The sequence below is a fragment of the Chiloscyllium punctatum genome, chromosome 6 (assembly GCF_047496795.1).
Source record: "Chiloscyllium punctatum isolate Juve2018m chromosome 6, sChiPun1.3, whole genome shotgun sequence".
Classification (NCBI taxonomy): domain Eukaryota; kingdom Metazoa; phylum Chordata; class Chondrichthyes; order Orectolobiformes; family Hemiscylliidae; genus Chiloscyllium; species Chiloscyllium punctatum.
The window spans coordinates 129,344,372-129,487,661 of NC_092744.1; the positions used below are offsets into that span (position 1 = coordinate 129,344,372).

The window sequence follows — 143,290 nt, forward strand, 5'->3', positions numbered from 1 at the left end:
TCGGTGGGATATAGTGGAATATTCTGGGATCCCTGAGGTAACTGGATCCAGGAGTACTGTTTTCCTCAGCCAGTAAACGCCAGCCTATTCTGGGATTCCAGGTCCACAGGTATGGACCAGAACCCATTCACAAAATCAAGGACTGAGACTATATCCTGTTGCGATTTCAATCCATTAAATACAGTGGTGTGGATCGCTAATGTAGGATACCCTTTCGTGGCGGATTCACTGAGGGACGTATACTCAATAGTGAGGTGGGATGAGCTGTCCAGCTTCTGTGAGTTAGTCTGGGATACTGTTGGTCTGACTATTCACTGCTTTTGTCAATCTGATACTGTCACAATTACTGCCTCCTCAGCTTTAATGGGATCCTGTTTGTGTGGGAAGTGAGAGGGCCCTTGATCTTTACAGGATCTCCAGGTAATAACCCACATTCCTGTTTGAGTTACGCACACTGCTGCTTGGGTCCGAGCTACAACTCCCCAGATTCTCTGACTGTTCCAGTCTCCCTGCAAGGTAACTACACTGGAGATGTCGACTCTCCTTTGCTTCCTGTCCCAGGCCTGTTCAGGTTGTTCCCATATTACAGTTTATGTCTCTACATCAATAGTTGTTCCTAACTGTTCAAAACGGACACCCCACATCTGAATATATTTTGCCATATGCATGATCTGCGTCGGGAGAAGTTTATTTCATCCAGCTTCCTTGATTCCTTCTCCGACTGGTCTCATTGTAGTAATTGAGGTGGTAAGGGGCAAATTCATATCAGTCATTGATAGAGATGCTCCTGTATTAATATTTGTTCTGCTGGTTCGCAAACACAGCGTCAATGAATATTCATGTGCCGACGTGAACACATGCACACACACAATGTGAACATCAATCTCCCTCTCTGTGCCTACGTTCCTTGGTTATGTGCCCTTTCCTTCTTCCCTTGTAACATTGCCAGTCTGGTTACCCTCCCTGTACTGCAGCTATTCCCCTGTGTTTCTGTGTTTGCCTCAGCTCTCATGGTCCAATTCAGAAAGTGGTTAGAATGATCTCCCACTGGGAGTCCCTTGTATATAATTTCGGTTAAATAGGATCCCAGTTTAAAAACAAAAAAAATGACATCATCATCACAGATTGGGGTTTGGTAATCCCCCGTGGTCCTTACACACCTCAGGCTTCCTCTCTGTATGATCCTCGATATTACCCTTGGTTCCCTGAGACACCAAGGTTATTTTAGCCCATTCAGCCTGTCCCCTCCCCAGTGTGTCCCTGTAATATCTGTAAATGCCTGGAGATACTGATCGGCTGTGCATTGGGGGAACCGACTCTCACCCTCACCCTCTCATTGCAGGGACAGATTCTGCTGTACACGTCAGGGCATCTTGGCCTGAGAGATTTTGGCCTGACACCATCATCGGTGATACTGTACATCAACTAATTCATCCATATTCTCCCAATAAGGCCAATTATTACCATTTCTCTATCAGGCTGGGTGTTAACTCACCAACATCTGTCGTTCAGCGGGTTAACTGTTCATGTTTGGTTTCTGACAGTTCCCTTTGTTGCTCCCTACTGTCTATCCACGTTGAGCTTTGATGCCCAGTGGTGCCATGGACATAGCCTTCTGGGCCTTATAGGGTGGTGGGTGATCCCACCCATTGCCGTCCCTCTGTCCATACGTGGGCGCTTCACCATCTAACCCGTTCCAGTCAGTGTCACCATCCTCACTGCCTTCTGAGGAGAGCAGGGCACTAGGTACCTCCCCCACTGTAACTTCCACCTGCCCCTTTGACTTTAAGGCCTCACGTCTGAGAGCCACCACCTTCACTTGTTCCTGTTTCCCATAATAATGTAACACATCCTGTCATTCCTGGAATAAAACAGATCCAAATGTGAATTTATTGTTACTTGAAATAAGAATAATTTGATATTCGTTCGACATATCTATAAAGGTGAGAATTGTACTGTGATTATTTAAGTGAATTTAACGTGATCATACAGTGAAAATAACTGATAATCAACGACAATGAATGAACTGAATAATATGTGATTATTTGTACAAGTTCTTGCAATGAAAATTCAATTTCATTTAATGTTTGTCACCCATTGCACCATGGGCATTGTTATTGAGGAATAAAGTAATGGGAGGATATCAGAGAAAATAAATAGAGTTTAATTTTAGCTTCACTGCAATAATGAACCAAAACAATATTTGAAAATATGGTTAAACGACAGATCAAATTTTCTAGTGTCATTATTGACGTGAAAACGATTTTAGTTTGCAATTTGTTCTGCTCTAAGAATAATTGGAAATGAATTGCAATTATGAATTGACCATTTAAAATATATTTTGAAGAGAATTATCAGATATATTTTGGAGGAAATTAGGAAAGTAAATAAATATGTACACATTGTATTAATAGTTTTAAAATGTTTGGAAGTTGACTGGGATTATTTGATTGAGAGAGGCTGCATGATTATAAAAACTAATTCACCTTTTTCATTGCATTGTTGGTTTCACTGTAATCTGTTGTGGTCTAAGCTCTTGTTGTGTGCAATGGACTGTCACTAATAGCTTAATTAACCGGCGATTCCCTGATCAGGGTTCCTTTGTCTGTAAGTCAGTCTGTAAGTGCGTGACACACCTGCTTTTCTGAGGGGAAACAGAGACTCTTTACAAAGGAAATAAGTGGCAGTTCACACTGACAATGGTTTCTACCACACACCATAAGCAGGGAAGTGTTTTTCTAAAGAATTCCAATCTCTATCTATAAGTCTAATGGTATCTGAACATTGAATGATTTTGACCCTAACAGAGCAGTGGCTTTGTTTTCAGCTAATTATTCACTTTCCATTTCCTGGTTGTGTTAAACGTTACAGAAACAGTCTCTGAGCAATGTTTCCATTCACTTGTGTTGGAGTCACTGACAGCCACGTGGTCAGTCAGTTTCAGGCTGATGGATCAGTTTCTCTGTCCTATTAGATGGTGGTCACTTGCTCAGTTTCCGATGGCTCACCTCAGCGTCAGTCCATCAGCTGCTGAAACCCTCCATCCAGCATTTGTTCCCTCTCACCGTGACTACTCCAATACAGTCCCAGCTTGTCTCCCACATTCACCTCCATATACTCATGATCACCGAAGATTCTACTGTCTGTGTCCTTTCAGCAAGTTGTGTAAGACACCTACTTCAGTTTTAACCTGATCTATATTATGTTTAGAAAGATCTTTTCAAAATGTGGTTCACTGCTTCTTCAGGACATTCCTGAAGCAGGGCTCATGCCCGAAATGTCGATTCTCCTACTCCTTTGATGCTGCCTGACCTGCTGCGCTTTTCCAGCAACACATTTTCAGTTGTAATTGTATTAACCAGTTTATTACAAGTTACTGACAAAATATTTTAAGAGGAGCTGCTATTGGTGGTGGAAATGCTGCTGGATGGTATAATAGAGGGCTGGAGGAGAAAGTGAGTACTGCAGATGCTGGAGATCAGAGCTGAAAATGTGTTGCTGGAAAAGCGCAGCAGGTCAGGCAGCATCCAAGGAACAGGAGAATCGACGTTTCGGGCATATGCCCTTCTTCAGGAATGAGGAAAGTGTGTCCAGCAGGCTAAGATAAAAGTTAGGGAGGAGGGACTTGGGGGAGGAGCGTTGGGAATGCGATAGGTGGAGGGAGTTCAAGGTGAGGGTGATAGGCTGGAATGGAGTGGGGGTGGAGAGGTCTGGAAGAAGATTGCAGGTTAGGAAGGCGGTGCTCAGTTCGAGGGATTTGATTGAGACAAGGTAGGGGGAGGAGAAATGAGGAAACTGGAGAAATCTGAGTTCATCCCTTGTGGTTGGAGGGTTGAGGTGAATACAGAACTCGGTTTTGATGAGAAAGTTGAGCAATGTAAGATTCTTTTATCTTTGTTCATAAGAAGAGGCAGAGATTGCAGCTAGGACATCCACAAGCATCCACCCTCACCACCACTGATGCTCAGTAGCAGCAGTGCCAATCAAGCGGGCTGCTTTATTCCGGATGGTATCAAGTTTCTTGAGTGTTGTTAGGGCTGCACTCATCCAGGCAAGTGGGGAGTATTCCATCACACTCCTGACTTGTGCTTGGTAGCGTTTGGACAGGATTTCAGAGGCCAGGAGTTGAATTACTCTTGTAGCCACTGTGTTTATGTTGTGAGACCAATTCAGTTCCTGATCAATGATTATCCACAGGGTAATGTTGATAGTGGGTGTTCAGTCATGGTAACACCATCGACTGTCAAGGGATGGGGGTTAGGTTATTTCTTACACGTGATGGTCATAGCCTGCATTTGTGTGGCATGTATGTTACTTGCCTCCTGTAAGCCCAAGCCTGGATACTGTCCAGATCTTGTTGTACTTGGACTTGGACTGCTTCAGTACCTGAGGAGTTAATTATTTATTAACATTAAATAGTCATGAGATTATGCAAATTCCTTTTTCTATCAAATATCATGGACTGTATCTTGTGGTCACTCTCATATTCACTTTCATTATCTTTTTATTTTCTTCCTAATTCAGACACAAATGTTTGAACATCGATCAGAATAAAATTTCATAAATTAAGAACACATGATTCTACAAGTAAACTATTTGAATGAAATGCATTACTTCTGTATTGTCTGCATTTTGACAAAAATATAAATTCTTTTCAATAACTATTGAATGGCTCATTTATTGTCCTCAATCCATCAATCTAGGTATTATAATTCAGTCTTCAGTTTACCGATCTTAGTGTATGTCTAATCAACATCAGAGCAAAGTGTTTTAAAAATATTGAGTCAATTTATTTGTTCAGAATACAACATTTATTATGAATTCATTATCCTTCTAATAATTGCAGAATAATTTGTTTGTCTTCCTAACGTGTATCGTAAGATCCATATATTATTTTAATCCATATTTTAATTTAATCCATTGCAACAATGCTATTATTTTCAGGTCAACTGTCCCACATTGGAACCAATCATTTTGCATCCAACACGCTTTGCAAACTGACTTTTGCTCATTTGAATAATCGCAGTAATCTCAGCCTTATGAATTCAGAGAACTGTAACTACTTTTCAAGCAATAATTCCTGTTCATGTCTGCGCATTGCACAGTCATGTGGCAAAATTAAATTTCTCCTTCTTCTAACTGTACTGATAGGTTTTCTAAAACCTTTAAGTGTTGCTAATATCTAATTATTGTTCAGTTCAGTAGGGGGTATAAATGTGTAATAATGGCTCAGTACATGAAGTAATGTGAAGATATTGCAATGTACAAACTCACAATGATTGTGAATATCAATTTTTATTTTAACCATGGAAACACAGTTGAATTGATTTAATTATATTTCACTTCAATGCTCACATGCATTGTATTTCTAATCACAATAGGAGCGAACTATTTCATGTGACAAAATTATTTAAAATTCATGTCACTTTTTTATGGACACAAAATAGAATTAACACCCGTTTGTTCTTTCATTTCCCAATCACAGTGAAGTTTGAGTTGTCGAATGCTCGACTGATACAGCACGGAAACAGGCCATTCAGCCTAACTTGGCATTCCGGCCAGGTTTCCTCAACTAAACTAGTCACCTTTCCCTGTGTTTGTCCCATACCCCTTTGGACGTTTTCTATCCAATAAACTGTCCAAAAGTCTTTTAGATGTTGTAATTGTACCAGCCTCTGCCCTTCCTCTCACAGCTCATCCTAATATGTGAAACACACTGTGTGGAAAAGTTGCCCCTCAGACCCCTTTTAAATCTTTCCCCTTCACCTTAAAAATTATATATACTGTAGAATCTTTAAGACTGCAAAGTTATTGAAAGTTGAGAGGTATTTAGAAGCAGCGTAATAACTTTCATACTTTAATCAGTGATGCGAAGCAAATAAATTCAAGATGTTGTGATCAGTATAATGAACAACATTTACAAGTTGAGACAATGTTGGTTGAAAAGAAGTTCAATCGACACTTAGATATTTTCTAATCAACTCTGAGGTGTTTTGACACATCTCTGTTGAAGGTGGGAATTGAACCCATGCCCCCTGGTCGACTAGTACACACATTACCAGAGCCCTCCATAATATTCCCATGCAGGAAGGGCAGGACTATAATCACATACTTACTGTGTTTATTCACAGGGAAAACTGCTCAGATATTTATTGTTATAATTGGACTAGGATTGTATTAGACAGTTCCAGAGTGTAATGGATCGATAAAAAGAATTAATTATTTCTAATAATGAAGGAACGAAGTAACAATGATATTAAATAAACATAAAAGTAAGTCAATATGTTATTCATCTGCATAAATAAAAATTAACACGCTTTGTAATGCACATGAAATGAAAATGAAGCATTGATCATTCACTGTGACTACTCAGCGAAATACAACTTTCCTCATTTTCAAAAAATTGTGATTGCTAAGAATACAAGATTTCTTGTAAAAGCAGAGAACATTTGTTAATTCTGATTTATTTACACAAGAAACTCGTAAAATTTAAATAATGTTTAACATGAAAAATACTTAGCTCTTAATGTAATAATCAGATTTATAGAAATGTTAGAATTGAAGTGAAATACAATCAATACAAGAATGTAAACAAAACAGTGGATGCTGGAAATCACAAGCAAATCAGTAATTACTGGAAAATAACTCAGCAGGTCTGGCAGCATCTGTGGGGAGAAATCAGTGTAAATACTTTTGGGCCAGTGACCTTTCTTCAGACTGCATTTTTGCTCACAACCAATTCAATCCAGCTAAGTTTAAACACTTAAAATTATTTTTGCTAAGATTAAGAGTTTGCAGAGTGCAATATTGTTTACATCAGTTGATGTATTGAACCGTAGATCCACATCGACAGCTGAAGATATTGGATTTCAACAATGTTTACCGGTTAGATATTGACAATAATTAGTTTTAAAATGGCTGATAACAAATTTAAGAATGATGAGAAAACTCTTTTTGCAATGTAATTGTGCAATATGTTGGTAAAAAATGAAATATTTATGTGAAAAATAGTTAGCCATCTCTTAATTGATAAGATTGTTTAATGATCCTTCCATTAATATGAGAACTCGGATGAAAGAGAATGAGATAGTTAGAGTTTGGATGAGAAAACTTTGATTGATTGCAGGTGTGTTGACCTGAAAAGAATGTTAATATTTCATTATGATACTGGCACTAAGAAATAATGGATTCAACTAAAATATGAATCTCATGATTGTGTGTGAATTGAAATAACAATTAAACAATAATTAACGTTAGAACTCAACACTTAAAATGATTGAATATTAACAAAGCAGTTTGTACTGGATATTCATTAAGATCAGTAAACTGAGAATTAAAACATTGGGTTAATTAAAAACAAAAATCACACCTTAGATTATTCATCAGAATTGTTCTGTCATTGAAAAGACCTCATTTCCTCAAGAATTCTGCATTTCCCTCATTACCTGTCTTTTTTCCACAGGTACCTGTACTGGAACCCTTCTGTTTGTGATACAATTATATAGAAGTGAAATGGATTAAAATCGAATTGTGGGAGTTAATAAGTTCAGTGCAGTTGGGGACAATGTAGAGGGTTGTCATCTAATGCAGCAGGAAAAAGATAAATTACACATATGGGCAGAGTAATTAAAGGGGAAGTTTAATCCATACAAGTGTGAGGTGTTTCACTTTGGAAGCTCAAATGTTAAGGAAAAGTAGATAGTTAATGGCAGGACCCTAACAGCTTTATTATTGAAAGGGATCTTGGTGTTCAAGACCATGGCTCCCTGAAAGTGGTTAGGAAGGCAAATGGTATGCTTGCCTTTCTTGGTCAGAGAACTGGTTACAAGAGTCAGGAAGCCATGTTGTAACTTTATAAGACTTTGGTTAAGGCATACTTGAAGTATTGTATTCACTTTTGTTCGCCACATTACAGGTCAGGTATGGAGGATTTGGAGAGGGTACAGAGGGCTTTTACCAGGATGCTGCTTGGATTCAGAGAGGCGAGAAAAAACTCAGATTGCTTTTTTGTGGAGTGGCGGAGACTGGGGGAAGACTTGATGGAAGTCTCTACAATCATGAGATACGTAGATAGAGTTGACGGTCAGAAAGTTTTTCCCAGAATTGAAGCATCAAAAACTATGTGACATGCATTTAAGGTTAGGGGGAAAGTTCAAGGGGCATGTAACGGGCAATTTGTTTTTACACAGGGAGTGGTAGGTGTCTGGAATGAACTTCCATGGTTGGTGGTGGAAGCAGATACATTAAGGCTCTTTAATGTTCATTTTGATAATTTGGAAGGATATGGACCAAGAGTTGGCAGAAGGGATGAGTTTCTTTTGCATTATGTTCAGCACAACGTTATGGGCCAAATGACCAATTCCTGTGCTGCACGGATCTGTGAGAGAAAACGAACGTCTAACTCATATGACATTTAATCTAATCCATATTTAGCCACTGGTGTCAGAAATAGGAAGGAAATAAGTAGAGAACGAACTTGACTACAATCTAAAAATATAGTCAACTAAATTTACAGAGGTAATTTTTTGATATTTGTTCTGAATTATCAGATTAATAACTTTGATGGAGATGTGTCGAAAATGTTTGCAGTTACTGATGTTCTGACCCAAAATGACCCTTGTTAAACTGAAGATTGGACCAGAAACCTGTTAGAAAACTTGAAAATATTCAGTAAGGTGAGATGCACCTCATAATTTAATCCATTATTTCTTACTGCCAATACTACAATAACAAAATCTTTCAGCTCTGCACCAAAAAGCAGTGAATTCCGTCCAATGCTCTTTATAAGTAACTGAATGCTACTCGTTTCAACAATCAAAGTTAACATAGCCTCATTGATTAAGAGATGTCTAAGACATCTCACTAAGAATTACTGTTTATGTCGACACATTGCTCGTTCAAACAGCAATGTGAGATTTCTCATTAATATTCAGTTCACTGACAGCATATTAATAATTTAGTTATTGCTAATATCTAATAATTGATCATTCCAGTAAGGGGTATAAAAGTGGAATTATGGCTCAGTACATGGAAAGATATTGTGTCCACTCTCGCAATTGTTGTGAATATCGATATTTATTTTGATTTGATTTGATCATATTTTTCTTCAACATGAAGATTTATTGTATTTCTGATCACAGGAATAGTTAAATACTTTAAAGCTAAAAAACTTCAAATTTGTGACTTTTTTGTCAACAAGAAAAAAGAATTTACATGCGGATGTTCATTTCTTTATCAGAGTAAATTTTGAATTGTTGGAAGTTATACATATGTGTAAGGAAGGGGAGCTGCCTGCAGCTGAATAGTCACATTGAATGTTTTTTTGCAATTACATCCTGCTGCTAAGCATTCTAGCTATCTTTTCAGTATAAGAAAAACGGCTTTAAACACATTCCGCAGTCATATTTTTCATGAATTTACAATAAGTGCATGATATGTGCATTTATCTTTCTTTCAATTGTCATGACTTTAATTTTTAAGTAAGTGCATATATGCTTAGTACCATCATTATTGGGAATTACTATTTCATTCTCAGTCCATTACACACAGAAATAGTCTAATTAATTCCCAGCCCAATTATCGGAATGAATCTTGATTAGTTTTCATTTGAGTTATCACATTTGATTATTATCCCACCCTTCCTTGTTAGGAACATAATGAAAGACACTTGTGGAGCTCTAGTAGTGTCACACTGATGAGACTAGGAGGTGTGGGTTCAGTTCCCTTCTCCAACAGAGATATGCCAGAGCAGCTTGGAATGGTGATTAGAATATATCAAAGCAGAGTTTGAATTGATTTTCAATCCAGTTTTGGATCTGCTTCTGTCTGTTGTTCATTCCATTAATATCTTAATCTGCAATTCATTATCTTCAGGTCATTAATAACATTATGTATCATATTACATTATATCCATTTTTTTAGATTTGAGGACACTGCAGTTTTTAAACTTTTAAAGTGCCTAAGTAATGAAATTCATTTTATTTAATCAAAATACATTCGGGTATTATTCATATGGTGGGCAACAGGATTTTACTTCCAGTCAGCTCAACAATGTTCAAATATTGTTTATTCTGTGAACTTAATTCTGCAGAAGAGTTTCAATAAACATTTATCATTATTGTGCATTCCAACTCCTCCCGTACACCAATCCTTATTCTCTTGGCCGAGCAGATGAAGAGATGAAGATCGCCTGATGAAGAGGCAGCACCTTGAAAGTTAGGGATTCCCAATAAACCTGTTGGACTATAACATAGTGTCACGTGATTTTTAACTTTCCTCACCCCAGTCCAACTCTGGCATCTCTAAATCATTGTTTCACAAAGGAATTCTCATAATTTTAAAAAAGAAAATATGACTTTAATTAAGAACTTTACGCGATTATGAATCCCTTCCTGTATAAGCAAAATATCTCAATGTCAATGAAATCAATGGTCACACAATAGGGCACATACAGCCACACAAATGTCTTCCTGGTCATCTAATTACTGCTCAGGAGAAAAACTGGAGTAAGTCTCTTATCGTTCCTGAGAATAAAAGCCGCAATAAACATTTGGTAACCAGTTCTATCCAATAAATGCATTTGATTTCTTACATTTTGGTTCAGTAATTGCACACAAAATAATTAGCTAAAACCAATAACCATGCTTTATTACAAATGACCGAGGATGCTAATATCAACATATGTTGCAGCTTGCCAATCAAGGTTCCAGTTGAAGTATTGCAAAACAAAATAGTTTAACTTTGGCTTACTACAACTGTAGGTGAAAACCTGTTGATTTTGCGCATTAAAAACCTTTACCTGCTTATTCAGAGAAAATACTGAAAGGTGGCTCTGTAAATTTAATTTATTTTGACTTTCTTTCATGAAAACAATCATGTGAATTGCTTCTCATTTTCTTACTAGTTCTGATATACATGTCAAAATATTTACGATATTAACTCTTTATGCATAATGAAAGAGTTTTCTCTGCCAGAACGACATGAAGATGTTCAAGGTCCTCTAATTACTGTTGAGCAGAATACTCTTCATAAGGGTCTTATTGTCATAAACCGATGATTTTTATGACCTTGATTTTATTTCTGACTGGTGTTTTTGTGACTGATGTGTTTTCAAACTATGTGCAACGCATAAGGATTTCTTTCAATTTGTTATAAGAAAAAAAACTGCTTTCCATATTGATTTCTAATTATATTTTACTCCCGAGTTATTTGTCAATGTGCAATAATCACAAAATTATGGAAGCTCCCTGTATCTTATGTTCACTGCAATATGCACTTTCACTATCTACTTATTTACTTCCTACGTCTGACATGAATGTCTAAACATTAGTCATGAACAAAAAGTTGTAAATTAAAGCTACATCTCAATAAGCAAACCAATGGATGGAAACATGTAATTCTTGTAATCCTGCATTTTTGAACCAAAAGCAATTCTGCTGAATAATCACTGAATGGCTCATTTTTCTGAATCATAAAGCTCGCTACCATATTAAATTTCTCAGTTTACCGATCTTAATGAATATCCAATCATCATCACAACAAAGTGCTTTTAAAATATTGATTTTTTTTTAGATTACAACGTAATTTTCCAGTCACTGCCATGACAATAATTTGCACAGTTGTTGGAGTTAGTCTTTCTCATAAATATAGTGCTATTCGTATTTTAATTGCATTAATTGTTTCTTATTACGAACACTACAACATAAAAATCAATTTACTGTTCAGGTGAACGAACCCATAATGGAACCAATGACTTTCCGTTCGATGCCTCATTGTAAATATCTGATGATTCCTCATTTGAATGATTGCGGTAATCTCAGCCTGAAACATTCAGGGAACTGTAATTACTTTTCATTAGAATAATTCCTGGTCGTTTCTTCACATTGCTCGGTGAAATAATTAACTGAGAATTCTCAGTATTCTTAAACGAAATGATATAATTTTGCGAATTCAATTTTTGCTATTATCTAATCATTGCTCAATATCGTTCAGGGTATGACTACGAAATTATGGCTCATAAAGTATATAAAGTGAAGATCTTGCAGTGGTCATTGTGAATATCAATTTTTGTTTTGACCATGGAAACAGTTGAATTGATTTAATTATGTTTAACTTCAATGTTAACATTGACTGTATTTATAAACACAATTCAAGTTAATCACTTTTCATGGAACAAAATCATTTAAAATTCTTGTGACTGTTTGAAGTGCAACAAAAGAAATAACATCTCTTTATTGTTTCATGAAATAGTCACAGTTCATTTTTAACTTTGGGAAGTTGAACATTTCTGGAAAGAAGGGAAATTTTCTTTAGATGAATAGCCGCATTGAGTGATTGATTCATTTATTTTCCTAATCATTTGTGTTGCAAATGCATATTAATTTTCTTTTCATTCTGTGACAAACAGCATTGAACATATGGAACTATTTGATTGATTGAGTTTCGTTCATCAGTGTACACTGATCAAATGATTAGGTTTTTTTCTTATCATGAATAATCACGAGATTCATATTTAATTAAAGTCTTTGTTGCTTTGTTACATCATTACTGTAAATTACTAATTCATTTTGTCAGTTCATTACACACAGGAAATACGCAATTAATTCCCATTCAAATAATTACAAGAAACATCTGATTAATTTTCATTTGAGTTGCCGCCGTAAGCATGTGTCTGGAGACCTGCCCTTCCCGGATGGTAGCATTATGACGGGTCTTTGTGGAGCTCTGACAGTGTCTCGACGACAAGATCAGGAGGAATGATTTCAATTTCCACCTTCAGCGGAGATGTGTCAGAGCAACTCGGAAATTTCTTTAGAAAATATCTGAGTATACATTGAACTACTTTTCAAAACAACATTAGATATTCTTCAATCTGTTCTGCATTTCAATCATCACCATATTTCCTATTTATTTTCTTCAGTTCACTAGTAAAATTATGCATCTAATTCTGCTGGTTCTATATTCCTTGGAAAAATAGTTGATGATGTTGCAACCTTAAAGTTGGAAGAGTCTAAGACATGGTAATCATGATTTATTTTACTGTTTAAAGGAACCTAGTTCAAACGTTTCAAGCACATAAATACTTATTCTCCGGTAGTATAAAGAGGAAAATATTAACAGTCGAAATTCCTCTTTCGCAAAATAACCAAATGGAACTTCATGTTATTCATTGGTCAGCTAATCACTTACATTTATAACTAAATATTGCAATTCATCTAAATACTGGTATGTGCTTAGATCAAATTTATTTTCTATTTATTACTTATTCATGAATTGTCAGGAATTTATTTTTATTTTCCATTCACCTATTCATATTAAGCGTAAGATTGACATGCTGTGAAACTATTGGCGTGTTTTCATTTGAACATTTAATTTGTCTTTCTCTCTCTCACTTATCTCACTTCATTCGTGATGGCTTCAATGTACTTTGCTAAAATTAAAATATTTTGTTGACTTTAAGTATTATGTTTAGCACTCACTTATCAATTTAATCCAAAATCATAGAATCATAGAATCCCTACAGTGTTGAAACAGGCCATTTGGCCCAACAGTCCACACTGACCATCTAAAGAGCAACCAACCCAGACTCTCCCTTGCTGTATTACTCGAGATTTTCCCTGACGAATGCACCTAACCTAGATAAAAACAATGACTACATACACTGGAAACCAGAGTTTAGATTAGAGTGGTGCTGGAAACTAACAGCAGTTTAGGCAGCATCCGAGGATCAGGAAAATCAACGTTTCGGGCAAAATCCCTTCATCAGGAATACCGGCTGTATTCCTAATGAAGGGCATTTGTCCGAAACGTCAATTTTACTGCTTCTCAGAAGCTGCCTGAACTGCTGTGCTTTTCCAGAACCACTCTTACAAAATATAATGCACCTAACCTGAAACATCCATGCATCATGGGCAATTTAGCATGGCCAACTCACCTCAGCTGCACACTTGTATACTATCACAATGTTATTGAAATCAATGCTCACACAAAGCACGATACATTAAGCCACACAATGGTCTTCATGACCATCTAATTACTGATCAGGAAATAATCTGAGTAATTGTCTTATTGTTCCTGAGATTAATCATCACAGTAAGCATCTGGTCATCATTCCCACCAATAAATAAAATGGGTGTCCTCTGAAATTTCTGTTCAGTAATTATCCATGATACTTGTTGCTCAAAGCAGTGTCTATTCTTCATTACGAGAGGCCAATGATTCTAACAGCCATTGATCTTGATCTTATTGTTACTGAGTGCAGTAACCACAGTAAACATCTGGTTATCATTCTTGCCAATAATTACAAGAACTATCCTCTTACTTTTCAGTTCAGTAATTACACATTATACTTGTTGCTGAAAGTGGTATGTTTTCTTTATGACAATTGGCCAAGGTTACTGACAGCAAGACATATTGATAGTCTTGATTTGTTCATGTTTTCAAACACGTTTTCAGGCCATATATTTCAAAAAGAAGTAATTTGACTTCGTTCAAATTTAAATGTAAGCATTTTCAGATATTTTCCATTCAAATTGTTTATTTGCTTATTCAGATCAAATTTGAATCTTGCCTCTGTAAAGTGAATTTATTGTGCTTTCCATTCATGGAAGTACTCATTTGTTGGTCCTCATTTTCATCTTAGATCTGATGGAAATTTGAAATACTGTTTACAGTGAAAATTGTATGACTTATACATGAGTGGTTTGTAAAAGAAAATCACGAAAGGCGAGGTGAATTCTTGAATAGCCTGTCGATTTGAATAAAGAAAACATTCCTTCCAAAAAAAACAAAGTTAAAAATCACACAACACCAGGGTACAGTCCAACATGTTTATTCGGAAGCACTGGCTTTCGGACCGCTGCTCCTTCAACCACCTGTTGAACGAGCAGCGCTTTGAAAGCTAGTTCTTCAAAAAAAAACATGTTGGTTAGTAACCTGCTGGTGTTTGATTTTTAATTTTGCACAGCCCACTCCAACACTGGCGCCCCCAAATCATTCAAAAAATAAAACTCTTAAGTCTGTGGTTGAACAATTCAACAATCCTGCAACTAGATTATAATTCCCAGTTTATCTATCTTCATAAATATCCAGTCAATATCAGTGTAAATTCCCGGAAAACTTCAAATCGTTTTGTTTGTTAAAACACAAACTTTAATTGAAAGGTCATTGTGATCGCAATATATGAATTATAGTTTAACTCTCCAGTGATGTGAAGTGACCCTTGGACAGAAATTGGATGTTCTAAATTCACCTACAGGCAGAGAAATCAGGACAAATACAAAATTAATCAAACTCAATGAAACAGCAGCTATTATCAATCAGCTCCAGGAAGAATCAGATTTTCTTACACCTTGAATTCCAGCCAGTGCCTGAGCATTATACACCTCTCTTGGAAATGTAAATAGTGAAGGGTTTTCACACCAATACAGTAGATTCTTTAAATCCAGCTCATGACCACATGTGGATGTTTGTCACAAAATTATTAATCATATACAAATCATGGAAAATATCTCAAAGCTCTTGAAATAAATTAATCACTGCACATAAAGCCACACGATGGGATTCAAGGCCACCTAATTACTGTTCAGTGCAAAACTTTTTGTCAGTATTGTATTGTTCTCAAGATGAATAACCACAGCAAACATCACACTTTCACACCATCCCAAATATATGCAAGAGATACCTTCTTACAATTTACACACATCTTTCCCACCCAATTCATCAGACTTCATTATTTACGAATAAGGATGCTGATAGTAAAATGTTTTTATTAAATATTGGCGAGTTGTCTGATAGGTTCCCCCCAGTCATAATGATAAAAATGTAATTGCGGCTCAGTACATTGTAACAGATCCCCATTAAACTTTTTCATGTGTTCACTCAGAGACAATGTTTAAAAATTTCCTCCAAAAGTGCTGTTGACTGTTTTTTGCTATCATACCCATGTTCCTTGTTGAATTATTTTCTTTGTAATGCTGACACAAATGTCTGAATCTTGATGACATGAAAAGTTGCATGGATTATATATTGTATTTTTACAGACGAAAAACTGAGACAGCAAGTACAGATTGCAGGAGTTTCTGAGAATTTGAACGATCAATAATGACTGCATATCGAATGTATTTTCCAAAACATCATGCCAGCATTCTAATGCTCAGTTCACTGATACGAATTATTAAGTAATCAAAATCACAGCAAAACCATTTGGAAATATTGAATCACTCAATGTGTCAGTGTTCTAAAATAGATTACCAATTCATTGTTAGTTCAACAATCACACAGTAATTCCGTTTAGGTTTTGTAACAAATATCGTGAGATTCATGTTTCAATTGAAATCATTATTTCGTCTTGCCAATTTTACAAAGAAAAATGAAGCTTTTATTCCAAGTCAACACAACCACAAACCAAGCAATGATTCCTCATCCAACACTGACAGGAAATATCTGATATCTTCTCATTTGAATGTTCACAGAAATCATTGAATTAATATTCGGCCTTGCAAATGAAGATACGTCTGATTATTTTAGACTCCAATAATTAATGTTCAATTCTACATGTTACGAATAATAATATGACATTTCTAATCATTTTAAGTTTACAGTGACCAGTTTTAACACTCATTGTCACTTATATCTAATATATAATCATTGATCGAATGCAATATATTTGGCTTGAAGTGTGGAATTAAGTCTCAGTGACGTAAGCATTTTGCGTGGTACTGTTTCCTAATGGTAGCTAATGCTGATTTTTATTTTAGTGCTGAAATCCTAATTGATTTGCTGCTGGAGGGATGCCCCGAGAAGCCTGTCTTGGAATTAAAACACAAATAGTGGAGGGAGATAAATAAGACTAACAGTCTGTTTCAGTCTGAAGTAAAAAAGAGAACATTGTGTACAATCTTACTCCAAGTCCATAAGTATGCCATTCTAGACAGTGATATTCCAGATAGTGATAAGAGAATGCCAGCATACTGAAAAATGACCAACATTGACTTTCTTAATGAACGAATAATTGTCTCAGTGAATGAATAAACACCAACTGTCGGATAGAGCCCAGCTAACTTCCACAGCTTCTATCAGGGAAACAGACAGGGGTTGATTGTCAGAAATAGTTACTATTTTAAAGTTGCTCAGAACATTTAAAAAGTTTCTAATTACATAATCATGAGAATCGTAAATAAGGCAGAGTGAGAGGCCCTTAGGACTGCAGCAATTAATTTTGTAATCTGAGGAAATAAAATGCACAGAGAGATCCCAAGGCCTGGAGATTATAGCACTTGTATAACAACATGAAACAATCGGAAGCTGGAGCTATCCATAGCGATGTCCATCTGAGATTAGGTGTTCTACAGGTTCAGGTGTCTATATAAGGAGGAAAGAACTGTAACCACATTGCATGTGGACATAGTAATACAGGAAGTGTGTAAAAATACTGCTTTTTACTGTATACATTACAGTGTGTCATGGATCTCCCTTCCGAGATTGGCTCCGGGGGATGATCCCTGCATTAACTGATTGCAGCATGAGTAGCCATCTTCCACTTGCCTGAGTTCTGCCGATCTCCTCAGTCTTCATTCCCTGTCAGGGGAAATCACTCCTCCAGCTATGGTGACATTTAAATTCAATACAAACACTTGTTGTCTGTGAAATGATTACTTGCAGAGCGATATCATTTCCATGTTATTTTTTTTTAACTTTTTTGTGTGCAAGAAAACAATCCATTTCTCATTTAGTTCAGCTAATACTAAATTTTAAATTATTGAAAAGACTACGGGGGTTGGGGGGTGGGGGAAGAACGATTCTTCAGCTCAAATGTCACATTAAGTGACAATTTCCGTTTTTCAAATCATGTGACATCCAAAATGATATTTATTTTAATTTCATTTTGAGATAGCTTTATTTTCTTCCAACATTAGTTGCCAATGAACAATAATCACACAATTATTAGTCATTTGCTACAAAATGACTCCCTGTACCAAATGTCATTAACTCGATGTTTTGTTCATAATAATACTCACTTTCCCGGCCTAATTATTTTCTTCCTAGTTCTTATATTTGTCTAAAAATTTATCATGATTAAAGTTACATGAATAAAATAGACATGAACCGACCAAAAAAAATGTTGAACTGTGTTCAATTGCTACTGAGTATTTTTTAAATTATTAAAGCCACGTTTTATATTTTAATTTTCAGTTATTAAACTTAATGAATATACAATCGCCATCAGCGCAAAGTGCACTCAAAATATTAAGTCAATTTATCTATCAGGATTTTAGAAACAATTATCAGTTACAATAATTATGCAATTCTTCAACTTAGGTTTTATAAAAAGCACAATGTGCCTTTAATATCTTCCATATTTCTCAGTGTGAGTACTACAATATTAGAACCTGTTTCATAAGACCAATACACCCACAAAAGATCAAGAATTGCCATTGCAGCATCATTTGTAAATATCTGACTTTTGCTCATTTGAAAGATCACAGTCTTCTTAGACATTGAAATTCTGAGAACACCAGTTACTTTACACTGCAATATTTCTCTTCGTTTTTGAACATTATTCAGTTGAATAGTAAGAGGAGATACCTCATTATTCATTAACTCATTTATAAAAGTTTTCAAATCGATTTGTTGCCAACACCTAATAATTGTTCAATTCGGTAAGGGGTGTACATGTGGAACTATGGTTTCATATAATAATCAATGCAAGGACATTGCAATGTACAATCTCTCAATCATTCTGAATATTGCTTTTCATTTTAAACTTGGAAACGCTTTTGAATTGGTTTGATTGGAAATCACTTCAATGGAAACATTTATTGTGTTTTTAATCACAATAGCAGTTGAATATTTTTCATGTGCAAAATCATTTAAATCCCCATGAATATTTTGAAGCACACATCTCTCTTATTTCATTAAACAATCACAGGAAATGGTGACTTCTTAGAAATCGTACATTTTCAGAAGGAATGAATGTTGTCTTCAGCCGAATAGGCAAATTGATTGACCAACTGATCATTTTGTTCCAATTTACGTGTAGATCAAAAACATTTTAATTTGCATTTCAGAAAATGAGAAACTTATGACCATATAGAATAATTGTATTCATTTTTATTTATAATGCATAATAATCACACAATTCTGTCAATTTGTCGTTCCACAAGTGATCGTAAAAATTATGTTTAATTAAGACATTTGTTAACTCCCTTCATTATTGTAAATTACTACTGAATTTTCAGTAGATTACACACAGTATCCACCAATTAATTTCAATCCAATTATCACAATAAACGTCTGATGAGTTTTCAGCCCTGCCCAGCTTGGTTGGGAATGTTATGAAAGAATCTTGTGCAACTCTGGTCGTGTCGCTGTTACCAGATCAGCGTTTACAATTTCAATTCCCACCTTGCATCGGGCTGTGCCAGAGCAGCTCTGAATGTTGATTAGAAAATTTCTAAGAGTCGAATGATTGCCTTTCAATTCAACATTAGCTTTGCTTCCATTTGTTATTCATTCCAATAATCAGAGTATCTCCTAATTATTTTCTTCAGTTCGCAAATAACAGAATTCCACTCAATCAATGTTCTTTGCAAACTATTTGATGATGTTGCACTCACAAAGATGAAATATGCAAAGTAAAGATATTCTTTGATTTTCTTTTGTTCTGAAGAGCTGAGGTTCAGACTGCATATAGAACTTGATGCTTCAAAGGTATAAAAAATCAAGAATGAGAAAAAATCAAGTTCTTCTTCAGTAAAATAAACAAATGCCTCTTCCTACTATATATCAATTTTTTGTTATTGATGTGATTATGAATTGTGTGAAATTTGTTTTTAGTTTTCCATTCACCTATTTATATTGAATGTAAGATTGAAATGCTGTGAAATTATCCGAGTGCATTTATTTGAAAATTGAATTTGCATATTTCTCTCTAATCTCATTTACTGCATGATGTCTTAATTATGTTTTGTTCAGCAAATCTTGTGAATACTAAAAATTGTCTAATCTTAAATCAGATCTTTCACACCCAGTTATCACTGTGTTCCGAATTCATGTAAATATCTAAATTTATTGAAATCAATGTTCACACAAAATAGTGCACATAAAGCGACACAAAGATATTCATCATCAGCTGATTACTATTCAGTGGAATAACCTGAGTAAGTATCTTATTGTTCCTAGGACTAATGACAACAGTAAACATTTATTTACTATTGCATGCAATTAATACAATTGATGTGTTATGCTTCAGTTCAGTAGTTAATGTTGATTTATATTGTTTAAACCAATAATTCCACTTTATCACGGATATTGACTGTACTACAATAGCATTGGGAAACTGTTTTTTATCATTCTAATAATCTTTAAGCTCGTTTTTGTTGTGCGTGTACAAGAGACAATTCAAATTTTAACCATTTTTATTACAAATTGAACAAACACTGCATTTTAAATTTGTGAAATTCCTACATTTTTGAAAAAATTAGTCTTCACTAAATATATCACATTAAAAAAACTATTTCAAATCATGCGTGCTACAAAATGATTATTGTTTTCAGTTCATTGTAAGAAAACTGCTTTTACCATGTTGATTTTTTTTGTCATTTCTATTCCAACATTATTCATCATTGTACGATAATGACAAAATTATTAAAATCGCGTTTATACCACATGTCATTAACTACATTGTTTGTTCAGTTTCAAGCTCACTTTCATGACCTACTAATTCTCTTCCTAATTCTGACACAAGTCTTTAAAAATTGATTATAATATTAATCATATAAATCGATGTAACACATCTCTACAAGGAAGCCAGTGGATGGAAATTCACAATTCTTGTATTACATACATTTTTGACTTAAAAAAAGAAGGATTTTGCTCAATGATCACTGAATGGTTCATTTTTCTTCAATCCATAAAGCTAAATACTATGTTTTATTCCTCAGTTTACTGATCTTAAAAAATAACCAATCAACATCACAGCAAAGTGCTTTTGAAATATTGAATCATTTTAATTCTTCAAAAGACAGCATTAATTATCAAGTCATTGCCATTACAGTAACGGCACAATTATTTAAGAAAATCTTTTGAACAAGTATAGTGAGATTCACATTTAGATTTAATCCATTATTTCTGAGTACTAATAGTACAGTCTGAAAATGCATTTATTTTTCAGGTCAACTGCCCTACAAGGGAACCAATGACTTCCCATCCAACGTCATTAAATATCTGATGTTTTCTCATTTGAATGGTCACGGTAATCTCAGCCTTAAAATTCAGGAAAATGTAACTAGTTTTCACTGAATTAATTCCAGTTCATTTCCAGACATTGCTCAATCACTTGCAAAAAGAGATTTTTCATTATTCCTTAATGCATTGACAGACTTTGATAATTAAATTGTTGCTGATTTATAATACTATATAATCATTATTCAATCCAGTGGGTTGTGCAAATGTTGAATTACGACAAAGTACATGAATTATTGTATAGATATTGCAGTGCACAATCTCAATCATTGTAAATATCAATTTTTATTTTACCTGTTGAAACATAGTTGAATTCAATTAATTATATTTGACTTCAATGCTCACATTTATTGCGTTTGTAATCATAATACGATTTATGGATGTTTCATGCAACAAAATCAAATGAAAAAGAATTAGCATCTCATTATTCTTTCATTCAACAATGGCAATACATTTTGATTTTTTAAAGTTTTGAACATTTTTGGAAAGAAGAGATGTTGTCTTCAGTTGAATGCTTGCATTAACTCACTAATTCACAATATCCGCTACTTATTCTCTTTTGGTTCCTATGAAAAGGAATTAACTAGTTCTGCTGTTCGTAAATTCCTGGAAAATATTTGAGAATGTTGTGGTCTAAAAGGTGAAAAGGCTAAGTGATCGTAAGTCATCAGTTATTTTGTTAGAAAGAGCTTAATTCAAACATTTCGAACACAAACACACACACGCGCACACATTGTTATTGTGCTGTGTTCCGAGGGAAACAACAAGTCGCTTTCTTCGGCGTTAATAAATATATGCCACTTCCAATTTATCATTAGACAGCTAATTCACTACATTTGTTTTTAAACATTGCAATTCGTCTAAATATTGTTATGACCTTTGATCAAATTAAATTTCTAATTATTGTTCATTTATGAATTGCCGGGATTTTGTTTTCCATACACCTATTCGTATTGAATGTAAGATTGACATGCTTTGACAATATCGGAGAGTGTTCATTTGAAACTTGTCTTTTCGTATCTTTCACTGATTTTACTTATTGCATAAGATTACACGGTACCTCAGTGGTAATCAATGCTGCCTCACAGCGAAAAAGACATCGGTTTGATTCCCTCCTCGGATGACTGTGTGGACTTTACACGTTCTCCACAAGTCGATGTGACTTTGCTGTGGTGTCCTCGCACAATCCAAAGATGTGCAGGTTAGGTGAGCTGTCCATGCTAAATTGCACGTTGTGAGAAGGGATATATGTATGAGTCAGCAGGAAATGAGAAGAAATATGATCGGGAAAAGTGTTTGGGTGGGTTACTCTTTAGAGGGTGATTTTTTTCAGACAAATGGCCTGTTACCACACAGAATAAGAGGGGTGTTTTCATAGCGTCGCTAGAATTAAGGTGCGCCCCGGGACCTAAGCCATGTTGGGACTTGAAACGAAGGAAACAACAGAGAGGCTACAGAATTACGTCGCATCGATTTGGTTTTCTTTAAATCATCGACGAGAAAGAAAATGTAAACGGGGAGGGCGAGTGGGGAAGTGAGGCAGTTGCAGCTCTGGTGAAAAGCCAAAGGGTCCTCTGAGAGTGTAAAATCTTTCATTGCTGTTGCTGATTGAAAGAGCCACTGACGTGCGAACTGCTCCAAAACATGATTCTGGATCTCTGGTGCCAATTCTCGCACGTTGAATAACGACAGACACCTTCCAAATGAGCTCTTTCAGAGACGACTTTGGGATACATTTGACAGACAGACAAGTTCAGGAATCCGTGGTGCATTGTGACACCAGCGCATTGGATTCTTCCCTGTCTTTGAACCGAGCCGCCTGCGCAAGGAACGCAAATGCTGAACTGCTTTTCGGAGAAGGATCAGAACGCGGAAACTAAACTCTCAAACAGAATGGGATATTATCAGAACCAGGTCAGAGAAAAACTTTACAATGCTTTGCACCGTAATTAAACGCAATTGCATTACATTTCACTACGAGAGCAGATTTGTACAAGCAAATTCGAAGGCAGGTTTGCAGATGGGAAAGCAAGCAAGAAAGCTCCGTCCTTGTCCATTTAAAAGGCTGCAGTTGAAGAACAAAGCAGTTTCTGCCCAGTTGCGGACTGGGGACCTTTCGCGTGTTAGGCGAACGTGATGACCACTACACGACAGAAACAAGCCGAGTCCGCCGTACTGCGGATCAGTGGCATCCAGCACAGAAAGTTGAAGCCATTCTTCGTTTCAACTTTCTGTTTCCAAAAGATCGTTGTTGTCCAGCGTAATTGACATCTTGAAAACGTAAAAAAAGACACGTGAAATTGATGACAAAATATTGACAAGGATGTCGTCAATGTTTGGACCGTAGGGCGAGGTGGAATAAGCTGGGACGACTTTCCCTGCAGCGTAACGGCTGCGACATGATCTTATGGAAGGGTTGGAAACTGAGTATTTACGTGTTTTACCCAAGTTGGGGTGAGTTGAAAACTCGAAACATAGGTTTAAGGTGAGTGGGCTGAAATTGACAAAAAACCTGAGGCACATTTCCCACACAGAAGGTTGTGCGTGTATGGAATGAGCTCCCCGAGGAAGTGGAGGAGGCTCAGAAAATTGCAAAGGTAATCGGCTGAGTTTCTGGATAGGATGGGTTTAGAGGGTTTGACTTGTTTAAATTTGGCTATGTGGTGAGCATGGACGAGATACACCGAAGTATCTGTTTCCACGCGGTGTACCCCAATAACATTGTATTGCTTACACCGGCTTTGAAGGATTACTGTTTAGCGGAGCTTGCCATCGCAGTCTGTGGCAAAATCATTTAGTCTGTTCGACTGCTCACGGGAAAGTTAGTATTGTGAAACACTGCAGAAACTAACGACATCCTTACTTTTGCTCCGACTGACCATACTCCGTGAAATTTTCCCAGATTCTCAGTGAAGGATTTTTGCAGCTGGAAGTTACCTCAGAAACCCTGTTAATTCGTAATGTATTGAGCGAATCGCAAAACAGAAAGCATTTAACACGGAACACAAACAAAACTGGAAAACCAAATGCATTTTCAGACACAGCGAGCATGAATGCTAAATGTGAGACAGTCCGGGGGCATGAGCCATAAAGTAATCACTCAAGTAACAAAAGGGCAATTCCAAACTACTCTTTCAAACATACTGGAGCCTGAGTGCACCACCACTTCCCAGACAATGCTGCAAAGAGAGAAAGAAAGAACATAATAAGAACGGGCCATAAAAAGTGAATTTCACCAATCACAGTCTCGATTAGATTACCTTTCCCTTCCGATGTCTCCAGGACAGAAATGAAGGAAATGGGAGAAATTCAATCACATATCACATCGACATTCGTTGGAACGATTTTCCCATTGGCCAGAAAACCAAATAACGACGAGTCGCGTCACCCCAGGACTTTGTTTCACAACAGCGATGAAATACCAGTATCCATTCGGTTCCAGTAAAAGCTCAACTTGCCTGGAACAGCACAGCTGCTTGCGATTTTCTGCGCTGGAGACGAACACGATCATGACAAAGCGAGACACTTTGAAATACGCTGCACTATCCCACACCACAGTTAATTCCCAGGGAAGCAAACCCATTTTTCCTTTGTTTTTGACGTCAATACAGTGGGGACCGAAACAGCATTTTAACAAGCTGCAGTGTTGGAGTTGATCAGCAGCAACGGCAGTGGTGGGATTTGAACCCACGCCCCTTTCGAGACTGGAACTACGATCCAGCGCCATAGACCGCCCGGCCACACCACCAGCCGGCCGCATGCCCCAATTTCTTGCATTTCCAATTGTGCTCTCCTGCATAACAACAGATGCCAAGTCACATGAAAAGTGTTCCATGATTCCTCTCGGACTCGCACAGCTGATGAGATGTGCCCGTCTCCAATATCAATTTCGCAACAGATAATGATAGCCCATCAATCCAGACAAAAATCAATGGTAAGCTGAGTCTATCTTCTCAGACTCTTTTCAGCTCCAAATGTATCTGTGAGAATATATGATTGGTTATGACTTGGTCTAATAAGCATGAGCTGCTTGACATTACTGCAATTTAGATTCTTGCTTTGCTAAATGATTCACCCATTGCTCGAAACAGGACAACTTTCACCTTTACACGGAACATGAAACACACTGGACTACAGGGAAAATGCACAAAGCTGAGCAGGCCGTGTCCCAAATCATACCGTGCAGCATAGTTTTAGACACTGTGTCTGTTTTGCAGAATAAGGCTCCCAAAGAAAGTTCTACCCTAAAACCGGAGGTCGCATTCCAATCGAGAACGACAGATTGCATCGTGAGGAAGGTCTGACCTCGGGGCCGGTTCGAGATGCCACTTTCCTCGCCTTTTACCTTCACCGTGCAATTTGCTGCAGAGATGTTCACACCTGGACATGACCCTCATGGATACCAACTGAGTTTGAAAACTGTGTGGGAATCGATGAGAAGCCACTCCATAAAGTTTAACAATTTCCATGGTGCTTTTTAGAAATGCAGTTTCTTTGCACCTCAATCTAAAAGGCAGTTTCTGAACATAGTAAAAGAAGTCAAAAGGTAATTACCTCACCCCACCCCCACTCCGGAAGAGGTGCGAACTACCCTTGATTGCTTTTTGTTCACGATGTGAAAACCAAATGGATGCGATGTCATTCTGTAGTCTCTCTGTCGATTCCTCCGTTTCAGTTCCAACGTGGCTTAGATCTCGGAGCGCACCTTAATACTAGCGACGCTATGAAAGCACAGGTCCAGAGATTCCTCTGGGAGTGTAATTTCTTTCATTGCTGTTGCTGATTGAATGAGCCACTAACGTCCGAACTGCTCCAAAACATGATTCAGGATCTCTGGTGCCAATTCTCGCACGTTGAATAACGACAGACACCTTCCAAATGAGGTCTTTCAGAGACGACTTTGGAATACATTTGACAGACAGATTAGCTCAGGAATCCGTGGTGCATTGTGACACCAGCGCATCGGCTTCTTCCCTGTCTTTGAACCGGGCCGCCTGCGCAAGGAATGCAAATGCGGTAATGCTTTTCGTGGAAGGATCAGAAGGGGGTAACTACACTCTCGAACAGAATGGCATATGATCAGAACCAGGTTGGAGAAAAACTTTACAATGCTTTGCACTGTTAGTAAATGGAACTGCATTGCATTTCACGACGAGAGCAGATTTGTTTAAGCAAACTCGAAGGCAGGTTTGCAGATGGAAAAGCAAGCAAGTCAGCTCCGTTCTTGTCCATGCAAAAGTCTGCAGTTAAAGAACAAAGCAGTGACTGCCCAGTTTCGAACTGGGGACCTTTCGCGTGTTAGGCGAACGTGATGACAACTACACTACAGAAACAGGCCTCTGCCGTCCCTGCTGGGGCTCAGTGGCATCCAGCACTGAAACCTGAAGCAATTCTACCTTTCACCTTTCTGTTTCCATGAGCTCGTTGTTGATTGGGGACTTGTTTAAATTTGGCTATGTGCTGAGCATGGACGTGATACACCGAAGTATCTGTTTCCACGCGGTGTACCCCAATAACGTTGTGTTGCTCACACCTGCTTTAAAGAATTACGTTTTTGCGGAGCTTACCGTCGCAGTCTGTGGCAAAATCATTTCGTCTGTTCGACTGCTCACGGGAAAGGTAGTATTGTGAAACACTGCAGAAACGAACGACATCCTTACTTTTGCTCCGACTGACCATACTCCGTGAAAGTTTCCCAGATTCTCAGTTGAGGATTTCTGCAGCAGGAAGTTACCTCGGAAACCCTGTTAATTCGTAATGTATTGAGCGAATCGCAAAACAGAAAGCATTTAACACGGAACACAAACAAAACTGGAAAACCAAATGCATTTTCAGGCACAGCGAGCATGAATGCTAAATGTGAGACAGTCCGGGGGCATGAGCCATAAAGTAATCACTCAACTAACAACAGGGCAATTCCAAACTACGCTTTCAAACATACTGGAGCCTGAGTGCACCACCACTTCCCAGACAATGCTGCAAAGTGACAAAGAAAGAACATAATAAGAATGGGCCATAAAAAGTGAATTTCACCAATCGCAGTCTCGATTAGATTACCTTTCCCTTCCGATGTCTCCAGGACGGAAATGAAGAAAGTGGGAGAAATTCAATAACATGTGACATCGAAATAGATTGGAACGATTTTTTCATTGGCCAGAAAACCGAATGTCGGCGAGTCGAGTCACCGTAGGACTCTGTTTCGCAACAGCGATGAAATAACAGTCTCCATTCGGTTCCAGTAAAAGCTCAACTTGCCTGGAACAGAAAGCAACAGCAGAGATGCTTGCGATTTTCCGCGCGGGAGGCGAACACGAGCACGACAGCACAGGCACTTGGGAAAATTCGCAATTTTCCCGCACCCGCAGTCAATTCCCCAGGAAGCAAATCCATTTTTCTTCTGTTTTAAACAGAAATGCAGCAGGGATCGAAACAGCATTTTAACAAGCTGTGCCGATGGAGCTGTTCAGAGGAAACGGCAGCGGTGGGACTCGAACCCACGACTTTGTCGAGACTGGAGCCTAAATCCAGCGCCTTAGACCGCCCGGCCACACGACCAAAACGCCAGCTCGACATTTTCTTGCACTTCCAATTGTGCTACTGCATAACAACAGATGCAAACTCACGTGAAAAGGGTTCAATGATCCCTCTCCGACTCGCACAGCTGCTCGGATGTGCCCGTCTACAATATCAATTTCTCAGCAGATAATGACAGCCCATCAATCCAGACAAAACTCACTGGTAAGCTGAGTCTATCTTCTCAGACTGGATTCAGCTACAAATGTATCCGTGAGTACGTGAGAATATATGATCGGTTATGATTGGGTCAAATTACCATCAGCTGCTTGACATGACAGCAATTTGGATTCTTGCTTTGCGAAATGATTTCACCCATTGCTCGAAACAGGACAACTTTCACGTTTACACGGAACATGAAACACACCGGACTACAGGGAAAATGCACAAAGCTGAGCAGGCCGTGTCCCTAATCATACCGTGCAGCATAGTTTCAGTCACTGTGTCTGTTTTGCAGAATAAGGTTCCCAAAGAAAGTTCCACCCTAAAACCGGAGGTCGCATTCCAATCCGAGAACGACAGATTGCATCGTGAGGAAGGTCTGACCTCGGGGCCGGTTCGAGATGCCACTTTCCTTGCCTTTTACCTTCACCGTGCAATTTGCTGCAGAGATGTTCACACCTGGACATGAGCCTCATGGATACCAACTGAGTTGGAAACCTCTGTGAGAATCGATGAGAAGCGACTCAATAAAGTTTAACAAATTCCATGGTGCTTTTTAGAAATGCAGTTTCTTTTCACCTCAATCTAAAAGGCAGTTTCTGAACATAGGAACAGAACTCAAAAGGTAATTACCTCACCCCACCCCCACTCCGGAAGAGGTGCTAACTGCCCTTGATTGCTGTTTGTTCACGATGTGAAGAGCTCACACGCCTGAGTCACCTTCACGTCTCTGGTTGCTGAGTGAATCACAAAGAAGGAGTTTCACCAGAGCTGCAACTGCCACACTTCCCCAGTCGCCCTCCCGTTTACATTTTCCTGCTCGTCAGTGAAAACCAAAGAAAACCAAACGGATGCGATGTCATTCTGTAGTCTCTCTGTCGATTCCTCCGTTTCAGTTCCAACGTGGCTTAGATCTCGGGGCGCACCTTAACACTAGCGACGCTATGAAAGCACAGGTCCAGAGGTTCCTCTGAGAGTGTAATTTCTTTCATTGCTGTTGCTGATTGAATGAGCCACTAACGGGCGAACTGCTCCAAAACATGATTCAGGATCTCTGGTGCCAATTCTCGCACGTTGAATAACGACAGACACCTTCCAAATGAGGTCTTTCAGAGACGACTTTGGGATACATTTGACAGACAGATTAGCTCAGGAATCCGTGGTGCATTGTGACACCAGCGATTCGGCTTCTTCCCTGTCTTTGAACCGGGCCGCCTGCGCAAGGAATGCAAATGCGGTAATGCTTTTCGTGGAAGGATCAGAAGGGGGTAACTACACTCTCAAACAAAATGGCATATGATCAGAACCATGTTGGAGAAAAACTTTACAATGCCTTGCACTGTTAGTAAATGGAACTGCATTGCATTTCACTACGAGAGCAGATTTCTTGAAGCAAACTGGAAGGCAGGTTTGCAGATGGGAAAGCAAGCAAGTAAGCTCCGTTCTTGTCCATGCAAAAGTCCGCAGTTAAGGAACAAAGCAGTTTCTGCCCAGTTTCGAACTGGGGACCTTTCGCGAGTTAGGCGAACGTGATGACCACTACACTACAGAAACAATCCACTGCCGCCTTTGCTCGGGCTCAGTGGCATCCAGCACTGAATGTTGAAGCCATTCTTCCTTTCACATTTCGTCTGTTCGACTGCTCACGGGAAAGGTAGTATTGTGAAACACTGCAGAAACGAACGACATCCTTACTTTTGCTCCGACTGACCATACTCCGTGAAAGTTTCCCAGATTCTCAGTTGAGGATTTCTGCAGCTGGAAGTTACCTCGGAAACCCTGTTAATTCGTAATGTATTGAGCGAATCGCAAAACAGAAAGCATTTAACACGGAACACAAACAAAACTGGAAAACCAAATGCATTTTCAGGCACAGCGAGCATGAATGCTAAATGTGAGACAGTCCGGGGGCATGAGCCATAAAGTAATCACTCAACTAACAACAGGGCAATTCCAAACTACGCTTTCAAACATACTGGAGCCTGAGTGCACCACCACTTCCCAGACAATGCTGCAAAGTGACAAAGAAAGAACATAATAAGAATGGGCCATAAAAAGTGAATTTCACCAATCGCAGTCTCGATTAGATTACCTTTCCCTTCCGATGTCTCCAGGACGGAAATGAAGAAAGTGGGAGAAATTCAATAACGTATGACATTGGAATAGATTGGAACGATTTTCTCATTGGCCAGAAAACCGAATGTCGGCGAGTCGAGTCACCGTAGGACTCTGTTTCGCAACAGCGATGAAATAACAGTCTCCATTCGGTTCCAGTAAAAGCTGAACTTGGCTGGAACAGAAAGCAACAGCAGAGATGCTAGCGATTTGCCACGCGCAGACACTTTGGAAAATACGCCACTTTCACACACCGGGAAGCAAATCCATTTTTCATCTGTTTTAAACAGAAATGCAGCAGGGATCGAAACAGCGTTTCAACAAGCACTGCTGATGGAGCTGTTCAGAGGAAATGGCAGCGGTGGGATTCGAACCCACGCCTCTGTCGAGACTGGAGCTTTAACCCAGCGGCTTAGACCGCTCGGCCACACAACCAACACGCCCAACTTGTCATTTTCTTGCAATTCCAATTGTGCTCCTGCATAACAACAGATGCAAACTCACGTGAAAAGGGTTCTATGATCCCTCTCCGACTCGAACAGCTGCTCGGATGTGCCCGTCTGCAATATCAATTTCTCAGCAGATAACGAAAGCCCATCAATCCAGACAAAAATCACTGGTACGTTGAGTCTATCTTCTCAGACTGGATTCAGCTACAAATGTATCTGTGAGTGCGTGAGAATATATGATCGGTTATGATTGGGTCAAATTACCATCAGCTGCTTGACATTCCTGCAATTCGTATTCTTGCTTTGCTAAATGATTTCACGCATTGCTCGAAACAGGACAACTTTCACGTTTACACGGAACATGAAACACACCGGACTACAGGGAAAATGCACAAAGCTGAGCAGGCCGTGTCCCAAATCATACCGTGCAGCATAGTTTCAGTCACTGTGTCTGTTTTGCAGAATAAGGTTCCCAAAGAAAGTTCCACCCTAAAACCGGAGGTCGCATTCCAATCCGAGAACTACAGATTGCATCGTGAGGAAGGTCTGACCTCGGGGCCGCTTCGAGATGCCACTTTCCTTGCCTTTTACCTTCACCGTGCAATTTGCTGCAGAGATGTTCACACCTGGACATGAGCCTCATGGATACCAACTGAGTTGGAAACCTGTGTGAGAATCGATGAGAAGCGACTCAATAAAGTTTAACAAATTCCATGGTGCTTTTTAGAAATGCAGTTTCTTTTCACCTCAATCTAAAAGGCAGTTTCTGAACATAGGAACAGAAGTCAAAAGGTAATTACCTCACCCCACCCCCACTCCGGAAGAGGTGCTAACTGCCCTTGATTGCTTTTTGTTCACGATGTGAAGAGCTCACACGCCTGAGTCACACGCCTGAGTCACCTTCACGTCTCTGGTTGCTGAGTGAATCACAAAGAAGGAGTTTCACCAGAGCTGCAACTGCCACACTTCCCCAGTCGCCCTCCCGTTTACATTTTCCTGCTCGTCAGTGAAAACCAAAGAAAACCAAACGGATGCGATGTCATTCTGTAGTCTCTCTGTCGCTTCCTCCGTTTCAGTTCCAACGTGGCTTAGATCTCGGGGCGCACCTTAATACTAGCGACGCCATGAAAGCACAGGTCCAGAGGTTCCTCTGAGAGTGTAATTTCTTTCATTGCTGTTGCTGATTGAATGAGCCACTAACGTGCGAAGTGCTCCAAAACATGATTCAGGATCTCTGGTGCCAATTCTCGCACGTTGTATAACGACAGACACCTTCCAAATGAGGTCTTTCAGAGACGACTTTGGGATACATTTGACAGACAGATTAGCTCAGGAATCCGTGGTGCATTGTGACACCAGCGATTCGGCTTCTTCCCTGTCTTTGAACCGGGCCGCCTGCGCAACGAATGCAAATGCGGTAATGCTTTTCGTGGAAGGATCAGAAGGGGGTAACTACACTCTCAAACAAAATGGCATATGATCAGAACCAGGTTGGAGAAAAACTTTACAATGCCTTGCACTGTTAGTAAATGGAACTGCATTGCATTTCACTACGAGAGCAGATTTGTTGAAGCAAACTGGAAGGCAGGTTTGCAGATGGGAAAGCAAGCAAGTAAGCTCCGTTCTTGTCCATGCAAAAGTCCGCAGTTAAAGAACAAAGCAGTTTCTGCCCAGTTTCGAACTGGGGACCTTTCGCGTGTTAGGCGAACGTGATGACCACTACACTACAGAAACAGGCCTCTGCCGTCTGCGCTGGGGCTCAGTGGCATCCAGCACTGAATGTTGAAGCCATTCTTCCTTTCACATTTCGTCTGTTCGACTGCTCACGGGAAAGGTAGTATTGTGACACACTGCAGAAACGAACGACATCCTTACTTTTGCTCCGACTGACCATACTCCGTGAAAGTTTCCCAGATTCTCAGTTGAGGATTTCTGCAGCTGGAAGTTACCTCGGAAACCCTGTTAATTCGTAATGTATTGAGCGAATCGCAAAACAGAAAGCATTTAACACGGAACACAAACAAAACTGGAAAACCAAATGCATTTTCAGACACAGCGAGCATGAATGCTAAATGTGAGACAGTCCGGGGGCATGAGCCATAAAGTAATCACTCAACTAACAACAGGGCAATTCCAAACTACGCTTTCAAACATACTGGAGCCTGAGTGCACCACCACTTCCCAGACAATGCTGCAAAGTGACAAAGAAAGAACATAATAAGAATGGGCCATAAAAAGTGAATTTCACCAATCGCAGTCTCGATTAGATTACCTTTCCCTTCCGATGTCTCCAGGACGGAAATGAAGAAAGTGGGAGAAATTCAATAACGTATGACATTGGAATCGATTGGAACGATTTTCCCATTGGCCAGAAAACCGAATGTCGGCGAGTCGAGTCACCGTAGGACTCTGTTTCGCAACAGCGATGAAATAACAGTCTCCATTCGGTTCCAGTAAAAGCTGAACTTGGCTGGAACAGAAAGCAACAGCAGAGATGCTAGCGATTTTCCGCGCGCAGACACTTTGGAAAATTCGCCACTTTCACACACCGGGAAGCAAATCCATTTTAAACAGAAATGCAGCAGGGATCGAAACAGCGTTTCAACAAGCTGTGCTGATGGAGCTGTTCAGAGGAAATGGCAGCGGTGGGATTCGAACCCACGCCTCTGTCGAGACTGGAGCCTTAATCCAGCGCCTTAGACCGCTCGGCCACACTACCAACACGCCCAACTTGTCATTTTCTTGCAATTCCAATTGTGCTCCTGCATAACAACAGATGCAAACTCACGTGAAAAGGGTTCTATGATCCCTCTCCGACTCGAACAGCTGCTCGGATGTGCCCGTCTGCAATATCAATTTCTCAGCAGATAATGAAAGCCCATCAATCCAGACAAAAATCACTGGTAAGCTGAGTCTATCTTCTCAGACTGGATTCAGCTACAAATGTATCTGTGAGTGCGTGAGAATATATGATCGGTTATGATTGGGTCAAATTACCATCAGCTGCTTGACATTCCTGCAATTCGTATTCTTGCTTTGCTAAATGATTTCACGCATTGCTCGAAACAGGACAACTTTCACGTTTACACGGAACATGAAACACACCGGACTACAGGGAAAATGCACAAAGCTGAGCAGGCCATGTCCCAAATCATACCGTGCAGCATAGTTTCAGTCACTGTGTCTGTTTTGCAGAATAAGGTTCCCAAAGAAAGTTCCACCCTAAAACCGGAGGTCGCATTCCAATCCGAGAACGACAGATTGCATCGTGAGGAAGGTCTGACCTCGGGGCCGGTTCGAGATGCCACTTTCCTTGCCTTTTACCTTCACCGTGCAATTTGCTGCAGAGATGTTCACACCTGGACATGAGCCTCATGGATACCAACTGAGTTGGAAACCTGTGTGAGAATCGATGAGAAGCGACTCAATAAAGTTTAACAAATTCCATGGTGCTTTTTAGAAATGCAGTTTCTTTTCACCTCAATCTAAAAGGCAGTTTCTGAACATAGGAACAGAAGTCAAAAGGTAATTACCTCACCCCACCCCCACTCCGGAAGAGGTGCTAACTGCCCTTGATTGCTTTTTGTTCACGATGTGAAGAGCTCACACGCCTGAGTCACACGCCTGAGTCACCTTCACGTCTCTGGTTGCTGAGTGAATCACAAAGAAGGAGTTTCACCAGAGCTGCAACTGCCACACTTCCCCAGTCGCCCTCCCGTTTACATTTTCCTGCTCGTCAGTGAAAACCAAAGAAAACCAAACGGATGCGATGTCATTCTGTAGTCTCTCTGTCGCTTCCTCCGTTTCAGTTCCAACGTGGCTTAGATCTCGGGGCGCACCTTAATACTAGCGACGCCATGAAAGCACAGGTCCAGAGGTTCCTCTGAGAGTGTAATTTCTTTCATTGCTGTTGCTGATTGAATGAGCCACTAACGTGCGAAGTGCTCCAAAACATGATTCAGGATCTCTGGTGCCAATTCTCGCACGTTGTATAACGACAGACACCTTCCAAATGAGGTCTTTCAGAGACGACTTTGGGATACATTTGACAGACAGATTAGCTCAGGAATCCGTGGTGCATTGTGACACCAGCGATTCGGCTTCTTCCCTGTCTTTGAACCGGGCCGCCTGCGCAACGAATGCAAATGCGGTAATGCTTTTCGTGGAAGGATCAGAAGGGGGTAACTACACTCTCAAACAAAATGGCATATGATCAGAACCAGGTTGGAGAAAAACTTTACAATGCCTTGCACTGTTAGTAAATGGAACTGCATTGCATTTCACTACGAGAGCAGATTTGTTGAAGCAAACTGGAAGGCAGGTTTGCAGATGGGAAAGCAAGCAAGTAAGCTCCGTTCTTGTCCATGCAAAAGTCCGCAGTTAAAGAACAAAGCAGTTTCTGCCCAGTTTCGAACTGGGGACCTTTCGCGTGTTAGGCGAACGTGATGACCACTACACTACAGAAACAGGCCGCTGCCGTCTGCGCGGGGGCTCAGTGGCATCCAGCACTGAATGTTGAAGCCATTCTTCCTTTCACATTTCGTCTGTTCGACTGCTCACGGGAAAGGTAGTATTGTGACACACTGCAGAAACGAACGACATCCTTACTTTTGCTCCGACTGACCATACTCCGTGAAAGTTTCCCAGATTCTCAGTTGAGGATTTCTGCAGCTGGAAGTTACCTCGGAAACCCTGTTAATTCGTAATGTATTGAGCGAATCGCAAAACAGAAAGCATTTAACACGGAACACAAACAAAACTGGAAAACCAAATGCATTTTCAGACACAGCGAGCATGAATGCTAAATGTGAGACAGTCCGGGGGCATGAGCCATAAAGTAATCACTCAACTAACAACAGGGCAATTCCAAACTACGCTTTCAAACATACTGGAGCCTGAGTGCACCACCACTTCCCAGACAATGCTGCAAAGTGACAAAGAAAGAACATAATAAGAATGGGCCATAAAAAGTGAATTTCACCAATCGCAGTCTCGATTAGATTACCTTTCCCTTCCGATGTCTCCAGGACGGAAATGAAGAAAGTGGGAGAAATTCAATAACGTATGACATTGGAATCGATTGGAACGATTTTCCCATTGGCCAGAAAACCGAATGTCGGCGAGTCGAGTCACCGTAGGACTCTGTTTCGCAACAGCGATGAAATAACAGTCTCCATTCGGTTCCAGTAAAAGCTGAACTTGGCTGGAACAGAAAGCAACAGCAGAGATGCTAGCGATTTTCCGCGCGCAGACACTTTGGAAAATTCGCCACTCTCACACACCGGGAAGCAAATCCATTTTAAACAGAAATGCAGCAGGGATCGAAACAGCGTTTCAACAAGCTGTGCTGATGGAGCTGTTCAGAGGAAATGGCAGCGGTGGGATTCGAACCCACGCCTCTGTCGAGACTGGAGCCTTAATCCAGCGCCTTAGACCGCTCGGCCACACTACCAACACGCCCAACTTGTCATTTTCTTGCAATTCCAATTGTGCTCCTGCATAACAACAGATGCAAACTCACGTGAAAAGGGTTCTATGATCCCTCTCCGACTCGAACAGCTGCTCGGATGTGCCCGTCTGCAATATCAATTTCTCAGCAGATAATGAAAGCCCATCAATCCAGACAAAAATCACTGGTAAGCTGAGTCTATCTTCTCAGACTGGATTCAGCTACAAATGTATCTGTGAGTGCGTGAGAATATATGATCGGTTATGATTGGGTCAAATTACCATCAGCTGCTTGACATTCCTGCAATTCGTATTCTTGCTTTGCTAAATGATTTCACGCATTGCTCGAAACAGGACAACTTTCACGTTTACACGGAACATGAAACACACCGGACTACAGGGAAAATGCACAAAGCTGAGCAGGCCATGTCCCAAATCATACCGTGCAGCATAGTTTCAGTCACTGTGTCTGTTTTGCAGAATAAGGTTCCCAAAGAAAGTTCCACCCTAAAACCGGAGGTCGCATTCCAATCCGAGAACGACAGATTGCATCGTGAGGAAGGTCTGACCTCGGGGCCGGTTCGAGATGCCACTTTCCTTGCCTTTTACCTTCACCGTGCAATTTGCTGCAGAGATGTTCACACCTGGACATGAGCCTCATGGATACCAACTGAGTTGGAAACCTGTGTGAGAATCGATGAGAAGCGACTCAATAAAGTTTAACAAATTCCATGGTGCTTTTTAGAAATGCAGTTTCTTTTCACCTCAATCTAAAAGGCAGTTTCTGAACATAGGAACAGAAGTCAAAAGGTAATTACCTCACCCCACCCCCACTCCGGAAGAGGTGCTAACTGCCCTTGATTGCTTTTTGTTCACGATGTGAAGAGCTCACACGCCTGAGTCACACGCCTGAGTCACCTTCACGTCTCTGGTTGCTGAGTGAATCACAAAGAAGGAGTTTCACCAGAGCTGCAACTGCCACACTTCCCCAGTCGCCCTCCCGTTTACATTTTCCTGCTCGTCAGTGAAAACCAAAGAAAACCAAACGGATGCGATGTCATTCTGTAGTCTCTCTGTCGCTTCCTCCGTTTCAGTTCCAACGTGGCTTAGATCTCGGGGCGCACCTTAATACTAGCGACGCCATGAAAGCACAGGTCCAGAGGTTCCTCTGAGAGTGTAATTTCTTTCATTGCTGTTGCTGATTGAATGAGCCACTAACGTGCGAAGTGCTCCAAAACATGATTCAGGATCTCTGGTGCCAATTCTCGCACGTTGTATAACGACAGACACCTTCCAAATGAGGTCTTTCAGAGACGACTTTGGGATACATTTGACAGACAGATTAGCTCAGGAATCCGTGGTGCATTGTGACACCAGCGATTCGGCTTCTTCCCTGTCTTTGAACCGGGCCGCCTGCGCAACGAATGCAAATGCGGTAATGCTTTTCGTGGAAGGATCAGAAGGGGGTAACTACACTCTCAAACAAAATGGCATATGATCAGAACCAGGTTGGAGAAAAACTTTACAATGCCTTGCACTGTTAGTAAATGGAACTGCATTGCATTTCACTACGAGAGCAGATTTGTTGAAGCAAACTGGAAGGCAGGTTTGCAGATGGGAAAGCAAGCAAGTAAGCTCCGTTCTTGTCCATGCAAAAGTCCGCAGTTAAAGAACAAAGCAGTTTCTGCCCAGTTTCGAACTGGGGACCTTTCGCGTGTTAGGCGAACGTGATGACCACTACACTACAGAAACAGGCCTCTGCCGTCTGCGCTGGGGCTCAGTGGCATCCAGCACTGAATGTTGAAGCCATTCTTCCTTTCACATTTCGTCTGTTCGACTGCTCACGGGAAAGGTAGTATTGTGACACACTGCAGAAACGAACGACATCCTTACTTTTGCTCCGACTGACCATACTCCGTGAAAGTTTCCCAGATTCTCAGTTGAGGATTTCTGCAGCTGGAAGTTACCTCGGAAACCCTGTTAATTCGTAATGTATTGAGCGAATCGCAAAACAGAAAGCATTTAACACGGAACACAAACAAAACTGGAAAACCAAATGCATTTTCAGACACAGCGAGCATGAATGCTAAATGTGAGACAGTCCGGGGGCATGAGCCATAAAGTAATCACTCAACTAACAACAGGGCAATTCCAAACTACGCTTTCAAACATACTGGAGCCTGAGTGCACCACCACTTCCCAGACAATGCTGCAAAGTGACAAAGAAAGAACATAATAAGAATGGGCCATAAAAAGTGAATTTCACCAATCGCAGTCTCGATTAGATTACCTTTCCCTTCCGATGTCTCCAGGACGGAAATGAAGAAAGTGGGAGAAATTCAATAACGTATGACATTGGAATCGATTGGAACGATTTTCCCATTGGCCAGAAAACCGAATGTCGGCGAGTCGAGTCACCGTAGGACTCTGTTTCGCAACAGCGATGAAATAACAGTCTCCATTCGGTTCCAGTAAAAGCTGAACTTGGCTGGAACAGAAAGCAACAGCAGAGATGCTAGCGATTTTCCGCGCGCAGACACTTTGGAAAATTCGCCACTTTCACACACCGGGAAGCAAATCCATTTTAAACAGAAATGCAGCAGGGATCGAAACAGCGTTTCAACAAGCTGTGCTGATGGAGCTGTTCAGAGGAAATGGCAGCGGTGGGATTCGAACCCACGCCTCTGTCGAGACTGGAGCCTTAATCCAGCGCCTTAGACCGCTCGGCCACACTACCAACACGCCCAACTTGTCATTTTCTTGCAATTCCAATTGTGCTCCTGCATAACAACAGATGCAAACTCACGTGAAAAGGGTTCTATGATCCCTCTCCGACTCGAACAGCTGCTCGGATGTGCCCGTCTGCAATATCAATTTCTCAGCAGATAATGAAAGCCCATCAATCCAGACAAAAATCACTGGTAAGCTGAGTCTATCTTCTCAGACTGGATTCAGCTACAAATGTATCTGTGAGTGCGTGAGAATATATGATCGGTTATGATTGGGTCAAATTACCATCAGCTGCTTGACATTCCTGCAATTCGTATTCTTGCTTTGCTAAATGATTTCACGCATTGCTCGAAACAGGACAACTTTCACGTTTACACGGAACATGAAACACACCGGACTACAGGGAAAATGCACAAAGCTGAGCAGGCCATGTCCCAAATCATACCGTGCAGCATAGTTTCAGTCACTGTGTCTGTTTTGCAGAATAAGGTTCCCAAAGAAAGTTCCACCCTAAAACCGGAGGTCGCATTCCAATCCGAGAACGACAGATTGCATCGTGAGGAAGGTCTGACCTCGGGGCCGGTTCGAGATGCCACTTTCCTTGCCTTTTACCTTCACCGTGCAATTTGCTGCAGAGATGTTCACACCTGGACATGAGCCTCATGGATACCAACTGAGTTGGAAACCTGTGTGAGAATCGATGAGAAGCGACTCAATAAAGTTTAACAAATTCCATGGTGCTTTTTAGAAATGCAGTTTCTTTTCACCTCAATCTAAAAGGCAGTTTCTGAACATAGGAACAGAAGTCAAAAGGTAATTACCTCACCCCACCCCCACTCCGGAAGAGGTGCTAACTGCCCTTGATTGCTTTTTGTTCACGATGTGAAGAGCTCACACGCCTGAGTCACACGCCTGAGTCACCTTCACGTCTCTGGTTGCTGAGTGAATCACAAAGAAGGAGTTTCACCAGAGCTGCAACTGCCACACTTCCCCAGTCGCCCTCCCGTTTACATTTTCCTGCTCGTCAGTGAAAACCAAAGAAAACCAAACGGATGCGATGTCATTCTGTAGTCTCTCTGTCGCTTCCTCCGTTTCAGTTCCAACGTGGCTTAGATCTCGGGGCGCACCTTAATACTAGCGACGCCATGAAAGCACAGGTCCAGAGGTTCCTCTGAGAGTGTAATTTCTTTCATTGCTGTTGCTGATTGAATGAGCCACTAACGTGCGAATAGCTCCAAAACATGATTCAGGATCTCTGGTGCCAATTCTCGCACGTTGTATAACGACAGACACCTTCCAAATGAGGTCTTTCAGAGACGACTTTGGGATACATTTGACAGACAGATTAGCTCAGGAATCCGTGGTGCATTGTGACACCAGCGATTCGGCTTCTTCCCTGTCTTTGAACCGGGCCGCCTGCGCAAGGAATGCAAATGCGGTAATGCTTTTCGTGGAAGGATCAGAAGGGGGTAACTACACTCTCAAACAAAATGGCATATGATCAGAACCATGTTGGAGAAAAACTTTACAATGCCTTGCACTGTTAGTAAATGGAACTGCATTGCATTTCACTACGAGAGCAGATTTCTTGAAGCAAACTGGAAGGCAGGTTTGCAGATGGGAAAGCAAGCAAGTAAGCTCCGTTCTTGTCCATGCAAAAGTCCGCAGTTAAGGAACAAAGCAGTTTCTGCCCAGTTTCGAACTGGGGACCTTTCGCGAGTTAGGCGAACGTGATGACCACTACACTACAGAAACAATCCACTGCCGCCTTTGCTCGGGCTCAGTGGCATCCAGCACTGAATGTTGAAGCCATTCTTCCTTTCACATTTCGTCTGTTCGACTGCTCACGGGAAAGGTAGTATTGTGAAACACTGCAGAAACGAACGACATCCTTACTTTTGCTCCGACTGACCATACTCCGTGAAAGTTTCCCAGATTCTCAGTTGAGGATTTCTGCAGCTGGAAGTTACCTCGGAAACCCTGTTAATTCGTAATGTATTGAGCGAATCGCAAAACAGAAAGCATTTAACACGGAACACAAACAAAACTGGAAAACCAAATGCATTTTCAGGCACAGCGAGCATGAATGCTAAATGTGAGACAGTCCGGGGGCATGAGCCATAAAGTAATCACTCAACTAACAACAGGGCAATTCCAAACTACGCTTTCAAACATACTGGAGCCTGAGTGCACCACCACTTCCCAGACAATGCTGCAAAGTGACAAAGAAAGAACATAATAAGAATGGGCCATAAAAAGTGAATTTCACCAATCGCAGTCTCGATTAGATTACCTTTCCCTTCCGATGTCTCCAGGACGGAAATGAAGAAAGTGGGAGAAATTCAATAACGTATGACATTGGAATAGATTGGAACGATTTTCTCATTGGCCAGAAAACCGAATGTCGGCGAGTCGAGTCACCGTAGGACTCTGTTTCGCAACAGCGATGAAATAACAGTCTCCATTCGGTTCCAGTAAAAGCTGAACTTGGCTGGAACAGAAAGCAACAGCAGAGATGCTAGCGATTTGCCACGCGCAGACACTTTGGAAAATACGCCACTTTCACACACCGGGAAGCAAATCCATTTTTCATCTGTTTTAAACAGAAATGCAGCAGGGATCGAAACAGCGTTTCAACAAGCACTGCTGATGGAGCTGTTCAGAGGAAATGGCAGCGGTGGGATTCGAACCCACGCCTCTGTCGAGACTGGAGCTTTAACCCAGCGGCTTAGACCGCTCGGCCACACAACCAACACGCCCAACTTGTCATTTTCTTGCAATTCCAATTGTGCTCCTGCATAACAACAGATGCAAACTCACGTGAAAAGGGTTCTATGATCCCTCTCCGACTCGAACAGCTGCTCGGATGTGCCCGTCTGCAATATCAATTTCTCAGCAGATAACGAAAGCCCATCAATCCAGACAAAAATCACTGGTACGTTGAGTCTATCTTCTCAGACTGGATTCAGCTACAAATGTATCTGTGAGTGCGTGAGAATATATGATCGGTTATGATTGGGTCAAATTACCATCAGCTGCTTGACATTCCTGCAATTCGTATTCTTGCTTTGCTAAATGATTTCACGCATTGCTCGAAACAGGACAACTTTCACGTTTACACGGAACATGAAACACACCGGACTACAGGGAAAATGCACAAAGCTGAGCAGGCCGTGTCCCAAATCATACCGTGCAGCATAGTTTCAGTCACTGTGTCTGTTTTGCAGAATAAGGTTCCCAAAGAAAGTTCCACCCTAAAACCGGAGGTCGCATTCCAATCCGAGAACTACAGATTGCATCGTGAGGAAGGTCTGACCTCGGGGCCGCTTCGAGATGCCACTTTCCTTGCCTTTTACCTTCACCGTGCAATTTGCTGCAGAGATGTTCACACCTGGACATGAGCCTCATGGATACCAACTGAGTTGGAAACCTGTGTGAGAATCGATGAGAAGCGACTCAATAAAGTTTAACAAATTCCATGGTGCTTTTTAGAAATGCAGTTTCTTTTCACCTCAATCTAAAAGGCAGTTTCTGAACATAGGAACAGAAGTCAAAAGGTAATTACCTCACCCCACCCCCACTCCGGAAGAGGTGCTAACTGCCCTTGATTGCTTTTTGTTCACGATGTGAAGAGCTCACACGCCTGAGTCACACGCCTGAGTCACCTTCACGTCTCTGGTTGCTGAGTGAATCACAAAGAAGGAGTTTCACCAGAGCTGCAACTGCCACACTTCCCCAGTCGCCCTCCCGTTTACATTTTCCTGCTCGTCAGTGAAAACCAAAGAAAACCAAACGGATGCGATGTCATTCTGTAGTCTCTCTGTCGCTTCCTCCGTTTCAGTTCCAACGTGGCTTAGATCTCGGGGCGCACCTTAATACTAGCGACGCCATGAAAGCACAGGTCCAGAGGTTCCTCTGAGAGTGTAATTTCTTTCATTGCTGTTGCTGATTGAATGAGCCACTAACGTGCGAAGTGCTCCAAAACATGATTCAGGATCTCTGGTGCCAATTCTCGCACGTTGTATAACGACAGACACCTTCCAAATGAGGTCTTTCAGAGACGACTTTGGGATACATTTGACAGACAGATTAGCTCAGGAATCCGTGGTGCATTGTGACACCAGCGATTCGGCTTCTTCCCTGTCTTTGAACCGGGCCGCCTGCGCAACGAATGCAAATGCGGTAATGCTTTTCGTGGAAGGATCAGAAGGGGGTAACTACACTCTCAAACAAAATGGCATATGATCAGAACCAGGTTGGAGAAAAACTTTACAATGCCTTGCACTGTTAGTAAATGGAACTGCATTGCATTTCACTACGAGAGCAGATTTGTTGAAGCAAACTGGAAGGCAGGTTTGCAGATGGGAAAGCAAGCAAGTAAGCTCCGTTCTTGTCCATGCAAAAGTCCGCAGTTAAAGAACAAAGCAGTTTCTGCCCAGTTTCGAACTGGGGACCTTTCGCGTGTTAGGCGAACGTGATGACCACTACACTACAGAAACAGGCCGCTGCCGTCTGCGCGGGGGCTCAGTGGCATCCAGCACTGAATGTTGAAGCCATTCTTCCTTTCACATTTCGTCTGTTCGACTGCTCACGGGAAAGGTAGTATTGTGACACACTGCAGAAACGAACGACATCCTTACTTTTGCTCCGACTGACCATACTCCGTGAAAGTTTCCCAGATTCTCAGTTGAGGATTTCTGCAGCTGGAAGTTACCTCGGAAACCCTGTTAATTCGTAATGTATTGAGCGAATCGCAAAACAGAAAGCATTTAACACGGAACACAAACAAAACTGGAAAACCAAATGCATTTTCAGACACAGCGAGCATGAATGCTAAATGTGAGACAGTCCGGGGGCATGAGCCATAAAGTAATCACTCAACTAACAACAGGGCAATTCCAAACTACGCTTTCAAACATACTGGAGCCTGAGTGCACCACCACTTCCCAGACAATGCTGCAAAGTGACAAAGAAAGAACATAATAAGAATGGGCCATAAAAAGTGAATTTCACCAATCGCAGTCTCGATTAGATTACCTTTCCCTTCCGATGTCTCCAGGACGGAAATGAAGAAAGTGGGAGAAATTCAATAACGTATGACATTGGAATCGATTGGAACGATTTTCCCATTGGCCAGAAAACCGAATGTCGGCGAGTCGAGTCACCGTAGGACTCTGTTTCGCAACAGCGATGAAATAACAGTCTCCATTCGGTTCCAGTAAAAGCTGAACTTGGCTGGAACAGAAAGCAACAGCAGAGATGCTAGCGATTTTCCGCGCGCAGACACTTTGGAAAATTCGCCACTTTCACACACCGGGAAGCAAATCCATTTTAAACAGAAATGCAGCAGGGATCGAAACAGCGTTTCAACAAGCTGTGCTGATGGAGCTGTTCAGAGGAAATGGCAGCGGTGGGATTCGAACCCACGCCTCTGTCGAGACTGGAGCCTTAATCCAGCGCCTTAGACCGCTCGGCCACACTACCAACACGCCCAACTTGTCATTTTCTTGCAATTCCAATTGTGCTCCTGCATAACAACAGATGCAAACTCACGTGAAAAGGGTTCTATGATCCCTCTCCGACTCGAACAGCTGCTCGGATGTGCCCGTCTGCAATATCAATTTCTCAGCAGATAATGAAAGCCCATCAATCCAGACAAAAATCACTGGTAAGCTGAGTCTATCTTCTCAGACTGGATTCAGCTACAAATGTATCTGTGAGTGCGTGAGAATATATGATCGGTTATGATTGGGTCAAATTACCATCAGCTGCTTGACATTCCTGCAATTCGTATTCTTGCTTTGCTAAATGATTTCACGCATTGCTCGAAACAGGACAACTTTCACGTTTACACGGAACATGAAACACACCGGACTACAGGGAAAATGCACAAAGCTGAGCAGGCCATGTCCCAAATCATACCGTGCAGCATAGTTTCAGTCACTGTGTCTGTTTTGCAGAATAAGGTTCCCAAAGAAAGTTCCACCCTAAAACCGGAGGTCGCATTCCAATCCGAGAACGACAGATTGCATCGTGAGGAAGGTCTGACCTCGGGGCCGGTTCGAGATGCCACTTTCCTTGCCTTTTACCTTCACCGTGCAATTTGCTGCAGAGATGTTCACACCTGGACATGAGCCTCATGGATACCAACTGAGTTGGAAACCTGTGTGAGAATCGATGAGAAGCGACTCAATAAAGTTTAACAAATTCCATGGTGCTTTTTAGAAATGCAGTTTCTTTTCACCTCAATCTAAAAGGCAGTTTCTGAACATAGGAACAGAAGTCAAAAGGTAATTACCTCACCCCACCCCCACTCCGGAAGAGGTGCTAACTGCCCTTGATTGCTTTTTGTTCACGATGTGAAGAGCTCACACGCCTGAGTCACACGCCTGAGTCACCTTCACGTCTCTGGTTGCTGAGTGAATCACAAAGAAGGAGTTTCACCAGAGCTGCAACTGCCACACTTCCCCAGTCGCCCTCCCGTTTACATTTTCCTGCTCGTCAGTGAAAACCAAAGAAAACCAAACGGATGCGATGTCATTCTGTAGTCTCTCTGTCGCTTCCTCCGTTTCAGTTCCAACGTGGCTTAGATCTCGGGGCGCACCTTAATACTAGCGACGCCATGAAAGCACAGGTCCAGAGGTTCCTCTGAGAGTGTAATTTCTTTCATTGCTGTTGCTGATTGAATGAGCCACTAACGTGCGAAGTGCTCCAAAACATGATTCAGGATCTCTGGTGCCAATTCTCGCACGTTGTATAACGACAGACACCTTCCAAATGAGGTCTTTCAGAGACGACTTTGGGATACATTTGACAGACAGATTAGCTCAGGAATCCGTGGTGCATTGTGACACCAGCGATTCGGCTTCTTCCCTGTCTTTGAACCGGGCCGCCTGCGCAACGAATGCAAATGCGGTAATGCTTTTCGTGGAAGGATCAGAAGGGGGTAACTACACTCTCAAACAAAATGGCATATGATCAGAACCAGGTTGGAGAAAAACTTTACAATGCCTTGCACTGTTAGTAAATGGAACTGCATTGCATTTCACTACGAGAGCAGATTTGTTGAAGCAAACTGGAAGGCAGGTTTGCAGATGGGAAAGCAAGCAAGTAAGCTCCGTTCTTGTCCATGCAAAAGTCCGCAGTTAAAGAACAAAGCAGTTTCTGCCCAGTTTCGAACTGGGGACCTTTCGCGTGTTAGGCGAACGTGATGACCACTACACTACAGAAACAGGCCGCTGCCGTCTGCGCTGGGGCTCAGTGGCATCCAGCACTGAATGTTGAAGCCATTCTTCCTTTCACATTTCGTCTGTTCGACTGCTCACGGGAAAGGTAGTATTGTGACACACTGCAGAAACGAACGACATCCTTACTTTTGCTCCGACTGACCATACTCCGTGAAAGTTTCCCAGATTCTCAGTTGAGGATTTCTGCAGCTGGAAGTTACCTCGGAAACCCTGTTAATTCGTAATGTATTGAGCGAATCGCAAAACAGAAAGCATTTAACACGGAACACAAACAAAACTGGAAAACCAAATGCATTTTCAGACACAGCGAGCATGAATGCTAAATGTGAGACAGTCCGGGGGCATGAGCCATAAAGTAATCACTCAACTAACAACAGGGCAATTCCAAACTACGCTTTCAAACATACTGGAGCCTGAGTGCACCACCACTTCCCAGACAATGCTGCAAAGTGACAAAGAAAGAACATAATAAGAATGGGCCATAAAAAGTGAATTTCACCAATCGCAGTCTCGATTAGATTACCTTTCCCTTCCGATGTCTCCAGGACGGAAATGAAGAAAGTGGGAGAAATTCAATAACGTATGACATTGGAATCGATTGGAACGATTTTCCCATTGGCCAGAAAACCGAATGTCGGCGAGTCGAGTCACCGTAGGACTCTGTTTCGCAACAGCGATGAAATAACAGTCTCCATTCGGTTCCAGTAAAAGCTGAACTTGGCTGGAACAGAAAGCAACAGCAGAGATGCTAGCGATTTTCCGCGCGCAGACACTTTGGAAAATTCGCCACTTTCACACACCGGGAAGCAAATCCATTTTAAACAGAAATGCAGCAGGGATCGAAACAGCGTTTCAACAAGCTGTGCTGATGGAGCTGTTCAGAGGAAATGGCAGCGGTGGGATTCGAACCCACGCCTCTGTCCAGACTGGAGCCTTAATCCAACGCCTTAGACCGCTCGGCCACACTACCAACACGCCCAACTTGTCATTTTCTTGCAATTCCAATTGTGCTCCTGCATAACAACAGATGCAAACTCACGTGAAAAGGGTTCTATGATCCCTCTCCGACTCGAACAGCTGCTCGGATGTGCCCGTCTGCAATATCAATTTCTCAGCAGATAATGAAAGCCCATCAATCCAGACAAAAATCACTGGTAAGCTGAGTCTATCTTCTCAGACTGGATTCAGCTACAAATGTATCTGTGAGTGCGTGAGAATATATGATCGGTTATGATTGGGTCAAATTACCATCAGCTGCTTGACATTCCTGCAATTCGTATTCTTGCTTTGCTAAATGATTTCACCCATTGCTCGAAACAGGACAACTTTCACGTTTACACGGAACATGAAACACACCGGACTACAGGGAAAATGCACAAAGCTGAGCAGGCCGTGTCCCAAATCATACCGTGCAGCATAGTTTCAGTCACTGTGTCTGTTTTGCAGAATAAGGTTCCCAAAGAAAGTTCCACCCTAAAACCGGAGGTCGCATTCCAATCCGAGAACGACAGATTGCATCGTGAGGAAGGTCTGACCTCGGGGCCGCTTCGAGATGCCACTTTCCTTGCCTTTTACCTTCACCGTGCAATTTGCTGCAGATATGTTCACACCTGGACATGAGCCTCATGGATACCAACTGAGTTGGAAACCTGTGTGAGAATCGATGAGAAGCGACTCAATAAAGTTTAACAAATTCCATGGTGCTTTTTAGAAATGCAGTTTCTTTTCACCTCAATCTAAAAGGCAGTTTCTGAACATAGGAACAGAAGTCAAAAGGTAATTACCTCACCCCACCCCCACTCCGGAAGAGGTGCTAACTGCCCTTGATTGCTTTTTGTTCACGATGTGAAGAGCTCACACGCCTGAGTCACCTTCACGTCTCTGGTTGCTGAGTGAATCACAAAGAAGGAGTTTCACCAGAGCTGCAACTGCCACACTTCCCCAGTCGCCCTCCCGTTTACATTTTCCTGCTCGTCAGTGAAAACCAAAGAAAACCAAACGGATGCGATGTCATTCTGTAGTCTCTCTGTCGCTTCCTCCGTTTCAGTTCCAACGTGGCTTAGATCTCGGGGCGCACCTTAATACTAGCGACGCCATGAAAGCACAGGTCCAGAGGTTCCTCTGAGAGTGTAATTTCTTTCATTGCTGTTGCTGATTGAATGAGCCACTAACGTGCGAACTGCTCCAAAACATGATTCAGGATCTCTGGTGCCAATTCTCGCACGTTGTATAACGACAGACACCTTCCAAATGAGGTCTTTCAGAGACGACTTTGGGATACATTTGACAGACAGATTAGCTCAGGAATCCGTGGTGCATTGTGACACCAGCGATTCGGCTTCTTCCCTGTCTTTGAACCGGGCCGCCTGCGCAACGAATGCAAATGCGGTAATGCTTTTCGTGGAAGGATCAGAAGGGGGTAACTACACTCTCAAACAAAATGGCATATGATCAGAACCAGGTTGGAGAAAAACTTTACAATGCCTTGCACTGTTAGTAAATGGAACTGCATTGCATTTCACTACGAGAGCAGATTTGTTGAAGCAAACTGGAAGGCAGGTTTGCAGATGGGAAAGCAAGCAAGTAAGCTCCGTTCTTGTCCATGCAAAAGTCCGCAGTTAAAGAACAAAGCAGTTTCTGCCCAGTTTCGAACTGGGGACCTTTCGCGTGTTAGGCGAACGTGACGACCACTACACTACAGAAACAGGCCTCTGCTGTCTGCGCTGGGGCTCAGTGGCATCCAGCACTGAATGTTGAAGCCATTCTTCCTTTCACATTTCGTCTGTTCGACTGCTCACGGGAAAGGTAGTATTGTGACACACTGCAGAAACGAACGACATCCTTACTTTTGCTCCGACTGACCATACTCCGTGAAAGTTTCCCAGATTCTCAGTTGAGGATTTCTGCAGCTGGAAGTTACCTCGGAAACCCTGTTAATTCGTAATGTATAGAGCGAATCGCAAAACAGAAAGCATTTAACACGGAACACAAACAAAACTGGAAAACCAAATGCATTTTCAGACACAGCGAGCATGAATGCTAAATGTGAGACAGTCCGGGGGCATGAGCCATAAAGTAATCACTCAACTAACAACAGGGCAATTCCAAACTACGCTTTCAAACATACTGGAGCCTGAGTGCACCACCACTTCCCAGACAATGCTGCAAAGTGACAAAGAAAGAACATAATAAGAATGGGCCATAAAAAGTGAATTTCACCAATCGCAGTCTCGATTAGATTACCTTTCCCTTCCGATGTCTCCAGGACGGAAATGAAGAAAGTGGGAGAAATTCAATAACGTATGACATTGGAATCGATTGGAACGATTTTCCCATTGGCCAGAAAACCGAATGTCGGCGAGTCGAGTCACCGTAGGACTCTGTTTCGCAACAGCGATGAAATAACAGTCTCCATTCGGTTCCAGTAAAAGCTGAACTTGGCTGGAACAGAAAGCAACAGCAGAGATGCTAGCGATTTTCCGCGCGCAGACACTTTGGAAAATTCGCCACTTTCACACACCGGGAAGCAAATCCATTTTAAACAGAAATGCAGCAGGGATCGAAACAGCGTTTCAACAAGCTGTGCTGATGGAGCTGTTCAGAGGAAATGGCACCGGTGGGATTCGAACCCACGCCTCTGTCCAGACTGGAGCCTTAATCCAGCGCCTTAGACCGCTTGGCCACACTACCAACACGCCCAACTTGTCATTTTCTTGCAATTCCAATTGTGCTCCTGCATAACAACAGATGCACACTCACGTGAAAAGGGTTCTATGATCCCTCTCCGACTCGAACAGCTGCTCGGATGTGCCCGTCTGCAATATCAATTTCTCAGCAGATAATGAAAGCCCATCAATCCAGACAAAAATCACTGGTAAGCTGAGTCTATCTTCTCAGACTGGATTCAGCTACAAATGTATCTGTGAGTGCGTGAGAATATATGATCGGTTATGATTGGGTCAAATTACCATCAGCTGCTTGACATTCCTGCAATTCGTATTCTTGCTTTGCTAAATGATTTCACGCATTGCTCGAAACAGGACAACTTTCACGTTTACACGGAACATGAAACACACCGGACTACAGGGAAAATGCACAAAGCTGAGCAGGCCGTGTCCCAAATCATACCGTGCAGCATAGTTTCAGTCACTGTGTCTGTTTTGCAGAATAAGGTTCCCAAAGAAAGTTCCACCCTAAAACCGGAGGTCGCATTCCAATCCGAGAACGACAGATTGCATCGTGAGGAAGGTCTGACCTCGGGGCCGCTTCGAGATGCCACTTTCCTTGCCTTTTACCTTCACCGTGCAATTTGCTGCAGAGATGTTCACACCTGGACATGAGCCTCATGGATACCAACTGAGTTGGAAACCTGTGTGAGAATCGATGAGAAGCGACTCAATAAAGTTTAACAAATTCCATGGTGCTTTTTAGAAATGCAGTTTCTTTTCACCTCAATCTAAAAGGCAGTTTCTGAACATAGGAACAGAAGTCAAAAGGTAATTACCTCACCCCACCCCCACTCCGGAAGAGGTGCTAACTGCCCTTGATTGCTTTTTGTTCACGATGTGAAGAGCTCACACGCCTGAGTCACACGCCTGAGTCACCTTCACGTCTCTGGTTGCTGAGTGAATCACAAAGAAGGAGTTTCACCAGAGCTGCAACTGCCACACTTCCCCAGTCGCCCTCCCGTTTACATTTTCCTGCTCGTCAGTGAAAACCAAAGAAAACCAAACGGATGCGATGTCATTCTGTAGTCTCTCTGTCGCTTCCTCCGTTTCAGTTCCAACGTGGCTTAGATCTCGGGGCGCACCTTAATACTAGCGACGCCATGAAAGCACAGGTCCAGAGGTTCCTCTGAGAGTGTAATTTCTTTCATTGCTGTTGCTGATTGAATGAGCCACTAACGTGCGAATAGCTCCAAAACATGATTCAGGATCTCTGGTGCCAATTCTCGCACGTTGTATAACGACAGACACCTTCCAAATGAGGTCTTTCAGAGACGACTTTGGGATACATTTGACAGACAGATTAGCTCAGGAATCCGTGGTGCATTGTGACACCAGCGATTCGGCTTCTTCCCTGTCTTTGAACCGGGCCGCCTGCGCAAGGAATGCAAATGCGGTAATGCTTTTCGTGGAAGGATCAGAAGGGGGTAACTACACTCTCAAACAAAATGGCATATGATCAGAACCAGGTTGGAGAAAAACTTTACAATGCCTTGCACTGTTAGTAAATGGAACTGCATTGCATTTCACTACGAGAGCAGATTTGTTGAAGCAAACTGGAAGGCAGGTTTGCAGATGGGAAAGCAAGCAAGTAAGCTCCGTTCTTGTCCATGCAAAAGTCCGCAGTTAAAGAACAAAGCAGTTTCTGCCCAGTTTCGAACTGGGGACCTTTCGCGTGTTAGGCGAACGTGATGACCACTACACTACAGAAACAGGCCTCTGCCGTCTGCGCTGGGGCTCAGTGGCATCCAGCACTGAATGTTGAAGCCATTCTTCCTTTCACATTTCGTCTGTTCGACTGCTCACGGGAAAGGTAGTATTGTGACACACTGCAGAAACGAACGACATCCTTACTTTTGCTCCGACTGACCATACTCCGTGAAAGTTTCCCAGATTCTCAGTTGAGGATTTCTGCAGCTGGAAGTTACCTCGGAAACCCTGTTAATTCGTAATGTATTGAGCGAATCGCAAAACAGAAAGCATTTAACACGGAACACAAACAAAACTGGAAAACCAAATGCATTTTCAGACACAGCGAGCATGAATGCTAAATGTGAGACAGTCCGGGGGCATGAGCCATAAAGTAATCACTCAACTAACAACAGGGCAATTCCAAACTACGCTTTCAAACATACTGGAGCCTGAGTGCACCACCACTTCCCAGACAATGCTGCAAAGTGACAAAAAAGAACATAATAAGAATGGGCCATAAAAAGTGAATTTCACCAATCGCAGTCTCGATTAGATTACCTTTCCCTTCCGATGTCTCCAGGACGGAAATGAAGAAAGTGGGAGAAATTCAATAACGTATGACATTGGAATCGATTGGAACGATTTTCCCATTGGCCAGAAAACCGAATGTCGGCGAGTCGAGTCACCGTAGGACTCTGTTTCGCAACAGCGATGAAATAACAGTCTCCATTCGGTTCCAGTAAAAGCTGAACTTGGCTGGAACAGAAAGCAACAGCAGAGATGCTAGCGATTTTCCGCGCGCAGACACTTTGGAAAATTCGCCACTTTCACACACCGGGAAGCAAATCCATTTTAAACAGAAATGCAGCAGGGATCGAAACAGCGTTTCAACAAGCTGTGCTGATGGAGCTGTTCAGAGGAAATGGCAGCGGTGGGATTCGAACCCACGCCTCTGTCGAGACTGGAGCCTTAATCCAGCGCCTTAGACCGCTCGGCCACACTACCAACACGCCCAACTTGTCATTTTCTTGCAATTCCAATTGTGCTCCTGCATAACAACAGATGCAAACTCACGTGAAAAGGGTTCTATGATCCCTCTCCGACTCGAACAGCTGCTCGGATGTGCCCGTCTGCAATATCAATTTCTCAGCAGATAATGAAAGCCCATCAATCCAGACAAAAATCACTGGTAAGCTGAGTCTATCTTCTCAGACTGGATTCAGCTACAAATGTATCTGTGAGTGCGTGAGAATATATGATCGGTTATGATTGGGTCAAATTACCATCAGCTGCTTGACATTCCTGCAATTCGTATTCTTGCTTTGCTAAATGATTTCACGCATTGCTCGAAACAGGACAACTTTCACGTTTACACGGAACATGAAACACACCGGACTACAGGGAAAATGCACAAAGCTGAGCAGGCCGTGTCCCAAATCATACCGTGCAGCATAGTTTCAGTCACTGTGTCTGTTTTGCAGAATAAGGTTCCCAAAGAAAGTTCCACCCTAAAACCGGAGGTCGCATTCCAATCCGAGAACGACAGATTGCATCGTGAGGAAGGTCTGACCTCGGGGCCGGTTCGAGATGCCACTTTCCTTGCCTTTTACCTTCACCGTGCAATTTGCTGCAGAGATGTTCACACCTGGACATGAGCCTCATGGATACCAACTGAGTTGGAAACCTGTGTGAGAATCGATGAGAAGCGACTCAATAAAGTTTAACAAATTCCATGGTGCTTTTTAGAAATGCAGTTTCTTTTCACCTCAATCTAAAAGGCAGTTTCTGAACATAGGAACAGAAGTCAAAAGGTAATTACCTCACCCCACCCCCACTCCGGAAGAGGTGCTAACTGCCCTTGATTGCTTTTTGTTCACGATGTGAAGAGCTCACACGCCTGAGTCACACGCCTGAGTCACCTTCACGTCTCTGGTTGCTGAGTGAATCACAAAGAAGGAGTTTCACCAGAGCTGCAACTGCCACACTTCCCCAGTCGCCCTCCCGTTTACATTTTCCTGCTCGTCAGTGAAAACCAAAGAAAACCAAACGGATGCGATGTCATTCTGTAGTCTCTCTGTCGCTTCCTCCGTTTCAGTTCCAACGTGGCTTAGATCTCGGGGCGCACCTTAATACTAGCGACGCCATGAAAGCACAGGTCCAGAGGTTCCTCTGAGAGTGTAATTTCTTTCATTGCTGTTGCTGATTGAATGAGCCACTAACGTGCGAATAGCTCCAAAACATGATTCAGGATCTCTGGTGCCAATTCTCGCACGTTGTATAACGACAGACACCTTCCAAATGAGGTCTTTCAGAGACGACTTTGGGATACATTTGACAGACAGATTAGCTCAGGAATCCGTGGTGCATTGTGACACCAGCGATTCGGCTTCTTCCCTGTCTTTGAACCGGGCCGCCTGCGCAACGAATGCAAATGCGGTAATGCTTTTCGTGGAAGGATCAGAAGGGGGTAACTACACTCTCAAACAAAATGGCATATGATCAGAACCAGGTTGGAGAAAAACTTTACAATGCCTTGCACTGTTAGTAAATGGAACTGCATTGCATTTCACTACGAGAGCAGATTTGTTGAAGCAAACTGGAAGGCAGGTTTGCAGATGGGAAAGCAAGCAAGTAAGCTCCGTTCTTGTCCATGCAAAAGTCCGCAGTTAAAGAACAAAGCAGTTTCTGCCCAGTTTCGAACTGGGGACCTTTCGCGTGTTAGGCGAACGTGATGACCACTACACTACAGAAACAGGCCTCTGCCGTCTGCGCTGGGGCTCAGTGGCATCCAGCACTGAATGTTGAAGCCATTCTTCCTTTCACATTTCGTCTGTTCGACTGCTCACGGGAAAGGTAGTATTGTGACACACTGCAGAAACGAACGACATCCTTACTTTTGCTCCGACTGACCATACTCCGTGAAAGTTTCCCAGATTCTCAGTTGAGGATTTCTGCAGCTGGAAGTTACCTCGGAAACCCTGTTAATTCGTAATGTATTGAGCGAATCGCAAAACAGAAAGCATTTAACACGGAACACAAACAAAACTGGAAAACCAAATGCATTTTCAGACACAGCGAGCATGAATGCTAAATGTGAGACAGTCCGGGGGCATGAGCCATAAAGTAATCACTCAACTAACAACAGGGCAATTCCAAACTACGCTTTCAAACATACTGGAGCCTGAGTGCACCACCACTTCCCAGACAATGCTGCAAAGTGACAAAGAAAGAACATAATAAGAATGGGCCATAAAAAGTGAATTTCACCAATCGCAGTCTCGATTAGATTACCTTTCCCTTCCGATGTCTCCAGGACGGAAATGAAGAAAGTGGGAGAAATTCAATAACGTATGACATTGGAATCGATTGGAACGATTTTCCCATTGGCCAGAAAACCGAATGTCGGCGAGTCGAGTCACCGTAGGACTCTGTTTCGCAACAGCGATGAAATAACAGTCTCCATTCGGTTCCAGTAAAAGCTGAACTTGGCTGGAACAGAAAGCAACAGCAGAGATGCTAGCGATTTTCCGCGCGCAGACACTTTGGAAAATTCGCCACTTTCACACACCGGGAAGCAAATCCATTTTAAACAGAAATGCAGCAGGGATCGAAACAGCGTTTCAACAAGCTGTGCTGATGGAGCTGTTCAGAGGAAATGGCAGCGGTGGGATTCGAACCCACGCCTCTGTCCAGACTGGAGCCTTAATCCAACGCCTTAGACCGCTCGGCCACACTACCAACACGCCCAACTTGTCATTTTCTTGCAATTCCAATTGTGCTCCTGCATAACAACAGATGCAAACTCACGTGAAAAGGGTTCTATGATCCCTCTCCGACTCGAACAGCTGCTCGGATGTGCCCGTCTGCAATATCAATTTCTCAGCAGATAATGAAAGCCCATCAATCCAGACAAAAATCACTGGTAAGCTGAGTCTATCTTCTCAGACTGGATTCAGCTACAAATGTATCTGTGAGTGCGTGAGAATATATGATCGGTTATGATTGGGTCAAATTACCATCAGCTGCTTGACATTCCTGCAATTCGTATTCTTGCTTTGCTAAATGATTTCACGCATTGCTCGAAACAGGACAACTTTCACGTTTACACGGAACATGAAACACACCGGACTACAGGGAAAATGCACAAAGCTGAGCAGGCCGTGTCCCAAATCATACCGTGCAGCATAGTTTCAGTCACTGTGTCTGTTTTGCAGAATAAGGTTCCCAAAGAAAGTTCCACCCTAAAACCGGAGGTCGCATTCCAATCCGAGAACGACAGATTGCATCGTGAGGAAGGTCTGACCTCGGGGCCGCTTCGAGATGCCACTTTCCTTGCCTTTTACCTTCACCGTGCAATTTGCTGCAGATATGTTCACACCTGGACATGAGCCTCATGGATACCAACTGAGTTGGAAACCTGTGTGAGAATCGATGAGAAGCGACTCAATAAAGTTTAACAAATTCCATGGTGCTTTTTAGAAATGCAGTTTCTTTTCACCTCAATCTAAAAGGCAGTTTCTGAACATAGGAACAGAAGTCAAAAGGTAATTACCTCACCCCACCCCCACTCCGGAAGAGGTGCTAACTGCCCTTGATTGCTTTTTGTTCACGATGTGAAGAGCTCACACGCCTGAGTCACCTTCACGTCTCTGGTTGCTGAGTGAATCACAAAGAAGGAGTTTCACCAGAGCTGCAACTGCCACACTTCCCCAGTCGCCCTCCCGTTTACATTTTCCTGCTCGTCAGTGAAAACCAAAGAAAACCAAACGGATGCGATGTCATTCTGTAGTCTCTCTGTCGCTTCCTCCGTTTCAGTTCCAACGTGGCTTAGATCTCGGGGCGCACCTTAATACTAGCGAAGCCATGAAAGCACAGGTCCAGAGGTTCCTCTGAGAGTGTAATTTCTTTCATTGCTGTTGCTGATTGAATGAGCCACTAACGTGCGAACTGCTCCAAAACATGATTCAGGATCTCTGGTGCCAATTCTCGCACGTTGTATAACGACAGACACCTTCCAAATGAGGTCTTTCAGAGACGACTTTGGGATACATTTGACAGACAGATTAGCTCAGGAATCCGTGGTGCATTGTGACACCAGCGATTCGGCTTCTTCCCTGTCTTTGAACCGGGCCGCCTGCGCAAGGAATGCAAATGCGGTAATGCTTTTCGTGGAAGGATCAGAAGGGGGTAACTACACTCTCAAACAAAATGGCATATGATCAGAGCCAGGTTGGAGAAAAACTTTACAATGCCTTGCACTGTTAGTAAATGGAACTGCATTGCATTTCACTACGAGAGCAGATTTCTTGAAGCAAACTCGAAGGCAGGTTTGCAGATGGGAAAGCAAGCAAGTAAGCTCCGTTCTTGTCCATGCAAAAGTCCGCAGTTAAAGAACAAAGCAGTTTCTGCCCAGTTTCGAACTGGGGACCTTTCGCGTGTTAGGCGAACGTGATGACCACTACACTACAAAAACAGGCCTCCGCCGTCCCTGCTGGGGCTCAGTGGCATCCAGCACTGAATGTTGAAGCCATTCTTCCTTTCACATTTCGTCTGTTCGACTGCTCACGGGAAAGGTAGTATTGTGAAACACTGCAGAAACGAACGACATCCTTACTTTTGCTCCGACTGACCATACTCCGTGAAAGTTTCCCAGATTCTCAGTTGAGGATTTCTGCAGCTGGAAGTTACCTCGGAAACCCTGTTAATTCGTAATGTATTGAGCGAATCGCAAAACAGAAAGCATTTAACACGGAACACAAACAAAACTGGAAAACCAAATGCATTTTCAGACACAGCGAGCATGAATGCTAAATGTGAGACAGTCCGGGGGCATGAGCCATAAAGTAATCACTCAACTAACAACAGGGCAATTCCAAACTACGCTTTCAAACATACTGGAGCCTGAGTGCACCATCACTTCCCAGACAATGCTGCAAAGTGACAAAGAAAGAACATAAAAAGAATGGGCCATAAAAAGTGAATTTCACCAATCGCAGTCTCGATTAGATTACCTTTCCCTTCCGATGTCTCCAGGACGGAAATGAAGAAAGTGGGAGAAATTCAATAACGTATGACATTGGAATCGATTGGAACGATTTTCCCATTGGCCAGAAAACCGAATGTCGGCGAGTCGAGTCACCGTAGGACTCTGTTTCGCAACAGCGATGAAATAACAGTCTCCATTCGGTTCCAGTAAAAGCTGAACTTGGCTGGAACAGAAAGCAACAGCAGAGATGCTAGCGATTTTCCGCGCGCAGACACTTTAGAAAATTCGCCACTTTCACACACCGGGAAGCAAATCCATTTTAAACAGAAATGCAGCAGGGATCGAAACAGCGTTTCAACAAGCTGTGCTGATGGAGCTGTTCAGAGGAAATGGCAGCGGTGGGATTCGAGCCCACGCCTCTGTCGAGACTGGAGCCTTAATCCAGCACCTTAGACCGCTCGGCCACACTACCAACACGCCCAACTTGTCATTTTCTTGAAATTCCAATTGTGCTCCTGCATAACAACAGATGCAAACTCACGTGAAAAGGGTTCTATGATCCCTCTCCGACTCGAACAGCTGCTCGGATGTGCCCGTCTGCAATATCAATTTCTCAGCAGATAACGAAAGCCCATCAATCCAGACAAAAATCACTGGTACGTTGAGTCTATCTTCTCAGACTGGATTCAGCTACAAATGTATCTGTGAGTGCGTGAGAATATATGATCGGTTATGATTGGGTCAAATTACCATCAGCTGCTTGACATTCCTGCAATTCGTATTCTTGCTTTGCTAAATGATTTCACGCATTGCTCGAAACAGGACAACTTTCACGTTTACACGGAACATGAAACACACCGGACTACAGGGAAAATGCACAAAGCTGAGCAGGCCGTGTCCCAAATCATACCGTGCAGCATAGTTTCAGTCACTGTGTCTGTTTTGCAGAATAAGGTTCCCAAAGAAAGTTCCACCCTAAAACCGGAGGTCGCATTCCAATCCGAGAACGACAGATTGCATCGTGAGGAAGGTCTGACCTCGGGGCCGCTTCGAGATGCCACTTTCCTTGCCTTTTACCTTCACCGTGCAATTTCCTGCAGAGATGTTCACACCTGGACATGAGCCTCATGGATACCAACTGAGTTGGAAACCTGTGTGAGAATCGATGAGAAGCGACTCAATAAAGTTTAACAAATTCCATGGTGCTTTTTAGAAATGCAGTTTCTTTTCACCTCAATCTAAAAGGCAGTTTCTGAACATAGGAACAGAAGTAAAAAGGTAATTACCTCACCCCACCCCCACTCCGGAAGAGGTGCTAACTGCCCTTGATTGCTTTTTGTTCACGATGTGAAGAGCTCACACGCCTGAGTCACACGCCTGAGTCACCTTCACGTCTCTGGTTGCTGAGTGAATCACAAAGAAGGAGTTTCACCAGAGCTGCAACTGCCACACTTCCCCAGTCGCCCTCCCGTTTACATTTTCCTGCTCGTCAGTGAAAACCAAAGAAAACCAAACGGATGCGATGTCATTCTGTAGTCTCTCTGTCGCTTCCTCCGTTTCAGTTCCAACGTGGCTTAGATCTCGGGGCGCACCTTAATACTAGCGACGCCATGAAAGCACAGGTCCAGAGGTTCCTCTGAGAGTGTAATTTCTTTCATTGCTGTTGCTGATTGAATGAGCCACTAACGTGCGAACTGCTCCAAAACATGATTCAGGATCTCTGGTGCCAATTCTCGCACGTTGTATAACGACAGACACCTTCCAAATGAGGTCTTTCAGAGACGACTTTGGGATACATTTGACAGACAGATTAGCTCAGGAATCCGTGGTGCATTGTGACACCAGCGATTCGGCTTCTTCCCTGTCTTTGAACCGGGCCGCCTGCGCAAGGAATGCAAATGCGGTAATGCTTTTCGTGGAAGGATCAGAAGGGGGTAACTACACTCTCAAACAAAATGGCATATGATCAGAACCAGGTTGGAGAAAAACTTTACAATGCCTTGCACTGTTAGTAAATGGAACTGCATTGCATTTCACTACGAGAGCAGATTTGTTGAAGCAAACTGGAAGGCAGGTTTGCAGATGGGAAAGCAAGCAAGTAAGCTCCGTTCTTGTCCATGCAAAAGTCCGCAGTTAAAGAACAAAGCAGTTTCTGCCCAGTTTCGAACTGGGGACCTTTCGCGTGTTAGGCGAACGTGACGACCACTACACTACAGAAACAGGCCTCTGCTGTCTGCGCTGGGGCTCAGTGGCATCCAGCACTGAATGTTGAAGCCATTCTTCCTTTCACATTTCGTCTGTTCGACTGCTCACGGGAAAGGTAGTATTGTGACACACTGCAGAAACGAACGACATCCTTACTTTTGCTCCGACTGACCATACTCCGTGAAAGTTTCCCAGATTCTCAGTTGAGGATTTCTGCAGCTGGAAGTTACCTCGGAAACCCTGTTAATTCGTAATGTATAGAGCGAATCGCAAAACAGAAATCATTTAACTCGGAACACAAACAAAACTGGAAAACCAAATGCATTTTCAGACACAGCGAGCATGAATGCTAAATGTGAGACAGTCCGGGGGCATGAGCCATAAAGTAATCACTCAACTAACAACAGGGCAATTCCAAACTACGCTTTCAAACATACTGGAGCCTGAGTGCACCACCACTTCCCAGACAATGCTGCAAAGTGACAAAGAAAGAACATAATAAGAATGGGCCATAAAAAGTGAATTTCACCAATCGCAGTCTCGATTAGATTACCTTTCCCTTCCGATGTCTCCAGGACGGAAATGAAGAAAGTGGGAGAAATTCAATAACGTATGACATTGGAATCGATTGGAACGATTTTCCCATTGGCCAGAAAACCGAATGTCGGCGAGTCGAGTCACCGTAGGACTCTGTTTCGCAACAGCGATGAAATAACAGTCTCCATTCGGTTCCAGTAAAAGCTGAACTTGGCTGGAACAGAAAGCAACAGCAGAGATGCTAGCGATTTTCCGCGCGCAGACACTTTGGAAAATTCGCCACTTTCACACACCGGGAAGCAAATCCATTTTAAACAGAAATGCAGCAGGGATCGAAACAGCGTTTCAACAAGCTGTGCTGATGGAGCTGTTCAGAGGAAATGGCACCGGTGGGATTCGAACCCACGCCTCTGTCCAGACTGGAGCCTTAATCCAGCGCCTTAGACCGCTTGGCCACACTACCAACACGCCCAACTTGTCATTTTCTTGCAATTCCAATTGTGCTCCTGCATAACAACAGATGCACACTCACGTGAAAAGGGTTCTATGATCCCTCTCCGACTCGAACAGCTGCTCGGATGTGCCCGTCTGCAATATCAATTTCTCAGCAGATAATGAAAGCCCATCAATCCAGACAAAAATCACTGGTAAGCTGAGTCTATCTTCTCAGACTGGATTCAGCTACAAATGTATCTGTGAGTGCGTGAGAATATATGATCGGTTATGATTGGGTCAAATTACCATCAGCTGCTTGACATTCCTGCAATTCGTATTCTTGCTTTGCTAAATGATTTCACGCATTGCTCGAAACAGGACAACTTTCACGTTTACACGGAACATGAAACACACCGGACTACAGGGAAAATGCACAAAGCTGAGCAGGCCGTGTCCCAAATCATACCGTGCAGCATAGTTTCAGTCACTGTGTCTGTTTTGCAGAATAAGGTTCCCAAAGAAAGTTCCACCCTAAAACCGGAGGTCGCATTCCAATCCGAGAACGACAGATTGCATCGTGAGGAAGGTCTGACCTCGGGGCCGCTTCGAGATGCCACTTTCCTTGCCTTTTACCTTCACCGTGCAATTTGCTGCAGAGATGTTCACACCTGGACATGAGCCTCATGGATACCAACTGAGTTGGAAACCTGTGTGAGAATCGATGAGAAGCGACTCAATAAAGTTTAACAAATTCCATGGTGCTTTTTAGAAATGCAGTTTCTTTTCACCTCAATCTAAAAGGCAGTTTCTGAACATAGGAACAGAAGTCAAAAGGTAATTACCTCACCCCACCCCCACTCCGGAAGAGGTGCTAACTGCCCTTGATTGCTTTTTGTTCACGATGTGAAGAGCTCACACGCCTGAGTCACACGCCTGAGTCACCTTCACGTCTCTGGTTGCTGAGTGAATCACAAAGAAGGAGTTTCACCAGAGCTGCAACTGCCACACTTCCCCAGTCGCCCTCCCGTTTACATTTTCCTGCTCGTCAGTGAAAACCAAAGAAAACCAAACGGATGCGATGTCATTCTGTAGTCTCTCTGTCGCTTCCTCCGTTTCAGTTCCAACGTGGCTTAGATCTCGGGGCGCACCTTAATACTAGCGACGCCATGAAAGCACAGGTCCAGAGGTTCCTCTGAGAGTGTAATTTCTTTCATTGCTGTTGCTGATTGAATGAGCCACTAACGTGCGAATAGCTCCAAAACATGATTCAGGATCTCTGGTGCCAATTCTCGCACGTTGTATAACGACAGACACCTTCCAAATGAGGTCTTTCAGAGACGACTTTGGGATACATTTGACAGACAGATTAGCTCAGGAATCCGTGGTGCATTGTGACACCAGCGATTCGGCTTCTTCCCTGTCTTTGAACCGGGCCGCCTGCGCAAGGAATGCAAATGCGGTAATGCTTTTCGTGGAAGGATCAGAAGGGGGTAACTACACTCTCAAACAAAATGGCATATGATCAGAACCAGGTTGGAGAAAAACTTTACAATGCCTTGCACTGTTAGTAAATGGAACTGCATTGCATTTCACTACGAGAGCAGATTTGTTGAAGCAAACTGGAAGGCAGGTTTGCAGATGGGAAAGCAAGCAAGTAAGCTCCGTTCTTGTCCATGCAAAAGTCCGCAGTTAAAGAACAAAGCAGTTTCTGCCCAGTTTCGAACTGGGGACCTTTCGCGTGTTAGGCGAACGTGATGACCACTACACTACAGAAACAGGCCTCTGCCGTCTGCGCTGGGGCTCAGTGGCATCCAGCACTGAATGTTGAAGCCATTCTTCCTTTCACATTTCGTCTGTTCGACTGCTCACGGGAAAGGTAGTATTGTGACACACTGCAGAAACGAACGACATCCTTACTTTTGCTCCGACTGACCATACTCCGTGAAAGTTTCCCAGATTCTCAGTTGAGGATTTCTGCAGCTGGAAGTTACCTCGGAAACCCTGTTAATTCGTAATGTATTGAGCGAATCGCAAAACAGAAAGCATTTAACACGGAACACAAACAAAACTGGAAAACCAAATGCATTTTCAGACACAGCGAGCATGAATGCTAAATGTGAGACAGTCCGGGGGCATGAGCCATAAAGTAATCACTCAACTAACAACAGGGCAATTCCAAACTACGCTTTCAAACATACTGGAGCCTGAGTGCACCACCACTTCCCAGACAATGCTGCAAAGTGACAAAAAAGAACATAATAAGAATGGGCCATAAAAAGTGAATTTCACCAATCGCAGTCTCGATTAGATTACCTTTCCCTTCCGATGTCTCCAGGACGGAAATGAAGAAAGTGGGAGAAATTCAATAACGTATGACATTGGAATCGATTGGAACGATTTTCCCATTGGCCAGAAAACCGAATGTCGGCGAGTCGAGTCACCGTAGGACTCTGTTTCGCAACAGCGATGAAATAACAGTCTCCATTCGGTTCCAGTAAAAGCTGAACTTGGCTGGAACAGAAAGCAACAGCAGAGATGCTAGCGATTTTCCGCGCGCAGACACTTTGGAAAATTCGCCACTTTCACACACCGGGAAGCAAATCCATTTTAAACAGAAATGCAGCAGGGATCGAAACAGCGTTTCAACAAGCTGTGCTGATGGAGCTGTTCAGAGGAAATGGCAGCGGTGGGATTCGAACCCACGCCTCTGTCGAGACTGGAGCCTTAATCCAGCGCCTTAGACCGCTCGGCCACACTACCAACACGCCCAACTTGTCATTTTCTTGCAATTCCAATTGTGCTCCTGCATAACAACAGATGCAAACTCACGTGAAAAGGGTTCTATGATCCCTCTCCGACTCGAACAGCTGCTCGGATGTGCCCGTCTGCAATATCAATTTCTCAGCAGATAATGAAAGCCCATCAATCCAGACAAAAATCACTGGTAAGCTGAGTCTATCTTCTCAGACTGGATTCAGCTACAAATGTATCTGTGAGTGCGTGAGAATATATGATCGGTTATGATTGGGTCAAATTACCATCAGCTGCTTGACATTCCTGCAATTCGTATTCTTGCTTTGCTAAATGATTTCACGCATTGCTCGAAACAGGACAACTTTCACGTTTACACGGAACATGAAACACACCGGACTACAGGGAAAATGCACAAAGCTGAGCAGGCCGTGTCCCAAATCATACCGTGCAGCATAGTTTCAGTCACTGTGTCTGTTTTGCAGAATAAGGTTCCCAAAGAAAGTTCCACCCTAAAACCGGAGGTCGCATTCCAATCCGAGAACGACAGATTGCATCGTGAGGAAGGTCTGACCTCGGGGCCGGTTCGAGATGCCACTTTCCTTGCCTTTTACCTTCACCGTGCAATTTGCTGCAGAGATGTTCACACCTGGACATGAGCCTCATGGATACCAACTGAGTTGGAAACCTGTGTGAGAATCGATGAGAAGCGACTCAATAAAGTTTAACAAATTCCATGGTGCTTTTTAGAAATGCAGTTTCTTTTCACCTCAATCTAAAAGGCAGTTTCTGAACATAGGAACAGAAGTCAAAAGGTAATTACCTCACCCCACCCCCACTCCGGAAGAGGTGCTAACTGCCCTTGATTGCTTTTTGTTCACGATGTGAAGAGCTCACACGCCTGAGTCACACGCCTGAGTCACCTTCACGTCTCTGGTTGCTGAGTGAATCACAAAGAAGGAGTTTCACCAGAGCTGCAACTGCCACACTTCCCCAGTCGCCCTCCCGTTTACATTTTCCTGCTCGTCAGTGAAAACCAAAGAAAACCAAACGGATGCGATGTCATTCTGTAGTCTCTCTGTCGCTTCCTCCGTTTCAGTTCCAACGTGGCTTAGATCTCGGGGCGCACCTTAATACTAGCGACGCCATGAAAGCACAGGTCCAGAGGTTCCTCTGAGAGTGTAATTTCTTTCATTGCTGTTGCTGATTGAATGAGCCACTAACGTGCGAATAGCTCCAAAACATGATTCAGGATCTCTGGTGCCAATTCTCGCACGTTGTATAACGACAGACACCTTCCAAATGAGGTCTTTCAGAGACGACTTTGGGATACATTTGACAGACAGATTAGCTCAGGAATCCGTGGTGCATTGTGACACCAGCGATTCGGCTTCTTCCCTGTCTTTGAACCGGGCCGCCTGCGCAACGAATGCAAATGCGGTAATGCTTTTCGTGGAAGGATCAGAAGGGGGTAACTACACTCTCAAACAAAATGGCATATGATCAGAACCAGGTTGGAGAAAAACTTTACAATGCCTTGCACTGTTAGTAAATGGAACTGCATTGCATTTCACTACGAGAGCAGATTTGTTGAAGCAAACTGGAAGGCAGGTTTGCAGATGGGAAAGCAAGCAAGTAAGCTCCGTTCTTGTCCATGCAAAAGTCCGCAGTTAAAGAACAAAGCAGTTTCTGCCCAGTTTCGAACTGGGGACCTTTCGCGTGTTAGGCGAACGTGATGACCACTACACTACAGAAACAGGCCTCTGCCGTCTGCGCTGGGGCTCAGTGGCATCCAGCACTGAATGTTGAAGCCATTCTTCCTTTCACATTTCGTCTGTTCGACTGCTCACGGGAAAGGTAGTATTGTGACACACTGCAGAAACGAACGACATCCTTACTTTTGCTCCGACTGACCATACTCCGTGAAAGTTTCCCAGATTCTCAGTTGAGGATTTCTGCAGCTGGAAGTTACCTCGGAAACCCTGTTAATTCGTAATGTATTGAGCGAATCGCAAAACAGAAAGCATTTAACACGGAACACAAACAAAACTGGAAAACCAAATGCATTTTCAGACACAGCGAGCATGAATGCTAAATGTGAGACAGTCCGGGGGCATGAGCCATAAAGTAATCACTCAACTAACAACAGGGCAATTCCAAACTACGCTTTCAAACATACTGGAGCCTGAGTGCACCACCACTTCCCAGACAATGCTGCAAAGTGACAAAGAAAGAACATAATAAGAATGGGCCATAAAAAGTGAATTTCACCAATCGCAGTCTCGATTAGATTACCTTTCCCTTCCGATGTCTCCAGGACGGAAATGAAGAAAGTGGGAGAAATTCAATAACGTATGACATTGGAATCGATTGGAACGATTTTCCCATTGGCCAGAAAACCGAATGTCGGCGAGTCGAGTCACCGTAGGACTCTGTTTCGCAACAGCGATGAAATAACAGTCTCCATTCGGTTCCAGTAAAAGCTGAACTTGGCTGGAACAGAAAGCAACAGCAGAGATGCTAGCGATTTTCCGCGCGCAGACACTTTGGAAAATTCGCCACTTTCACACACCGGGAAGCAAATCCATTTTAAACAGAAATGCAGCAGGGATCGAAACAGCGTTTCAACAAGCTGTGCTGATGGAGCTGTTCAGAGGAAATGGCAGCGGTGGGATTCGAACCCACGCCTCTGTCCAGACTGGAGCCTTAATCCAACGCCTTAGACCGCTCGGCCACACAACCAACACGCCCAACTTGTCATTTTCTTGCAATTCCAATTGTGCTCCTGCATAACAACAGATGCAAACTCACGTGAAAAGGGTTCTATGATCCCTCTCCGACTCGAACAGCTGCTCGGATGTGCCCGTCTGCAATATCAATTTCTCAGCAGATAATGAAAGCCCATCAATCCAGACAAAAATCACTGGTAAGCTGAGTCTATCTTCTCAGACTGGATTCAGCTACAAATGTATCTGTGAGTGCGTGAGAATATATGATCGGTTATGATTGGGTCAAATTACCATCAGCTGCTTGACATTCCTGCAATTCGTATTCTTGCTTTGCTAAATGATTTCACGCATTGCTCGAAACAGGACAACTTTCACGTTTACACGGAACATGAAACACACCGGACTACAGGGAAAATGCACAAAGCTGAGCAGGCCGTGTCCCAAATCATACCGTGCAGCATAGTTTCAGTCACTGTGTCTGTTTTGCAGAATAAGGTTCCCAAAGAAAGTTCCACCCTAAAACCGGAGGTCGCATTCCAATCCGAGAACGACAGATTGCATCGTGAGGAAGGTCTGACCTCGGGGCCGCTTCGAGATGCCACTTTCCTTGCCTTTTACCTTCACCGTGCAATTTGCTGCAGATATGTTCACACCTGGACATGAGCCTCATGGATACCAACTGAGTTGGAAACCTGTGTGAGAATCGATGAGAAGCGACTCAATAAAGTTTAACAAATTCCATGGTGCTTTTTAGAAATGCAGTTTCTTTTCACCTCAATCTAAAAGGCAGTTTCTGAACATAGGAACAGAAGTCAAAAGGTAATTACCTCACCCCACCCCCACTCCGGAAGAGGTGCTAACTGCCCTTGATTGCTTTTTGTTCACGATGTGAAGAGCTCACACGCCTGAGTCACCTTCACGTCTCTGGTTGCTGAGTGAATCACAAAGAAGGAGTTTCACCAGAGCTGCAACTGCCACACTTCCCCAGTCGCCCTCCCGTTTACATTTTCCTGCTCGTCAGTGAAAACCAAAGAAAACCAAACGGATGCGATGTCATTCTGTAGTCTCTCTGTCGCTTCCTCCGTTTCAGTTCCAACGTGGCTTAGATCTCGGGGCGCACCTTAATACTAGCGAAGCCATGAAAGCACAGGTCCAGAGGTTCCTCTGAGAGTGTAATTTCTTTCATTGCTGTTGCTGATTGAATGAGCCACTAACGTGCGAACTGCTCCAAAACATGATTCAGGATCTCTGGTGCCAATTCTCGCACGTTGTATAACGACAGACACCTTCCAAATGAGGTCTTTCAGAGACGACTTTGGGATACATTTGACAGACAGATTAGCTCAGGAATCCGTGGTGCATTGTGACACCAGCGATTCGGCTTCTTCCCTGTCTTTGAACCGGGCCGCCTGCGCAAGGAATGCAAATGCGGTAATGCTTTTCGTGGAAGGATCAGAAGGGGGTAACTACACTCTCAAACAAAATGGCATATGATCAGAGCCAGGTTGGAGAAAAACTTTACAATGCCTTGCACTGTTAGTAAATGGAACTGCATTGCATTTCACTACGAGAGCAGATTTGTTGAAGCAAACTCGAAGGCAGGTTTGCAGATGGGAAAGCAAGCAAGTAAGCTCCGTTCTTGTCCATGCAAAAGTCCGCAGTTAAAGAACAAAGCAGTTTCTGCCCAGTTTCGAACTGGGGACCTTTCGCGTGTTAGGCGAACGTGATGACCACTACACTACAAAAACAGGCCTCCGCCGTCCCTGCTGGGGCTCAGTGGCATCCAGCACTGAATGTTGAAGCCATTCTTCCTTTCACATTTCGTCTGTTCGACTGCTCACGGGAAAGGTAGTATTGTGAAACACTGCAGAAACGAACGACATCCTTACTTTTGCTCCGACTGACCATACTCCGTGAAAGTTTCCCAGATTCTCAGTTGAGGATTTCTGCAGCTGGAAGTTACCTCGGAAACCCTGTTAATTCGTAATGTATTGAGCGAATCGCAAAACAGAAAGCATTTAACACGGAACACAAACAAAACTGGAAAACCAAATGCATTTTCAGACACAGCGAGCATGAATGCTAAATGTGAGACAGTCCGGGGGCATGAGCCATAAAGTAATCACTCAACTAACAACAGGGCAATTCCAAACTACGCTTTCAAACATACTGGAGCCTGAGTGCACCATCACTTCCCAGACAATGCTGCAAAGTGACAAAGAAAGAACATAAAAAGAATGGGCCATAAAAAGTGAATTTCACCAATCGCAGTCTCGATTAGATTACCTTTCCCTTCCGATGTCTCCAGGACGGAAATGAAGAAAGTGGGAGAAATTCAATAACGTATGACATTGGAATCGATTGGAACGATTTTCCCATTGGCCAGAAAACCGAATGTCGGCGAGTCGAGTCACCGTAGGACTCTGTTTCGCAACAGCGATGAAATAACAGTCTCCATTCGGTTCCAGTAAAAGCTGAACTTGGCTGGAACAGAAAGCAACAGCAGAGATGCTAGCGATTTTCCGCGCGCAGACACTTTAGAAAATTCGCCACTTTCACACACCGGGAAGCAAATCCATTTTAAACAGAAATGCAGCAGGGATCGAAACAGCGTTTCAACAAGCTGTGCTGATGGAGCTGTTCAGAGGAAATGGCAGCGGTGGGATTCGAGCCCACGCCTCTGTCGAGACTGGAGCCTTAATCCAGCACCTTAGACCGCTCGGCCACACTACCAACACGCCCAACTTGTCATTTTCTTGAAATTCCAATTGTGCTCCTGCATAACAACAGATGCAAACTCACGTGAAAAGGGTTCTATGATCCCTCTCCGACTCGAACAGCTGCTCGGATGTGCCCGTCTGCAATATCAATTTCTCAGCAGATAACGAAAGCCCATCAATCCAGACAAAAATCACTGGTACGTTGAGTCTATCTTCTCAGACTGGATTCAGCTACAAATGTATCTGTGAGTGCGTGAGAATATATGATCGGTTATGATTGGGTCAAATTACCATCAGCTGCTTGACATTCCTGCAATTCGTATTCTTGCTTTGCTAAATGATTTCACGCATTGCTCGAAACAGGACAACTTTCACGTTTACACGGAACATGAAACACACCGGACTACAGGGAAAATGCACAAAGCTGAGCAGGCCGTGTCCCAAATCATACCGTGCAGCATAGTTTCAGTCACTGTGTCTGTTTTGCAGAATAAGGTTCCCAAAGAAAGTTCCACCCTAAAACCGGAGGTCGCATTCCAATCCGAGAACGACAGATTGCATCGTGAGGAAGGTCTGACCTCGGGGCCGCTTCGAGATGCCACTTTCCTTGCCTTTTACCTTCACCGTGCAATTTCCTGCAGAGATGTTCACACCTGGACATGAGCCTCATGGATACCAACTGAGTTGGAAACCTGTGTGAGAATCGATGAGAAGCGACTCAATAAAGTTTAACAAATTCCATGGTGCTTTTTAGAAATGCAGTTTCTTTTCACCTCAATCTAAAAGGCAGTTTCTGAACATAGGAACAGAAGTAAAAAGGTAATTACCTCACCCCACCCCCACTCCGGAAGAGGTGCTAACTGCCCTTGATTGCTTTTTGTTCACGATGTGAAGAGCTCACACGCCTGAGTCACACGCCTGAGTCACCTTCACGTCTCTGGTTGCTGAGTGAATCACAAAGAAGGAGTTTCACCAGAGCTGCAACTGCCACACTTCCCCAGTCGCCCTCCCGTTTACATTTTCCTGCTCGTCAGTGAAAACCAAAGAAAACCAAACGGATGCGATGTCATTCTGTAGTCTCTCTGTCGCTTCCTCCGTTTCAGTTCCAACGTGGCTTAGATCTCGGGGCGCACCTTAATACTAGCGACGCCATGAAAGCACAGGTCCAGAGGTTCCTCTGAGAGTGTAATTTCTTTCATTGCTGTTGCTGATTGAATGAGCCACTAACGTGCGAACTGCTCCAAAACATGATTCAGGATCTCTGGTGCCAATTCTCGCACGTTGTATAACGACAGACACCTTCCAAATGAGGTCTTTCAGAGACGACTTTGGGATACATTTGACAGACAGATTAGCTCAGGAATCCGTGGTGCATTGTGACACCAGCGATTCGGCTTCTTCCCTGTCTTTGAACCGGGCCGCCTGCGCAAGGAATGCAAATGCGGTAATGCTTTTCGTGGAAGGATCAGAAGGGGGTAACTACACTCTCAAACAAAATGGCATATGATCAGAACCAGGTTGGAGAAAAACTTTACAATGCCTTGCACTGTTAGTAAATGGAACTGCATTGCATTTCACTACGAGAGCAGATTTGTTGAAGCAAACTGGAAGGCAGGTTTGCAGATGGGAAAGCAAGCAAGTAAGCTCCGTTCTTGTCCATGCAAAAGTCCGCAGTTAAAGAACAAAGCAGTTTCTGCCCAGTTTCGAACTGGGGACCTTTCGCGTGTTAGGCGAACGTGACGACCACTACACTACAGAAACAGGCCTCTGCTGTCTGCGCTGGGGCTCAGTGGCATCCAGCACTGAATGTTGAAGCCATTCTTCCTTTCACATTTCGTCTGTTCGACTGCTCACGGGAAAGGTAGTATTGTGACACACTGCAGAAACGAACGACATCCTTACTTTTGCTCCGACTGACCATACTCCGTGAAAGTTTCCCAGATTCTCAGTTGAGGATTTCTGCAGCTGGAAGTTACCTCGGAAACCCTGTTAATTCGTAATGTATAGAGCGAATCGCAAAACAGAAAGCATTTAACACGGAACACAAACAAAACTGGAAAACCAAATGCATTTTCAGACACAGCGAGCATGAATGCTAAATGTGAGACAGTCCGGGGGCATGAGCCATAAAGTAATCACTCAACTAACAACAGGGCAATTCCAAACTACGCTTTCAAACATACTGGAGCCTGAGTGCACCACCACTTCCCAGACAATGCTGCAAAGTGACAAAGAAAGAACATAATAAGAATGGGCCATAAAAAGTGAATTTCACCAATCGCAGTCTCGATTAGATTACCTTTCCCTTCCGATGTCTCCAGGACGGAAATGAAGAAAGTGGGAGAAATTCAATAACGTATGACATTGGAATCGATTGGAACGATTTTCCCATTGGCCAGAAAACCGAATGTCGGCGAGTCGAGTCACCGTAGGACTCTGTTTCGCAACAGCGATGAAATAACAGTCTCCATTCGGTTCCAGTAAAAGCTGAACTTGGCTGGAACAGAAAGCAACAGCAGAGATGCTAGCGATTTTCCGCGCGCAGACACTTTGGAAAATTCGCCACTTTCACACACCGGGAAGCAAATCCATTTTAAACAGAAATGCAGCAGGGATCGAAACAGCGTTTCAACAAGCTGTGCTGATGGAGCTGTTCAGAGGAAATGGCACCGGTGGGATTCGAACCCACGCCTCTGTCCAGACTGGAGCCTTAACCCAGCGCCTTAGACCGCTTGGCCACACTACCAACACGCCCAACTTGTCATTTTCTTGCAATTCCAATTGTGCTCCTGCATAACAACAGATGCACACTCACGTGAAAAGGGTTCTATGATCCCTCTCCGACTCGAACAGCTGCTCGGATGTGCCCGTCTGCAATATCAATTTCTCAGCAGATAATGAAAGCCCATCAATCCAGACAAAAATCACTGGTAAGCTGAGTCTATCTTCTCAGACTGGATTCAGCTACAAATGTATCTGTGAGTGCGTGAGAATATATGATCGGTTATGATTGGGTCAAATTACCATCAGCTGCTTGACATTCCTGCAATTCGTATTCTTGCTTTGCTAAATGATTTCACGCATTGCTCGAAACAGGACAACTTTCACGTTTACACGGAACATGAAACACACCGGACTACAGGGAAAATGCACAAAGCTGAGCAGGCCGTGTCCCAAATCATACCGTGCAGCATAGTTTCAGTCACTGTGTCTGTTTTGCAGAATAAGGTTCCCAAAGAAAGTTCCACCCTAAAACCGGAGGTCGCATTCCAATCCGAGAACGACAGATTGCATCGTGAGGAAGGTCTGACCTCGGGGCCGCTTCGAGATGCCACTTTCCTTGCCTTTTACCTTCACCGTGCAATTTGCTGCAGAGATGTTCACACCTGGACATGAGCCTCATGGATACCAACTGAGTTGGAAACCTGTGTGAGAATCGATGAGAAGCGACTCAATAAAGTTTAACAAATTCCATGGTGCTTTTTAGAAATGCAGTTTCTTTTCACCTCAATCTAAAAGGCAGTTTCTGAACATAGGAACAGAAGTCAAAAGGTAATTACCTCACCCCACCCCCACTCCGGAAGAGGTGCTAACTGCCCTTGATTGCTTTTTGTTCACGATGTGAAGAGCTCACACGCCTGAGTCACCTTCACGTCTCTGGTTGCTGAGTGAATCACAAAGAAGGAGTTTCACCAGAGCTGCAACTGCCACACTTCCCCAGTCGCCCTCCCGTTTACATTTTCCTGCTCGTCAGTGAAAACCAAAGAAAACCAAACGGATGCGATGTCATTCTGTAGTCTCTCTGTCGCTTCCTCCGTTTCAGTTCCAACGTGGCTTAGATCTCGGGGCGCACCTTAATACTAGCGACGCCATGAAAGCACAGGTCCAGAGGTTCCTCTGAGAGTGTAATTTCTTTCATTGCTGTTGCTGATTGAATGAGCCACTAACGTGCGAACTGCTCCAAAACATGATTCAGGATCTCTGGTGCCAATTCTCGCACGTTGAATAACGACAGACACCTTCCAAATGAGGTCTTTCAGAGACGACTTTGGGATACATTTGACAGACAGATTAGCTCAGGAATCCGTGGTGCATTGTGACACCAGCGATTCGGCTTCTTCCCTGTCTTTGAACCGGGCCGCCTGCGCAAGGAATGCAAATGCGGTAATGCTTTTCGTGGAAGGATCAGAAGGGGGTAACTACACTCTCAAACAAAATGGCATATGATCAGAGCCTGTTTGGAGAAAAACTTTACAATGCCTTGCACTGTTAGTAAATGGAACTGCATTGCATTTCACTACGAGAGCAGATTTCTTGAAGCAAACTCGAAGGCAGGTTTGCAGATGGAAAAGCAAGCAAGTAAGCTCCGTTCTTGTCCATGCAAAAGTCCGCAGTTAAAGAACAAAGCAGTTTCTGCCCAGTTTCGAACTGGGGACCTTTCGCGTGTTAGGCGAACGTGATGACCACTACACTACAGAAACAGGCCTCTGCCGTCCCTGCTGGGGCTCAGTGGCATCCAGCACTGAATGTTGAAGCCATTCTTCCTTTCACATTTCGTCTGTTCGACTGCTCACGGGAAAGGTAGTATTGTGAAACACTGCAGAAACGAACGACATCCTTACTTTTGCTCCGACTGACCATACTCCGTGAAAGTTTCCCAGATTCTCAGTTGAGGATTTCTGCAGCTGGAAGTTACCTCGGAAACCCTGTTAATTCGTAATGTATTGAGCGAATCGCAAAACAGAAAGCATTTAACACGGAACACAAACAAAACTGGAAAACCAAATGCATTTTCAGACACAGCGAGCATGAATGCTAAATGTGAGACAGTCCGGGGGCATGAGCCATAAAGTAATCACTCAACTAACAACAGGGCAATTCCAAACTACGCTTTCAAACATACTGGAGCCTGAGTGCACCACCACTTCCCAGACAATGCTGCAAAGTGACAAAGAAAGAACATAATAAGAATGGGCCATAAAAAGTGAATTTCACCAATCGCAGTCTCGATTAGATTACCTTTCCCTTCCGATGTCTCCAGGACGGAAATGAAGAAAGTGGGAGAAATTCAATAACGTATGACATTGGAATCGATTGGAACGATTTTCCCATTGGCCAGAAAACCGAATGTCGGCGAGTCGAGTCACCGTAGGACTCTGTTTCGCAACAGCGATGAAATAACAGTCTCCATTCGGTTCCAGTAAAAGCTGAACTTGGCTGGAACAGAAAGCAACAGCAGAGATGCTAGCGATTTTCCGCGCGCAGACACTTTGGAAAATTCGCCACTTTCACACACCGGGAAGCAAATCCATTTTAAACAGAAATGCAGCAGGGATCGAAACAGCGTTTCAACAAGCTGTGCTGATGGAGCTGTTCAGAGGAAAGGGCAGCGGTGGGATTCGAACCCACGCCTCTGTCGAGACTGGAGCCTTAATCCAGCGCCTTAGACCGCTCGGCCACACTACCAACACGCCCAACTTGTCATTTTCTTGCAATTCCAATTGTGCTCCTGCATAACAACAGATGCAAACTCACGTGAAAAGGGTTCTATGATCCCTCTCCGACTCGAACAGCTGCTCGGATGTGCCCGTCTGCAATATCAATTTCTCAGCAGATAATGAAAGCCCATCAATCCAGACAAAAATCACTGGTAAGCTGAGTCTATCTTCTCAGACTGGATTCAGCTACAAATGTATCTGTGAGTGCGTGAGAATATATGATCGGTTATGATTGGGTCAAATTACCATCAGCTGCTTGACATTCCTGCAATTCGTATTCTTGCTTTGCTAAATGATTTCACGCATTGCTCAAAACAGGACAACTTTCACGTTTACACGGAACATGAAACACACCGGACTACAGGGAAAATGCACAAAGCTGAGCAGGCCGTGTCCCAAATCATACCGTGCAGCATAGTTTCAGTCACTGTGTCTGTTTTGCAGAATAAGGTTCCCAAAGAAAGTTCCACCCTAAAACCGGAGGTCGCATTCCAATCCGAGAACGACAGATTGCATCGTGAGGAAGGTCTGACCTCGGGGCCGGTTCGAGATGCCACTTTCCTTGCCTTTTACCTTCACCGTGCAATTTGCTGCAGAGATGTTCACACCTGGACATGAGCCTCATGGATACCAACTGAGTTGGAAACCTGTGTGAGAATCGATGAGAAGCGACTCAATAAAGTTTAACAAATTCCATGGTGCTTTTTAGAAATGCAGTTTCTTTTCACCTCAATCTAAAAGGCAGTTTCTGAACATAGGAACAGAAGTCAAAAGGTAATTACCTCACCCCACCCCCACTCCGGAAGAGGTGCTAACTGCCCTTGATTGCTTTTTGTTCACGATGTGAAGAGCTCACACGCCTGAGTCACCTTCACGTCTCTGGTTGCTGAGTGAATCACAAAGAAGGAGTTTCACCAGAGCTGCAACTGCCACACTTCCCCAGTCGCCCTCCCGTTTACATTTTCCTGCTCGTCAGTGAAAACCAAAGAAAACCAAACGGATGCGATGTCATTCTGTAGTCTCTCTGTCGCTTCCTCCGTTTCAGTTCCAACGTGGCTTAGATCTCGGGGCGCACCTTAATACTAGCGACGCCATGAAAGCACAGGTCCAGAGGTTCCTCTGAGAGTGTAATTTCTTTCATTGCTGTTGCTGATTGAATGAGCCACTAACGTGCGAACTGCTCCAAAACATGATTCAGGATCTCTGGTGCCAATTCTCGCACGTTGAATAACGACATACACCTTCCAAATGAGGTCTTTCAGAGACGACTTTGGGATACATTTGACAGACAGATTAGCTCAGGAATCCGTGGTGCATTGTGACACCAGCGATTCGGCTTCTTCCCTGTCTTTGAACCGGGCCGCCTGCGCAAGGAATGCAAATGCGGTAATGCTTTTCGTGGAAGGATCAGAAGGGGGTAACTACACTCTCAAACAAAATGGCATATGATCAGAGCCTGTTTGGAGAAAAACTTTACAATGCCTTGCACTGTTAGTAAATGGAACTGCATTGCATTTCACTACGAGAGCAGATTTCTTGAAGCAAACTCGAAGGCAGGTTTGCAGATGGAAAAGCAAGCAAGTAAGCTCCGTTCTTGTCCATGCAAAAGTCCGCAGTTAAAGAACAAAGCAGTTTCTGCCCAGTTTCGAACTGGGGACCTTTCGCGTGTTAGGCGAACGTGATGACCACTACACTACAGAAACAGGCTTCTGCCGTCCCTGCTGGGGCTCAGTGGCATCCAGCACTGAATGTTGAAGCCATTCTTCCTTTCACATTTCGTCTGTTCGACTGCTCACGGGAAAGGTAGTATTGTGAAACACTGCAGAAACGAACGACATCCTTACTTTTGCTCCGACTGACCATACTCCGTGAAAGTTTCCCAGATTCTCAGTTGAGGATTTCTGCAGCTGGAAGTTACCTCGGAAACCCTGTTAATTCGTAATGTATTGAGCGAATCGCAAAACAGAAAGCATTTAACACGGAACACAAACAAAACTGGAAAACCAAATGCATTTTCAGACACAGCGAGCATGAATGCTAAATGTGAGACAGTCCGGGGGCATGAGCCGTAAAGTAATCACTCAACTAACAACAGGGCAATTCCAAACTACGCTTTCAAACATACTGGAGCCTGAGTGCACCACCACTTCCCAGACAATGCTGCAAAGTGACAAAGAAAGAACATAATAAGAATGGGCCATAAAAAGTGAATTTCACCAATCGCAGTCTCGATTAGATTACCTTTCCCTTCCGATGTCTCCAGGACGGAAATGAAGAAAGTGGGAGAAATTCAATAACGTATGACATTGGAATCGATTGGAACGATTTTCCCATTGGCCAGAAAACCGAATGTCGGTGAGTCGAGTCACCGTAGGACTCTGTTTCGCAACAGCGATGAAATAACAGTCTCCATTCGGTTCCAGTAAAAGCTGAACTTGGCTGGAACAGAAAGCAACAGCAGAGATGCTAGCGATTTTCCGCGCGCAGACTCTTTGGAAAATTCGCCACTTTCACACACCGGGAAGCAAATCCATTTTAAACAGAAACGCAGCAGGGATCGAAACAGCGTTTCAACAAGCTGTGCTGATGGAGCTGTTCAGAGGAAATGGCAGCGGTGGGATTCGAACCCACGCCTCTGTCGAGACTGGAGCCTTAATCCAGCGCCTTCGACCGCTCGGCCACACTACCAACACCCCCAACTTGTCATTTTCTTGCAATTCCAATTGTGCTCCTGCATAACAACAGATGCAAACTCACGTGAAAAGGGTTCTATGATCCCTCTCCGACTCGAACAGCTGCTCGGATGTGCCCGTCTGCAATATCAATTTCTCAGCAGATAATGAAAGCCCATTAATCCAGACAAAAATCACTGGTAAGCTGAGTCTATCTTCTCAGACTGGATTCAGCTACAAATGTATCTGTGAGTGCGTGAGAATATATGATCGGTTATGATTGGGTCAAATTACCATCAGCTGCTTGACATTCCTGCAATTCGTATTCTTGCTTTGCTAAATGATTTCACGCATTGCTCGAAACAGGACAACTTTCACGTTTACACGGAACATGAAACACACCGGACTACAGGGAAAATGCACAAAGCTGAGCAGGCCGTGTCCCAAATCATACCGTGCAGCATAGTTTCAGTCACTGTGTCTGTTTTGCAGAATAAGGTTCCCAAAGAAAGTTCCACCCTAAAACCGGAGGTCGCATTCCAATCCGAGAACGACAGATTGCATCGTGAGGAAGGTCTGACCTCGGGGCCGGTTCGAGATGCCACTTTCCTTGCCTTTTACCTTCACCGTGCAATTTGCTGCAGAGATGTTCACACCTGGACATGAGCCTCATGGATACCAACTGAGTTGGAAACCTGTGTGAGAATCGATGAGAAGCGACTCAATAAAGTTTAACAAATTCCATGGTGCTTTTTAGAAATGCAGTGTCTTTTCACCTCAATCTAAAAGGCAGTTTCTGAACATAGGAACAGAAGTCAAAAGGTAATTACCTCACCCCACCCCCACTCCGGAAGAGGTGCTAACTGCCCTTGATTGCTTTTTGTTCACGATGTGAAGAGCTCACACGCCTGAGTCACCTTCACGTCTCTGGTTGCTGAGTGAATCACAAAGAAGGAGTTTCACCAGAGCTGCAACTGCCACACTTCCCCAGTCGCCCTCCCGTTTACATTTTCCTGCTCGTCAGTGAAAACCAAAGAAAACCAAACGGATGCGATGTCATTCTGTAGTCTCTCTGTCGCTTCCTCCGTTTCAGTTCCAACGTGGCTTAGATCTCGGGGCGCACCTTAATACTAGCGACGCCATGAAAGCACAGGTCCAGAGGTTCCTCTGAGAGTGTAATTTCTTTCATTGCTGTTGCTGATTGAATGAGCCACTAACGTGCGAACTGCTCCAAAACATGATTCAGGATCTCTGGTGCCAATTCTCGCACGTTGAATAACGACAGACACCTTCCAAATGAGGTCTTTCAGAGACGACTTTGGGATACATTTGACAGACAGATTAGCTCAGGAATCCGTGGTGCATTGTGACACCAGCGATTCGGCTTCTTCCCTGTCTTTGAACCGGGCCGCCTGCGCAAGGAATGCAAATGCGGTAATGCTTTTCGTGGAAGGATCAGAAGGGGGTAACTACACTCTCAAACAAAATGGCATATGATCAGAGCCTGTTTGGAGAAAAACTTTACAATGCCTTGCACTGTTAGTAAATGGAACTGCATTGCATTTCACTACGAGAGCAGATTTCTTGAAGCAAACTCGAAGGCAGGTTTGCAGATGGAAAAGCAAGCAAGTAAGCTCCGTTCTTGTCCATGCAAAAGTCCGCAGTTAAAGAACAAAGCAGTTTCTGCCCAGTTTCGAACTGGGGACCTTTCGCGTGTTAGGCGAACGTGATGACCACTACACTACAGAAACAGGCCTCTGCCGTCCCTGCTGGGGCTCAGTGGCATCCAGCACTGAATGTTGAAGCCATTCTTCCTTTCACATTTCGTCTGTTCGACTGCTCACGGGAAAGGTAGTATTGTGAAACACTGCAGAAACGAACGACATCCTTACTTTTGCTCCGACTGACCATACTCCGTGAAAGTTTCCCAGATTCTCAGTTGAGGATTTCTGCAGCTGGAAGTTACCTCGGAAACCCTGTTAATTCGTAATGTATTGAGCGAATCGCAAAACAGAAAGCATTTAACACGGAACACAAACAAAACTGGAAAACCAAATGCATTTTCAGACACAGCGAGCATGAATGCTAAATGTGAGACAGTCCGGGGGCATGAGCCATAAAGTAATCACTCAACTAACAACAGGGCAATTCCAAACTACGCTTTCAAACATACTGGAGCCTGAGTGCACCACCACTTCCCAGACAATGCTGCAAAGTGACAAAGAAAGAACATAATAAGAATGGGCCATAAAAAGTGAATTTCACCAATCGCAGTCTCGATTAGATTACCTTTCCCTTCCGATGTCTCCAGGACGGAAATGAAGAAAGTGGGAGAAATTCAATAACGTATGACATTGGAATCGATTGGAACGATTTTCCCATTGGCCAGAAAACCGAATGTCGGTGAGTCGAGTCACCGTAGGACTCTGTTTCGCAACAGCGATGAAATAACAGTCTCCATTCGGTTCCAGTAAAAGCTGAACTTGGCTGGAACAGAAAGCAACAGCAGAGATGCTAGCGATTTTCCGCGCGCAGACACTTTGGAAAATTCGCCACTTTCACACACCGGGAAGCAAATCCATTTTAAACAGAAACGCAGCAGGGATCGAAACAGCGTTTCAACAAGCTGTGCTGATGGAGCTGTTCAGAGGAAATGGCAGCGGTGGGATTCGAACCCACGCCTCTGTCGAGACTGGAGCCTTAATCCAGCGCCTTAGACCGCTCGGCCACACTACCAACACGCCCAACTTGTCATTTTCTTGCAATTCCAATTGTGCTCCTGCATAACAACAGATGCAAACTCACGTGAAAAGGGTTCTATGATCCCTCTCCGACTCGAACAGCTGCTCGGATGTGCCCGTCTGCAATATCAATTTCTCAGCAGATAATGAAAGCCCATTAATCCAGACAAAAATCACTGGTAAGCTGAGTCTATCTTCTCAGACTGGATTCAGCTACAAATGTATCTGTGAGTGCGTGAGAATATATGATCGGTTATGATTGGGTCAAATTACCATCAGCTGCTTGACATTCCTGCAATTCGTATTCTTGCTTTGCTAAATGATTTCACGCATTGCTCGAAACAGGACAACTTTCACGTTTACACGGAACATGAAACACACCGGACTACAGGGAAAATGCACAAAGCTGAGCAGGCCGTGTCCCAAATCATACCGTGCAGCATAGTTTCAGTCACTGTGTCTGTTTTGCAGAATAAGGTTCCCAAAGAAAGTTCCACCCTAAAACCGGAGGTCGCATTCCAATCCGAGAACGACAGATTGCATCGTGAGGAAGGTCTGACCTCGGGGCCGGTTCGAGATGCCACTTTCCTTGCCTTTTACCTTCACCGTGCAATTTGCTGCAGAGATGTTCACACCTGGACATGAGCCTCATGGATACCAACTGAGTTGGAAACCTGTGTGAGAATCGATGAGAAGCGACTCAATAAAGTTTAACAAATTCCATGGTGCTTTTTAGAAATGCAGTGTCTTTTCACCTCAATCTAAAAGGCAGTTTCTGAACATAGGAACAGAAGTCAAAAGGTAATTACCTCACCCCACCCCCACTCCGGAAGAGGTGCTAACTGCCCTTGATTGCTTTTTGTTCACGATGTGAAGAGCTCACAAATCCTGAGTCACCTTCACGTCTCTGGTTGCTGAGTGAATCACAAAGAAGGAGTTTCACCAGAGCTGCAACTGCCACACTTCCCCAGTCGCCCTCCCGTTTACATTTTCCTGCTCGTCAGTGAAAACCAAAGAAAACCAAACGGATGCGATGTCATTCTGTAGTCTCTCTGTCGCTTCCTCCGTTTCAGTTCCAACGTGGCTTAGATCTCGGGGCGCACCTTAATACTAGCGACGCCATGAAAGCACAGGTCCAGAGGTTCCTCTGAGAGTGTAATTTCTTTCATTGCTGTTGCTGATTGAATGAGCCACTAACGTGCGAACTGCTCCAAAACATGATTCAGGATCTCTGGTGCCAATTCTCGCACGTTGAATAACGACAGACACCTTCCAAATGAGGTCTTTCAGAGACGACTTTGGGATACATTTGACAGACAGATTAGCTCAGGAATCCGTGGTGCATTGTGACACCAGCGATTCGGCTTCTTCCCTGTCTTTGAACCGGGCCGCCTGCGCAAGGAATGCAAATGCGGTAATGCTTTTCGTGGAAGGATCAGAAGGGGGTAACTACACTCTCAAACAAAATGGCATATGATCAGAGCCTGTTTGGAGAAAAACTTTACAATGCCTTGCACTGTTAGTAAATGGAACTGCATTGCATTTCACTACGAGAGCAGATTTCTTGAAGCAAACTCGAAGGCAGGTTTGCAGATGGAAAAGCAAGCAAGTAAGCTCCGTTCTTGTCCATGCAAAAGTCCGCAGTTAAAGAACAAAGCAGTTTCTGCCCAGTTTCGAACTGGGGACCTTTCGCGTGTTAGGCGAACGTGATGACCACTACACTACAGAAACAGGCCTCTGCCGTCCCTGCTGGGGCTCAGTGGCATCCAGCACTGAATGTTGAAGCCATTCTTCCTTTCACATTTCGTCTGTTCGACTGCTCACGGGAAAGGTAGTATTGTGAAACACTGCAGAAACGAACGACATCCTTACTTTTGCTCCGACTGACCATACTCCGTGAAAGTTTCCCAGATTCTCAGTTGAGGATTTCTGCAGCTGGAAGTTACCTCGGAAACCCTGTTAATTCGTAATGTATTGAGCGAATCGCAAAACAGAAAGCATTTAACACGGAACACAAACAAAACTGGAAAACCAAATGCATTTTCAGACACAGCGAGCATGAATGCTAAATGTGAGACAGTCCGGGGGCATGAGCCATAAAGTAATCACTCAACTAACAACAGGGCAATTCCAAACTACGCTTTCAAACATACTGGAGCCTGAGTGCACCACCACTTCCCAGACAATGCTGCAAAGTGACAAAGAAAGAACATAATAAGAATGGGCCATAAAAAGTGAATTTCACCAATCGCAGTCTCGATTAGATTACCTTTCCCTTCCGATGTCTCCAGGACGGAAATGAAGAAAGTGGGAGAAATTCAATAACGTATGACATTGGAATCGATTGGAACGATTTTCCCATTGGCCAGAAAACCGAATGTCGGCGAGTCGAGTCACCGTAGGACTCTGTTTCGCAACAGCGATGAAATAACAGTCTCCATTCGGTTCCAGTAAAAGCTGAACTTGGCTGGAACAGAAAGCAACAGCAGAGATGCTAGCGATTTTCCGCGCGCAGACACTTTGGAAAATTCGCCACTTTCACACACCGGGAAGCAAATCCATTTTAAACAGAAACGCAGCAGGGATCGAAACAGCGTTTCAACAAGCTGTGCTGATGGAGCTGTTCAGAGGAAATGGCAGCGGTGGGATTCGAACCCACGCCTCTGTCGAGACTGGAGCCTTAATCCAGCGCCTTCGACCGCTCGGCCACACTACCAACACCCCCAACTTGTCATTTTCTTGCAATTCCAATTGTGCTCCTGCATAACAACAGATGCAAACTCACGTGAAAAGGGTTCTATGATCCCTCTCCGACTCGAACAGCTGCTCGGATGTGCCCGTCTGCAATATCAATTTCTCAGCAGATAATGAAAGCCCATTAATCCAGACAAAAATCACTGGTAAGCTGAGTCTATCTTCTCAGACTGGATTCAGCTACAAATGTATCTGTGAGTGCGTGAGAATATATGATCGGTTATGATTGGGTCAAATTACCATCAGCTGCTTGACATTCCTGCAATTCGTATTCTTGCTTTGCTAAATGATTTCACGCATTGCTCGAAACAGGACAACTTTCACGTTTACACGGAACATGAAACACACCGGACTACAGGGAAAATGCACAAAGCTGAGCAGGCCGTGTCCCAAATCATACCGTGCAGCATAGTTTCAGTCACTGTGTCTGTTTTGCAGAATAAGGTTCCCAAAGAAAGTTCCACCCTAAAACCGGAGGTCGCATTCCAATCCGAGAACGACAGATTGCATCGTGAGGAAGGTCTGACCTCGGGGCCGGTTCGAGATGCCACTTTCCTTGCCTTTTACCTTCACCGTGCAATTTGCTGCAGAGATGTTCACACCTGGACATGAGCCTCATGGATACCAACTGAGTTGGAAACCTGTGTGAGAATCGATGAGAAGCGACTCAATAAAGTTTAACAAATTCCATGGTGCTTTTTAGAAATGCAGTGTCTTTTCACCTCAATCTAAAAGGCAGTTTCTGAACATAGGAACAGAAGTCAAAAGGTAATTACCTCACCCCACCCCCACTCCGGAAGAGGTGCTAACTGCCCTTGATTGCTTTTTGTTCACGATGTGAAGAGCTCACACGCCTGAGTCACCTTCACGTCTCTGGTTGCTGAGTGAATCACAAAGAAGGAGTTTCACCAGAGCTGCAACTGCCACACTTCCCCAGTCGCCCTCCCGTTTACATTTTCCTGCTCGTCAGTGAAAACCAAAGAAAACCAAACGGATGCGATGTCATTCTGTAGTCTCTCTGTCGCTTCCTCCGTTTCAGTTCCAACGTGGCTTAGATCTCGGGGCGCACCTTAATACTAGCGACGCCATGAAAGCACAGGTCCAGAGGTTCCTCTGAGAGTGTAATTTCTTTCATTGCTGTTGCTGATTGAATGAGCCACTAACGTGCGAACTGCTCCAAAACATGATTCAGGATCTCTGGTGCCAATTCTCGCACGTTGAATAACGACAGACACCTTCCAAATGAGGTCTTTCAGAGACGACTTTGGGATACATTTGACAGACAGATTAGCTCAGGAATCCGTGGTGCATTGTGACACCAGCGATTCGGCTTCTTCCCTGTCTTTGAACCGGGCCGCCTGCGCAAGGAATGCAAATGCGGTAATGCTTTTCGTGGAAGGATCAGAAGGGGGTAACTACACTCTCAAACAAAATGGCATATGATCAGAGCCTGTTTGGAGAAAAACTTTACAATGCCTTGCACTGTTAGTAAATGGAACTGCATTGCATTTCACTACGAGAGCAGATTTCTTGAAGCAAACTCGAAGGCAGGTTTGCAGATGGAAAAGCAAGCAAGTAAGCTCCGTTCTTGTCCATGCAAAAGTCCGCAGTTAAAGAACAAAGCAGTTTCTGCCCAGTTTCGAACTGGGGACCTTTCGCGTGTTAGGCGAACGTGATGACCACTACACTACAGAAACAGGCCTCTGCCGTCCCTGCTGGGGCTCAGTGGCATCCAGCACTGAATGTTGAAGCCATTCTTCCTTTCACATTTCGTCTGTTCGACTGCTCACGGGAAAGGTAGTATTGTGAAACACTGCAGAAACGAACGACATCCTTACTTTTGCTCCGACTGACCATACTCCGTGAAAGTTTCCCAGATTCTCAGTTGAGGATTTCTGCAGCTGGAAGTTACCTCGGAAACCCTGTTAATTCGTAATGTATTGAGCGAATCGCAAAACAGAAAGCATTTAACACGGAACACAAACAAAACTGGAAAACCAAATGCATTTTCAGACACAGCGAGCATGAATGCTAAATGTGAGACAGTCCGGGGGCATGAGCCATAAAGTAATCACTCAACTAACAACAGGGCAATTCCAAACTACGCTTTCAAACATACTGGAGCCTGAGTGCACCACCACTTCCCAGACAATGCTGCAAAGTGACAAAGAAAGAACATAATAAGAATGGGCCATAAAAAGTGAATTTCACCAATCGCAGTCTCGATTAGATTACCTTTCCCTTCCGATGTCTCCAGGACGGAAATGAAGAAAGTGGGAGAAATTCAATAACGTATGACATTGGAATCGATTGGAACGATTTTCCCATTGGCCAGAAAACCGAATGTCGGTGAGTCGAGTCACCGTAGGACTCTGTTTCGCAACAGCGATGAAATAACAGTCTCCATTCGGTTCCAGTAAAAGCTGAACTTGGCTGGAACAGAAAGCAACAGCAGAGATGCTAGCGATTTTCCGCGCGCAGACACTTTGGAAAATTCGCCACTTTCACACACCGGGAAGCAAATCCATTTTAAACAGAAACGCAGCAGGGATCGAAACAGCGTTTCAACAAGCTGTGCTGATGGAGCTGTTCAGAGGAAATGGCAGCGGTGGGATTCGAACCCACGCCTCTGTCGAGACTGGAGCCTTAATCCAGCGCCTTAGACCGCTCGGCCACACTACCAACACGCCCAACTTGTCATTTTCTTGCAATTCCAATTGTGCTCCTGCATAACAACAGATGCAAACTCACGTGAAAAGGGTTCTATGATCCCTCTCCGACTCGAACAGCTGCTCGGATGTGCCCGTCTGCAATATCAATTTCTCAGCAGATAATGAAAGCCCATTAATCCAGACAAAAATCACTGGTAAGCTGAGTCTATCTTCTCAGACTGGATTCAGCTACAAATGTATCTGTGAGTGCGTGAGAATATATGATCGGTTATGATTGGGTCAAATTACCATCAGCTGCTTGACATTCCTGCAATTCGTATTCTTGCTTTGCTAAATGATTTCACGCATTGCTCGAAACAGGACAACTTTCACGTTTACACGGAACATGAAACACACCGGACTACAGGGAAAATGCACAAAGCTGAGCAGGCCGTGTCCCAAATCATACCGTGCAGCATAGTTTCAGTCACTGTGTCTGTTTTGCAGAATAAGGTTCCCAAAGAAAGTTCCACCCTAAAACCGGAGGTCGCATTCCAATCCGAGAACGACAGATTGCATCGTGAGGAAGGTCTGACCTCGGGGCCGGTTCGAGATGCCACTTTCCTTGCCTTTTACCTTCACCGTGCAATTTGCTGCAGAGATGTTCACACCTGGACATGAGCCTCATGGATACCAACTGAGTTGGAAACCTGTGTGAGAATCGATGAGAAGCGACTCAATAAAGTTTAACAAATTCCATGGTGCTTTTTAGAAATGCAGTGTCTTTTCACCTCAATCTAAAAGGCAGTTTCTGAACATAGGAACAGAAGTCAAAAGGTAATTACCTCACCCCACCCCCACTCCGGAAGAGGTGCTAACTGCCCTTGATTGCTTTTTGTTCACGATGTGAAGAGCTCACACGCCTGAGTCACCTTCACGTCTCTGGTTGCTGAGTGAATCACAAAGAAGGAGTTTCACCAGAGCTGCAACTGCCACACTTCCCCAGTCGCCCTCCCGTTTACATTTTCCTGCTCGTCAGTGAAAACCAAAGAAAACCAAACGGATGCGATGTCATTCTGTAGTCTCTCTGTCGCTTCCTCCGTTTCAGTTCCAACGTGGCTTAGATCTCGGGGCGCACCTTAATACTAGCGACGCCATGAAAGCACAGGTCCAGAGGTTCCTCTGAGAGTGTAATTTCTTTCATTGCTGTTGCTGATTGAATGAGCCACTAACGTGCGAACTGCTCCAAAACATGATTCAGGATCTCTGGTGCCAATTCTCGCACGTTGAATAACGACAGACACCTTCCAAATGAGGTCTTTCAGAGACGACTTTGGGATACATTTGACAGACAGATTAGCTCAGGAATCCGTGGTGCATTGTGACACCAGCGATTCGGCTTCTTCCCTGTCTTTGAACCGGGCCGCCTGCGCAAGGAATGCAAATGCGGTAATGCTTTTCGTGGAAGGATCAGAAGGGGGTAACTACACTCTCAAACAAAATGGCATATGATCAGAGCCTGTTTGGAGAAAAACTTTACAATGCCTTGCACTGTTAGTAAATGGAACTGCATTGCATTTCACTACGAGAGCAGATTTCTTGAAGCAAACTCGAAGGCAGGTTTGCAGATGGAAAAGCAAGCAAGTAAGCTCCGTTCTTGTCCATGCAAAAGTCCGCAGTTAAAGAACAAAGCAGTTTCTGCCCAGTTTCGAACTGGGGACCTTTCGCGTGTTAGGCGAACGTGATGACCACTACACTACAGAAACAGGCCTCTGCCGTCCCTGCTGGGGCTCAGTGGCATCCAGCACTGAATGTTGAAGCCATTCTTCCTTTCACATTTCGTCTGTTCGACTGCTCACGGGAAAGGTAGTATTGTGAAACACTGCAGAAACGAACGACATCCTTACTTTTGCTCCGACTGACCATACTCCGTGAAAGTTTCCCAGATTCTCAGTTGAGGATTTCTGCAGCTGGAAGTTACCTCGGAAACCCTGTTAATTCGTAATGTATTGAGCGAATCGCAAAACAGAAAGCATTTAACACGGAACACAAACAAAACTGGAAAACCAAATGCATTTTCAGACACAGCGAGCATGAATGCTAAATGTGAGACAGTCCGGGGGCATGAGCCATAAAGTAATCACTCAACTAACAACAGGGCAATTCCAAACTACGCTTTCAAACATACTGGAGCCTGAGTGCACCACCACTTCCCAGACAATGCTGCAAAGTGACAAAGAAAGAACATAATAAGAATGGGCCATAAAAAGTGAATTTCACCAATCGCAGTCTCGATTAGATTACCTTTCCCTTCCGATGTCTCCAGGACGGAAATGAAGAAAGTGGGAGAAATTCAATAACGTATGACATTGGAATCGATTGGAACGATTTTCCCATTGGCCAGAAAACCGAATGTCGGCGAGTCGAGTCACCGTAGGACTCTGTTTCGCAACAGCGATGAAATAACAGTCTCCATTCGGTTCCAGTAAAAGCTGAACTTGGCTGGAACAGAAAGCAACAGCAGAGATGCTAGCGATTTTCCGCGCGCAGACACTTTGGAAAATTCGCCACTTTCACACACCGGGAAGCAAATCCATTTTAAACAGAAACGCAGCAGGGATCGAAACAGCGTTTCAACAAGCTGTGCTGATGGAGCTGTTCAGAGGAAATGGCAGCGGTGGGATTCGAACCCACGCCTCTGTCGAGACTGGAGCCTTAATCCAGCGCCTTAGACCGCTCGGCCACACTACCAACACGCCCAACTTATCATTTTCTTGCAATTCCAATTGTGCTCCTGCATAACAACAGATGCAAACTCACGTGAAAAGGGTTCTCTGATCCCTCTCCGACTCGAACAGCTGCTCGGATGTGCCCGTCTGCAATATCAATTTCTCAGCAGATAATGAAAGCCCATCAATCCAGACAAAAATCACTGGTAAGCTGAGTCTATCTTCTCAGACTGGATTCAGCTACAAATGTATCTGTGAGTGCGTGAGAATATATGATCGGTTATGATTGGGTCAAATTACCATCAGCTGCTTGACATTCCTGCAATTCGTATTCTTGCTTTGCTAAATGATTTCACGCATTGCTCGAAACAGGACAACTTTCACGTTTACACGGAACATGAAACACACCGGACTACAGGGAAAATGCACAAAGCTGAGCAGGCCGTGTCCCAAATCATACCGTGCAGCATAGTTTCAGTCACTGTGTCTGTTTTGCAGAATAAGGTTCCCAAAGAAAGTTCCACCCTAAAACCGGAGGTCGCATTCCAATCCGAGAACGACAGATTGCATCGTGAGGAAGGTCTGACCTCGGGGCCGGTTCGAGATGCCACTTTCCTTGCCTTTTACCTTCACCGTGCAATTTGCTGCAGAGATGTTCACACCTGGACATGAGCCTCATGGATACCAACTGAGTTGGAAACCTGTGTGAGAATCGATGAGAAGCGACTCAATAAAGTTTAACAAATTCCATGGTGCTTTTTAGAAATGCAGTTTCTTTTCACCTCAATCTAAAAGGCAGTTTCTGAACATAGGAACAGAAGTCAAAAGGTAATTACCTCACCCCACCCCCACTCCGGAAGAGGTGCTAACTGCCCTTGATTGCTTTTTGTTCACGATGTGAAGAGCTCACACGCCTGAGTCACCTTCACGTCTCTGGTTGCTGAGTGAATCACAAAGAAGGAGTTTCACCAGAGCTGCAACTGCCACACTTCCCCAGTCGCCCTCCCGTTTACATTTTCCTGCTCGTCAGTGAAAACCAAAGAAAACCAAACGGATGCGATGTCATTCTGTAGTCTCTCTGTCGCTTCCTCCGTTTCAGTTCCAACGTGGCTTAGATCTCGGGGCGCACCTTAATACTAGCGACGCCATGAAAGCACAGGTCCAGAGGTTCCTCTGAGAGTGTAATTTCTTTCATTGCTGTTGCTGATTGAATGAGCCACTAACGTGCGAACTGCTCCAAAACATGATTCAGGATCTCTGGTGCCAATTCTCGCACGTTGAATAACGACAGACACCTTCCAAATGAGGTCTTTCAGAGACGACTTTGGGATACATTTGACAGACAGATTATCTCAGGAATCCGTGGTGCATTGTGACACCAGCGATTCGTCTTCTTCCCTGTCTTTGAACCGGGCCGCCTGCGCAAGGAATGCAAATGCGGTAATGCTTTTCGTGGAAGTATCAGAAGGGGGTAACTACACTCTCAAACAAAATGGCATATGATCAGAGCCAGGTTGGAGAAAAACTTTACAATGCCTTGCACTGTTAGTAAATGGAACTGCATTGCATTTCACTACGAGAGCAGATTTCTTGAAGCAAACTCGAAGGCAGGTTTGCAGATGGAAAAGCAAGCAAGTAAGCTCCGTTCTTGTCCATGCAAAAGTCCGCAGTTAAAGAACAAAGCGGTTTCTGCCCAGTTTCGAACTGGGGACATTTCGCGTGTTAGGCGAACGTGATGACCACTACACTACAGAAACAGGCCTCTGCCGTCCCTGCTGGGACTCAGTGGCATCCAGCACTGAATGTTGAAGCCATTCTTCCTTTCACATTTCGTCTGTTCGACTGCTCACGGGAAAGGTAGTATTGTGAAACACTGCAGAAACGAACGACATCCTTACTTTTGCTCCGACTGACCATACTCCGTGAAAGTTTCCCAGATTCTCAGTTGAGGATTTCTGCAGCTGGAAGTTACCTCGGAAACCCTGTTAATTCGTAATGTATTGAGCGAATCGCAAAACAGAAAGCATTTAACACGGAACACAAACAAAACTGGAAAACCAAATGCATTTTCAGACACAGCGAGCATGAATGCTAAATGTGAGACAGTCCGGGGGCATGAGCCATAAAGTAATCACTCAACTAACAACAGGGCAATTCCAAACTACGCTTTCAAACATACTGGAGCCTGAGTGCACCACCACTTCCCAGACAATGCTGCAAAGTGACAAAGAAAGAACATAATAAGAATGGGCCATAAAAAGTGAATTTCACCAATCGCAGTCTCGATTAGATTACCTTTCCCTTCCGATGTCTCCAGGACGGAAATGAAGAAAGTGGGAGAAATTCAATAACGTATGACATTGGAATCGATTGGAACGATTTTCCCATTGGCCAGAAAACCGAATGTCGGCGAGTCGAGTCACCGTAGGACTCTGTTTCGCAACAGCGATAAATAACAGTCTCCATTCGGTTCCAGTAAAAGCTGAACTTGGCTGGAACAGAAGGCAACAGCAGAGATGCTAGCGATTTTCCGCGCGCAGACACTTTGGAAAATTCGCCACTTTCACACACCGGGAAGCAAATCCATTTTAAACAGAAACGCAGCAGGGATCGAAACAGCGTTTCAACAAGCTGTGCTGATGGAGCTGTTCAGAGGAAATGGCAGCGGTGGGATTCGAACCCACGCCTCTGTCGAGACTGGAGCCTTAATCCAGCGCCTTAGACCGCTCGGCCACACTACCAACACGCCCAACTTGTCATTTTCTTGCAATTCCAATTGTGCTCCTGCATAACAACAGATGCAAACTCACGTGAAAAGGGTTCTATGATCCCTCTCCGACTCGAACAGCTGCTCGGATGTGCCCGTCTGCAATATCAATTTCTCAGCAGATAATGAAAGCCCATTAATCCAGACAAAAATCACTGGTAAGCTGAGTCTATCTTCTCAGACTGGATTCAGCTACAAATGTATCTGTGAGTGCGTGAGAATATATGATCGGTTATGATTGGGTCAAATTACCATCAGCTGCTTGACATTCCTGCAATTCGTATTCTTGCTTTGCTAAATGATTTCACGCATTGCTCGAAACAGGACAACTTTCACGTTTACACGGAACATGAAACACACCGGACTACAGGGAAAATGCACAAAGCTGAGCAGGCCGTGTCCCAAATCATACCGTGCAGCATAGTTTCAGTCACTGTGTCTGTTTTGCAGAATAAGGTTCCCAAAGAAAGTTCCACCCTAAAACCGGAGGTCGCATTCCAATCCGAGAACGACAGATTGCATCGTGAGGAAGGTCTGACCTCGGGGCCGGTTCGAGATGCCACTTTCCTTGCCTTTTACCTTCACCGTGCAATTTGCTGCAGAGATGTTCACACCTGGACATGAGCCTCATGGATACCAACTGAGTTGGAAACCTGTGTGAGAATCGATGAGAAGCGACTCAATAAAGTTTAACAAATTCCATGGTGCTTTTTAGAAATGCAGTGTCTTTTCACCTCAATCTAAAAGGCAGTTTCTGAACATAGGAACAGAAGTCAAAAGGTAATTACCTCACCCCACCCCCACTCCGGAAGAGGTGCTAACTGCCCTTGATTGCTTTTTGTTCACGATGTGAAGAGCTCACACGCCTGAGTCACCTTCACGTCTCTGGTTGCTGAGTGAATCACAAAGAAGGAGTTTCACCAGAGCTGCAACTGCCACACTTCCCCAGTCGCCCTCCCGTTTACATTTTCCTGCTCGTCAGTGAAAACCAAAGAAAACCAAACGGATGCGATGTCATTCTGTAGTCTCTCTGTCGCTTCCTCCGTTTCAGTTCCAACGTGGCTTAGATCTCGGGGCGCACCTTAATACTAGCGACGCCATGAAAGCACAGGTCCAGAGGTTCCTCTGAGAGTGTAATTTCTTTCATTGCTGTTGCTGATTGAATGAGCCACTAACGTGCGAACTGCTCCAAAACATGATTCAGGATCTCTGGTGCCAATTCTCGCACGTTGAATAACGACAGACACCTTCCAAATGAGGTCTTTCAGAGACGACTTTGGGATACATTTGACAGACAGATTAGCTCAGGAATCCGTGGTGCATTGTGACACCAGCGATTCGGCTTCTTCCCTGTCTTTGAACCGGGCCGCCTGCGCAAGGAATGCAAATGCGGTAATGCTTTTCGTGGAAGGATCAGAAGGGGGTAACTACACTCTCAAACAAAATGGCATATGATCAGAGCCTGTTTGGAGAAAAACTTTACAATGCCTTGCACTGTTAGTAAATGGAACTGCATTGCATTTCACTACGAGAGCAGATTTCTTGAAGCAAACTCGAAGGCAGGTTTGCAGATGGAAAAGCAAGCAAGTAAGCTCCGTTCTTGTCCATGCAAAAGTCCGCAGTTAAAGAACAAAGCAGTTTCTGCCCAGTTTCGAACTGGGGACCTTTCGCGTGTTAGGCGAACGTGATGACCACTACACTACAGAAACAGGCCTCTGCCGTCCCTGCTGGGGCTCAGTGGCATCCAGCACTGAATGTTGAAGCCATTCTTCCTTTCACATTTCGTCTGTTCGACTGCTCACGGGAAAGGTAGTATTGTGAAACACTGCAGAAACGAACGACATCCTTACTTTTGCTCCGACTGACCATACTCCGTGAAAGTTTCCCAGATTCTCAGTTGAGGATTTCTGCAGCTGGAAGTTACCTCGGAAACCCTGTTAATTCGTAATGTATTGAGCGAATCGCAAAACAGAAAGCATTTAACACGGAACACAAACAAAACTGGAAAACCAAATGCATTTTCAGACACAGCGAGCATGAATGCTAAATGTGAGACAGTCCGGGGGCATGAGCCATAAAGTAATCACTCAACTAACAACAGGGCAATTCCAAACTACGCTTTCAAACATACTGGAGCCTGAGTGCACCACCACTTCCCAGACAATGCTGCAAAGTGACAAAGAAAGAACATAATAAGAATGGGCCATAAAAAGTGAATTTCACCAATCGCAGTCTCGATTAGATTACCTTTCCCTTCCGATGTCTCCAGGACGGAAATGAAGAAAGTGGGAGAAATTCAATAACGTATGACATTGGAATCGATTGGAACGATTTTCCCATTGGCCAGAAAACCGAATGTCGGCGAGTCGAGTCACCGTAGGACTCTGTTTCGCAACAGCGATGAAATAACAGTCTCCATTCGGTTCCAGTAAAAGCTGAACTTGGCTGGAACAGAAAGCAACAGCAGAGATGCTAGCGATTTTCCGCGCGCAGACACTTTGGAAAATTCGCCACTTTCACACACCGGGAAGCAAATCCATTTTAAACAGAAACGCAGCAGGGATCGAAACAGCGTTTCAACAAGCTGTGCTGATGGAGCTGTTCAGAGGAAATGGCAGCGGTGGGATTCGAACCCACGCCTCTGTCGAGACTGGAGCCTTAATCCAGCGCCTTAGACCGCTCGGCCACACTACCAACACGCCCAACTTATCATTTTCTTGCAATTCCAATTGTGCTCCTGCATAACAACAGATGCAAACTCACGTGAAAAGGGTTCTCTGATCCCTCTCCGACTCGAACAGCTGCTCGGATGTGCCCGTCTGCAATATCAATTTCTCAGCAGATAATGAAAGCCCATCAATCCAGACAAAAATCACTGGTAAGCTGAGTCTATCTTCTCAGACTGGATTCAGCTACAAATGTATCTGTGAGTGCGTGAGAATATATGATCGGTTATGATTGGGTCAAATTACCATCAGCTGCTTGACATTCCTGCAATTCGTATTCTTGCTTTGCTAAATGATTTCACGCATTGCTCGAAACAGGACAACTTTCACGTTTACACGGAACATGAAACACACCGGACTACAGGGAAAATGCACAAAGCTGAGCAGGCCGTGTCCCAAATCATACCGTGCAGCATAGTTTCAGTCACTGTGTCTGTTTTGCAGAATAAGGTTCCCAAAGAAAGTTCCACCCTAAAACCGGAGGTCGCATTCCAATCCGAGAACGACAGATTGCATCGTGAGGAAGGTCTGACCTCGGGGCCGGTTCGAGATGCCACTTTCCTTGCCTTTTACCTTCACCGTGCAATTTGCTGCAGAGATGTTCACACCTGGACATGAGCCTCATGGATACCAACTGAGTTGGAAACCTGTGTGAGAATCGATGAGAAGCGACTCAATAAAGTTTAACAAATTCCATGGTGCTTTTTAGAAATGCAGTTTCTTTTCACCTCAATCTAAAAGGCAGTTTCTGAACATAGGAACAGAAGTCAAAAGGTAATTACCTCACCCCACCCCCACTCCGGAAGAGGTGCTAACTGCCCTTGATTGCTTTTTGTTCACGATGTGAAGAGCTCACACGCCTGAGTCACCTTCACGTCTCTGGTTGCTGAGTGAATCACAAAGAAGGAGTTTCACCAGAGCTGCAACTGCCACACTTCCCCAGTCGCCCTCCCGTTTACATTTTCCTGCTCGTCAGTGAAAACCAAAGAAAACCAAACGGATGCGATGTCATTCTGTAGTCTCTCTGTCGCTTCCTCCGTTTCAGTTCCAACGTGGCTTAGATCTCGGGGCGCACCTTAATACTAGCGACGCCATGAAAGCACAGGTCCAGAGGTTCCTCTGAGAGTGTAATTTCTTTCATTGCTGTTGCTGATTGAATGAGCCACTAACGTGCGAACTGCTCCAAAACATGATTCAGGATCTCTGGTGCCAATTCTCGCACGTTGAATAACGACAGACACCTTCCAAATGAGGTCTTTCAGAGACGACTTTGGGATACATTTGACAGACAGATTATCTCAGGAATCCGTGGTGCATTGTGACACCAGCGATTCGTCTTCTTCCCTGTCTTTGAACCGGGCCGCCTGCGCAAGGAATGCAAATGCGGTAATGCTTTTCGTGGAAGTATCAGAAGGGGGTAACTACACTCTCAAACAAAATGGCATATGATCAGAGCCAGGTTGGAGAAAAACTTTACAATGCCTTGCACTGTTAGTAAATGGAACTGCATTGCATTTCACTACGAGAGCAGATTTCTTGAAGCAAACTCGAAGGCAGGTTTGCAGATGGAAAAGCAAGCAAGTAAGCTCCGTTCTTGTCCATGCAAAAGTCCGCAGTTAAAGAACAAAGCGGTTTCTGCCCAGTTTCGAACTGGGGACATTTCGCGTGTTAGGCGAACGTGATGACCACTACACTACAGAAACAGGCCTCTGCCGTCCCTGCTGGGACTCAGTGGCATCCAGCACTGAATGTTGAAGCCATTCTTCCTTTCACATTTCGTCTGTTCGACTGCTCACGGGAAAGGTAGTATTGTGAAACACTGCAGAAACGAACGACATCCTTACTTTTGCTCCGACTGACCATACTCCGTGAAAGTTTCCCAGATTCTCAGTTGAGGATTTCTGCAGCTGGAAGTTACCTCGGAAACCCTGTTAATTCGTAATGTATTGAGCGAATCGCAAAACAGAAAGCATTTAACACGGAACACAAACAAAACTGGAAAACCAAATGCATTTTCAGACACAGCGAGCATGAATGCTAAATGTGAGACAGTCCGGGGGCATGAGCCATAAAGTAATCACTCAACTAACAACAGGGCAATTCCAAACTACGCTTTCAAACATACTGGAGCCTGAGTGCACCACCACTTCCCAGACAATGCTGCAAAGTGACAAAGAAAGAACATAATAAGAATGGGCCATAAAAAGTGAATTTCACCAATCGCAGTCTCGATTAGATTACCTTTCCCTTCCGATGTCTCCAGGACGGAAATGAAGAAAGTGGGAGAAATTCAATAACGTATGACATTGGAATCGATTGGAACGATTTTCCCATTGGCCAGAAAACCGAATGTCGGCGAGTCGAGTCACCGTAGGACTCTGTTTCGCAACAGCGATAAATAACAGTCTCCATTCGGTTCCAGTAAAAGCTGAACTTGGCTGGAACAGAAGGCAACAGCAGAGATGCTCGCGATTTTCCGCGCGCAGACACTTTGGAAAATTCGCCACTTTCACACTCCGGGAAGCAAATCCATTTTAAACAGAAATGCAGCAGGGATCGAAACAGCGTTTCAACAAGCTGTGCTGATGGAGCTGTTCAGAGGAAAGGGCAGCGGTGGGATTCGAACCCACGCCTCTGTCGAGACTGGAGCCTTAATCCAGCGCCTTAGACCGCTCGGCCACACTACCAACACGCCCAACTTGTCATTTTCTTGCAATTCCAATTGTGCTCCTGCATAACAACAGATGCAAACTCACGTGAAAAGGGTTCTATGATCCCTCTCCGACTCGAACAGCTGCTCGGATGTGCCCGTCTGCAATATCAATTTCTCAGCAGATAATGAAAGCCCATCAATCCAGACAAAAATCACTGGTAAGCTGAGTCTATCTTCTCAGACTGGATTCAGCTACAAATGTATCTGTGAGTGCGTGAGAATATATGATCGGTTATGATTGGGTCAAATTACCATCAGCTGCTTGACATTCCTGCAATTCGTATTCTTGCTTTGCTAAATGATTTCACGCATTGCTCAAAACAGGACAACTTTCACGTTTACACGGAACATGAAACACACCGGACTACAGGGAAAATGCACAAAGCTGAGCAGGCCGTGTCCCAAATCATACCGTGCAGCATAGTTTCAGTCACTGTGTCTGTTTTGCAGAATAAGGTTCCCAAAGAAAGTTCCACCCTAAAACCGGAGGTCGCATTCCAATCCGAGAACGACAGATTGCATCGTGAGGAAGGTCTGACCTCGGGGCCGGTTCGAGATGCCACTTTCCTTGCCTTTTACCTTCACCGTGCAATTTGCTGCAGAGATGTTCACACCTGGACATGAGCCTCATGGATACCAACTGAGTTGGAAACCTGTGTGAGAATCGATGAGAAGCGACTCAATAAAGTTTAACAAATTCCATGGTGCTTTTTAGAAATGCAGTTTCTTTTCACCTCAATCTAAAAGGCAGTTTCTGAACATAGGAACAGAAGTCAAAAGGTAATTACCTCACCCCACCCCCACTCCGGAAGAGGTGCTAACTGCCCTTGATTGCTTTTTGTTCACGATGTGAAGAGCTCACACGCCTGAGTCACCTTCACGTCTCTGGTTGCTGAGTGAATCACAAAGAAGGAGTTTCACCAGAGCTGCAACTGCCACACTTCCCCAGTCGCCCTCCCGTTTACATTTTCCTGCTCGTCAGTGAAAACCAAAGAAAACCAAACGGATGCGATGTCATTCTGTAGTCTCTCTGTCGCTTCCTCCGTTTCAGTTCCAACGTGGCTTAGATCTCGTGGCGCACCTTAATACTAGCGACGCCATGAAAGCACAGGTCCAGAGGTTCCTCTGAGAGTGTAATTTCTTTCATTGCTGTTGCTGATTGAATGAGCCACTAACGTGCGAACTGCTCCAAAACATGATTCAGGATCTCTGGTGCCAATTCTCGCACGTTGAATAACGACAGACACCTTCCAAATGAGGTCTTTCAGAGACGACTTTGGGATACATTTGACAGACAGATTATCTCAGGAATCCGTGGTGCATTGTGACACCAGCGATTCGTCTTCTTCCCTGTCTTTGAACCGGGCCGCCTGCGCAAGGAATGCAAATGCGGTAATGCTTTTCGTGGAAGTATCAGAAGGGGGTAACTACACTCTCAAACAAAATGGCATATGATCAGAGCCAGGTTGGAGAAAAACTTTACAATGCCTTGCACTGTTAGTAAATGGAACTGCATTGCATTTCACTACGAGAGCAGATTTCTTGAAGCAAACTCGAAGACAGGTTTGCAGATGGGAAAGCAAGCAAGTAAGCTCCGTTCTTGTCCATGCAAAAGTCCGCAGTTAAAGAACAAAGCAGTCTCTGCCCAGTTTCGAACTGGGGACATTTCGCGTGTTAGGCGAACGTGATGACCACTACACTACAGAAACAGGCCTCTGCCGTCCCTGCTGGGGCTCAGTGGCATCCAGCACTGAATGTTGAAGCCATTCTTCCTTTCACATTTCGTCTGTTCGACTGCTCACGGGAAAGGTAGTATTGTGAAACACTGCAGAAACGAACGACATCCTTACTTTTGCTCCGACTGACCATACTCCGTGAAAGTTTCCCAGATTCTCAGTTGAGGATTTCTGCAGCTGGAAGTTACCTCGGAAACCCTGTTAATTCGTAATGTATTGAGCGAATCGCAAAACAGAAAGCATTTAACACGGAACACAAACAAAACTGGAAAACCAAATGCATTTTCAGACACAGCGAGCATGAATGCTAAATGTGAGACAGTCCGGGGGCATGAGCCATAAAGTAATCACTCAACTAACAACAGGGCAATTCCAAACTACGCTTTCAAACATACTGGAGCCTGAGTGCACCACCACTTCCCAGACAATGCTGCAAAGTGACAAAGAAAGAACATAATAAGAATGGGCCATAAAAAGTGAATTTCACCAATCGCAGTCTCGATTAGATTACCTTTCCCTTCCGATGTCTCCAGGACGGAAATGAAGAAAGTGGGAGAAATTCAATAACGTATGACATTGGAATCGATTGGAACGATTTTCCCATTGGCCAGAAAACCGAATGTCGGCGAGTCGAGTCACCGTAGGACTCTGTTTCGCAACAGCGATGAAATAACAGTCTCCATTCGGTTCCAGTAAAAGCTGAACTTGGCTGGAACAGAAAGCAACAGCAGAGATGCTCGCGATTTTCCGCGCGCAGACACTTTGGAAAATTCGCCACTTTCACACACCGGGAAGCAAATCCATTTTAAACAGAAACGCAGCAGGGATCGAAACAGCGTTTCAACAAGCTGTGCTGATGGAGCTGTTCAGAGGAAAGGGCAGCGGTGGGATTCGAACCCACGCCTCTGTCGAGACTGGAGCCTTAATCCAGCGCCTTAGACCGCTCGGCCACACTACCAACACGCCCAACTTGTCATTTTCTTGCAATTCCAATTGTGCTCCTGCATAACAACAGATGCAAACTCACGTGAAAAGGGTTCTATGATCCCTCTCCGACTCGAACAGCTGCTCGGATGTGCCCGTCTGCAATATCAATTTCTCAGCAGATAATGAAAGCCCATTAATCCAGACAAAAATCACTGGTAAGCTGAGTCTATCTTCTCAGACTGGATTCAGCTACAAATGTATCTGTGAGTGCGTGAGAATATATGATCGGTTATGATTGGGTCAAATTACCATCAGCTGCTTGACATTCCTGCAATTCGTATTCTTGCTTTGCTAAATGATTTCACGCATTGCTCGAAACAGGACAACTTTCACGTTTACACGGAACATGAAACACACCGGACTACAGGGAAAATGCACAAAGCTGAGCAGGCCGTGTCCCAAATCATACCGTGCAGCATAGTTTCAGTCACTGTGTCTGTTTTGCAGAATAAGGTTCCCAAAGAAAGTTCCACCCTAAAACCGGAGGTCGCATTCCAATCCGAGAACGACAGATTGCATCGTGAGGAAGGTCTGACCTCGGGGCCGGTTCGAGATGCCACTTTCCTTGCCTTTTACCTTCACCGTGCAATTTGCTGCAGAGATGTTCACACCTGGACATGAGCCTCATGGATACCAACTGAGTTGGAAACCTGTGTGAGAATCGATGAGAAGCGACTCAATAAAGTTTAACAAATTCCATGGTGCTTTTTAGAAATGCAGTTTCTTTTCACCTCAATCTAAAAGGCAGTTTCTGAACATAGGAACAGAAGTCAAAAGGTAATTACCTCACCCCACCCCCACTCCGGAAGAGGTGCTAACTGCCCTTGATTGCTTTTTGTTCACGATGTGAAGAGCTCACACGCCTGAGTCACCTTCACGTCTCTGGTTGCTGAGTGAATCACAAAGAAGGAGTTTCACCAGAGCTGCAACTGCCACACTTCCCCAGTCGCCCTCCCGTTTACATTTTCCTGCTCGTCAGTGAAAACCAAAGAAAACCAAACGGATGCGATGTCATTCTGTAGTCTCTCTGTCGCTTCCTCCGTTTCAGTTCCAACGTGGCTTAGATCTCGGGGCGCACCTTAATACTAGCGACGCTATGAAAGCACAGGTCCAGAGGTTCCTCTGAGAGTGTAATTTCTTTCATTGCTGTTGCTGATTGAATGAGCCACTAACGTGCGAACTGCTCCAAAACATGATTCAGGATCTCTGGTGCCAATTCTCGCACGTTGAATAACGACAGACACCTTCCAAATGAGGTCTTTCAGAGACGACTTTGGGATACATTTGACAGACAGATTAGCTCAGGAATCCGTGGTGCATTGTGACACCAGCGATTCGGCTTCTTCCCTGTCTTTGAACCGGGCCGCCTGCGCAAGGAATGCAAATGCGGTAATGCTTTTCGTGGAAGGATCAGAAGGGGGTAACTACACTCTCAAACAAAATGGCATATGATCAGAGCCAGGTTGGAGAAAAACTTTACAATGCCTTGCACTGTCAGTAAATGGAACTGCATTGCATTTCACTACGAGAGCAGATTTGTTGAAGCAAACTGGAAGGCAGGTTTGCAGATGGGAAAGCAAGCAAGTAAGCTCCGTTCTTGTCCATGCAAAAGTCCGCAGTTAAAGAACAAAGCAGTTTCTGCCCAGTTTCGAACTGGGGACCTTTCGCGTGTTAGGCGAACGTGATGACCACTACACTACAGAAACAGGCCTCTGCCGCCCCTGCTGGGGCTCAGTAGCAACCAGCACTGAATGTTGAAGCCATTCTTCCTTTCACATTTCGTCTGTTCGACTGCTCACGGGAAAGGTAGTATTGTGAAACACTGCAGAAACGAACGACATCCTTACTTTTGCTCCGACTGACCATACTCCGTGAAAGTTTCCCAGATTCTCAGTTGAGGATTTCTGCAGCTGGAAGTTACCTCGGAAACCCTGTTAATTCGTAATGTATTGAGCGAATCGCAAAACAGAAAGCATTTAACACGGAACACAAACAAAACTGGAAAACCAAATGCATTTTCAGACACAGCGAGCATGAATGCTAAATGTGAGACAGTCCGGGGGCATGAGCCATAAAGTAATCACTCAACTAACAACAGGGCAATTCCAAACTACGCTTTCAAACATACTGGAGCCTGAGTGCACCACCACTTCCCAGACAATGCTGCAAAGTGACAAAGAAAGAACATAATAAGAATGGGCCATAAAAAGTGAATTTCACCAATCGCAGTCTCGATTAGATTACCTTTCCCTTCCGATGTCTCCAGGACGGAAATGAAGAAAGTGGGAGAAATTCAATAACGTATGACATCGGAATAGATTGGAACGATTTTCTCATTGGCCAGAAAACCGAATGTCGGCGAGTCGAGTCACCGTAGGACTCTGTTTCGCAACAGCGATGAAATAACAGTCTCCATTCGGTTCCAGTAAAAGCTGAACTTGGCTGGAACAGAAAGCAACAGCAGAGATGCTAGCGATTTTCCGCGCGCAGACACTTTGGAAAATTCGCCACTTTCACACACCGGGAAGCAAATCCATTTTAAACAGAAATGCAGCAGGGATCGAAACAGCATTTCAACAAGCTGTGCTGATGGAGCTGTTCAGAGGAAATGGCAGCGGTGGGATTCGAACCCACGCCTCTGTCGAGACTGGAACCTTAATCCAGCGCCTTAGACCGCTCGGCCACACTACCAACACGCCCAACTTGTCATTTTCTTGCAATTCCAATTGTGCTCCTGCATAACAACAGATGCAAACTCACGTGAAAAGGGTTCTATGATCCCTCTCCGACTCGAACAGCTGCTCGGATGTGCCCGTCTGCAATATCAATTTCTCAGCAGATAATGAAAGCCCATCAATCCAGACAAAAATCACTGGTAAGCTGATTCTATCTTCTCAGACTGGATTCAGCTACAAATGTATCTGTGAGTGCGTGAGAATATATGATCGGTTATGATTGGGTCAAATTACCATCAGCTGCTTGACATTCCTGCAATTCGTATTCTTGCTTTGCTAAATGATTTCACGCATTGCTCGAAACAGGACAACTTTCACGTTTACACGGAACATGAAACACACCGGACTACAGGGAAAATGCACAAAGCTGAGCAGGCCGTGTCCCAAATCATACCGTGCAGCATAGTTTCAGTCACTGTGTCTGTTTTGCAGAATAAGGTTCCCAAAGAAAGTTCCACCCTAAAACCGGAGGTCGCATTCCAATCCGAGAACGACAGATTGCATCGTGAGGAAGGTCTGACCTCGGGGCCGGTTCGAGATGCCACTTTCCTTGCCTTTTACCTTCACCGTGCAATTTGCTGCAGAGATGTTCACACCTGGACATGAGCCTCATGGATACCAACTGAGTTGGAAACCTGTGTGAGAATCGATGAGAAGCGACTCAATAAAGTTTAACAAATTCCATGGTGCTTTTTAGAAATGCAGTTTCTTTTCACCTCAATCTAAAAGGCAGTTTCTGAACATAGGAACAGAAGTCAAAAGGTAATTACCTCACCCCACCCCCACTCCGGAAGAGGTGCTAACTGCCCTTGATTGCTTTTTGTTCACGATGTGAAGAGCTCACACGCCTGAGTCACCTTCACGTCTCTGGTTGCTGAGTGAATCACAAAGAAGGAGTTTCACCAGAGCTGCAACTGCCACACTTCCCCAGTCGCCCTTCCGTTTACATTTTCCTGCTCGTCAGTGAAAACCAAAGAAAACCAAACGGATGCGATGTCATTCTGTAGTCTCTCTGTCGATTCCTCCGTTTCAGATCCAACGTGGCTTAGATCTCGGGGCGCACCTTAATACTAGCGACGCTATGAAAGCACAGGTCCAGAGGTTCCTCTGAGAGTGTAATTTCTTTCATTGCTGTTGCTGATTGAATGAGCCACTAACGTGCGAACTGCTCCAAAACATGATTCAGGATCTCTGGTGCCAATTCTCGCACGTTGAATAACGACAGACACCTTCCAAATGAGGTCTTTCAGAGACGACTTTGGGATACATTTGACAGACAGATTAGCTCAGGAATCCGTGGTGCATTGTGACACCAGCGATTCGGCTTCTTCCCTGTCTTTGAACCGGGCCGCCTGCGCAAGGAATGCAAATGCGGTAATGCTTTTCGTGGAAGGATCAGAAGGGGGTAACTACACTCTCAAACAAAATGGCATATGATCAGAACCAGGTTGGAGAAAAACTTTACAATGCCTTGCACTGTTAGTAAATGGAACTGCATTGCATTTCACTACGAGAGCAGATTTGTTGAAGCAAACTGGAAGGCAGGTTTGCAGATGGGAAAGCAAGCTAGTAAGCTCCGTTCTTGTCCATGCAAAAGTCCGCAGTTAAAGAACAAAAGCAGTTTCTGCCCAGTTTCGAACTGGCGACCTTTCGCGTGTTAGGCGAACGTGATGACCACTACACTACAGAAACAGGCCGCTGCCGTCCCTGCTGGGGCTCAGTGGCATCCAGCACTGAATATTGAAGCCATTCTTCCTTTCACATTTCGTCTGTTCGACTGCTCACTGGAAAGGTAGTATTGTGAAACACTGCAGAAACGAACGACATCCTTACTTTTGCTCCGACTGACCATACTCCGTGAAAGTTTCCCAGATTCTCAGTTGAGGATTTCTGCAGCTGGAAGTTACCTCGGAAACCCTGTTAATTCGTAATGTATTGAGCGAATCGCAAAACAGAAAGCATTTAACACGGAACACAAACAAAACTGGAAAACCAAATGCATTTTCAGACACAGCGAGCATGAATGCTAAATGTGAGACAGTCCGGGGGCATGAGCCATAAAGTAATCACTCAACTAACAACAGGGCAATTCCAAACTACGCTTTCAAACATACTGGAGCCTGAGTGCACCACCACTTCCCAGACAATGCTGCAAAGTGACAAAGAAAGAACATAATAAGAATGGGAATAAAAAGTGAATTTCACCAATCGCAGTCTCGATTAGATTACCTTTCCCTTCCGATGTCTCCAGGACGGAAATGAAGAAAGTGGGAGAAATTCAATAACGTATGACATCGGAATAGATTGGAACGATTTTCTCATTGGCCAGAAAACCGAATGTCGGCGAGTCGAGTCACCGTAGGACTCTGTTTCGCAACAGCGATGAAATAACAGTCTCCATTCGGTTCCAGTAAAAGCTGAACTTGGCTGGAACAGAAAACAACAGCAGAGATGCTAGCGATTTTCCGCGCGCAGACACTTTGGAAAATTCGCCACTTTCACACACCGGGAAGCAAATCCATTTTAAACAGAAATGCAGCAGGGATCGAAACAGCATTTCAACAAGCTGTGCTGATGGAGCTGTTCAGAGGAAATGGCAGCGGTGGGATTCGAACCCACGCCTCTGTCGAGACTGGAGCCTTAATCCAGCGCCTTAGACCGCTCGGCCACACTACCAACACGCCCAACTTGTCATTTTCTTGCAATTCCAATTGTGCTCCTGCATAACAACAGATGCAAACTCACGTGAAAAGGGTTCTATGATCCCTCTCCGACTCGAACAGCTGCTCGGATGTGCCCGTCTGCAATATCAATTTCTCAGCAGATAATGAAAGCCCATCAATCCAGACAAAAGTCACTGGTAAGCTGAGTCTATCTTCTCAGACTGGATTCAGCTACAAATGTATCTGTGAGTGCGTGAGAATATATGATCGGTTATGATTGGGTCAAATTACCATCAGCTGCTTGACATTCCTGCAATTCGTATTCTTGCTTTGCTAAATGATTTCACGCATTGCTCGAAACAGGACAACTTTCACGTTTACACGGAACATGAAACACACCGGACTACAGGGAAAATGCACAAAGCTGAGCAGGCCGTGTCCCAAATCATACCGTGCAGCATAGTTTCAGTCACTGTGTCTGTTTTGCAGAATAAGGTTCCCAAAGAAAGTTCCACCCTAAAACCGGAGGTCGCATTCCAATCCGAGAACGACAGATTGCATCGTGAGGAAGGTCTGACCTCGGGGCCGCTTCGAGATGCCACTTTCCTTGCCTTTTACCTTCACCGTGCAATTTGCTGCAGAGATGTTCACACCTGGACATGAGCCTCATGGATACCAACTGAGTTGGAAACCTGTGTGAGAATCGATGAGAAGCGACTCAATAAAGTTTAACAAATTCCATGGTGCTTTTTAGAAATGCAGTTTCTTTTCACCTCAATCTAAAAGGCAGTTTCTGAACATAGTAACAGAAGTCAAAAGGTAATTACCTCACCCCACCCCCACTCCGGAAGAGGTGCTAACTGCCCTTGATTGCTTTTTGTTCACGATGTGAAGAGCTCACACGCCTGAGTCACCTTCACGTCTCTGGTTGCTGAGTGAATCACAAAGAATGAGTTTCACCAGAGCTGCAACTGCCACACTTCCCCAGTCGCCCTCCCGTTTACATTTTCCTGCTCGTCAGTGAAAACCAAAGAAAACCAAACGGATGCGATGTCATTCTGTAGTCTCTCTGTCGATTCCTCCGTTTCAGATCCAACGTGGCTTAGATCTCGGGGCGCACCTTAATACTAGCGACGCTATGAAAGCACAGGTCCAGAGGTTCCTCTGAGAGTGTAATTTCTTTCATTGCTGTTGCTGATTGAATGAGCCACTAACGTGCGAACTGCTCCAAAACATAATTCAGGAACTCTGGTGCCAATTCTCGCACGTTGAATAACGACAGACACCTTCCAAATGAGGTCTTTCAGAGACGACTTTGGGATACATTTGACAGACAGATTAGCTCTGGAATCCGTGGTGCATTGTGACACCAGCGATTCGGCTTCTTCCCTGTCTTTGAACCGGGCCGCCTGCGCAAGGAATGCAAATGCGGGAATGCTTTTCGTGGAAGGATCAGAAGGGGGTAACTACACTCTCAAACAAAATGGCATATGATCAGAACCAGGTTGGAGAAAAACTTTACAATGCCTTGCACTGTTAGTAAATGGAACTGCATTGCATTTCACTACGAGAGCAGATTTGTTGAAGCAAACTGGAAGGCAGGTTTGCAGATGGGAAAGCAAGCAAGTAAGCTCCGTTCTTGTCCATGCAAAAGTCCGCAGTTAAAGAACAAAGCAGTTCCTGCCCAGTTTCGAACAGGCGACCTTTCGCGTGTTAGGTGAACGTGATGACCACTACACTACAGAAACAGGCCGCTGCCGTCCCTGCTGGGGCTCAGTGGCATCCAGCACTGAATGTTGAAGCCATTCTTCCTTTCACATTTCGTCTGTTCGACTGCTCACAGGAAAGGTAGTATTGTGAAACACTGCAGAAACGAACGACATCCTTACTTTTGCTCCGACTGACCATACCCCGTGAAAGTTTCCCAGATTCTCAGTTGAGGATTTCTGCAGCTGGAAGTTACCTCGGAAACCCTGTTAATTCGTAATGTATTGAGCGAATCGCAAAACAGAAAGCATTTAACACGGAACACAAACAAAACTGGAAAACCAAATGCATTTTCAGACACAGCGAGCATGAATGCTAAATGTGAGACAGTCCGGGGGCATGAGCCATAAAGTAATCACTCAACTAACAACAGGGCAATTCCAAACTACGCTTTCAAACATACTGGAGCCTGAGTGCACCACCACTTCCCAGACAATGCTGCAAAGTGACAAAGAAAGAACATAATAAGAATGGGAATAAAAAGTGAATTTCACCAATCGCAGTCTCGATTAGATTACCTTTCCCTTCCGATGTCTCCAGGACGGAAATGAAGAAAGTGGGAGAAATTCAATAACGTATGACATCGGAATAGATTGGAACGATTTTCTCATTGGCCAGAAAACCGAATGTCGGCGAGTCGAGTCACCGTAGGACTCTGTTTCGCAACAGCGATGAAATAACAGTCTCCATTCGGTTCCAGTAAAAGCTGAACTTGGCTGGAACAGAAAACAACAGCAGAGATGCTAGCGATTTTCCGCGCGCAGACACTTTGGAAAATTCGCCACTTTCACACACCGGGAAGCAAATCCATTTTAAACAGAAATGCAGCAGGGATCGAAACAGCATTTCAACAAGCTGTGCTGATGGAGCTGTTCAGAGGAAATGGCAGCGGTGGGATTCGAACCCACGCCTCTGTCGAGACTGGAGCCTTAATCCAGCGCCTTAGACCGCTCGGCCACACTACCAACACGCCCAACTTGTCATTTTCTTGCAATTCCAATTGTGCTCCTGCATAACAACAGATGCAAACTCACGTGAAAAGGGTTCTATGATCCCTCTCCGACTCGAACAGCTGCTCGGATGTGCCCGTCTGCAATATCAATTTCTCAGCAGATAATGAAAGCCCATCAATCCAGACAAAAATCACTGGTAAGCTGAGTCTATCTTCTCAGACTGGATTCAGCTACAAATGTATCTGTGAGTGCGTGAGAATATATGATCGGTTATGATTGGGTCAAATTACCATCAGCTGCTTGACATTCCTGCAATTCGTATTCTTGCTTTGCTAAATGATTTCACGCATTGCTCGAAACAGGACAACTTTCACGTTTACACGGAACATGAAACACACCGGACTACAGGGAAAATGCACAAAGCTGAGCAGGCCGTGTCCCAAATCATACCGTGCAGCATAGTTTCAGTCACTGTGTCTGTTTTGCAGAATAAGGTTCCCAAAGAAAGTTCCACCCTAAAACCGGAGGTCGCATTCCAATCCGAGAACGACAGATTGCATCGTGAGGAAGGTCTGACCTCGGGGCCGGTTCGAGATGCCACTTTCCTTGCCTTTTACCTTCACCGTGCAATTTGCTGCAGAGATGTTCACACCTGGACATGAGCCTCATGGATACCAACTGAGTTGGAAACCTGTGTGAGAATCGATGAGAAGCGACTCAATAAAGTTTAACAAATTCCATGGTGCTTTTTAGAAATGCAGTTTCTTTTCACCTCAATCTAAAAGGCAGTTTCTGAACATAGTAACAGAAGTCAAAAGGTAATTACCTCACCCCACCCCCACTCCGGAAGAGGTGCTAACTGCCCTTGATTGCTTTTTGTTCACGATGTGAAGAGCTCACACGCCTGAGTCACCTTCACGTCTCTGGTTGCTGAGTGAATCACAAAGAATGAGTTTCACCAGAGCTGCAACTGCCACACTTCCCCAGTCGCCCTCCCGTTTACATTTTCCTGCTCGTCAGTGAAAACCAAAGAAAACCAAACGGATGCGATGTCATTCTGTAGTCTCTCTGTCGATTCCTCCGTTTCAGATCCAACGTGGCTTAGATCTCGGGGCGCACCTTAATACTAGCGACGCTATGAAAGCACAGGTCCAGAGGTTCCTCTGAGAGTGTAATTTCTTTCATTGCTGTTGCTGATTGAATGAGCCACTAACGTGCGAACTGCTCCAAAACATAATTCAGGAACTCTGGTGCCAATTCTCGCACGTTGAATAACGACAGACACCTTCCAAATGAGGTCTTTCAGAGACGACTTTGGGATACATTTGACAGACAGATTAGCTCTGGAATCCGTGGTGCATTGTGACACCAGCGATTCGGCTTCTTCCCTGTCTTTGAACCGGGCCGCCTGCGCAAGGAATGCAAATGCGGGAATGCTTTTCGTGGAAGGATCAGAAGGGGGTAACTACACTCTCAAACAAAATGGCATATGATCAGAACCAGGTTGGAGAAAAACTTTACAATGCCTTGCACTGTTAGTAAATGGAACTGCATTGCATTTCACTACGAGAGCAGATTTGTTGAAGCAAACTGGAAGGCAGGTTTGCAGATGGGAAAGCAAGCAAGTAAGCTCCGTTCTTGTCCATGCAAAAGTCCGCAGTTAAAGAACAAAGCAGTTCCTGCCCAGTTTCGAACAGGCGACCTTTCGCGTGTTAGGTGAACGTGATGACCACTACACTACAGAAACAGGCCGCTGCCGTCCCTGCTGGGGCTCAGTGGCATCCAGCACTGAATGTTGAAGCCATTCTTCCTTTCACATTTCGTCTGTTCGACTGCTCACAGGAAAGGTAGTATTGTGAAACACTGCAGAAACGAACGACATCCTTACTTTTGCTCCGACTGACCATACCCCGTGAAAGTTTCCCAGATTCTCAGTTGAGGATTTCTGCAGCTGGAAGTTACCTCGGAAACCCTGTTAATTCGTAATGTATTGAGCGAATCGCAAAACAGAAAGCATTTAACACGGAACACAAACAAAACTGGAAAACCAAATGCATTTTCAGACACAGCGAGCATGAATGCTAAATGTGAGACAGTCCGGGGGCATGAGCCATAAAGTAATCACTCAACTAACAAAAGGCAATTCCAAACTACGCTTTCAAACATACTGGAGCCTGAGTGCACCACCACTTCCCAGACAATGCTGCAAAGTGACAAAGAAATAACATAATAAGAATGGGCCATAAAAAGTGAATTTCACCAATCGCAGTCTCGATTAGATTACCTTTCCCTTCCGATGTCTCCAGGACGGAAATGAAGAAAGTGGGAGAAATTCAATAACGTATGACATCGGAATAGATTGGAACGATTTTCTCATTGGCCAGAAAACCGAATGTCGGCGAGTCGAGTCACCGTAGGACTCTGTTTCGCAACAGCGATGAAATAACAGTCTCCATTCGGTTCCAGTAAAAGCTCAACTTGCTTGGAACAGATAGCAACAGCAGAGATGCTTGCGATTTTCCGCGCGGGAGGCGAACACGATCACGACAGCACTGGCACTTTGGAAAATTCGCCACTTTCCCACACCGCAGTCAATTCCCCGGGAAACAAATCCATTTTTCTTCTGTTTTAAACAGAAATGCAGCAGGGATCGAAACAGCATTTTAGCAAGCTGTGCCGATGGAGCTGTTCAGAGGAAATGGCAGCGGTGGGACTCGAACCCACGCCTCAGTAGAGGCTGGAGACTTAATCCAGCACCTTAGACCGCTAGGCCACACGACCAGCACGGCGGCTGGTCATTTTCTTGCACTTCTAATTGTGGTCCTGCATAACAACAGATGCAAACTCACGTCAAAAGGGTTCGATGATCCCTCTCCGACTCGCACAGCTGCTCGGATGTGAACGTCTACAATATCAATTTCTCAGCAGATAATGACAGCCCATCAATCCAGACAAAACTCACTGGTAAGCTGAGTCTATCTTTTCAGACTGGATTCAGCTACAAATGTATCTGTGAGTGCGTGAGAATATATGATCGGTTATCATTGGGTCAAATTACCATCAGCTGCTTGACATGACTGCAATTCGGATTCTTGCTTTGCTAAATGATTTCACCCATTGCTCGAAACAGGACAACTTTCACGTTTACACGGAACATGAAACACACCGGACTCCAGGGAAAATGCACAAAGCTGAGCAGGCCGTGTCCCAAATCATACCGTGCAGCATAGTTTCAGTCACTGTGTCTGTTTTGCAGAATAAGGTTCCCAAAGAAAGTTACACCCTAAAACCGGAGGTCGCATTCCAATCCGAGAACGACAGATTGCATCGTGAGGAAGGTCTGACCTCGGGGCCGGTTCGAGATGCCACTTTCCTTGCCTTTTACCTTCACCGTGCAATTTGCTGCAGAGATGTTCACACCTGGACATGAGCCTCATGGATACCAGCTGAGTTGGAAACCTGTGTGGGAATCGATGAGAAGCGACTCAATAAAGTTTAACAAATTCCATGGTGCTTTTTAGAAATGCAGTTTCTTTTCACCTCAATCTAAAAGGCACTTTCTGAACATAGTAACACAAGTCAAAAGGTAATTACCTCACCCCACCTCCACTCCGGAAGAGGTGCTAACTGCCCTTGATTGCTTTCTGTTCACGATGTGAAGAGCTCTCACGCCTGAGTCACCTTCACGTGTCTGGTTGCTGAGTGAATCACAAAGAAGGAGTTTCACCAGAGCTGCAACTGCCACACTTCCCCAGTCGCCCTCCCGTTTACATTTTCCTGCTCGTCAGTGATTTCAAGAAAACCAAATGGATGCGATGTCATTCTGTAGTCTCTCTGTCGATTCCTCCGTTTCAGTTCCAACGTGGCTTAGATCTCGGGGCGCACCTTAATACTAGCGACGCTATGAAAGCACAGGTCCAGAGGTTCCTCTGAGAGTGTAATTTCTTTCATTGCTGTTGCTGATTGAATGAGCCACTAACGTGCGAACTGCTCCAAAACATGATTCAGGATCTCTGGTGCCAATTCTCGCACGTTGAATAACGACAGACACCTTCCAAATGAGGTCCTTCAGAGACGACTTAGCTCAGGAATCCGTGGTGCATTGTGACACCAGCGCATCGGCTTCTTCCCTGTCTTTGAACCGGGCCGCCTGCGCAAGGAATGCAAATGCGGAAATGCTTTTCGTGGAAGGATCAGAAGGGGGTAACTACACTCTCAAACAGAATGGCCTATGATCAGAACCAGGTTGGAGAAAAACTTTACAATGCTTTGCACTGTTAGTAAACGGAACTGCATTGCATTTCACGACGAGAGCAGATTTGTTTGAGCAAACTCGAAGGCAGGTTTGCAGATGGGAAAGCAAGCAAGTAAGCTCCGTTCTTGTCCATGCAAAAGTCTGCAGTTAAAGAACAAAGCAGTTTCTGCCCCGTTTCGATCTGGGGACCGCTCGCGTGTGAGGCGAACGTGATGACCACTACACTACAGAAACAGGCCTCTGCCGTCGCTGCTGGGGCTCAGTGGAATCCAGCACTGAAACCTGAAGCCATTCTACCTTTCACCTTTCTGTTTCCATGAGCTCGTTGTTGATTGGGGACTTGTTTAAATTTGGCTATGTGCTGAGCATGAACATGATACACCGAAGTATCTGTTTCCACGCGGTGTACCCCAATAACGTTGTGTTGCTCACACCTGCTTTAAAGAATTACGTTTTTGCGGAGCTTACCGTCGCAGTCTGTGGCAAAATCATTTAGTCTGTTCGACTGCTCACGGGAAAGGTAGTATTGTGAAACACTGCAGAAACGAACGACATCCTTACTTTTGCTCCGACTGACCATACTCCGTGAAAGTTTCCCAGATTCTCAGTTGAGGATTTCTGCAGCTGGAAGTTACCTCAGAAACCCTGTTAATTCGTAATGTATTGAGCGAATCGCAAAACAGAAAGCATTTATCACGGAACACAAACAAAACTGGAAAACCAAATGCATTTTCAGACACAGCGAGCAGGAATGCTAAATGTGAGACAGTCCGGGGGCATGAGCCATAAAGTAATCACTCAACTAACAACAGGGCAATTCCAAACTACGCTTTCAAACATACTGGAGCCTGAGTGCACCACCACTTCCCAGACAATGCTGCAAAGCGACAAAGAAAGAACATAATAAGAATGGGCCATAAAAAGTGAATTTCACCAATCGCAGTCTCGATTAGATTACCTTTCCCTTCCGATGTCTCCAGGACGGAAATGAAGAAAGTGGGAGAAATTCAATAACATGTGACATCGAAATAGATTGGAACGATTTTTTCATTGGCCGTAAAACCGAATGTCGGCGAGTCGAGTCACCGTAGGACTCTGTTTCGCAACAGCGATGAAATAACAGTCTCCATTCGGTTCCAGTAAAAGCTCAACTTGCCTGGAACAGAAAGCAACAGCAGAGATGCTTGCGATTTTCCGCGCGGGAGGCGAACACGATCACGACAGCACTGGCACTTGGGAAAATTCGCCACTTTCCCACACCGCAGTCAATTCCCCGGGAAACAAATCCATTTTTCTTCTGTTTTAAACAGAACTGCAGCAGGGATCGAAACAGCATTTTAGCAAGCTGTGCCGATGGAGCTATTCAGAGGAAATGGCCGCGGTGGGACTCGAACCCACGCCTTTGTCGAGACTGGAGCCTTAATCCAGCGGCTTAGACCGCTCGGCCACACAAACAACACGCCAGCTGGTCATTTTCTTGCACTTCCAATTGTGCTCCTGCATAACAACAGATGCAAACTCACGTGAAAAGGGTTCGATGATCCCTCTCCGACTCGCACAGCTGCTCGGATGTGCCCGTCTACAATATCAATTTCTCAGCAGATAATGACAGCCCATCAATCCAGACAAAACTCACTGGTAAGCTGAGTCTATCTTCTCAGACTGGATTCAGCTACAAATGTATCTGTGAGTGCGTGAGAATATATGATCGGTTATGATTGGGTCAAATTACCATCAGCTGCTTGACATGACTGCAATTCGGATTCTTGCTTTGCTAAATTATTTCACCCATTGCTCGAAACAGGACAACTTTCACGTTTACACGGAACATGAAACACACCGGACTACAGGGAAAATGCACAAAGCTGAGCAGGCCGTGTCCCAAATCATACCGTGCAGCATAGTTTCAGTCACTGTGTCTGTTTTGCAGAATAAGGTTCCCAAAGAAAGTTCCACCCTAAAACCGGAGGTCGCATTCCAAGCCGAGAACGACAGATTGCATCGTGAGGAAGGTCTGACCTCGGGGCCGGTTCGAGATGCCACTTTCCTTGCCTTTTACCTTCACCGTGCAATTTGCTGCAGAGATGTTCACACCTGGACATGAGCCTCATGGATACCAGCTGAGTTGGAAACCTGTGTGGGAATCGATGAGAAGCGACTCAATAAAGTTTAACAAATTCCATGGTGCTTTTTAGAAATGCAGTTTCTTTTCGCCTCAATCTAAAAGGCACTTTCTGAACATAGTAACACAAGTCAAAAGGTAATTACCTCACCCCACCCCCACTCCGGAAGAGGTGCTAACTGCCCTTGATTGCTTTTTGTTCACGATGTGAAGAGCTCTCACGCCTGAGTCACCTTCACGTGTCTGGTTGCTGAGTGAATCACAAAGAAGGAGTTTCACCAGAGCTGCAACTGCCACACTTCCCCAGTCGCCCTCCCGTTTACATTTTCCTGCTCGTCAGTGATTTAAAGAAAACCAAATGGATGCGATGTCATTCTGTAGTCTCTCTGTCGATTCCTCCGTTTCAGTTCCAACGTGGCTTAGATCTCGGGGCGCACCTTAATACTAGCGACGCTATGAAAGCACAGGTCCAGAGGTTCCTCTGAGAGTGTAATTTCTTTCATTGCTGTTGCTGATTGAATGAGCCACTAACGTGCGAACTGCTCCAAAACATGATTCAGGATCTCTGGTGCCAATTCTCGCACGTTGAATAACGACAGACACCTTCCAAATGAGGTCCTTCAGAGACGACTTAGCTCAGGAATCCGTGGTGCATTGTGACACCAGCGCATCGGCTTCTTCCCTGTCTTTGAACCGGCCCGCCTGCGCAAGGAATGCAAATGCGGAAATGCTTTTCGTGGAAGGATCAGAAGGGGGTAACTACACTCTCAAACAGAATGGCCTATGATCAGAACCAGGTTGGAGAAAAACTTTACAATGCTTTGCACTGTTAGTAAACGGAACTGCATTGCATTTCACGACGAGAGCAGATTTGTTTGAGCAAACTCGAAGGCAGGTTTGCAGATGGGAAAGCAAGCAAGTAAGCTCCGTTCTTGTCCATGCAAAAGTCTGCAGTTAAAGAACAAAGCAGTTTCTGCCCCGTTTCGATCTGGGGACCTTTCGCGTGTGAGGCGAACGTGATGACCACTACACTACAGAAACAGACCTCTGCCGTCCCTGCTGGGGCTCAGTGGCATCCAGCACTGAAACCTGAAGCCATTCTACCTTTCACCTTTCTGTTTCCATGAGCTCGTTGTTGATTGGGGACTTGTTTAAATTTGGCTATGTGCTGAGCATGAACATGATACACCGAAGTATCTGTTTCCACGCGGTGTACCCCAATAACGTTGTGTTGCTCACACCTGCTTTAAAGAATTACGTTTTTGCGGAGCTTACCGTCGCAGTCTGTGGCAAAATCATTTAGTCTGTTCGACTGCTCACGGGAAAGGTAGTATTGTGAAACACTGCAGAAACGAACGACATCCTTTCTTTTGCTCCGACTGACCATACTCCGTGAAAGTTTCCCAGATTCTCAGTTGAGGATTTTTGCAGCTGGAAGTTACCTCAGAAACCCTGTTAATTCGTAATGTATTGAGCGAATCGCAAAACAGAAAGCATTTATCACGGAACACAAACAAAACTGGAAAACCAAATGCATTTTCAGACACAGCGAGCAGGAATGCTAAATGTGAGACAGTCCGGGGGCATGAGCCATAAAGTAATCACTCAACTAACAACAGGGCAATTCCAAACTACGCTTTCAAACATACTGGAGCCTAATGCAGCACCACTTCCCAGACAATGCTGCAAAGCGACAAAGAAAGAACATAATAAGAATGGGCCATAAAAAGTGAATTTCACCAATCGCAGTCTCGATTAGATTACCTTTCCCTTCCGATGTCTCCAGGACGGAAATGAAGAAAGTGGGAGAAATTCAATAACATGTGACATCGAAATAGATTGGAACGATTTTTTCATTGGCCAGAAAACCGAATGTCGGCGAGTCGAGTCACCGTAGGACTCTGTTTCGCAACAGCGATGAAATAACAGTCTCCATTCGGTTCCAGTAAAAGCTCAACTTGCTTGGAACAGAAAGCAACAGCAGAGATGCTTGCGATTTTCTGCGCGAGAGGCGAACACGATCACGACAGCACTGGCACTTGGGAAAATTCGCCACTTTCCCACACCGCAGTCAATTCCCCGGGAAACAAATCCATTTTTCTTCTGTTTTAAACAGAAATGCAGCAGGGATCGAAACAGCATTTTAGCAAGCTGTGCCGATGGAGCTATTCAGAGGAAATGGCAGTGGTGGGACTCGAACCAAACGCCCCTGTCGACGCTGGAGGCTTAATCCAGCGCCTTAGACCGCTCGGCCACACGACCAACAAGCCGGCTGGTCATTTTCTTGCACTTCCAATTGTGCTCCTGCATAACAACAGATGCAAACTCACGTGAAAAGGGTTCGATGATCCCTCTCCGACTCGCACAGCTGCTCGGATGTGCCCGTCTACAATATCAATTTCTCAGCAGATAATGACAGCCCATCAATCCAGACAAAACTCACTGGTAAGCTGAGTCTATCTTCTCAGACTGGATTCAGCTACAAATGTATCTGTGAGTGCGTGAGAATATATGATCGGTTATGATTGGGTCAAATTACCATCAGCTGCTTGACATGACTGCAATTCGGATTCTTGCTTTGCTAAATGATTTCACCCATTGCTCGAAACAGGACAACTTTCACGTTTACACGGAACATGAAACACACCGGACTACAGGGAAAATGCACAAAGCTGAGCAGGCCGTGTCCCAAATCATACCGTGCAGCATAGTTTCAGTCACTGTGTCTGTTTTGCAGAATAAGGTTCCCAAAGAAAGTTCCACCCTAAAACCGGAGGTCGCATTCCAAGCCGAGAACGACAGATTGCATCGTGAGGAAGGTCTGACCTCGGGGCCGGTTCGAGATGCCACTTTCCTTGCCTTTTACCTTCACCGTGCAATTTGCTGCAGAGATGTTCACACCTGGACATGAGCCTCATGGATACCAGCTGAGTTGGAAACCTGTGTGGGAATCGATGAGAAGCGACTCAATAAAGTTTAACAAATTCCATGGTGCTTTTTAGAAATGCAGTTTCTTTTCGCCTCAATCTAAAAGGCACTTTCTGAACATAGTAACACAAGTCAAAAGGTAATTACCTCACCCCACCCCCACTCCGGAAGAGGTGCTAACTGCCCTTGATTGCTTTTTGTTCACGATGTGAAGAGCTCTCACGCCTGAGTCACCTTCACGTGTCTGGTTGCTGAGTGAATCACAAAGAAGGAGTTTCACCAGAGCTGCAACTGCCACACTTCCCCAGTCGCCCTCCCGTTTACATTTTCCTGCTCGTCAGTGATTTAAAGAAAACCAAATGGATGCGATGTCATTCTGTAGTCTCTCTGTCGATTCCTCCGTTTCAGTTCCAACGTGGCTTAGATCTCGGGGCGCACCTTAATACTAGCGACGCTATGAAAGCACAGGTCCAGAGGTTCCTCTGAGAGTGTAATTTCTTTCATTGCTGTTGCTGATTGAATGAGCCACTAACGTGCGAACTGCTCCAAAACATGATTCAGCATCTCTGGTGCCAATTCTCGCACGTTGAATAACGACAGACACCTTCCAAATGAGGTCCTTCAGAGACGACTTAGCTCAGGAATCCGTGGTTTATTGTGACACCAGCGCATCGGCTTCTTCCCTGTCTTTGAACCGGGCCGCCTGCGCAAGGAATGCAAATGCGGAAATGCTTTTCGTGGAAGGATCAGAAGGGGGTAACTACACTCTCAAACAGAATGGCCTATGATCAGAACCAGGTTGGAGAAAAACTTTACAATGCTTTGCACTGTTAGTAAACGGAACTGCATTGCATTTCACGACGAGAGCAGATTTGTTTGAGCAAACTCGAAGGCAGGTTTGCAGATGGGAAAACAAGCAATTAAGCTCCGTTCTTGTCCATGCAAAAGTCTGCAGTTAAAGAACAAAGCAGTTTCTGCCCCGTTTCGATCTGGGGACCTTTCGCGTGTGAGGCGAACGTGATGACCACTACACTACAGAAACAGGCCTCTGCCGTCCCTGCTGGGGCTCAGTGGCATCCAGCACTGAAACCTGAAGACATTCGACCTTTCACCTTTCTGTTTCCATGAGCTCGTTGTTGACTGGGGACTTGTTTAAATTTGGCTATGTGCTGAGCATGAACATGATACACCGAAGTATCTGTTTCCACGCGGTGTACCCCAATAACGTTGTGTTGCTCACACCTGCTTTAAAGAATTACGTTTTTGCGGAGCTTACCGTCGCAGTCTGTGGCAAAATCATTTAGTCTGTTCGACTGCTCACGGGAAAGGTAGTATTGTGAAACACTGCAGAAACGAACGACATCCTTTCTTTTGCTCCGACTGACCATACTCCGTGAAAGTTTCCCAGATTCTCAGTTGAGGATTTTTGCAGCTGGAAGTTACCTCAGAAACCCTGTTAATTCGTAATGTATTGAGCGAATCGCAAAACAGAAAGCATTTATCACGGAACACAAACAAAACTGGAAAACCAAATGCATTTTCAGACACAGCGAGCAGGAATGCTAAATGTGAGACAGTCCGGGGGCATGAGCCATAAAGTAATCACTCAACTAACAACAGGGCAATTCCAAACTACGCTTTCAAACATACTGGAGCCTGAGTGCAGCACCACTTCCCAGACAATGCTGCAAAGCGACAAACAAAGAACATAATAAGAATGGGCCATAAAAAGTGAATTTCACCAATCGCAGTCTCGATTAGATTACCTTTCCCTTCCGATGTCTCCAGGACGGAAATGAAGAAAGTGGGAGAAATTCAATAACATGTGACATCGAAATAGATTGGAACGATTTTTTCATTGGCCATAAAACCGAATGTCGGCGAGTCGAGTCACCGTAGGACTCTGTTTCGCAACAGCGATGAAATAACAGTCTCCATTCGGTTCCAGTAAAAGCTCAACTTGCCTGGAACAGAAAGCAACAGCAGAGATGCTTGCGATTTTCCGCGCGGGAGGCGAACACGATCACGACAGCACTGGCACTTGGGAAAATTCGCCACTTTCCCACACCGCAGTCAATTCCCCGGGAAACAAATCCATTTTTCTTCTGTTTTAAACAGAAATGCAGCAGGGATCGAAACAGCATTTTAGCAAGCTGTGCCGATGGAGCTGTTCAGAGGAAATGGCAGTGGTGGGACTCGAACCAAACGCCCCTGTCGAAGCTGGAGGCTTAATCCAGCGCCGTAGACCGCTCGGCCACACAAACAACACGCCAGCTGGTCATTTTCTTGCACTTCCAATTGTGCTCCTGCATAACAACAGATGCAAACTCACGTGAAAAGGGTTCGATGATCCCTCTCCGACTCGCACAGCTGCTCGGATGTGCCCGTGTACAATATCAATTTCTCAGCAGGTAATGACAGCCCATCAATCCAGACAAAACTCACTGGTAAGCTGAGTCTATCTTCTCAGACTGGATTCAGCCACAAATGTATCTGTGAGTGCGTGAGAATATATGATCGGTTATCATTGGGTCAAATTACCATCAGCTGCTTGACATGACTGCAATTCGGATTCTTGCTTTGCTAAATGATTTCACCCATTGCTCGAAACAGGACAACTTTCACGTTTACACGGAACATGAAACACACCGGACTACAGGGAAAATGCACAAAGCTGAGCAGGCCGTGTCCCAAATCATACCGTGCAGCATAGTTTCAGTCACTGTGTCAGTTTTGCAGAATAAGGTTCCCAAAGAAAGTTCCACCCTAAAACCGGAGGTCGCATTCCAAGCCGAGAACGACAGATTGCATCGTGAGGAAGGTCTGACCTCGGGGCCGGTTCGAGATGCCACTTTCCTTGCCTTTTACCTTCACCGTGCAATTTGCTGCAGAGATGTTCACACCTGGACATGAGCCTCATGGATACCAGCTGAGTTGGAAACCTGTGTGGGAATCGATGAGAAGCGACTCAATAAAGTTTAACAAATTCCATGGTGCTTTTTAGAAATGCAGTTTCTTTTCGCCTCAATCTAAAAGGCACTTTCTGAACATAGTAACACAAGTCAAAAGGTAATTACCTCACCCCACCCCAACTCCGGAAGAGGTGCTAACTGCCCTTGATTGCTTTTTGTTCACGATGTGAAGAGCTCTCACGCCTGAGTCACCTTCACGTGTCTGGTTGCTGAGTGAATCACAAAGAAGGAGTTTCACCAGAGCTGCAACTGCCACACTTCCCCAGTCGCCCTCCCGTTTACATTTTCCTGCTCGTCAGTGATTTCAAGAAAACCAAATGGATGCGATGTCATTCTGTAGTCTCTCTGTCGATTCCTCCGTTTCAGTTCCAACGTGGCTTAGATCTCGGGGCGCACCTTAATACTAGCGACGCTATGAAAGCACAGGTCCAGAGGTTCCTCTGAGAGTGTAATTTCTTTCATTGCTGTTGCTGATTGAATGAGCCACTAACGTGCGAACTGCTCCAAAACATGATTCAGCATCTCTGGTGCCAATTCTCGCACGTTGAATAACGACAGACACCTTCCAAATGAGGTCCTTCAGAGACGACTTAGCTCAGGAATCCGTGGTGCATTGTGACACCAGCGCATCGGCTTCTTCCCTGTCTTTGAACTGGGCCGCCTGCGCAAGGAATGCAAATGCGGAAATGCTTTTCGTGGAAGGATCAGAAGGGGGTAACTACACTCTCAAACAGAATGGCCTATGATCAGAACCAGGTTGGAGAAAAACTTTACAATGCTTTGCACTGTTAGTAAACGGAACTGCATTGCATTTCACGACGAGAGCAGATTTGTTTGAGCAAACTCGAAGGCAGGTTTGCAGATGGGAAAACAAGCAAGTAAGCTCCGTTCTTGTCCATGCAAAAGTCTGCAGTTAAAGAACAAAGCAGTTTCTGCCCCGTTTTGATCTGGGGACCTTTCGCGTGTGAGGCGAACGTGATGACCACTACACTACAGAAACAGGCCTCTGCCGTCCCTGCTGGGGCTCAGTGGCATCCAGCACTGAAACCTGAAGCCATTCTACCTTTCACCTTTCTGTTTCCATGAGCTCGTTGTTGACTGGGGACTTGTTTAAATTTGGCTATGTGCTGAGCATGGACGTGATACACCGAAGTATCTGTTTCCACGTGGTGTACCCCAATAACGTTGTGTTGCTCACACCTGCTTTAAAGAATTACGTTTTTGCGGAGCTTACCGTCGCAGTCTGTGGCAAAATCATTTAGTCTGTTCGACTGCTCACGGGAAAGGTAGTATTGTGAAACACTGCAGAAACGAACGACATCCTTTCTTTTGCTCCGACTGACCATACTCCGTGAAAGTTTCCCAGATTCTCAGTTGAGGATTTTTGCAGCTGGAAGTTACCTCAGAAACCCTGTTAATTCGTAATGTATTGAGCGAATCGCAAAACAGAAAGCATTTATCACGGAACACAAACAAAACTGGAAAACCAAATGCATTTTCAGACACAGCGAGCAGGAATGCTAAATGTGAGACAGTCCGGGGGCATGAGCCATAAAGTAATCACTCAACTAACAACAGGGCAATTCCAAACTACGCTTTCAAACATACTGGAGCCTGAGTGCAGCACCACTTCCCAGACAATGCTGCAAAGCGACAAACAAAGAACATAATAAGAATGGGCCATAAAAAGTGAATTTCACCAATCGCAGTCTCGAGTAGATTACCTTTCCCTTCCGATGTCTCCAGGACGGAAATGAAGAAAGTGGGAGAAATTCAATAACATGTGACATCGAAATAGATTGGAACGATTTTTTCATTGGCCATAAAACCGAATGTCGGCGAGTCGAGTCACCGTAGGACTCTGTTTCGCAACAGCGATGAAATAACAGTCTCCATTCGGTTCCAGTAAAAGCTCAACTTGCCTGGAACAGAAAGCAACAGCAGAGATGCTTGCGATTTTCGGCGCGGGAGGCGAACACGATCACGACAGCACTGGCACTTGGGAAAATTCGCCACTTTCCCACACCGCAGTCAATTCCCCGGGAAACAAAAACATTTTTCTTCTGTTTTAAACAGAACTGCAGCAGGGATCGAAACAGCATTTTAGCAAGCTGTGCCGATGGAGCTATTCAGAGGAAATGGCAGCGGTGGGACTCGAACCCACGCCTCTGTCGAAACAGGAGCCTTAATCCAGCGGCTTATACCGCTCGGCCACACGACCAGCACACCGGCTGGTCATTTTCTTCCACTTCCAATTGTGCTCCTGCATAACAACAGATGCAAACTCACGTGAAAAGGGTTCGATGATCCCTCTCCGACTCGCACAGCTGCTCGGATGTGCCCGTCTACAATATCAATTTCTCAGCAGATAATGACAGCCCATCAATCCAGACAAAACTCACTGGTAAGCTGAGTCTATCTTTTCAGACTGGATTCAGCTACAAATGTATCTGTGAGTGCGTGAGAATATATGATCGTTTATCATTGGGTCAAATTACCATCAGCTGCTTGACATGACTGCAATTCGGATTCTTGCTTTGCTAAATGATTTCACCCATTGCTCGAAACAGGACAACTTTCACGTTTACACGGAACATGAAACACACCGGACTACAGGGAAAATGCACAAAGCTGAGCAGGCCGTGTCCCAAATCATACCGTGCAGCATAGTTTCAGTCACTGTGTCTGTTTTGCAGAATAAGGTTCCCAAAGAAAGTTCCACCCTAAAACCGGAGGTCGCATTCAAAGCCGAGAACGACAGATTGCATCGTGAGGAAGGTCTGACCTCGGGGCCGGTTCGAGATGCCACTTTCCTTGCCTTTTACCTGCACCGTGCAATTTGCTGCAGAGATGTTCACACCTGGACATGAGCCTCATGGATACCAGCTGAGTTGGAAACCTGTGTGGGAATCGATGAGAAGCGACTCAATAAAGTTTAACAAATTCCATGGTGCTTTTTAGAAATGCAGTTTCTTTTCGCCTCAATCTAAAAGGCACTTTCTGAACATAGTAACACAAGTCAAAAGTTAATTACCTCACCCCACCCCCACTCTTGAAGAGGTGCTAACTGCCCTTGATTGCTTTTTGTTCACGATGTGAAAAGCTCTCACGCCTGAGTCACCTTCACGTGTCTGGTTGCTGAGTGAATCACAAAGAAGGAGTTTCACCAGAGCTGCAACTGCCACACTTCCCCAGTCGCCCTCCCGTTTACATTTTCCTGCTCGTCAGTGATTTAAAGAAAACCAAATGGATGCGATGTCATTCTGTAGTCTCTCTGTCGATTCCTCCGTTTCAGTTCCAACGTGGCTTAGATCTCGGGGCGCACCTTAATACTAGCGACGCTATGAAAGCACAGGTCCAGAGGTTCCTCTGAGAGTGTAATTTCTTTCATTGCTGTTGCTGATTGAATGAGCCACTAACGTGCGAACTGCTCCAAAACATGATTCAGGATCTCTGGTGCCAATTCTCGCACGTTGAATAACGACAGACACCTTCCAAATGAGGTCCTTCAGAGACGACTTAGCTCAGGAATCCGTGGTGCATTGTGACACCAGCGCATCGGCTTCTTCCCTGTCTTTGAACCGGGCCGCCTGCGCAAGGAATGCAAATGCGGAAATGCTTTTCGTGGAAGGATCAGAAGGGGGTAACTACACTCTCAAACAGAATGGCCTATGATCAGAACCAGGTTGGAGAAAAACTTTACAATGCTTTGCACTGTTAGTAAACGGAACTGCATTGCATTTCACGACGAGAGCAGATTTGTTTGAGCAAACTCGAAGGCAGGTTTGCAGATGGGAAAGCAAGCAAGTAAGCTCCGTTCTTGTCCATGCAAAATTCTGCAGTTAAAGAACAAAGCAGTTTCTGCCCCGTTTCGATCTGGGGATTTTTCGCGTGTGAGGCGAACGTGATGACCACTACACTACAGAAACAGGCCTCTGCCGTCCCTGCTGGGGCTCAGTGGCATCCAGCACTGAAACCTGAAGCCATTCTACCTTTCACCTTTCTGTTTCCATGAGCTCGTTGTTGATTGGGGACTTGTTTAAATTTGGCTATGTGCTAAGCATGAACATGATACACCGAAGTATCTGTTTCGACGCGGTGTACCCCAATAACGTTGTGTTGCTCACACCTGCTTTAAAGAATTACGTTTTTGCGGAGCTTACCGTCGCAGTCTGTGGCAAAATCATTTAGTCTGTTCGACTGCTCACGGGAAAGGTAGTATTGTGAAACACTGCAGAAACGAACGACATCCTTACTTTTGCTCCGACTGACCATACTCCGTGAAAGTTTCCCAGATTCTCAGTTGAGGATTTTTGCAGCTGGAAGTTACCTCAGAAACCCTGTTAATTCGTAATGTATTGAGCGAATCGCAAAACAGAAAGCATTTATCACGGAACACAAACAAAACTGGAAAACCAAATGCATTTTCAGACACAGCGAGCAGGAATGCTAAATGTGAGACAGTCCGGGGGCATGAGCCATAAAGTAATCACTCAACTAACAACAGGGCAATTCCAAACTACGCTTTCAAACATACTGGAGCCTGAGTGCAGCACCACTTCCCAGACAATGCTGCAAAGCGACAAACAAAGAACATAATAAGAATGGGCCATAAAAAGTGAATTTCACCAATCGCAGTCTCGATTAGATTACCTTTCCCTTCCGATGTCTCCAGGACGGAAATGAAGAAAGTGGGAGAAATTCAATAACATGTGACATCGAAATAGATTGGAACGATTTTTTCATTGGCCATAAAACCGAATGTCGGCGAGTCGAGTCACCGTAGGACTCTGTTTCGCAACAGCGATGAAATAACAGTCTCCATTCGGTTCCAGTAAAAGCTCAACTTGCTTGGAACAGAAAGCAACAGCAGAGATGCTTGCGATTTTCGGCGCGAGAGGCGAACACGATCACGACAGCACTGGCACTTGGAAAAATTCGCCACTTTCCCACACCGCAGTCAATTCCCCGGGAAACAAATCCATTTTTCTTCTGTTTTAAACAGAAATGCAGCAGGGATCGAAACAGCATTTTAGCAAGCTGTGCCGATGGAGCTGTTCAGAGGAAATGGCAGTGGTGGGACTCGAACCAAACGCCCCTGTCGAAGCTGGAGGCTTAATCCAGCGCCTTAGACCGCTCGGCCACACGACCAACACGCCAGCTGGTCATTTTCTTGCACTTCCAATTGTGCTCCTGCATAACAACAGATGCAAACTCACGTGAAAAGGGTTCGATGATCCCTCTCCGACTCGCACAGCTGCTCGGATGTGCCCGTCTACAATATCAATTTCTCAGCAGATAATGACAGCCCATCAATCCAGACAAAACTCACTGGTAAGCTGAGTCTATCTTTTCAGACTGGATTCAGCTACAAATGTATCTGTGAGTGCGTGAGAATATATGATCGGTTATCATTGGGTCAAATTACCATCAGCTGCTTGACATGACTGCAATTCGGATTCTTGCTTTGCTAAATGATTTCACCCATTGCTCGAAACAGGACAACTTTCACGTTTACACGGAACATGAAACACACCGGACTACAGGGAAAATGCACAAAGCTGAGCAGGCCGTGTCCCAAATCATACCGTGCAGCATAGTTTCAGTCACTGTGTCTGTTTTGCAGAATAAGGTTCCCAAAGAAAGTTCCACCCTAAAACCGGAGGTCGCATTCCAAGCCGAGAACGACAGATTGCATCGTGAGGAAGGTCTGACCTCGGGGCCGGTTCGAGATGCCACTTTCCTTGCCTTTTACCTTCACCGTGCAATTTGCTGCAGAGATGTTCACACCTGGACATGAGCCTCATGGATACCAGCTGAGTTGGAAACCTGTGTGGGAATCGATGAGAAGCGACTCAATAAAGTTTAACAAATTCCATGGTGCTTTTTAGAAATGCAGTTTCTTTTCGCCTCAATCTAAAAGGCACTTTCTGAACATAGTAACACAAGTCAAAAGTTAATTACCTCACCCCACCCCCACTCTTGAAGAGGTGCTAACTGCCCTTGATTGCTTTTTGTTCACGATGTGAAAAGCTCTCACGCCTGAGTCACCTTCACGTGTCTGGTTGCTGAGTGAATCACAAAGAAGGAGTTTCACCAGAGCTGCAACTGCCACACTTCCCCAGTCGCCCTCCCGTTTACATTTTCCTGCTCGTCAGTGATTTAAAGAAAACCAAATGGATGCGATGTCATTCTGTAGTCTCTCTGTCGATTCCTCCGTTTCAGTTCCAACGTGGCTTAGATCTCGGGGCGCACCTTAATACTAGCGACGCTATGAAAGCACAGGTCCAGAGGTTCCTCTGAGAGTGTAATTTCTTTCATTGCTGTTGCTGATTGAATGAGCCACTAACGTGCGAACTGCTCCAAAACATGATTCAGGATCTCTGGTGCCAATTCTCGCACGTTGAATAACGACAGACACCTTCCAAATGAGGTCCTTCAGAGACGCCTTAGCTCAGGAATCCGTGGTGCATTGTGACACCAGCGCATCGGCTTCTTCCCTGTCTTTGAACCGGGCCGCCTGCGCAAGGAATGCAAATGCGGAAATGCTTTTCGTGGAAGGATCAGAAGGGGGTAACTACACTCTCAAACAGAATGGCCTATGATCAGAACCAGGTTGGAGAAAAACTTTACAATGCTTTGCACTGTTAGTAAACGGAACTGCATTGCATTTCACGACGAGAGCAGATTTGTTTGAGCAAACTCGAAGGCAGGTTTGCAGATGGGAAAACAAGCAATTAAGCTCCGTTCTTGTCCATGCAAAAGTCTGCAGTTAAAGAACAAAGCAGTTTCTGCCCCGTTTCGATCTGGGGACCTTTCGCGTGTGAGGCGAACGTGATGACCACTACACTACAGAAACAGGCCTCTGCCGTCCCTGCTGGGGCTCAGTGGCATCCAGCACTGAAACCTGAAGACATTCGACCTTTCACCTTTCTGTTTCCATGAGCTCGTTGTTGACTGGGGACTTGTTTAAATTTGGCTATGTGCTGAGCATGAACATGATACACCGAAGTATCTGTTTCCACGCGGTGTACCCCAATAACGTTGTGTTGCTCACACCTGCTTTAAAGAATTACGTTTTTGCGGAGCTTACCGTCGCAGTCTGTGGCAAAATCATTTAGTCTGTTCGACTGCTCACGGGAAAGGTAGTATTGTGAAACACTGCAGAAACGAACGACATCCTTTCTTTTGCTCCGACTGACCATACTCCGTGAAAGTTTCCCAGATTCTCAGTTGAGGATTTTTGCAGCTGGAAGTTACCTCAGAAACCCTGTTAATTCGTAATGTATTGAGCGAATCGCAAAACAGAAAGCATTTATCACGGAACACAAACAAAACTGGAAAACCAAATGCATTTTCAGACACAGCGAGCAGGAATGCTAAATGTGAGACAGTCCGGGGGCATGAGCCATAAAGTAATCACTCAACTAACAACAGGGCAATTCCAAACTACGCTTTCAAACATACTGGAGCCTGAGTGCAGCACCACTTCCCAGACAATGCTGCAAAGCGACAAACAAAGAACATAATAAGAATGGGCCATAAAAAGTGAATTTCACCAATCGCAGTCTCGATTAGATTACCTTTCCCTTCCGATGTCTCCAGGACGGAAATGAAGAAAGTGGGAGAAATTCAATAACATGTGACATCGAAATAGATTGGAACGATTTTTTCATTGGCCATAAAACCGAATGTCGGCGAGTCGAGTCACCGTAGGACTCTGTTTCGCAACAGCGATGAAATAACAGTCTCCATTCGGTTCCAGTAAAAGCTCAACTTGCCTGGAACAGAAAGCAACAGCAGAGATGCTTGCGATTTTCCGCGCGGGAGGCGAACACGATCACGACAGCACTGGCACTTGGGAAAATTCGCCACTTTCCCACACCGCAGTCAATTCCCCGGGAAACAAATCCATTTTTCTTCTGTTTTAAACAGAAATGCAGCAGGGATCGAAACAGCATTTTAGCAAGCTGTGCCGATGGAGCTGTTCAGAGGAAATGGCAGTGGTGGGACTCGAACCAAACGCCCCTGTCGAAGCTGGAGGCTTAATCCAGCGCCGTAGACCGCTCGGCCACACAAACAACACGCCAGCTGGTCATTTTCTTGCACTTCCAATTGTGCTCCTGCATAACAACAGATGCAAACTCACGTGAAAAGGGTTCGATGATCCCTCTCCGACTCGCACAGCTGCTCGGATGTGCCCGTGTACAATATCAATTTCTCAGCAGGTAATGACAGCCCATCAATCCAGACAAAACTCACTGGTAAGCTGAGTCTATCTTCTCAGACTGGATTCAGCCACAAATGTATCTGTGAGTGCGTGAGAATATATGATCGGTTATCATTGGGTCAAATTACCATCAGCTGCTTGACATGACTGCAATTCGGATTCTTGCTTTGCTAAATGATTTCACCCATTGCTCGAAACAGGACAACTTTCACGTTTACACGGAACATGAAACACACCGGACTACAGGGAAAATGCACAAAGCTGAGCAGGCCGTGTCCCAAATCATACCGTGCAGCATAGTTTCAGTCACTGTGTCAGTTTTGCAGAATAAGGTTCCCAAAGAAAGTTCCACCCTAAAACCGGAGGTCGCATTCCAAGCCGAGAACGACAGATTGCATCGTGAGGAAGGTCTGACCTCGGGGCCGGTTCGAGATGCCACTTTCCTTGCCTTTTACCTTCACCGTGCAATTTGCTGCAGAGATGTTCACACCTGGACATGAGCCTCATGGATACCAGCTGAGTTGGAAACCTGTGTGGGAATCGATGAGAAGCGACTCAATAAAGTTTAACAAATTCCATGGTGCTTTTTAGAAATGCAGTTTCTTTTCGCCTCAATCTAAAAGGCACTTTCTGAACATAGTAACACAAGTCAAAAGGTAATTACCTCACCCCACCCCAACTCCGGAAGAGGTGCTAACTGCCCTTGATTGCTTTTTGTTCACGATGTGAAGAGCTCTCACGCCTGAGTCACCTTCACGTGTCTGGTTGCTGAGTGAATCACAAAGAAGGAGTTTCACCAGAGCTGCAACTGCCACACTTCCCCAGTCGCCCTCCCGTTTACATTTTCCTGCTCGTCAGTGATTTCAAGAAAACCAAATGGATGCGATGTCATTCTGTAGTCTCTCTGTCGATTCCTCCGTTTCAGTTCCAACGTGGCTTAGATCTCGGGGCGCACCTTAATACTAGCGACGCTATGAAAGCACAGGTCCAGAGGTTCCTCTGAGAGTGTAATTTCTTTCATTGCTGTTGCTGATTGAATGAGCCACTAACGTGCGAACTGCTCCAAAACATGATTCAGCATCTCTGGTGCCAATTCTCGCACGTTGAATAACGACAGACACCTTCCAAATGAGGTCCTTCAGAGACGACTTAGCTCAGGAATCCGTGGTGCATTGTGACACCAGCGCATCGGCTTCTTCCCTGTCTTTGAACTGGGCCGCCTGCGCAAGGAATGCAAATGCGGAAATGCTTTTCGTGGAAGGATCAGAAGGGGGTAACTACACTCTCAAACAGAATGGCCTATGATCAGAACCAGGTTGGAGAAAAACTTTACAATGCTTTGCACTGTTAGTAAACGGAACTGCATTGCATTTCACGACGAGAGCAGATTTGTTTGAGCAAACTCGAAGGCAGGTTTGCAGATGGGAAAACAAGCAAGTAAGCTCCGTTCTTGTCCATGCAAAAGTCTGCAGTTAAAGAACAAAGCAGTTTCTGCCCCGTTTTGATCTGGGGACCTTTCGCGTGTGAGGCGAACGTGATGACCACTACACTACAGAAACAGGCCTCTGCCGTCCCTGCTGGGGCTCAGTGGCATCCAGCACTGAAACCTGAAGCCATTCTACCTTTCACCTTTCTGTTTCCATGAGCTCGTTGTTGACTGGGGACTTGTTTAAATTTGGCTATGTGCTGAGCATGGACGTGATACACCGAAGTATCTGTTTCCACGTGGTGTACCCCAATAACGTTGTGTTGCTCACACCTGCTTTAAAGAATTACGTTTTTGCGGAGCTTACCGTCGCAGTCTGTGGCAAAATCATTTAGTCTGTTCGACTGCTCACGGGAAAGGTAGTATTGTGAAACACTGCAGAAACGAACGACATCCTTTCTTTTGCTCCGACTGCCCATACTCCGTGAAAGTTTCCCAGATTCTCAGTTGAGGATTTTTGCAGCTGGAAGTTACCTCAGAAACCCTGTTAATTCGTAATGTATTGAGCGAATCGCAAAACAGAAAGCATTTATCACGGAACACAAACAAAACTGGAAAACCAAATGCATTTTCAGACACAGCGAGCAGGAATGCTAAATGTGAGACAGTCCGGGGGCATGAGCCATAAAGTAATCACTCAACTAACAACAGGGCAATTCCAAACTACGCTTTCAAACATACTGGAGCCTGAGTGCAGCACCACTTCCCAGACAATGCTGCAAAGCGACAAACAAAGAACATAATAAGAATGGGCCATAAAAAGTGAATTTCACCAATCGCAGTCTCGAGTAGATTACCTTTCCCTTCCGATGTCTCCAGGACGGAAATGAAGAAAGTGGGAGAAATTCAATAACATGTGACATCGAAATAGATTGGAACGATTTTTTCATTGGCCATAAAACCGAATGTCGGCGAGTCGAGTCACCGTAGGACTCTGTTTCGCAACAGCGATGAAATAACAGTCTCCATTCGGTTCCAGTAAAAGCTCAACTTGCCTGGAACAGAAAGCAACAGCAGAGATGCTTGCGATTTTCGGCGCGGGAGGCGAACACGATCACGACAGCACTGGCACTTGGGAAAATTCGCCACTTTCCCACACCGCAGTCAATTCCCCGGGAAACAAAAACATTTTTCTTCTGTTTTAAACAGAACTGCAGCAGGGATCGAAACAGCATTTTAGCAAGCTGTGCCGATGGAGCTATTCAGAGGAAATGGCAGCGGTGGGACTCGAACCCACGCCTCTGTCGAAACAGGAGCCTTAATCCAGCGGCTTATACCGCTCGGCCACACGACCAGCACACCGGCTGGTCATTTTCTTCCACTTCCAATTGTGCTCCTGCATAACAACAGATGCAAACTCACGTGAAAAGGGTTCGATGATCCCTCTCCGACTCGCACAGCTGCTCGGATGTGCCCGTCTACAATATCAATTTCTCAGCAGATAATGACAGCCCATCAATCCAGACAAAACTCACTGGTAAGCTGAGTCTATCTTTTCAGACTGGATTCAGCTACAAATGTATCTGTGAGTGCGTGAGAATATATGATCGTTTATCATTGGGTCAAATTACCATCAGCTGCTTGACATGACTGCAATTCGGATTCTTGCTTTGCTAAATGATTTCACCCATTGCTCGAAACAGGACAACTTTCACGTTTACACGGAACATGAAACACACCGGACTACAGGGAAAATGCACAAAGCTGAGCAGGCCGTGTCCCAAATCATACCGTGCAGCATAGTTTCAGTCACTGTGTCTGTTTTGCAGAATAAGGTTCCCAAAGAAAGTTCCACCCTAAAACCGGAGGTCGCATTCAAAGCCGAGAACGACAGATTGCATCGTGAGGAAGGTCTGACCTCGGGGCCGGTTCGAGATGCCACTTTCCTTGCCTTTTACCTGCACCGTGCAATTTGCTGCAGAGATGTTCACACCTGGACATGAGCCTCATGGATACCAGCTGAGTTGGAAACCTGTGTGGGAATCGATGAGAAGCGACTCAATAAAGTTTAACAAATTCCATGGTGCTTTTTAGAAATGCAGTTTCTTTTCGCCTCAATCTAAAAGGCACTTTCTGAACATAGTAACACAAGTCAAAAGTTAATTACCTCACCCCACCCCCACTCTTGAAGAGGTGCTAACTGCCCTTGATTGCTTTTTGTTCACGATGTGAAAAGCTCTCACGCCTGAGTCACCTTCACGTGTCTGGTTGCTGAGTGAATCACAAAGAAGGAGTTTCACCAGAGCTGCAACTGCCACACTTCCCCAGTCGCCCTCCCGTTTACATTTTCCTGCTCGTCAGTGATTTAAAGAAAACCAAATGGATGCGATGTCATTCTGTAGTCTCTCTGTCGATTCCTCCGTTTCAGTTCCAACGTGGCTTAGATCTCGGGGCGCACCTTAATACTAGCGACGCTATGAAAGCACAGGTCCAGAGGTTCCTCTGAGAGTGTAATTTCTTTCATTGCTGTTGCTGATTGAATGAGCCACTAACGTGCGAACTGCTCCAAAACATGATTCAGGATCTCTGGTGCCAATTCTCGCACGTTGAATAACGACAGACACCTTCCAAATGAGGTCCTTCAGAGACGACTTAGCTCAGGAATCCGTGGTGCATTGTGACACCAGCGCATCGGCTTCTTCCCTGTCTTTGAACCGGGCCGCCTGCGCAAGGAATGCAAATGCGGAAATGCTTTTCGTGGAAGGATCAGAAGGGGGTAACTACACTCTCAAACAGAATGGCCTATGATCAGAACCAGGTTGGAGAAAAACTTTACAATGCTTTGCACTGTTAGTAAACGGAACTGCATTGCATTTCACGACGAGAGCAGATTTGTTTGAGCAAACTCGAAGGCAGGTTTGCAGATGGGAAAGCAAGCAAGTAAGCTCCGTTCTTGTCCATGCAAAATTCTGCAGTTAAAGAACAAAGCAGTTTCTGCCCCGTTTCGATCTGGGGATTTTTCGCGTGTGAGGCGAACGTGATGACCACTACACTACAGAAACAGGCCTCTGCCGTCCCTGCTGGGGCTCAGTGGCATCCAGCACTGAAACCTGAAGCCATTCTACCTTTCACCTTTCTGTTTCCATGAGCTCGTTGTTGATTGGGGACTTGTTTAAATTTGGCTATGTGCTAAGCATGAACATGATACACCGAAGTATCTGTTTCGACGCGGTGTACCCCAATAACGTTGTGTTGCTCACACCTGCTTTAAAGAATTACGTTTTTGCGGAGCTTACCGTCGCAGTCTGTGGCAAAATCATTTAGTCTGTTCGACTGCTCACGGGAAAGGTAGTATTGTGAAACACTGCAGAAACGAACGACATCCTTACTTTTGCTCCGACTGACCATACTCCGTGAAAGTTTCCCAGATTCTCAGTTGAGGATTTTTGCAGCTGGAAGTTACCTCAGAAACCCTGTTAATTCGTAATGTATTGAGCGAATCGCAAAACAGAAAGCATTTATCACGGAACACAAACAAAACTGGAAAACCAAATGCATTTTCAGACACAGCGAGCAGGAATGCTAAATGTGAGACAGTCCGGGGGCATGAGCCATAAAGTAATCACTCAACTAACAACAGGGCAATTCCAAACTACGCTTTCAAACATACTGGAGCCTGAGTGCAGCACCACTTCCCAGACAATGCTGCAAAGCGACAAACAAAGAACATAATAAGAATGGGCCATAAAAAGTGAATTTCACCAATCGCAGTCTCGATTAGATTACCTTTCCCTTCCGATGTCTCCAGGACGGAAATGAAGAAAGTGGGAGAAATTCAATAACATGTGACATCGAAATAGATTGGAACGATTTTTTCATTGGCCATAAAACCGAATGTCGGCGAGTCGAGTCACCGTAGGACTCTGTTTCGCAACAGCGATGAAATAACAGTCTCCATTCGGTTCCAGTAAAAGCTCAACTTGCTTGGAACAGAAAGCAACAGCAGAGATGCTTGCGATTTTCGGCGCGAGAGGCGAACACGATCACGACAGCACTGGCACTTGGAAAAATTCGCCACTTTCCCACACCGCAGTCAATTCCCCGGGAAACAAATCCATTTTTCTTCTGTTTTAAACAGAAATGCAGCAGGGATCGAAACAGCATTTTAGCAAGCTGTGCCGATGGAGCTGTTCAGAGGAAATGGCAGTGGTGGGACTCGAACCAAACGCCCCTGTCGAAGCTGGAGGCTTAATCCAGCGCCTTAGACCGCTCGGCCACACGACCAACACGCCAGCTGGTCATTTTCTTGCACTTCCAATTGTGCTCCTGCATAACAACAGATGCAAACTCACGTGAAAAGGGTTCGATGATCCCTCTCCGACTCGCACAGCTGCTCGGATGTGCCCGTCTACAATATCAATTTCTCAGCAGATAATGACAGCCCATCAATCCAGACAAAACTCACTGGTAAGCTGAGTCTATCTTTTCAGACTGGATTCAGCTACAAATGTATCTGTGAGTGCGTGAGAATATATGATCGGTTATCATTGGGTCAAATTACCATCAGCTGCTTGACATGACTGCAATTCGGATTCTTGCTTTGCTAAATGATTTCACCCATTGCTCGAAACAGGACAACTTTCACGTTTACACGGAACATGAAACACACCGGACTACAGGGAAAATGCACAAAGCTGAGCAGGCCGTGTCCCAAATCATACCGTGCAGCATAGTTTCAGTCACTGTGTCTGTTTTGCAGAATAAGGTTCCCAAAGAAAGTTCCACCCTAAAACCGGAGGTCGCATTCCAAGCCGAGAACGACAGATTGCATCGTGAGGAAGGTCTGACCTCGGGGCCGGTTCGAGATGCCACTTTCCTTGCCTTTTACCTTCACCGTGCAATTTGCTGCAGAGATGTTCACACCTGGACATGAGCCTCATGGATACCAGCTGAGTTGGAAACCTGTGTGGGAATCGATGAGAAGCGACTCAATAAAGTTTAACAAATTCCATGGTGCTTTTTAGAAATGCAGTTTCTTTTCGCCTCAATCTAAAAGGCACTTTCTGAACATAGTAACACAAGTCAAAAGTTAATTACCTCACCCCACCCCCACTCTTGAAGAGGTGCTAACTGCCCTTGATTGCTTTTTGTTCACGATGTGAAAAGCTCTCACGCCTGAGTCACCTTCACGTGTCTGGTTGCTGAGTGAATCACAAAGAAGGAGTTTCACCAGAGCTGCAACTGCCACACTTCCCCAGTCGCCCTCCCGTTTACATTTTCCTGCTCGTCAGTGATTTAAAGAAAACCAAATGGATGCGATGTCATTCTGTAGTCTCTCTGTCGATTCCTCCGTTTCAGTTCCAACGTGGCTTAGATCTCGGGGCGCACCTTAATACTAGCGACGCTATGAAAGCACAGGTCCAGAGGTTCCTCTGAGAGTGTAATTTCTTTCATTGCTGTTGCTGATTGAATGAGCCACTAACGTGCGAACTGCTCCAAAACATGATTCAGGATCTCTGGTGCCAATTCTCGCACGTTGAATAACGACAGACACCTTCCAAATGAGGTCCTTCAGAGACGCCTTAGCTCAGGAATCCGTGGTGCATTGTGACACCAGCGCATCGGCTTCTTCCCTGTCTTTGAACCGGGCCGCCTGCGCAAGGAATGCAAATGCGGAAATGCTTTTCGTGGAAGGATCAGAAGGGGGTAACTACACTCTCAAACAGAATGGCCTATGATCAGAACCAGGTTGGAGAAAAACTTTACAATGCTTTGCACTGTTAGTAAACGGAACTGCATTGCATTTCACGACGAGAGCAGATTTGTTTGAGCAAACTCGAAGGCAGGTTTGCAGATGGGAAAGCAAGCAAGTAAGCTCCGTTCTTGTCCATGCAAAATTCTGCAGTTAAAGAACAAAGCAGTTTCTGCCCCGTTTCGATCTGGGGATTTTTCGCGTGTGAGGCGAACGTGATGACCACTACACTACAGAAACAGGCCTCTGCCGTCCCTGCTGGGGCTCAGTGGCATCCAGCACTGAAACCTGAAGCCATTCTACCTTTCACCTTTCTGTTTCCATGAGCTCGTTGTTGATTGGGGACTTGTTTAAATTTGGCTATGTGCTAAGCATGAACATGATACACCGAAGTATCTGTTTCGACGCGGTGTACCCCAATAACGTTGTGTTGCTCACACCTGCTTTAAAGAATTACGTTTTTGCGGAGCTTACCGTCGCAGTCTGTGGCAAAATCATTTAGTCTGTTCGACTGCTCACGGGAAAGGTAGTATTGTGAAACACTGCAGAAACGAACGACATCCTTACTTTTGCTCCGACTGACCATACTCCGTGAAAGTTTCCCAGATTCTCAGTTGAGGATTTTTGCAGCTGGAAGTTACCTCAGAAACCCTGTTAATTCGTAATGTATTGAGCGAATCGCAAAACAGAAAGCATTTATCACGGAACACAAACAAAACTGGAAAACCAAATGCATTTTCAGACACAGCGAGCAGGAATGCTAAATGTGAGACAGTCCGGGGGCATGAGCCATAAAGTAATCACTCAACTAACAACAGGGCAATTCCAAACTACGCTTTCAAACATACTGGAGCCTGAGTGCAGCACCACTTCCCAGACAATGCTGCAAAGCGACAAACAAAGAACATAATAAGAATGGGCCATAAAAAGTGAATTTCACCAATCGCAGTCTCGATTAGATTACCTTTCCCTTCCGATGTCTCCAGGACGGAAATGAAGAAAGTGGGAGAAATTCAATAACATGTGACATCGAAATAGATTGGAACGATTTTTTCATTGGCCATAAAACCGAATGTCGGCGAGTCGAGTCACCGTAGGACTCTGTTTCGCAACAGCGATGAAATAACAGTCTCCATTCGGTTCCAGTAAAAGCTCAACTTGCTTGGAACAGAAAGCAACAGCAGAGATGCTTGCGATTTTCGGCGCGAGAGGCGAACACGATCACGACAGCACTGGCACTTGGAAAAATTCGCCACTTTCCCACACCGCAGTCAATTCCCCGGGAAACAAATCCATTTTTCTTCTGTTTTAAACAGAAATGCAGCAGGGATCGAAACAGCATTTTAGCAAGCTGTGCCGATGGAGCTGTTCAGAGGAAATGGCAGTGGTGGGACTCGAACCAAACGCCCCTGTCGAAGCTGGAGGCTTAATCCAGCGCCTTAGACCGCTCGGCCACACGACCAACACGCCAGCTGGTCATTTTCTTGCACTTCCAATTGTGCTCCTGCATAACAACAGATGCAAACTCACGTGAAAAGGGTTCGATGATCCCTCTCCGACTCGCACAGCTGCTCGGATGTGCCCGTCTACAATATCAATTTCTCAGCAGATAATGACAGCCCATCAATCCAGACAAAACTCACTGGTAAGCTGAGTCTATCTTTTCAGACTGGATTCAGCTACAAATGTATCTGTGAGTGCGTGAGAATATATGATCGGTTATCATTGGGTCAAATTACCATCAGCTGCTTGACATGACTGCAATTCGGATTCTTGCTTTGCTAAATGATTTCACCCATTGCTCGAAACAGGACAACTTTCACGTTTACACGGAACATGAAACACACCGGACTACAGGGAAAATGCACAAAGCTGAGCAGGCCGTGTCCCAAATCATACCGTGCAGCATAGTTTCAGTCACTGTGTCTGTTTTGCAGAATAAGGTTCCCAAAGAAAGTTCCACCCTAAAACCGGAGGTCGCATTCCAAGCCGAGAACGACAGATTGCATCGTGAGGAAGGTCTGACCTCGGGGCCGGTTCGAGATGCCACTTTCCTTGCCTTTTACCTTCACCGTGCAATTTGCTGCAGAGATGTTCACACCTGGACATGAGCCTCATGGATACCAGCTGAGTTGGAAACCTGTGTGGGAATCGATGAGAAGCGACTCAATAAAGTTTAACAAATTCCATGGTGCTTTTTAGAAATGCAGTTTCTTTTCGCCTCAATCTAAAAGGCACTTTCTGAACATAGTAACACAAGTCAAAAGTTAATTACCTCACCCCACCCCCACTCTTGAAGAGGTGCTAACTGCCCTTGATTGCTTTTTGTTCACGATGTGAAAAGCTCTCACGCCTGAGTCACCTTCACGTGTCTGGTTGCTGAGTGAATCACAAAGAAGGAGTTTCACCAGAGCTGCAACTGCCACACTTCCCCAGTCGCCCTCCCGTTTACATTTTCCTGCTCGTCAGTGATTTAAAGAAAACCAAATGGATGCGATGTCATTCTGTAGTCTCTCTGTCGATTCCTCCGTTTCAGTTCCAACGTGGCTTAGATCTCGGGGCGCACCTTAATACTAGCGACGCTATGAAAGCACAGGTCCAGAGGTTCCTCTGAGAGTGTAATTTCTTTCATTGCTGTTGCTGATTGAATGAGCCACTAACGTGCGAACTGCTCCAAAACATGATTCAGGATCTCTGGTGCCAATTCTCGCACGTTGAATAACGACAGACACCTTCCAAATGAGGTCCTTCAGAGACGACTTAGCTCAGGAATCCGTGGTGCATTGTGACACCAGCGCATCGGCTTCTTCCCTGTCTTTGAACCGGGCCGCCTGCGCAAGGAATGCAAATGCGGAAATGCTTTTCGTGGAAGGATCAGAAGGGGGTAACTACACTCTCAAACAGAATGGCCTATGATCAGAACCAGGTTGGAGAAAAACTTTACAATGCTTTGCACTGTTAGTAAACGGAACTGCATTGCATTTCACGACGAGAGCAGATTTGTTTGAGCAAACTCGAAGGCAGGTTTGCAGATGGGAAAGCAAGCAAGTAAGCTCCGTTCTTGTCCATGCAAAATTCTGCAGTTAAAGAACAAAGCAGTTTCTGCCCCGTTTCGATCTGGGGATTTTTCGCGTGTGAGGCGAACGTGATGACCACTACACTACAGAAACAGGCCTCTGCCGTCCCTGCTGGGGCTCAGTGGCATCCAGCACTGAAACCTGAAGCCATTCTACCTTTCACCTTTCTGTTTCCATGAGCTCGTTGTTGATTGGGGACTTGTTTAAATTTGGCTATGTGCTAAGCATGAACATGATACACCGAAGTATCTGTTTCCACGCGGTGTACCCCAATAACGTTGTGTTGCTCACACCTGCTTTAAAGAATTACGTTTTTGCGGAGCTTACCGTCGCAGTCTGTGGCAAAATCATTTAGTCTGTTCGACTGCTCACGGGAAAGGTAGTATTGTGAAACACTGCAGAAACGAACGACATCCTTACTTTTGCTCCGACTGACCATACTCCGTGAAAGTTTCCCAGATTCTCAGTTGAGGATTTTTGCAGCTGGAAGTTACCTCAGAAACCCTGTTAATTCGTAATGTATTGAGCGAATCGCAAAACAGAAAGCATTTATCACGGAACACAAACAAAACTGGAAAACCAAATGCATTTTCAGACACAGCGAGCAGGAATGCTAAATGTGAGACAGTCCGGGGGCATGAGCCATAAAGTAATCACTCAACTAACAACAGGGCAATTCCAAACTACGCTTTCAAACATACTGGAGCCTGAGTGCAGCACCACTTCCCAGACAATGCTGCAAAGCGACAAACAAAGAACATAATAAGAATGGGCCATAAAAAGTGAATTTCACCAATCGCAGTCTCGATTAGATTACCTTTCCCTTCCGATGTCTCCAGGACGGAAATGAAGAAAGTGGGAGAAATTCAATAACATGTGACATCGAAATAGATTGGAACGATTTTTTCATTGGCCATAAAACCGAATGTCGGCGAGTCGAGTCACCGTAGGACTCTGTTTCGCAACAGCGATGAAATAACAGTCTCCATTCGGTTCCAGTAAAAGCTCAACTTGCTTGGAACAGAAAGCAACAGCAGAGATGCTTGCGATTTTCGGCGCGAGAGGCGAACACGATCACGACAGCACTGGCACTTGGAAAAATTCGCCACTTTCCCACACCGCAGTCAATTCCCCGGGAAACAAATCCATTTTTCTTCTGTTTTAAACAGAAATGCAGCAGGGATCGAAACAGCATTTTAGCAAGCTGTGCCGATGGAGCTGTTCAGAGGAAATGGCAGTGGTGGGACTCGAACCAAACGCCCCTGTCGAAGCTGGAGGCTTAATCCAGCGCCTTAGACCGCTCGGCCACACGACCAACACGCCAGCTGGTCATTTTCTTGCACTTCCAATTGTGCTCCTGCATAACAACAGATGCAAACTCACGTGAAAAGGGTTCGATGATCCCTCTCCGACTCGCACAGCTGCTCGGATGTGCCCGTCTACAATATCAATTTCTCAGCAGATAATGACAGCCCATCAATCCAGACAAAACTCACTGGTAAGCTGAGTCTATCTTCTCAGACTGGATTCAGCTACAAATGTATCTGTGAGTGCGTGAGAATATATGATCGGTTATCATTGGGTCAAATTACCATCAGCTGCTTGACATGACTGCAATTCGGATTCTTGCTTTGCTAAATGATTTCACCCATTGCTCGAAACAGGACAACTTTCACGTTTACACGGAACATGAAACACACCGGACTACAGGGAAAATGCACAAAGCTGAGCAGGCCGTGTCCCAAATCATACCGTGCAGCATAGTTTCAGTCACTGTGTCTGTTTTGCAGAATAAGGTTCCCAAAGAAAGTTCCACCCTAAAACCGGAGGTCGCATTCCAAGCCGAGAACGACAGATTGCATCGTGAGGAAGGTCTGACCTCGGGGCCGGTTCGAGATGCCACTTTCCTTGCCTTTTACCTTCACCGTGCAATTTGCTGCAGAGATGTTCACACCTGGACATGAGCCTCATGGATACCAGCTGAGTTGGAAACCTGTGTGGGAATCGATGAGAAGCGACTCAATAAAGTTTAACAAATTCCATGGTGCTTTTTAGAAATGCAGTTTCTTTTCGCCTCAATCTAAAAGGCACTTTCTGAACATAGTAACACAAGTCAAAAGTTAATTACCTCACCCCACCCCCACTCTTGAAGAGGTGCTAACTGCCCTTGATTGCTTTTTGTTCACGATGTGAAAAGCTCTCACGCCTGAGTCACCTTCACGTGTCTGGTTGCTGAGTGAATCACAAAGAAGGAGTTTCACCAGAGCTGCAACTGCCACACTTCCCCAGTCGCCCTCCCGTTTACATTTTCCTGCTCGTCAGTGATTTAAAGAAAACCAAATGGATGCGATGTCATTCTGTAGTCTCTCTGTCGATTCCTCCGTTTCAGTTCCAACGTGGCTTAGATCTCGGGGCGCACCTTAATACTAGCGACGCTATGAAAGCACAGGTCCAGAGGTTCCTCTGAGAGTGTAATTTCTTTCATTGCTGTTGCTGATTGAATGAGCCACTAACGTGCGAACTGCTCCAAAACATGATTCAGGATCTCTGGTGCCAATTCTCGCACGTTGAATAACGACAGACACCTTCCAAATGAGGTCCTTCAGAGACGACTTAGCTCAGGAATCCGTGGTGCATTGTGACACCAGCGCATCGGCTTCTTCCCTGTCTTTGAACCGGGCCGCCTGCGCAAGGAATGCAAATGCGGAAATGCTTTTCGTGGAAGGATCAGAAGGGGGTAACTACACTCTCAAACAGAATGGCCTATGATCAGAACCAGGTTGGAGAAAAACTTTACAATGCTTTGCACTGTTAGTAAACGGAACTGCATTGCATTTCACGACGAGAGCAGATTTGTTTGAGCAAACTCGAAGGCAGGTTTGCAGATGGGAAAGCAAGCAAGTAAGCTCCGTTCTTGTCCATGCAAAATTCTGCAGTTAAAGAACAAAGCAGTTTCTGCCCCGTTTCGATCTGGGGATTTTTCGCGTGTGAGGCGAACGTGATGACCACTACACTACAGAAACAGGCCTCTGCCGTCCCTGCTGGGGCTCAGTGGCATCCAGCACTGAAACCTGAAGCCATTCTACCTTTCACCTTTCTGTTTCCATGAGCTCGTTGTTGATTGGGGACTTGTTTAAATTTGGCTATGTGCTAAGCATGAACATGATACACCGAAGTATCTGTTTCCACGCGGTGTACCCCAATAACGTTGTGTTGCTCACACCTGCTTTAAAGAATTACGTTTTTGCGGAGCTTACCGTCGCAGTCTGTGGCAAAATCATTTAGTCTGTTCGACTGCTCACGGGAAAGGTAGTATTGTGAAACACTGCAGAAACGAACGACATCCTTACTTTTGCTCCGACTGACCATACTCCGTGAAAGTTTCCCAGATTCTCAGTTGAGGATTTTTGCAGCTGGAAGTTACCTCAGAAACCCTGTTAATTCGTAATGTATTGAGCGAATCGCAAAACAGAAAGCATTTATCACGGAACACAAACAAAACTGGAAAACCAAATGCATTTTCAGACACAGCGAGCAGGAATGCTAAATGTGAGACAGTCCGGGGGCATGAGCCATAAAGTAATCACTCAACTAACAACAGGGCAATTCCAAACTACGCTTTCAAACATACTGGAGCCTGAGTGCAGCACCACTTCCCAGACAATGCTGCAAAGCGACAAACAAAGAACATAATAAGAATGGGCCATAAAAAGTGAATTTCACCAATCGCAGTCTCGATTAGATTACCTTTCCCTTCCGATGTCTCCAGGACGGAAATGAAGAAAGTGGGAGAAATTCAATAACATGTGACATCGAAATAGATTGGAACGATTTTTTCATTGGCCATAAAACCGAATGTCGGCGAGTCGAGTCACCGTAGGACTCTGTTTCGCAACAGCGATGAAATAACAGTCTCCATTCGGTTCCAGTAAAAGCTCAACTTGCTTGGAACAGAAAGCAACAGCAGAGATGCTTGCGATTTTCGGCGCGAGAGGCGAACACGATCACGACAGCACTGGCACTTGGAAAAATTCGCCACTTTCCCACACCGCAGTCAATTCCCCGGGAAACAAATCCATTTTTCTTCTGTTTTAAACAGAAATGCAGCAGGGATCGAAACAGCATTTTAGCAAGCTGTGCCGATGGAGCTGTTCAGAGGAAATGGCAGTGGTGGGACTCGAACCAAACGCCCCTGTCGAAGCTGGAGGCTTAATCCAGCGCCTTAGACCGCTCGGCCACACGACCAACACGCCAGCTGGTCATTTTCTTGCACTTCCAATTGTGCTCCTGCATAACAACAGATGCAAACTCACGTGAAAAGGGTTCGATGATCCCTCTCCGACTCGCACAGCTGCTCGGATGTGCCCGTCTACAATATCAATTTCTCAGCAGATAATGACAGCCCATCAATCCAGACAAAACTCACTGGTAAGCTGAGTCTATCTTCTCAGACTGGATTCAGCTACAAATGTATCTGTGAGTGCGTGAGAATATATGATCGGTTATCATTGGGTCAAATTACCATCAGCTGCTTGACATGACTGCAATTCGGATTCTTGCTTTGCTAAATGATTTCACCCATTGCTCGAAACAGGACAACTTTCACGTTTACACGGAACATGAAACACACCGGACTACAGGGAAAATGCACAAAGCTGAGCAGGCCGTGTCCCAAATCATACCGTGCAGCATAGTTTCAGTCACTGTGTCTGTTTTGCAGAATAAGGTTCCCAAAGAAAGTTCCACCCTAAAACCGGAGGTCGCATTCCAAGCCGAGAACGACAGATTGCATCGTGAGGAAGGTCTGACCTCGGGGCCGGTTCGAGATGCCACTTTCCTTGCCTTTTACCTTCACCGTGCAATTTGCTGCAGAGATGTTCACACCTGGACATGAGCCTCATGGATACCAGCTGAGTTGGAAACCTGTGTGGGAATCGATGAGAAGCGACTCAATAAAGTTTAACAAATTCCATGGTGCTTTTTAGAAATGCAGTTTCTTTTCGCCTCAATCTAAAAGGCACTTTCTGAACATAGTAACACAAGTCAAAAGTTAATTACCTCACCCCACCCCCACTCTTGAAGAGGTGCTAACTGCCCTTGATTGCTTTTTGTTCACGATGTGAAAAGCTCTCACGCCTGAGTCACCTTCACGTGTCTGGTTGCTGAGTGAATCACAAAGAAGGAGTTTCACCAGAGCTGCAACTGCCACACTTCCCCAGTCGCCCTCCCGTTTACATTTTCCTGCTCGTCAGTGATTTAAAGAAAACCAAATGGATGCGATGTCATTCTGTAGTCTCTCTGTCGATTCCTCCGTTTCAGTTCCAACGTGGCTTAGATCTCGGGGCGCACCTTAATACTAGCGACGCTATGAAAGCACAGGTCCAGAGGTTCCTCTGAGAGTGTAATTTCTTTCATTGCTGTTGCTGATTGAATGAGCCACTAACGTGCGAACTGCTCCAAAACATGATTCAGGATCTCTGGTGCCAATTCTCGCACGTTGAATAACGACAGACACCTTCCAAATGAGGTCCTTCAGAGACGACTTAGCTCAGGAATCCGTGGTGCATTGTGACACCAGCGCATCGGCTTCTTCCCTGTCTTTGAACCGGGCCGCCTGCGCAAGGAATGCAAATGCGGAAATGCTTTTCGTGGAAGGATCAGAAGGGGGTAACTACACTCTCAAACAGAA

The 143,290-nt window shown here is 44.7% G+C and overlaps 38 non-coding genes across 38 annotated transcripts; all 38 read right to left on the bottom strand.

Moving 5' to 3' along the window:
• Nucleotides 1–32,203: 32,203 nt before the first annotated feature.
• trnav-aac (transfer RNA valine (anticodon AAC)) lies at nt 32,204–32,276 on the bottom strand. The gene has a single exon. It is a non-coding gene; the product is annotated as a tRNA-Val (tRNA).
• Nucleotides 32,277–33,179: 903 nt separating this feature from the next.
• On the bottom strand, nt 33,180–33,261 carry trnal-aag (transfer RNA leucine (anticodon AAG)). Its single transcript has one exon. It is a non-coding gene; the product is annotated as a tRNA-Leu (tRNA).
• A 1,675-nt stretch (nt 33,262–34,936) lies between these two features.
• Nucleotides 34,937–35,009, bottom strand: trnav-aac (transfer RNA valine (anticodon AAC)). Its single transcript has one exon. It is a non-coding gene; the product is annotated as a tRNA-Val (tRNA).
• A 903-nt stretch (nt 35,010–35,912) lies between these two features.
• trnal-aag (transfer RNA leucine (anticodon AAG)) lies at nt 35,913–35,994 on the bottom strand. Its single transcript has one exon. It is a non-coding gene; the product is annotated as a tRNA-Leu (tRNA).
• Nucleotides 35,995–37,669: 1,675 nt separating this feature from the next.
• trnav-aac (transfer RNA valine (anticodon AAC)) lies at nt 37,670–37,742 on the bottom strand. The gene has a single exon. It is a non-coding gene; the product is annotated as a tRNA-Val (tRNA).
• A 903-nt stretch (nt 37,743–38,645) lies between these two features.
• On the bottom strand, nt 38,646–38,727 carry trnal-aag (transfer RNA leucine (anticodon AAG)). The gene has a single exon. It is a non-coding gene; the product is annotated as a tRNA-Leu (tRNA).
• A 4,419-nt stretch (nt 38,728–43,146) lies between these two features.
• Nucleotides 43,147–43,219, bottom strand: trnav-aac (transfer RNA valine (anticodon AAC)). The gene has a single exon. It is a non-coding gene; the product is annotated as a tRNA-Val (tRNA).
• A 903-nt stretch (nt 43,220–44,122) lies between these two features.
• Nucleotides 44,123–44,204, bottom strand: trnal-aag (transfer RNA leucine (anticodon AAG)). The gene has a single exon. It is a non-coding gene; the product is annotated as a tRNA-Leu (tRNA).
• Nucleotides 44,205–45,879: 1,675 nt separating this feature from the next.
• On the bottom strand, nt 45,880–45,952 carry trnav-aac (transfer RNA valine (anticodon AAC)). Its single transcript has one exon. It is a non-coding gene; the product is annotated as a tRNA-Val (tRNA).
• A 903-nt stretch (nt 45,953–46,855) lies between these two features.
• trnal-aag (transfer RNA leucine (anticodon AAG)) lies at nt 46,856–46,937 on the bottom strand. The gene has a single exon. It is a non-coding gene; the product is annotated as a tRNA-Leu (tRNA).
• Nucleotides 46,938–51,332: 4,395 nt separating this feature from the next.
• trnav-aac (transfer RNA valine (anticodon AAC)) lies at nt 51,333–51,405 on the bottom strand. The gene has a single exon. It is a non-coding gene; the product is annotated as a tRNA-Val (tRNA).
• A 902-nt stretch (nt 51,406–52,307) lies between these two features.
• Nucleotides 52,308–52,389, bottom strand: trnal-aag (transfer RNA leucine (anticodon AAG)). The gene has a single exon. It is a non-coding gene; the product is annotated as a tRNA-Leu (tRNA).
• A 1,675-nt stretch (nt 52,390–54,064) lies between these two features.
• Nucleotides 54,065–54,137, bottom strand: trnav-aac (transfer RNA valine (anticodon AAC)). Its single transcript has one exon. It is a non-coding gene; the product is annotated as a tRNA-Val (tRNA).
• A 903-nt stretch (nt 54,138–55,040) lies between these two features.
• trnal-aag (transfer RNA leucine (anticodon AAG)) lies at nt 55,041–55,122 on the bottom strand. The gene has a single exon. It is a non-coding gene; the product is annotated as a tRNA-Leu (tRNA).
• A 7,128-nt stretch (nt 55,123–62,250) lies between these two features.
• trnav-aac (transfer RNA valine (anticodon AAC)) lies at nt 62,251–62,323 on the bottom strand. Its single transcript has one exon. It is a non-coding gene; the product is annotated as a tRNA-Val (tRNA).
• Nucleotides 62,324–63,225: 902 nt separating this feature from the next.
• Nucleotides 63,226–63,307, bottom strand: trnal-aag (transfer RNA leucine (anticodon AAG)). Its single transcript has one exon. It is a non-coding gene; the product is annotated as a tRNA-Leu (tRNA).
• Nucleotides 63,308–64,982: 1,675 nt separating this feature from the next.
• Nucleotides 64,983–65,055, bottom strand: trnav-aac (transfer RNA valine (anticodon AAC)). The gene has a single exon. It is a non-coding gene; the product is annotated as a tRNA-Val (tRNA).
• Nucleotides 65,056–73,155: 8,100 nt separating this feature from the next.
• Nucleotides 73,156–73,228, bottom strand: trnav-aac (transfer RNA valine (anticodon AAC)). The gene has a single exon. It is a non-coding gene; the product is annotated as a tRNA-Val (tRNA).
• Nucleotides 73,229–74,131: 903 nt separating this feature from the next.
• On the bottom strand, nt 74,132–74,213 carry trnal-aag (transfer RNA leucine (anticodon AAG)). The gene has a single exon. It is a non-coding gene; the product is annotated as a tRNA-Leu (tRNA).
• A 1,662-nt stretch (nt 74,214–75,875) lies between these two features.
• Nucleotides 75,876–75,948, bottom strand: trnav-aac (transfer RNA valine (anticodon AAC)). The gene has a single exon. It is a non-coding gene; the product is annotated as a tRNA-Val (tRNA).
• Nucleotides 75,949–76,851: 903 nt separating this feature from the next.
• Nucleotides 76,852–76,933, bottom strand: trnal-aag (transfer RNA leucine (anticodon AAG)). The gene has a single exon. It is a non-coding gene; the product is annotated as a tRNA-Leu (tRNA).
• A 1,662-nt stretch (nt 76,934–78,595) lies between these two features.
• On the bottom strand, nt 78,596–78,668 carry trnav-aac (transfer RNA valine (anticodon AAC)). The gene has a single exon. It is a non-coding gene; the product is annotated as a tRNA-Val (tRNA).
• A 903-nt stretch (nt 78,669–79,571) lies between these two features.
• trnal-aag (transfer RNA leucine (anticodon AAG)) lies at nt 79,572–79,653 on the bottom strand. Its single transcript has one exon. It is a non-coding gene; the product is annotated as a tRNA-Leu (tRNA).
• Nucleotides 79,654–81,316: 1,663 nt separating this feature from the next.
• Nucleotides 81,317–81,389, bottom strand: trnav-aac (transfer RNA valine (anticodon AAC)). The gene has a single exon. It is a non-coding gene; the product is annotated as a tRNA-Val (tRNA).
• Nucleotides 81,390–82,292: 903 nt separating this feature from the next.
• trnal-aag (transfer RNA leucine (anticodon AAG)) lies at nt 82,293–82,374 on the bottom strand. Its single transcript has one exon. It is a non-coding gene; the product is annotated as a tRNA-Leu (tRNA).
• Nucleotides 82,375–84,036: 1,662 nt separating this feature from the next.
• Nucleotides 84,037–84,109, bottom strand: trnav-aac (transfer RNA valine (anticodon AAC)). Its single transcript has one exon. It is a non-coding gene; the product is annotated as a tRNA-Val (tRNA).
• Nucleotides 84,110–85,012: 903 nt separating this feature from the next.
• trnal-aag (transfer RNA leucine (anticodon AAG)) lies at nt 85,013–85,094 on the bottom strand. The gene has a single exon. It is a non-coding gene; the product is annotated as a tRNA-Leu (tRNA).
• Nucleotides 85,095–86,756: 1,662 nt separating this feature from the next.
• Nucleotides 86,757–86,829, bottom strand: trnav-aac (transfer RNA valine (anticodon AAC)). The gene has a single exon. It is a non-coding gene; the product is annotated as a tRNA-Val (tRNA).
• A 903-nt stretch (nt 86,830–87,732) lies between these two features.
• trnal-aag (transfer RNA leucine (anticodon AAG)) lies at nt 87,733–87,814 on the bottom strand. The gene has a single exon. It is a non-coding gene; the product is annotated as a tRNA-Leu (tRNA).
• Nucleotides 87,815–90,451: 2,637 nt separating this feature from the next.
• trnal-aag (transfer RNA leucine (anticodon AAG)) lies at nt 90,452–90,533 on the bottom strand. Its single transcript has one exon. It is a non-coding gene; the product is annotated as a tRNA-Leu (tRNA).
• Nucleotides 90,534–92,195: 1,662 nt separating this feature from the next.
• Nucleotides 92,196–92,268, bottom strand: trnav-aac (transfer RNA valine (anticodon AAC)). Its single transcript has one exon. It is a non-coding gene; the product is annotated as a tRNA-Val (tRNA).
• Nucleotides 92,269–93,171: 903 nt separating this feature from the next.
• Nucleotides 93,172–93,253, bottom strand: trnal-aag (transfer RNA leucine (anticodon AAG)). Its single transcript has one exon. It is a non-coding gene; the product is annotated as a tRNA-Leu (tRNA).
• Nucleotides 93,254–95,890: 2,637 nt separating this feature from the next.
• trnal-aag (transfer RNA leucine (anticodon AAG)) lies at nt 95,891–95,972 on the bottom strand. The gene has a single exon. It is a non-coding gene; the product is annotated as a tRNA-Leu (tRNA).
• Nucleotides 95,973–98,610: 2,638 nt separating this feature from the next.
• On the bottom strand, nt 98,611–98,692 carry trnal-aag (transfer RNA leucine (anticodon AAG)). The gene has a single exon. It is a non-coding gene; the product is annotated as a tRNA-Leu (tRNA).
• A 1,662-nt stretch (nt 98,693–100,354) lies between these two features.
• On the bottom strand, nt 100,355–100,427 carry trnav-aac (transfer RNA valine (anticodon AAC)). The gene has a single exon. It is a non-coding gene; the product is annotated as a tRNA-Val (tRNA).
• A 903-nt stretch (nt 100,428–101,330) lies between these two features.
• Nucleotides 101,331–101,412, bottom strand: trnal-aag (transfer RNA leucine (anticodon AAG)). The gene has a single exon. It is a non-coding gene; the product is annotated as a tRNA-Leu (tRNA).
• Nucleotides 101,413–104,050: 2,638 nt separating this feature from the next.
• On the bottom strand, nt 104,051–104,132 carry trnal-aag (transfer RNA leucine (anticodon AAG)). The gene has a single exon. It is a non-coding gene; the product is annotated as a tRNA-Leu (tRNA).
• A 2,637-nt stretch (nt 104,133–106,769) lies between these two features.
• Nucleotides 106,770–106,851, bottom strand: trnal-aag (transfer RNA leucine (anticodon AAG)). Its single transcript has one exon. It is a non-coding gene; the product is annotated as a tRNA-Leu (tRNA).
• Between the last annotated feature and the right edge of the window lie 36,439 nt (nt 106,852–143,290).